At 36.4% G+C, this 144,179-nt stretch overlaps 3 long non-coding RNA genes across 4 annotated transcripts, besides 3 other annotated features; all 3 read left to right on the top strand.

Moving 5' to 3' along the window:
- Window positions 1–79,412: 79,412 nt before the first annotated feature.
- On the top strand, window positions 79,413–122,742 carry LOC105373523 (uncharacterized). 2 transcript variants are annotated; one of them, XR_923128.1, is made up of 7 exons: window positions 79,413–79,537; window positions 79,664–79,769; window positions 80,598–80,680; window positions 111,559–111,631; window positions 112,459–112,608; window positions 122,462–122,592; window positions 122,704–122,742. It is a non-coding gene; the product is annotated as an uncharacterized LOC105373523 (long non-coding RNA). The 2 variants fall into 2 exon arrangements; XR_923127.1 differs by having other exon boundaries at window positions 79,660–79,769.
- Window positions 89,431–93,631, top strand: LOC105373522 (uncharacterized). The gene is made up of 3 exons (XR_923126.1): window positions 89,431–89,512; window positions 91,798–91,944; window positions 93,438–93,631. It is a non-coding gene; the product is annotated as an uncharacterized LOC105373522 (long non-coding RNA).
- Window positions 109,822–110,358: an enhancer, noted in NCBI's record as "OCT4-NANOG hESC enhancer chr2:104743848-104744384 (GRCh37/hg19 assembly coordinates)". NCBI's record gives its function as "activates a minimal SCP1, AML or CMV promoter by ChIP-STARR-seq in primed H9 embryonic stem cells {active_cell/tissue: H9 hESC(primed)}" and the evidence as "EXISTENCE:reporter gene assay evidence [ECO:0000049][PMID:30033119]".
- Window positions 110,359–110,896: an enhancer, noted in NCBI's record as "OCT4-NANOG hESC enhancer chr2:104743310-104743847 (GRCh37/hg19 assembly coordinates)". NCBI's record gives its function as "activates a minimal SCP1, AML or CMV promoter by ChIP-STARR-seq in naive H9 embryonic stem cells {active_cell/tissue: H9 hESC(naive)}" and the evidence as "EXISTENCE:reporter gene assay evidence [ECO:0000049][PMID:30033119]".
- Window positions 116,841–117,688: an enhancer, noted in NCBI's record as "VISTA enhancer hs401". NCBI's record gives its function as "enhancer in: hindbrain (rhombencephalon)[4/7]" and the evidence as "EXISTENCE:transgenic organism evidence [ECO:0001131][PMID:17130149]".
- Window positions 122,743–125,781: 3,039 nt separating the features above from the next.
- LOC105373521 (uncharacterized) lies at window positions 125,782–143,958 on the top strand. Its single transcript, XR_923125.2, has 3 exons — window positions 125,782–125,870; window positions 143,715–143,782; window positions 143,908–143,958. It is a non-coding gene; the product is annotated as an uncharacterized LOC105373521 (long non-coding RNA).
- Window positions 143,959–144,179: the final 221 nt, after the last annotated feature.

Here is a 144,179-nt window from a genome sequence, read left to right as displayed (position 1 = left end):
CATTATCATCAATATCAAATAGCATTTCTCAAGTGCTACACATGCCTGGATCTCTTCTGGGAATCTTATCAAGCAAGGTCAGGGGAAATGACACCTTCCTTCAGGAGCACACAGAAGATGCTAATGATGTGGACAAATATCCAGAAATACAGTGTATAGTATCTTGCATTTAGTCAGTTTGCCTAAATATAGTGAAGTGAGCCTAGACAGGAATATATCAGGATTTAGCGCTAGACAGGGCAGTAAAATATTTGTTTAGAAACATAAGAAATTTTATATGACATTATATTGGCATACATTGATATAACATTATGGAAGACAATTTGGTACCATTTATTAAAATTAAAAATGTACAGACTTTTTGATTCAGTAATTTCACTTTTAGAAATTTTTATGCTATAGATATACCCACAGAGGCACAATTATTCAATGAAACACTGTTTGTAAAAACAGAAAAGTTCAGAAGAACTTACTGTTCATCACTAGGGTCCTGTTGAATAAGTTATGCTGTGTGTGTATAATAAAATATTATACAGCTTTTTAAAAAAATGAAAATATTATTTATATACAAATACATAGGGTTGTTCAAGTAAAAATAAGCAATATATGGGGTGATGTACAGAATATGCTACTCCCCCAAACCCCCAAAAGAATAAAAGAGAGTGTGTGTGCGCATATGTATTTTTAAAGTTTAAAATAATGATTTATAAAAACAATAAAAAGAGATTGTATATAGCTCAAACCATGGATCTCTTTTACTTAGTGTTTCTTTTGTTCGGTTTCAAAATATTTTAGTGTAAAATTTTCAAAATATCAATTACCAAATATTATTACAGTTTCATCATCTTTTCCTCATACCAATCCTGTGGAAACTTCTTATTTCTCCCACCCTTGAAAACTTTTTCCTGCAATAACTTATGTAGATTACGTCAGTACACGTCCTCCCCGACCTTTGGAGTCTATTTCTGTGGTCAGTCCATATAATCTTCATGATTAACAAGTTCCTTAAATTTACTCCTCGCTTGATGAAATAGCTTGCCCTTTGTTTGCTCTGTGGTACTTTTTCAATTAATAATCAACCAATAAATATGTATCAAACATCTGCTGTATATGTGTATACACAGCGCACACACACACACACACACACACAATAAACTTCAAAGGGAGCCTTTCAAGTCTATCTAGAGTTTCATGTAATAATCAGTGATGAATCACCCATATCCTTTAAGTGTGCATAACCTTTACTAACCCAGGTGGTGTGCTTTCCATTTCTGCACATAATAATACTGTTTTATTCACTCTGTTTTTATATGGTAGACCTCTATGCCTCTGCGTTCCATACTCAATGAATATTTTCTTGGCTATGAAGAGGCAAACACTTCTGTGTCACTGCAAGTATAAGAATTGTTTAATGTTTGATTCTGTTTTCTGTTTTCATTTCCAATAACTTTATTAATTATGTCCTAAATTTTAGAAGTAATTTTGGGGGATGAAGATGGGCTGGACTGGTGTACAGTTTGGATAAGAAACTAGAATCACTTCTGGATGATCAAAAGGAAAGATGCTAAGAGCTAATCACTGGAAGAAGGCCTTAGCTGATTCCCCTGCCACCACAGTTTTAACTTGTCCATCCTTGCTTATGCTGAAGTTCATTGGCCATTTTTCTACTCATTCGTGAGGTTTCACTGGTAACAGTTTGACATCTCACTACTTGGAGCAGCTTATTAGCCGCAGCAACTTGGAGATTTCACTATATACTCCTCATTTCAAATAGTTTCAAATTAAGTTTTTGGTCACAGAGCTCAATTTTCTATAGTGAAAAGAGCTTGTTCATTTCTATTTCTTGATTCTTTTTTCTGAGCTGGTTATTGGTCTATAACCAAGCATTGCTCTGATGCCAGACTACCTCCATTTTGAATGTTTATTTTGCACAGAATTTTTGCAAGACATTTGAAATCTAACTGCATTAGGGCCACCAGCTGTCCCTTGTTTAATTGCTTATTTATAAACACCTCCTGCCTTCATCAAAGAGCTCTGGTAAGATTAGAACATAAGATCCCCGAGGGAAAGAATTCATCTCCAGCATTTATTACAGGGCCTGGCAGCGAGCTCACATTCAATAAATATTTGTTGAATGGCTAAATATTTGTTGAATGAATTAGTCAGACATGATTCCTCTTTACAGAAAGCATCCTCCATATCACATTATAAATCACACTAGATTTTCTCTTATTTGGGGTGGAATTATTGAAGAAGGTTCATTTCCAAAAAGTATTTGAAAGAGTGGGCACATTAGAGTCCTAGGTTTGCCATAAAAATTATCATAAACCGGATGGCTTAAAACAGCAAAAATTCATTATTTCACAGTTCTGGAGGCCAAAAGTCCAACATCAAGATGTCAGCAGGGACATGCTTCCTCTGAAGGTTCTGGAAGAGAATCCTTCCTTGCCCCTTCCAGTTTCTGGTGGTTATCAGCAATCCTTGGCCTCTTGGCCTCCTTAGCTTGTGGCTTAATCACTCTAGTCTCTGCCTCTGTCTTTATAGCACCTTCTTCTTTGTGTGTCTTCATCTCTTCTGTTTCTTATAAGGACATATCATTGGATTTATGTCCCACCTGAGTCATCTATGATGATCTCATCTCAAGATCCTTAACTTAATCCAAAGACTCCTTTTTCCAAAAATGATGGTATTTATAGGTTCTAGGGATTTGGGCACAGATGTGCCACATTACACAGGGATTGTTCAGAAATAGCATTCACACTTAAATGAGATACAGTTAGAATATAGAAACTATCAATGAACCAGTTGGTTAGTTTTCTTTTCTTTTTTTTTCTTTTGAGACGGAGTCTCACTCTGTTGCCAGGCTGGACTGCAGTGGGGCGATGGCTCACTGCAACCTCCGCCTCCTGGGTTCAAGTGATTCTCCTGCCCCAGCCTCTCAAGCAGCTGGTACTACAGGTTCGTGCCACCACGCCCAGCTAGTTTTTATATTTTTAGTAGAAACGGAGTTTCGCCATGTTGGCCAGGATGGCCTCAATCTCTTGGCCTCATGATCTGCCGGTCTCAGCCTCCCAAAGTGCTGGGATTACAGGTATAAGCCACCATGCCCGGCCTGGTTAGTTTGCTAATAAAGTATGAGGGGGCCTCCTGCAATGTGCATATTTGGGAATTATTCCATGACTGGCAGAGGCATGGAAACCTCCTTAAAGAATTGGTTTACAGGGTGAATAAGAGTGCTCTTTCTAAGGGTTTTGATTGAAGAATAAATCACAGCATGCAGTTGACCTTCCGTTTCCCTTCCCCACCTCCACCTTAATGAAGATGGTAAGCATGTAATTTGATGAAGAATGTGGTCTGTACGTGGAGATCCTGGAAGCTCAGTGGGTTTTATTTATTGTAGCAAGACAAACAACAAGTAGCTTCAGTGGAAAAGGAAGGTCAGGGAGACAGAAGTGAGGCAGGAGGTGGAGAAATGGCGGGCACTGAATTTAATAGGCTAAGTAATTTTGAGTGATGAGGTAATCAAATCATAGGGAGGGTGGGATCCAATAAAATCACCTACACCTCTCATGCCCTCACCCACACATGTTGGAATAGCAGCTTCAGGCTCTAATGAGTGTCCAGGGTACATGTAATAGAGAATATTAGCTGCAAAACTTTAAGAAGAAGAGAGATGAGTATAGAGAAGATCATTACCTCCTTTGCCTGGTAAAATGGGGAGTGCCTTGGCTTAATTTTACATGCCTGGAGCCAGTCTTTTTTAATGCATTAATTTTTTAAAGAATGAAACCAAACATCAGATGAATGCTGGCTCTCTGCTGGGCATGGGCTACACTAAGTATCTAATTTCTGCAAAGGAGCTGGAATGGGGCATCCTGAGTTTCAATATCTGACTCATCGGTGATGCTGCTCAACTTCTTTTTTTTCATGAGATGTAATACATGGAGAATCTGATAGACTCTGATTAATCATACATGGTGTGCCTTGGCATGATATCACACATTGTGTTTTCCCACCAGGAGGCCAGAAGAGAAGTGTACTATGGAAAACATTTTTTGGAAGCTCCATTGATCCTGAACCACAAACAGAGCTCACACACACTCAGAAATACTACTGGTATCTCTGAGAATTGTCTGAAATGTCTTTAACTCTCCCATGGTCCATTTTGGTTAGCAGGTATTTCCAACTCCACAAGAGGTTTTATATGCTAGAGCAATGCATGAATCTTTGCCTATTTCCAACTCTTCACTGTCCGACTGAGGCTGTATCCATTCAGGCCCCAGGAAGCGCTTCTGTGGGAGGGTGTCTTTAATGATTATGGGCCCCAGCGCACCAATGGACCACAATCAACAGGTAGGCCCAGGTCCTTAGCTCTCAGATGACCATGCAGCCTTTCCTCTGCTAGTGTCCTCTGTGACTCCTGTTTAATAGTTTATCTGATTAACAGTTTTTCAACTGGTTAGTAGCTTCTGAACCACTTAACACTTAGGCAATTGTGAGAGGATGGTCTTTCAACTCTTCAGTGATTGACATGTGGCAATTTCTGACCACTGACCAATAGACTTGGCATTAATCCTATTTCTGGGCTCGGAGACCAAGAAAAAAAACATCCTAAGACCAGTGAATTCCCTTGTAGTGAGAAGCAGTCCTTTCTGCTCAGAGTTCAAACTCATTGGAGAGGCAAGCCTAGGGTAGAAGTTAGCAGTGCAATCTCCCAAACTCCATATGCAGTCAGGCAAATGGATAAAGAGTTTCAGTCTCAGGGGTTGTTAAATTTGACATTTTTCACAACTTCTAAATTTCCTAAAATAATAAACAAATATTTTTCAGCCTATTTATATTTTGCACCCAAACATGAAGCACATCGCTAGCAAAGAATGTGTAAATACTTTTGAAGACCCTCCTCTGCTGTAGCCCAGTAAATGGAAATCTTTGTACCTTGTTTGGGCTGATTTGATTCTCCAGGCTGCGGCAGGCCTTAATGTTTACCTTGGAAAAGCTTTCATGAGGTGGGCCCACCTGAGTGGCATCCAATGCCAGAGCCAAGATCTACCTTGATTTTGAGTTGAAAATTAAGTTGAATCATATGAAATTTTCCATATTTGAACATTTTGTACTTATAATAAAGTGAATTTCGTATGGTTCATCTATTACCTTTCAAAACAACGCTATCCTACTGTGTTTGTAGCTACATAAGGTGCTTGTCTAATTTGTATTCAATGTATACTATTTGCAAATGAATATAATTCTTTAATCATATTTTCTTAGTATAAAAACTGTGGATAATCAAAGAAGTTGAGAGCAACCGTGGTTAAGACTTTAGATTCTGGAGTTAGACAAACCTGGGTCTCAAATGAGCTGTTAGACCCTGGGTGATTCACTTAACTTACTCAGCCTCAGTTTTCGTATCTGTGAAGTGGTTTGGAAACAAGACTTGACTCTGTTGTGAGAAGTTAATGCAAGAGTGGCTAGAAAGCGTTCAGCAGAGGACCTGACTTAGAGGAAAAGCACACTAAATGCTTGCTTTTACTCCCAGTATTTTCTTCCTTCTCTTCATTTTTCCTCATCCTCTCCACCTTTTTCCTGTTACCAATGTAGCAGTATTAATAATAAACACAATGAACAAAAGGAAACATTACCAGACCAGATGCCTATGGGCATATTGATATTTTTATAACTGTAATCTTGGCATGTACAGTTACATGTTGTGCTTTCAAAATAATTTAATATTGCGATTCATATATTAGGTATATGTACCATGCTTCTGAATCAGGTGTCAGCAAATGATGGCCCATGGATCAAATAGAACCCCTTGCCTATTTTTGAAATTAAGGTTTTATTAGAACACAGCTATTATGTACAGAATTATGCCTCCTTAAAATTCGTGTGTGAACACCCTAACCCACAGTAAGACTGTATTTAGACACAGGGCCTTTAAAGAGATTATTCAAGCTGAATGAAGCCACAAGGATAGGACCTGATCCAATAGAATTGATGTCCTCATAAGAAGAGAGCGAGATGCCAGGAGTGTGCACACAGAGGGAGGGCATGTGAAGACATGGCAAGAAGGCAGCCGTCTGCAAGCCAAGAAGAGAGGCCTCAGAAGACACTAGATTGGTCAATACCTTGATGTTGGATTTCCAGCTTGTAGAATTGTGAGAAAATAAATTTCTGTTGTGTAAGCCACTCAGCTTATGTTATCTATTAAGTCAGCCCTACCAGGCTGATACAACAACCTTGCCCATTTGTTTATATATCATCTATGACTCCCTTATGGCCTTCAAAGCCTAAAATATTTTTTCTCTGGCCCTTTATAGAAAAGATCTGCTATCTACTGTCTTACATAGTCTTTGCAACTTATCATTTTAAAGGCAGCATAATATCTGTTGATGAACTTGTAGGTGTATCAAATTTCTGGTTTTGACAGACACTGCAACAATGTGTTTTAGAGCATGTAATTATTTTCTTTTGTTTAATTATTTTTTCATAGAATAAATTCCAAGTTATGGTATGACCTACATGAAAGATATGACTTTTATAACTTTATACATTACTATTTTTCCTTGTAAAAATACTGCCCTGGCCAGGGGCGGTGGCTCACGCCTGTAATCTCAGCACTTTGGGAGGCTGAGGTGGGTGGATCATGAGGTCAGGCGATCGAGACCATGCTGGCTAACACAGTGAAACCCCGTCTCTACTAAAAATACAAAAAATTAGCTGGGCATGGTGGCGGGCGCCTGTAGTCCCAGCTACTCGGGAGGCTGAGGCAGGATAATGGCGTGAACCGGGAGGCGGAGCTTGCAGTGAGCCGAGATTGCGCCACTGCACTCCAACTTGGGTGACAGAGCGAGACTCCGTCTCAAAAAAAAAAAAAAAAAAAAAATACTGCCCCTGTTGTTCCACCAGCAGTCTATGGATGTGAGTTTCACCAGTACCTCTTCCCCAACAATGGACATTGATTTTTGCTCTGATTTGCATATGAATATACTTATTGTCTGAACAAAGCAGCTGCCTAAAGCTCCTTATGCACTTGCAGGTGACACCACAGATGCCCTATAAATTGCTCCCATCATTTGCTATAACTATTGCTTCAAAGGATGACTTTTGAATTCACATTTTGTTCTTCCTGTGGATTCTCTCTTATTCTACCTTTCCTGACCCGGATTTGACAGTCTGTCCTGACTTACTGGGTGTGGCCTAGGAAACTGTATTTTTTCTATATATCCTGTTCTCCATGCCCCAACCTCACAGGCCGGGTCCATCTATGCTCACACCAAATCCATGCTCCTGGAATCCCATGCAAGGGTCTTCTCTCTTATTCTGGTAGGAAAGTTGAGTCAATTATGGAGTTAATGACTTTAAGGATACAGATCCTATTCTTAGATTGTACACGTACCACATACGATCATTATCTCCCACTCTGGCATTTTCATTGCTGACAGGCTCCATTAGCGATTTCAGTCCTTTCACTGAATTCTTTTTCTCTAGAAATGCTCTGATTTAGAGATAGGCTGTTCTTAATTTCTTTTTTAAGTTGGTCCTGACACCAGCTGGGGAAATTCATTCATTCACTTTTTCATTAAATATTTATGAAGTGCCTATCATGTCAGGCATACTTCTAGGCACTGGGGATTCACACTAACCAAAACAACATTTGGAAGAAAGAGATCATAACCAACATAAACCAATAAAATATGTGGGATATTTGAGAGTAATAGGACAAAGAGAAGAGTGAGGGAAGGAGATTGAGAGTGCTGAGGTGGAGGGTAGGTAGTGTCATTTGCAATATAACATAGATTGTCAAAGAAGCCCTCACTGAGAAGACCTCAGGAAGTGAAAGAATGAACCGTAAGGAAATTTTGGGATGATGATCTTAGGCCGAGGATACAAAAAGTGCTAAATGTTGAGGAGTTGTGGAGGGGGAGTGGCAGCCTTGAAATGTTTGAGGGAGTATTTGGAGGCCTGTATGGCTGAAGCAGAAGCACTAGTGGGGGAAGCAGAAGAAAGGGAGGCCAGAGAGGGAATAGGGGCCAGATGATGAAGGGGTTTAAGTGATGGGAAGGGCTTTGGTCTCACATCAGAGGAAGATGGGAAATAGAGGTGTTAAGTAAATGAGTGAAATATCTAACTTGAATTTTTAGGAGATCACTGTGGCCACTTGGAGGAAGGATGTGTACTGAAGAACAGCTGGGAGCTGCCACAGTCATCCTGGACAGAGGTGCTGATGGCTTAGATGAGTGGGGGTGGTCAGATTCCAGAAAGAGTCTAAAAGCAGAGCCTAAAGCATCCACCACCAAGATCGTCGTGGAGCTAAAAGCAAGAGGAATCAAGGGTTTTTGATTGTTTGTTTGTTTTCAATATATATGCGGGTAGAAAGATGGTCTTGCCACTGATGGAGGACAAGGAGTTTGGCACAGTAAATTAGAGCTCAGTTTAAGCATGTTAAGTTTAACAGGTCTATTAGTAACTCAGGTGGAAAAGCCGAGTAGCTGATTGGATATATGGATCTGGAGTTTCAGAGAGACATCTGAGCTAAATATATAATGTGGACACAAATGTAGGAAGAACAACAGTCCAACTTTTAGAGGTTGAATAAAGAATAAGGAACCAGCAAAGAAAATTGAGAAGCAGCAAACAGTGAGATAGGGGAAATAAAACAAGGAGAGAGTCATGTCCTGGAAGCCAAGTAAGGATAATATTCTCAGGCAGAGCCTGCTGGCAGGTCCAGTACAATGAGAACTGAAGAATAACTATCATGTTTTTGAAGGTGGAGGTCACTGATGACCTTGATGAGAACAGCTTTGTTGATATAGGCCAAACAGAGTTAAATTTAAGAGAAAATAAGAAGAGAAAGGCTAAAGATATCACTATAGAGGAGTCTTTGGAGAAACTTTGCTTCAAAGAGATAGCAGCTGATTAACAGAATAATCAAACAATGGTCAGCTATTAGCAATAACCAGGCAATATGTTGCAGACACAAAGCTATGTGTATGCCAAATTCTATGTCCTTTTTCTTCTTGGCACACAGCTAGGTCACCTTTTCAGCATCGCTATGACTAGATTCAGTGCATGGAGTGGACCTGGGCCATCACTGCCCAGCCTGAACTTCAAAAATACTTTCCACCCCACCCTCCAGCTCTCTGTCTGTCTTGACTTCTGACTGGTTGCAATGGGTCTGGTGCAGGACTCAGAGGCCCTGAAAATTGTGGGACCATTTGTTTGAAGGCACTTGACTTCATGAGTATCTGCATAGAGCAGAGCTCTGCTACCAACCCACTTTGAGCTTTATGACACTAATTATATGATATTGGGGGGTGGGGATGTTGTTTATAGCTATTAGCTTACCATGACTCACCAACTTTCAATTTAACCATCTCAGTGAAAGAATCCTATGAGAGTCTACCAAAGATTGAGATGTCTTTACTCTTTTCAGCATTTTGGTATGACTTCAATATTGAAGTGTAATGTCTAAAATTTACCTACTTTGACTAATGAGTTACAGCATGAGATGCAAAAATATATAAATGGATGGTTTTTGAGGAGTTCTTAGATTTTAAAAGCTCTTTGTCTGTGTGGTTGATTGGGTGAATTTCCTGATGGAAAACACCTGTTGGCTTCCTCATTGTCTACCGACTAGGTTTACACATTTTGGAATGAAATTCAAGGCTTTCTACAGTCTATGCACAGAAAATTAGTTGGATATTTTGTTTTAAAATGTGGTTGTCTTCTCCCACACTCAGTACCCCCAAAACACTATTAAAAATCCTTAGTAAAATCACAAAGTAATAAGCACCTATCTTCTCAAATCAAGGTATAAATTATGGATCCCGCAGTCAAAAGAAATAACTTTTATTCCTCTTATAACTCTCCATAAACCTTTGTTAAGATTTTCATTGATTTAAATTACTATAATAATCCAATACTTCAGGTAGTCTGGTTTTGAAAGGAAGCGTTTTACATAATACACATCAATTACTTGAAAAGACGTTTCTGTGTGCAGATCAGAGACAATCTATAACTTTCAAATGCAGATTTTATAATGTCCATCTCAACCCTGGAAAAGCAATGGTGTAGGATTTCAGCTGGAAGACCACATAATAATAGGTATCATTTTTTTTTTTGTGACTGTCTTTATATCATCTGGCATTGTGCTTGTCACTATAATTCTTTAATTTTAAGATGCTATGAATTGAAATATGTAACTTTTTTTTTCTGGGGGAGAAAAGAAACGTTATTACTTTACATGAAAACCTCAATTGCAGGAAACGTCCAGGCTTTAAAAGCCATTAGAAGTGGGAGGAAAAACTGTTTTTCAGACTTGAGGAAATAGACTACTGTCTCAAATCTACACACCATGGTGTGCAGAAGCACTGAGTTTCAGGCATAATCTGTCCAAGGTCACCACCTTGAGAGGGGCTTAGCTCAATTCGTAGACAGGATTGGTGGACACCTGAGATGGCCCTTTTCACATCACCATCTTGGCCTTTCTCCCCACCTTTACTCTTCAAATCTTAGACCATTACTGACTCATTTGAATTCAACAATACTCCCCAATATAGTTAAGTCTAGTGAGTGAATGTGCTTTAAAGAGTGGGAAAAAAAACACATTTTACTCCATTGATAATTTTCTAAATCTTCTTTACTCAATTCATGCATTTAGTGATTTTTAGCCAAGCATTTAAGGCTTAGTTGAATCTGAAGATAATGTTAACACTTTGTCAAGCATTTGAATTGCTTCCAGCATATTGTAGTATAATCCTCTGTCCACAAACATCCCTTCATTATTGCCTAATTACATGCAAATTTCATAAAATGAATGAGTTTTAAGGACTTGTCAATCTGTCATCCTAGGAACCACTGAAACATTTTGACTGCTAGATAAATAATCAGCAATAATCACACTATGCAAATTTGATATTTTCTGTACAATTATCTGAAACCATAAATAACTGGACACAAAGACATTTGGCATTCTCTCTGTGAGACTTGACCTACGGGGCTTTTTTCCTTTTTTCCTCTTCTAACAAATGTGCTAGTGGGAAATTTGCTGTTTTTTTTTTTTTTTTCTAATTCCAACTGTGCAAATGTACCCAGTGGAAAAATTATGAGTACAAAAATGCAAAGAGAATTTTGTTTATTTTTATCTGAAGTGTGTTTCCCTTTGGCAAACATTTTTTGTTTCCACTTTAATTTTTCCTTTCTGTAATTTTTACCTTCACTCTCTTGGAGTTTTTTTGTTTTTTTTTTTTTTCTTTTTCACTAGTGAAGAGAATATAGGTGGGAGTATTCAGTGTAAGATTATTTGTTTTGTTCAAATTTATTTTCTCTATATTCCGCATTTTATTATTTTTTTCCTATATAAGTCATATGAATGTCTAATACGCATCAGGCACGTGGGACCATCCACTATCCAAAGGCTAAATATCATTCTATAGCCAAGCTTGGAAACTATAAACAGCCTAGTTTAGTAAATTCACTAAACTTAGAACTAAAAATTGTTTTCCTTTTTGGTTGACGCCTGTGTCTCTGTAAGACTGTGAGGATCATGTCCTCTGTACTTTTTCATGAAAGTAGGCTGATGAGTCCTAAGGCATAACAACACAGCTCTTTATTAATGTTTTTATTATGGAAAACCCAGAAATCAAAACAGCATTGGAGCATTCCGGAGACATGTTTACCTTCGTTTTGTGAATATCTTCAACGACTATAGTTCGGACATTCCACGGTATTTTTTTTAGAGTTTAATGTCATGTTAAAGACATTATAATTATTTAATAAAAGCTCTGATTGACTGATTGATTGGCTGTAGAAAGAGACACTTGTTGATTATCATCTGGCAGTAAGTCACCAACAATGAGAAGAAATGAGAGGAGACCTTGCTTCTGTGGTTTGTTAATGGCTGGGCTCGTTAACAGAAGTAAATCCAGCACACCACTTTTTTTTTTTCTTTTAACTGCCGAAGAATCATCTGATATGAATGTAGGGTATTAACTTTTTTCTTAATTTTAAGATATATAGGCAAATAAGGTACTCTGGTTGATTTCATTTAGGAGGATAATGAAAGAGTGCCATTCAGAAACTCGGAGTTTAAAAATGATTAATAAAGTGCTTTGCACCACATCCACTCATTTTCTTCTGTAAGTAAGGCCATCAATCAACAGAAAGCCAGCCTGACTCATTGATACTACTATTATTTCTGAGCCTCTGTTAAACGTGAAAGCATATATTGTGTTTTGCTGCTCCTAAAACGCAGAAGGTTAACTAAGTTGTTTTTAATGCTAAAAGCAAACAACCAAGAAAGCCGAGGTAGCGGTCCTTTGGTATACCCCAAATCAAACACGCTCTGGCAATTTGGGCAGAAAACACAAAATTCTTTTGAAATGTAGCTGAAAATCTCAAAACTAACTCATGGAACCCCTCTTCCTTGAGGGTTCTTACTGGAAGTATTGTTTTTCATTCTATTCTTCAGTATTCCAATAGCAGCATCCAATGCAGGCATGTTGCAATGTGCATTTGCAAATTGCTTCAAGATCTGAAAAGGCAACATTCTTAGCTTATAAAGGAAGATGAAATATGTTTCATGAAAGCCATCTCTACAAAAAATAAATAAATAAAACTATCCATATGGGTAAGGTGGAGAAATGAATGTTCAGAGGTTACAGGCACTGATGTTATTTAATACTGATGTTATTTAATACTGATGCTATTTAATGATTAATAAATGGCACTGAGGACAGCTACAGATGCATCTATTTATTATATTGTATGTTGTTGGTGAAGTATAATTGCAGTTTGCACCTTGTAATGTCTTACCGTTTAGTTATATGTTTAAAAAAATTAAGACGTTAGTATAATAGTTTTATTGTTTCTTTACACAATGCATATTCTTTTTGCACAAACTACAGTGTCTATTCCATACATACAACCAAGTGATTATGCTAAATAGTATTAAAATGTTATGTTTTGGTTTAACACCGGATTTAGAACATGTACTATTTGAAGCCTATCTAAGCTATCCATAAAGAAGTACAAATTGTCCATAGATGTCTTATCACACAAACTCTTCCTGCAGGTTTGCTATTACTGAGGTTACTAGGGACTGATGATCTATAACTTGAATGTGAGGTTCTCTGGCTGAAGATATATAGTAATAATGTGGGTGTGTCTCGTGTGTGTGTTTGTGTGTGTGTAACTATCTTCTTGGATTCTAAATATGAATTAAAACCTAAAACATTTGGAATCGCACAATTTTAACTGCTAAATTATCTGTGCAAATTGGCACATACCTAGATGTTATATATATATAAAAATTCAGAGCCTTGCTTTGGTATTTTGGATCCACAGGCCAGGCTGTTGATGTGAAAGGCTATAATTGCAGGCAGAATTGAGAAAAGGTTGTGGGGATGCAGATAGAGTAGGAAACAGTCTGCAATTGACTTGAAAAAGTCAATTAAGAGAAACAGTCTGCAACTGACTTGGAAAAGTAATGGATTACTTTTGCTTATGCTTTTTAAAGCTAATAAAAATGCTATTTTTATTCCTTGAGAGATAATAGAATAGTATCCACATGATTTTTAAAATAAGGCCCTTCTATTTTATTTTTTCTGATCCTGTTCTTGAGTATATGTTACTGATTAACCAAAGTGACTACTGCCATTTTAGTCACTGCAAAATAACCATTTATTCAGAACATTCTCTCTGAATTTCTGAAGCTTTTGCTTAGTTTAATTGATAGCCTGATTTTAAAAGTAGCTTTAGGAAATGACAGCGGGCCTGAGTTTTCTCTTTGCTTTCTTCTTCAGGCCAGCGTTAGGACTTCATTAAGCTACTCCTTGAAAGAACTCTCTGTGAGCCAGGATGCTTGACTAAGAATCAAATGAGAATGTTGGCATATTGGTTTATATGTTTGGGAGCTGTCATTAGGACCATCATTACTATTGATGTGATTTTGAGTTAAAAAAATACCTTTTCATGGCATAAATAAAGTGAAAAAAGAGAAATCTTTTTCCTTTTGAGCATTTATATCACAGCATTATCTTGAGTATATTAGAGCTTTTTTTGATGAATTATATTTAACTTATTTGTGGTCAATTAAAAGTTATGAATATGAGCTAAAGAAAGAAAAAGAAAGGTACCATTTATTCCAAAATGTGCCAAAAAGCATAGTTCCTTTTTTTTACAAAGCATTAGAACAAGTTCTCTTTTCCTGAATAACTGAACATACAACCAGAAAAGTGCAAAATTGTGTAAGGGTGGTGGTAAAACAAACACCCATGTAAGCCACCACCACATTGAGTGTTTCCAGCCTCTCAGAAGCTCCCATCCTTCCCTTCCCGTTCTCCTTTCCAAAGGTATAAGATGTCCTTGATTTTATAATGATCTCCTTGTTTTTCTTAATAGTGTTGCGTTTCATTTACATATTGATGCATGAAATGATATGACTCAGTTTGCTGGAACATGATAAAAATATCAATCCATGGTCCACTTGGTTCCATGAAATCCAGTGGTTGTACCCGACCATCTCTTTCAGCATGCTGGACTTGAAGGCAGAAACCTGATACCTTCTACAGATGTTTTATGAGTATCAAATAGTACAATATTAGAAAGCACTTAGTAAACCACTAGTCCTGATAAGATATGTCCAGTACTCAGTGATAAAACTCAAGATGGGCATTGGTCACCGAGTATAAAACCAGAGACAAATGGCCAAGATGATTGACATCTGGAGTGAATAAAAATAAGTGAACATAGATGCTATTTTCTTTTTTTTTTTTTTTTTGAGACGGAGTCTCGCTCTGTCGCCCAGGCTGGAGTGCAGTGGCGGGATCTCGGCTCACTGCAAGCTCCACCTCCCGGGTTCACGCCATTCTCCTGCCTCAGCCTCCCAAGTAGCTGGGACTACAGGCGCCCGCCACTACGCCCGGCTAATTTTTTGTATTTTTAGTAGAGACGGGGTTTCACCGTTTTAGCTGGGATGGTCTCGATCTCCTGACCTCGTGATCCGCCCGCCTCGGCCTCCCAAAGTGCTGGGATTACAGGCGTGAGCCACCGCGCCCGGCCGCTATTTTCTAATATCTGAAAATTTCTCATGGTGGAGAATCCCATTGATGTTGCAGTAGTCCAAATATCCTACGCACTTGACAGAAGGTCAGAGTAAAATTTCAGAATTCTGAGCAATTACATTTATCCAAAAAAGAGAACGAGATGATAAAAGCATGGGTTTTTAAGTGAGGTGGCTCTAGATTAAGATCCTGTTTCTAGCTCTTTCTGGCTGCATAAATTTGGACAGATCCTGGAACATCTCTACACATGTGTACCTCATGTACTATAAGAGCAACCTCTGTATTGTTTGTGGATTAGATAGTATATGCAAATCACTTAGGACAGTGTCTGACATTTATATTACAATTGAATAAGCAAGTTCCCTAGGGGGCAAAGAACTCAAGATGAACTGAGATGACTGCTAGTTAAGGAAGCATCAAAGAGAAGAAGCCAAATTTGTCTTATTCTTTGTTTATCCCCAATCTTAGCACTTAGAAGTTTCACACAAGGTTTTCATAATACATGAATGATAGAAGGGATGTATGCATTGAGTTGAGCTTAAAATTTATCCTTATGTCTTTCTTCCTTTTTAAAAATTAATCTTTAATTCTCAGATCAGCTAGTCCTAATTGGGAAGCTGGAAAACAAATCCAAAAGACAGAACTTGGTCAACTAAATGCACCTTCCTTTGCTAAAATATAGTTGCAAATCTTCACCACTATTCATTTTCTGAATTTCAGATGTAGGAGCACTTGGTGCTCTTAGGTTGTGCTTCAGCAGAGCAGTTCTCAAAGTTCATGATACAATAGACGCATCAGATGTGCTATTAAGAATCCTTATGCCAGGCCACATCCTAGACTGATTAATCAGAATCTCTGAAGGGACCCTGGCATTCCTGTTTTTACAAACTTCCCAGGTGACTTCAATGTGCATCCAATGCTGCTAACCAGGACCTTAGCATTTACTGTATGTCAGGCCCTGTCCCAAGTGCTGGGCAAGAAGCCACCAGTGCTCTGCTTAAAGAGCTGACAATCCCTTCAAATAGTCCATGTGTAGAATGTATTGCAGGTGTTGTCCATTAATACCCACCATAGGTCAGCATTGCAGGCTTCCTTAGCCACCCCAGGAACTGGAAGATTTGAAGTGGATATTCATATAGCAGGAAGGCATTTGACACAAATACAAATTAGAACAAATCTTTTTCAATAAATACAGATTATTTCACTGCATTTTAACCCAAGATACCTACAAAGCATCTAATTGCTGAAAATCTAGCACCCATCGGTCATTTAAGCAGCCATGTGTGGAATTGAGGGGTCCTGGAAAAGTTCGTTTTATCCCAGCATCTTTCCTTGCAAAATTGTGTCATGTTTTAAAATTTCAACGTTGATCATTGTTTATCATTAGGCATTTATGATTGCATCAGCCATTTCTAATTAAATGACTTTCAATCCAAAAAATTATGTGACATTCCATTTGAAGGAACTCTCAAGTGAAACAAGATATGAGAGAAAACTTTATAAACAGTAAAGATTTTTGGAAGTGTAAGTCATTGTTGTTGCTATTCATTAGTTGGTCATATTCACTAAGGCAAGGATTGGACAATGGAATATCAATCAGGCAGACTTCAGGGAGCAATGGTAGCAAGTTTGAAGCCTGGGGCTCTGAAAAGCTGTGGAGAAAAACCCCAAGGAGGAGTTACCAGTACAGGAAGGAAGGTGAAGGAAATTCAGAGGCGACGGTGTGAGCATGCCATTATCTGAACGTTCATATCTTGATTTACACAGGCCTTGTGGATATCTCCGGATAAAAGGGAACTCCCTTTCATGTGATTGAGGACACGCTACTCTTCCTTGGATACATCACAGTTGCTAATTGCCTCTTAGCGCTTAGCCCTCCACTTTCAAATCGGGAAGGTACTCCATGGATTCAGCTGCCTGGGAATCCCTCTTGTCCATGAGTATGACTATGTCATGGGTTCTCAAGTTGGACTGAGAATCTTCTGTGGATTTTATAAGAAACGCAGATCCCTGGGCTTAATCCCAGGCCTACTGAATAAGTACTGCTTATGAATGGAGCCCGGTGATCTGCATTTTAACAAGCTCTCCAGCCATATCTGATGCATGGAAACGTCTGAGACCCATTGGCTTACGAGGCACGTTGCTTTCTAAAGAATAGGTTATTCTTTTTATTTGAAATAAGTGATAAACACATGTGATACTGAAATATTAAAATTGTTCCAAATGAAATGCAGAATCATTAATCATTGGTAATTTATCCCACTACTATCCCTTTCATAGGGACAGCCACTGTTACCAGTTTCTGGTAATGCTTTGCCCAGTTTTAAGATTACAATCACAACTTTCATTTTGTTTTACACTTGCCTGGCATTCTTTTTCTCATCTTTATAGTTTTGAGCATTCTATGTCATTTTTTTGGGTAGTGGGTGGTTTGGGAGCATCTTGTATATACATTATAATTGGGTTTTGCTTTGAAACCCAATGAGTCTTTCTACGTTTCACAGACTAACCCATTTTATCTTTATTTATATGGTAGGTATTTCTTAGTTTTATAAGCATATTTTATTCAATGTTTTCTGGTTTTTATTTTTAATAATTTTCTTTTTGTAGTCCATTTTGTTAGCATAGGGTTTCTTTTTGAGAAAATGAAAGTTTTGCATTTTAATGTTTTATAGCAGTGGTAAGGGGGTAAATGTTTAACAACCTGCTCTTCAGAAAAATGTATATAGCATTTGCCAATATCTCTTGTATAAATACTACCACAGCTGCTTTGTGGTTACGTTTAAATACATATATACGTTTGTATATATATTCATATTTTAACTTTATAATATATATTTTTTCTCTAGACAATATCTTATGAGTAATGGCAAAATTAATTTATTTCCACTTCATCACCCACTTAAAAATACCATCTGTTGATTTCTTATTGTATATAATATGTCACTATTAAAAATATCTATTTTGAGTAAAAGTAAAATAAACATGCTTTTTTTTTGAGACAGGGTCTTGTTCTATTGCCCAAGTTATAGTTCAGTGGCTCAATCATAGCTCACTGCAGCCTCGAACTCATGGGCTCAAGCTTTACTCCCATCTCAGCCTCCCAAAGTGCTGAGATTATAGGCATGAGCTGCCACACCCAGCCAAACATGCTCTTGTGTGAATAGGAGAGATGCTCCTAAGGGCTGCTGAGTGGAATGAGCTCACTGTGCAGCACACGTGCTTGATGAAGATATCACGGACTTTGGAGTCACGCAAACTTGGGTTTGGCCATTTGCAACCTGCCTTATTTTGGGAAAATTAAACCAGCTCTGTAAACCTGAGGTTCCTTATCCATAAAATGGGCATAAAACTAGCCACTCCACAAAGTATGAATGAGATCACGTGTAAAATACTCATCACAGGCCTGGCAAATAGTATGTACTACAAATATGGAGGTGTAGTGAACCGAAGAGGAAGAAGGAAGTCATGCAATGCATTTTCTTTTTCCTAGTTGTTGGGGACTGAATGTGGTCCCCCTCAGATTAATATGTTGAATTTCAACCCCCAGTATCTCAGAATGTGACTGTTTGGGAGACAGGGTCTTTAAAGAGGTAATTAAGGTCAAATGAAGACATTGGGGTGGACACTAACCTATATGACTGATGTCAGAAGGAGAGGAGATTAAGGCACAGTGAGATAGAAGGAAGACCATGTGAAGACACAGGGAGAAGATGGCCTTCTATAAGCCAAGGAGAGAGGCCTCAGAAGAAACCGGCCCTACTGGTACCTTGATTTCCAACTTATAGCCTCCAGGACTGTGACAAAATAAGTTTCTGTTGTTTAAATCACCTGGGTTGCAGTACTTTGTTACAGCAGTCCAAACAAATGAATACAACAATTTTGCCACTCCTGAACTTATGTTATTTTGTTCTGTTTACTAAATATATCTATTAAATGTATAACTAATTATGGTTTAATGTATATCTCATGTGGTTTCTCTCTCTATCAGACCATGTGTGCTCATTATTAGTTTAGAAACTGTGGCCACACATCTAATGTGAAGAGTACCGCATAATCAGGAATTCAGTAAGCATCCTGCTGAGGTGAGTGTAATGATCACAGGCCTCTCACACCTTTGTGAATATGTGTACCACATATCTACCAATTAAGGTAGCAGGTCAGAGGGTCATCCTTGTTCCTGAAGAAAGCCCATGACTGTACTAAAGGGAATAGACAATGGGAGAGAGGCAAACTCAATATATTGTTTCCATTGGGTTTTTATCATGTGAGGCCTACACAGGAATTAATTTTGCTCTTCCAGAATGGAAGGCCCCAGAGGCATCATTATTAATGGAAAGTATATTATTATAGTCAAGTAAGAGGTTATTCTTATGGACAAATATTTATTTTGTGTGTTAGGAATTAGTGCTACCGTCTGATCCCTTCATCTGTTTCTAAGTGTCAAGTCATCCTAACATTCAGTGGCTTAAAACAACACAAATATCAGTTATTCTATTTGACAAATGTAAAATCTGGGCTTGGCTGGTGGCAACAGCTTATCTCTGCTCCTGTTGGATTCAGCTAGGAAGCTCAAAGGCAGCTAGCTGGCACCACTGGAGGCTTGTTCACTCCTGTGGCTGGCAGTGGCTGCAGGCTGTGGCCACTGGGTCTCAGCTGGCCCCTTGGCTATGGATGTGGCTGGAAAAGCTACAAATGGCCTTCTCACGTGTCTGCTGGGCTTCTGCACAATATGGTGGCTGGTTTCCAGGGACACAGGTCCCAAGAGGGAGAGCTGGTAGAAGCCATGCTGCCTTTTCTAACCTAACCTCTGAAGTCATGCCATGTCACTTCTGCTGAGTTCCATTAATTAAAAATGAGTCACTGAGGGCCAGGCACAGTGGCTCATGCCTGTAATCTCAGTATTTTGGGAGGCCGAGGTGGGCAGATCACTTAAAGTCAGGAGTTCAAGACCAGCCTGGCCAACATGATGAAACCCCATCTCCACTAAAAATACAAAAAATTAGCTGGATGTAGTGGCACTCACCTGTAGTCCCAGATACTCAGGAGACTGAGGCATGAGAATCACTTGAACCCAGGAGGCGGAGATTGTAGTGAGCCAAGATGGTGGCCCTGCATTCCAGCCTGGTCGACAGAGGGAGACTCTGCCTCAAAAAAAAAAAAAAAAAAAAAAAAAAAAAAAGAGGCACTGAAGTTGGCCATAATCAAGAGGATGAGTATTGGACTCCATCTTTCAATGGGAGGAGTGTCAAAGAAGTTTTAAAAATGCTTTAAAACCACTGTATTGACCTGTTTTCAGTTGTCTATATGCTTTGAAGTATTTTTGTTGTAGTGCCTATAGGCTTGTGCATTCAGCAAACCTTCTTGATCTTACCGTAAGCAAATGACTCTTACCTATAAAAGGCAAGCCAGGAATTTAGACATATGTCCAGTTTGAGACCAGTAAGTGGGGTATCTGTTTTTCTTAGAGAAGCAACAGCCTTGTATGGACATTACATTTTTACTTTTGTGTCATTAGCTCCGCTTTCTAACCTTGTGGCCTCTGTGCTTCTGTGGCAAGCATTTTGCTTGTGTTCTCTAAGGACAACTGAATTTTTTCTTTTCTTGGGGATTTTGATAGGAAAGTGAATACCTTTAAGAAAGAAAATGATCATCTTGTTAACAGACTTATTTTCTCAGTAATTGTAACAGAAATATTATGATAATGACCTATGTTCTACCAAAGTTTCAAGGGCTATACAGATAATGGTTATACTTTCATTTTGTCTTATAATCTCAGAAGTTTAGATATGTTGTGTGTATTTTTTATGGAATCAATTATTTGACATTTACTGAATATTATAAGATTGTCAAAGGATGTATACATACGTATATAACATACATACTTACAAATATGCATATAAATACATGCATGAACATTACAATTGTGTCAAATTTCTTTGGAAATAAGGCAGTTAAGTTAAAAAGTAAGTGGTTAAAGAAATAAATAAGTAAATAAAGCAAAGCAATATGTTCAGGAGAAGGAAAAATACTTTTCACATATGGAGACTAATAGAGTCTAAGGGAAACAGCTATAGTCAAATTGATAGATTTAGAATGAACATGCGGCTGCTTGACTTTCCTCTAAGAATAATGGTGTTCATAACTTTTTATGCTTTCTGTCTGATTCACTGTACTTTGGAACCCTCTTTCATCTTGGGTGGAGATGAGTCAGTAAATTATAAGGAGAAATTGTGCTGCTTGGATATCAGACAGACCTAGCTTCAAATTCTGCTGTGACCACTTCACAGCTCCCTAACCTTTGGGTAAGTTCAGTTTCTCTCCAGTTTTCTACAGAGCAAGGATAACAAGACATGAATAAACTGTGAGGATCAAATGAAATAACATGTGTGGCATTGAGGCTGCAGGGAACACTCAGTGCATCACTGTCTCCTTTCCAGATTTCCAGCATCACTACCTCAAATAGAAGCATGTCCTTAAAAACTATCTGTAGAGTGAATGGCTGATTGAATAAATTGCATGCAAATTAAATCTTACTAGTTTTTTTTGGGGGGGTGGTTTAAGGAGTGGAGAGTTTAATAGGCAAGAAGGAGCAAGAAGGAAGGGAAAAGGAAGAAGCTCCCCTGTACAGAGACAGAGAGAGGGGGGCTCCAAAGCCGAGAGAAGAGACCCCATCTGCCACAGATACCAACTAGGTATACATACAAAGGTTGGAGGAAGCGGTGTCTAATTTGCATAGGGCTCAGAGGACTGGTTTGACTAGGCATGTCATTCACATCGCCCTTGAAAAAGCTGGTCCCCCCACCCTAGCCTTTTAATATACAAATGCAGGGCACCATGATGTTCTACACACGTGGGGATACATGGAGGCGGACACGTTGCCAGGAACATGTAGGGAAAGGGCAAGAAAATCTCCGGAATCGTCCTGTTTGGGTAGACCCAGTTTCTAATGGCAGGCATTTTGGCATTTGCATATCAAAGGTTGCTGGCCTGGCTCTAAGAGCCGGGTCTTTACAAGAAACTTTTCCGGAGATGCTTTACAAAACAAAAACTTCCCAAGGACCCCTTTTTCCTCTCTATCTACCTAAAATAATTTCTTAATAACTCCTACAACATTCCCCCTGTAGAGATGCCACGCTAACTGCTGTTAGGGGGTTTTAGTGACGACTCCTTCTGGCTACTTCCTGCTGAAAGGGGGCATCAAATGGGGAACAGCAGCTAAGACTCCTCCTAGGGTCGATCTAAGGGTCCTCAGAAGAATGGCGTTTCCATGTGTGGTTCAGCTGACAGCAGCATTTGGAGTTTGACTGCTTCTAGGTGAGAAGGAACAATTCAAGTTATAGTATTGTGTATACAGGGTCCAAATATCAATGAAAGACATATAAGCAAGAGAGGGCTTAATAAAGGGGTTAACCAATTCCATAAAGAAGACTGGAATTTATTAAAGAGGGATTGTGGCTACTCAGGGCTGAATCTGGCATTTTCCCTGAGCTTGTCAATAATTTTGATTTGATTTTTAAGTATCTGTAGATTTTCCTTTACTTTACTAGAGGTATTAATCCAAAAGCAGCGTGCTTCATTTAAAATTGCATCACTAAACCCAATAAAAAGTCCTAGCAGACGCAGTGATAGTAAAACTTTCATGCTTCCTTTTTGTTGTAACTATTAGCTCTGCTATAAGTATAAAAATTAAGCAAAATATGACAGCAATGGAAAGTCTCTGTTTAATATTTCAGTTAGAAGGTGCTACCTTGTACAACCCTATTGCAGATAATAGAGTGAGTATAGTAATTTCCATAAGCGTGGTGCAGTAGATAATTTCCATCTCAAATTTTACTTGTCAAGATATAGAATTCCCATTTGGGGGTCTATGAAGTTCCTTGGTTTTATTTTCCTAAACAAAGAAACCTCTGGGTTATGGGCACCCTACTCACTTTTATTACCTGGCAGAATTTGCAGGATAATTGCCAAGAACTAGTATATTGATCCAGATTTTTACATTACCCATGTCTTATTTTTTCTTCCACGCTGCAGGAGATCGCTACTTGATTCATAGGAATAAGCAGGGTTAGTCTAAAATGTAGGCGAAAAGCTTGAAAACAATAAGACTAGGACTTAATGACAAATGTATGATAAGCTTTGAAGCACAATTTTTCTCTCTAGTCCTCATTTTTGGTGAAAACAAATCTTACTCGTATTTATGGAAAGTGAATCTTCTCTATATTTTACCTGATTGGAAACAGATTTGCATTTCTTTTTCCTCTTATAGTTTTTCAACTTGAACTATGGTTCAGGTTTTCCTGATTATCATTGCTTATGTCCTATTCTAAAGGATAAAGACCTTTATCACCCAACACATGTAGCAGAGCAACTTCTGTTTTCACGTAATTCTTCTAAATTGGATTTATAATTTAATAAGACAATAAGGATCAATAAATCAATACATGTAAAATGGCTACAATCCCAGAACTCCTTTGGTCATTTCACCTTCCTTCAGAAAGAAATGCCTTCCTAGGTTATTAAAATAAATCGCACGTGTGTGTATGTGAGTGTGTGTGTGTATGGTGTGTGTGTGTTCCTATCTGTAGAAAAAGACACGAGGAGACATGACGGTAGTCAGTGTAAAGCATTTCCCTTTCTAAGAAGAAAACCTGCTCTCTGTGCACCATGCTGTGGGGGAATGCCATTCTCCCCACCCTGATTTCAGGCACTGCCTTTGTTGAAATTCAGTTACATTTGACTGTTTAGCGAAGAGGGTCTTGTGGCTGCCAGCAAGATCGGCAGCACTCTGTCCCACATCACCTCCCTGAATTCGTAGTTAAGTCATGTTTTTTTATCTTTCAAAAGGGTGTCACAAATTTCAGAAACTAATTAAAGTCCCTAAGTACATCTTTCAAAAGGGGCTTCGTCAAGAAGTGATTTCAGGGCTGTTTCCTGCAGTGGAACCTGAAAATTCTAGTGCTGGAACTCCAGAGACCCAAGTTACCAATCACAGAGGCACTCTTAATCTTATCGCAGCTGTGATGGCTATTGACATTACATGACACAAATTTGGTCAGTGTGATCTCCTTGGTAGAGCATCTTCACGTCAATTGTATTTTTGACCTTAAAAAAGAATCATCTCTCTTCTAACTTTCCTTTTCCTTCACTCTCACCCAGACTCATGTTAACCACCTCATTTCTTCTCCTCTGGCTCCCTCATTTTTGGCCTAAAGGCATTTACCCCAGGACATTAGGATGCCACTGTGTTTTTGCACGGGTTATTTGTGCATATACATTTCAGATCCACCTTTTCTGTTTGCAGAGACCATTCTGAATAAAGAGATATACAGAGTTGTGCTGACATTAGCTCTTGTGGAGATAAAGAAAACTGGCTGGATAATGATGAAGACCTTTCAAGGACATCCCTAGAATGCAATAGCTTTCTCTCTGGGTCAGTCAGTGGTTTAGATTGCTTAATTACTGCACATTCACACAAGTAGCAGCAAGGCACACATGAAAAGACATTGGGAGGTCTCTTCTATTGTTTAACTTCATAGCGAAAATGTTATACACTGCCGAGGGGTCCTACTCCAGCTTTCTTTAGAACCGCCCTCCATGTCCAGAATGATGAACATTTAAAATTCATTTTGAAACATTTAAAATGTGTTTGGTTGATAGTTAATGAGCTATTATTTTCTGTCAATCTGGCTGACTTTCCAAGATGGGATTTAGATTTCCATTGTAATTAACAGGGTTGAACATTTGGGTCCTTTGGAATATTTCTGTAGTGGTGGGCTTGATACAATTATCAGTCAACTCTGGATTATATACAGACAACATAAGGAGATATTTTATTGGTGAAGATCAAAATGAGAATTATACAATCTCATTTCTTAATTGAGAAGGAAAAAATGTAAAGACAATGGGGAATTGTGAAATGGGTGAAGTATAGGGAAAATAAGTTTTACAAACATTGGGACTATTTATCTTAAGAGGGGTAAGCTGTTTAGAAGCATATTATCAACGTTTGATTTTATTCCCAGAGGAATGAACCTAAGAAATTGCAGTATAGGAAATGTCCAGTTATCCAAAAGCACTGAGTTCTGAAAATGGAAAAGAAACAAATAAAGTCGGTTCAACATCTAGTTTAAATTTCTCTTCCTTAGCATTCTGGGAAGATTTATATAGAAACTTCCTGTTATAGACTCTCCTTTTCTTTGAGGACAGTTATTTAACCACCTCCCTCCCCCCAGCAGCCATCTGTTCTCCAGGACACATTGTCCCAACACATTTCATCTTTTATATTTTCCATATTTGTACTCACATTTTTTTTTCTTTCTTCATAGGCTTAAATAAATTATGTTTCCCTCCCCAATTCTACAGGTTTTCCATGAGAAAAAACTGCAGGTAGAGTAATAACTATAAACTATCAGAGCTTACCAAGAATTGTTATGAAATTTTCTACTGTCAAACTAAATGCAAAAGAAGCAACATATTTAATGAGAAAAGTCATTGTTGACCTTTCTGCCCTGGACTGGTCCTCTAATGTACTCTGTACATCTGCGATGGTAAACATATTCAGACATACCTCTGAAACACATTTACCTATAACATTTGAATACTGTGTAACAATGCTATTACTCACCAGGTCTACTTAATTTAGTTTATTTGGGTTTACATTGCACACGCGGCACCAGAAAGAGGAACAATCTAATTTGTGAGACTGCGGGTATGAAACTGTCATTCTCTGAGAGAGGACTGTGGAAGGTGAGCATGCTGGGGAATGGGAGGCGAAGAGGAGTTGAGCTTGGTGTAGAGAAGCAGTTGTGTTTGTGGGATATTCAGGTGGAACTATGGAGAATCCAGAGGAGAGGATTCTGAAACTCAGGGAGGTATCTGGGGCTGAGATTATGGATTTGGGAGTTATCAGCCTACCGACAGTGAGTAGAACTATGAAGATTGATGAGATCACTTAGGAAGAGAAAGAGGCATTGAGAAGGGTAGGAAAACAGAGTGAGGTGATATGGTTTGGATATTTGTCTACTCCAAATCTCATTTTGAAATTTGAACTCCAATGTTGGAGGTGGGGCCTCATGGAAGATGTTTAAGTTACAGAGAAGGATCTTTTGTGAATGGCTTTGCCGTAATGAGTTAGGCCTCGCTTGACTAGTTCACAAAAGAACAGATTGTTAAAAAGAGCCTAGCACCTCCCTCTCCTCTCTCTTCCTCCTTCTTCCACCATGTGACACACCTGCTCTCCCTTCACCTTCTGCCATAATTGGAATCTTCCTGAGTTTCCTACCAGATGCAGATGCTGGTGCCATGCTTCTTGTACAGCCTGCAGAACTGTGAGCCAAATAAGCCTCTTTTCCTTGATAAATTACCCAGCCTCAGGTATTCCTTTATAGCAATGCAAAACAGACTGAGACATTAGGTGTGACAGAAATCAAGATGGTGGAGAACTTTAAGCAAAGAAGGATTGACAGTGTAAAATGCAGAAGGAATGCTGCATAGGATTAGGGCTCGAATATTGGGCTTGGCAACTAGGAACTTCTTTGGGTCTCTAGTAATACTAGAGTGATAGGGCAAGAAGTTGGCCTATTAATTGAGTCTTATAAATGAGTAAAATTCAGGGAGTTTTCCTATTTTTTCTTTTAAAGCTGGCCTTTGTATTGTCCTTGGAATATCAAAGTTACAATCAAGATGATTATGTTAGTTTAAGGAGATTACTCAGGCCTCCATTCTAAATAGAGATTATATTTTTCAAACTCCTTTCTATGTTTAAACAACATGCAAATAGAGAATGGAAGCGCTACCGATGAAATAAATCGGTGGCTGTGAGAATACAAAAGGAACTTTATGTGGCCTTTTGTCATTCACACTTTAACTTTAGTGTCACCGCCTCAGAGAGGGCATTATTTACTTTCCAATTTAAGGTAGATTCTTAGACATCGCTATCATATTATTTCATTTAAATTTTCTGCATAGCAACTACCATTATCTGGTTTTTCAAAATCTATTCCTCCCTCCCCTTGATGTGAAACAGGTGCTAAGAGAAGAAGCTTGACTCTCTTGTTCCTTGCTGAATCTCCAATATTGAGTTTCTTCCTTGTGATATATGAGCATTGAAATAGGGATATCAATAAACATGCATTAAATAAATAAATGAATGGATAAAGGATCTCCAGTCTGAACTCTCTTAGAGTCTGACCTGAGATTTAAAAATATAATAAAGCAAATTGAGCAATTACCATGTGCCACAGTATTGTGTTAAATACATATCGAATTTCCACAATCAGAATCCATTGAGATAAGCAGGAATTTGATCTTCTTAATAGAAAAAGTATCTAAGCCTTAGAGTAAATATTTATCTTATAATAAAAAGCCATTAAATAGGAGATCTTGAATTTAGCCAGGTTATCTCAGTCCATGGAACATGACCACTATGCAACTGGCCACCCTTTCCATAGAACGTTGGCACCAGGATACTGTCATAGCTGCAGGTAAACTGGGCTGAGGACAGATGTATGAAGGCTCCCACACAAAGTATATCGATTGTTCCGTGTGCACTATAATGATGAATTAACTTATAATCTTTACTTAATATTTGTTTGAAATATGGTGTGATCAGGTAATTAGGCCTAGAAGCAGATCATCAAACTATTCAATACAAATAATAATGAATATACAATAATAGGATACTATATCCACTGCCCTAAACTTCTTTATACATATTAACCAATTAAACCCTCAAAACAACCCTAAGAGCTACATATATGTTTATTCCCATTTTACAACTAGGATAAAGAAATTAAATAATTATCCCGTTATACAAATAGGACGTGGTAAAGCCACAGTTGGAAACCCAGTAGGCAGTTGCCAGAGAGCTACAAAGAACTCAGGCTAACAGAAACAAATCTAAGTTGGAGAATTTGATCTTCTTCTGAAGTTGGTATAGACCAGGTCTTGTATAAAATGTCCTGCTAACTGAAAATATATACATATACTTAATTATTACTTCAGGCTAGATGAAGCATTTCTCATTTGAAAGATCTTATCTCATTTTATAAAAATGAAAAGGAAAAAAATAAAAACGGCTGCTTCTCTCAAAGTGTTATACTTCAAAGTCACCAGAGCGTTATGTAGGTAAGTGGGCTGAATCTCCTACTTTGGCAAGTTTTATGTCTTAGCAAGTTATTTGTGATTGAAGTAGCTGTCTTAGCAAGATGATGTAGGACTGTAACACATAAACCATGACTAAACTGTCCAAAAGAGCTTCCCGAAATGATGGGAATGTTCTGTAAAATGTACTTCCACTGAGCACTTGAAATGTGGCTTGTGCAACTGATGAACTAATTCTTAAATAAATTTAATTTTAACTAATTTAAGTCGCTACATGTGTGTAGAGGCTATTCACTATATCAAGCAGTGCAAACTTAGACTACTTTGGATCATATGAAGTTGTGAGAATTATCTTACACAATTATAAAATATAGAGATTTTAGGAAGATGGACACCAAAAATATTATTCCACAAAAGGATAGTGAAATAGGTAAGTTGGATAATCCTATAAGTAAGTGTTGAAGGGTTTAGTACATGGAATTGCAATAATCTTAAGTGAAACTGAGGCTTGTCAGTTCTATTGATCTGTTCATAGGGAAACAGAAGCTGTTCTGAATGCAATCAATAATCACTGAGAAAACTGGATCTAATCAACCAAATCTACAAATAAGTGACCAGTATGTGTAAGTAAACAGTAGTCATATATCATAAACATGATGACTAAAATCATTTATTCACAGTAGGAAAAAATTGTAGTATCAAGCACAGAGGAACCCCCCTTTTGGCTGAATATTAAGCAGAAGCTGATTTCTGGAGAACATCTGCTCTCCTCAGCAGTGCCTTTTGTGGAAGCAAGGTGAGGGATAAGGAAAAACAGAACATTAAAGAGATGGGTTAGGAATTGAAATCTACCCTTTCAAAGCCAAGGAAAGCACCTTGCTATTATCAGTTATGTTGTTGTCAATGATCAGTCCAGAAATGATGATTTTACTAATGGGGGTAGGAAGTGTCACATACAATTCTTGGGAACTGCTGCAGTCTACCAGGTACGTCTACAGTTTGATGTTACTTAAGGAAGCTTTTTGTGGTATAATGTATGGTAACACCCTTTTTGGAATGTAAATATTATTCTAGCACATTGCATTACACATGCACTATATCTAAGTTTAGTTTATAAAAAATTCATTCAAAAATATTACAAATTAAAAATATTTACTTTTTGTGCTAAAAGAAACACTTATCAAAGCCATTTATTTTAGTAGTCAATCATTCACTTTTCCATTTGTTTCTTTGAATTCAACAATATACCAGGAAGCAAGGAAGGTACTTAAAACTTCTAAATTGCTATTTTGATTATAATTATAAAACAGTTTTCTTTTGATTCTGAACCATGTTTTCTCTATAACATATAAAGATATATGATGAAAAAATGAATTTTCATTATTCAATTTTATTTTCTGCCTTCTTATAGAGGTAGAAATGAAAACAACGAACATATGTTGAACTTTGCAGTGTTACAGGATAAAGATATAAATAATATTTTTTATTCTTGAGTCATACCAGCCATCGAAAGTTTACACTAATTACTTGTAGTATTGTTAATGTTATAAGCTGCCCTTCATCTCTCCTATCCAGACACACCACTCAGTTTCCTCTGCATGCAGATATATTCAACAGCTTCTGTTCACACCTGACATCAATTTCCTTTGATGTTCACAGCCTAAATGAGAATGCTACAGCAAGCTGTATTTGTAAAGTATACAAGATGCCTTTAAAATGATGGCAGGTATTTCCCTCATTAAAGCAGCCATAACAGATAGTTAGATATGATGCTGTCCCTCACCTTCCTACTAATTAATGACTATGATTGCAACCCAAATAAGATCAGGCAATTAAGTGTGATAACATTTCAGAAGCAAAGAAAATATACAACAATCTTGGAATAGCTTCTTACCGATAAATAAAGTTGATCTTTGGAAAATTACCATATAAATGTACTATGCTATCAAAAAACTCACACAAACTAAGGAACATAATAATTTTGCTTTTAATTGAAACATGAGTATGTATCCCATTAAATTAAAATGTTATGAGTTGGCTTCTAGGAAGGTATTGTAAACAATCTCTGTCATATTCTGCAGCAAGATACAGTAGGTAGGCAGGGGCTCGTTTAAGCATGTCTTGAGAAACACTTTGGGGAATGTGTTATACTCATCTTAGCAAAGTATCTAAGTGATTTTTTTCAGTAACAGATTTGTGACCAGGCCTAGATAAAAATGAAAAGCTACCAAGGAGAAGCATGCAAGAGAAGTCACTGACCCCACCAAGGTTCACAAACATGCAAATACCACAGATACTTAAGAAAACCTTCCAGAAAAGCTAGCACTTTCAGAAAACAAAAGCGAACACATCCCTCGGTAACCAACCAACTGCTTTTTAAAATTTCATTAACCATAATGCAATTTAAATTTTAGATATATTTTTATTAAGATATGCAGAAGTTACATGCACCAGTTGATGACAACAGTCCTGTTAGACTGCAGGCTTCCTCTTCTGATCTTGAGAAGGGTTAATGGTGGCACAAATATTGAAAGTTCATTCTCCAGCTCATTACTGGAGCCATGGGAAGATGTCAAGGTGCAAGGAGATCTCTTTTCTCAATGGGTTTTCCTTATTTCTCACTTGAAGCCTGGATAGGGTAGACGCTAATCCTAGCATTGAACGAAAGGCTTTATTTATTGTTTGGTCTACCTGAGCTCCCACATAGATTTCTTAAAGGTTATAATGACCTGCACGTTATAATAGCAACAAGGAATATCAATCAAAATAATTTGCTTGTCTGAAGTGCTTGCTGTGAGAAGACCCTGAAAAAAAAAATCTCATAAAAGCACGCTCTTGTACCAACTCCTTCCAAGCGTATGTCTGTGACTTGAAGCATTTCTGCAATGCAACGAATCATGGTCATTATTGTGATTGGTGCTCTGGAGACGCCAGGTGCTACAGGGTGGGTAAAGCTGTTTCCCAGAACATGAGAAGAAAGAATTCTTCCAGGAATGACCTTACTTACCCAAACATAAATAATTAAATAGGTGTGAATATATATATTTATGCATATTTATGTACATGTACACATACATTATTATATATGTGAGCCTAATAGAGATGTGAATTATTTAAAGAAGAGGGCCTTACGCTAGTTGTATCCTCCTTCTACACAGCACAGAGCAGTGCTTGAAGATTAACAAAATGTACCCAACTCTTGTAGAAGGAGCACATACACACTCTTCTGCACGGGCACACACACCCTGGGTGTCAGTAGGGCCGTGTTCCCTAGGAACAGTATCTCCTTTGTGTGTGTATGTAAAGCTCTCAAACCTTGTGATGCCATTGACATCGCCTCTCCCTCTTCTTGTTTTATCCCAAGGCTGTATTCTCTGTACTTCCCTCTCGTCCTCTCTCCCCATGAGGCAACTTTGAGTATATTGCTCCCAAAGGTGTGCCAAGCTTGCATTTGAACTTGGCTTTATGTGAAAACAGAATATTCTTGTACTCCTTTGGATTTAAGACGTTAGGCAACCGAGGAGTATTCTCAAAGGAGGATAGAATGCCTATAAACAAAACTACAGGTGAGTTGCATGTTTTCAAATAAAGTAAATACTCATTTTTATTGTAAATTATTTTAATTTTGTTTAATGTTTAAATACCGATCAATAAACAATGGTAATTTAAATCAATAAGAAATTATTAATTTTACAGTTGATCTGGCAGACTCCAGAAGAACTGGTTTGCCATCCTTGTCAGCCCCTTACTTGCTGTGTTGCCTGACTAAGCTGAATTTCACCAAGGCCTGGTTTCTTCAATGAAAGATTAATATGTAACTCCATGGTTTTGTGCACCTCAAATGAGATAATAAACTACTAAGTGTATACATATCTCTAGGTTTCATTGTACAAAGAATAGCAAAAATGCTGGGCATGGTGGCTCATGCCTGTAATCCCAGCACTTTGGGAGGCCAAGGCAGGTGGATCACCTGAGGTCAGGAGTTTGAGACCAGCCTGGCCTACATGGAGAAACCTCGTCTCTACTAAAAATACAAAAATTAGCCAGGTGTGGTGGCACATGGCTGTAATCCCAGCTACTTGCTGAGACTGAGGCAGGAGAATCACTTGAACCTGGGAGTGGGAGGTTGCAGTGAGGTGAGATTGTACTATTGCACACCAGCTTGGGCATCAGAATGAGACTCTGTCTCAAGAAAAAAAAAAAAAAAGAATAGTAAAAAAAAAATGTAAATCCACAAAATAGAATTCTAAGAGATCTGTAACTACTGGTTTGTGTGGAAGTTAAGTTTTGAGGGAGAAAAATACAATGAACTTGATAACTGTCTTCAATGGTTTAAGACATTTCTATATGAAACAAAAAAATTTTTAAATTTCATATGATAGAGCCATAAGCTATAGATCAAATTTTCCAAGAATGCGATTGGAGATTAATGTAAGGTAGAATTCTAGCAATTTTTAGGATCCACAGGGAACAGATGACTGCAAGTAAGGGGTTTGGAATGAGATATACCTGAATTTCAGTTTTAGTTCATTCATTTGCTGACTGCATTACATTGGGCATGACCATTAGTCTTTCTAAATTTCAATTTCTTCATCCTTAAAAGGAGAGTGAGTACCTGTGTAGAAAATTAATAAATGATAAACTAGGTAATATAGGCAAATTACTTAACATAATGCCTGAGATAATTATCCCCATATACATTATATTTAACTATTCCCTAGGAGTGGGAGGATTCCAGCCCAGTGATATGGTCACTAGTCTAGAATGATTCCAAAGGTCACTGACCATGTCTGTTTTGTTCATGGTAATATTCCCAGTCCTAACAGAGATTTGGTTCTCATTTACTATTTCTTGAGTAAATGAATGAATAGAAGAGATGCCTCCATTGAGTTGAAGGTTAAAACAAAGACCTTTAGTCCTTTCCAAATTCAAGAACTTGGTTTGGATTTGATCATCCTTGTTGGGGAAGAGGAAAAGTAATCCTTAAGTTGAAACTAAATCAAGTAGATAACTTTCTACTTCTACCTTTGGCTAGAAGAAACTGTAAGCAAACAATTACCCTTGTTCCTGGAAAAGCTTACTTAGGAGTTCTTAATAGTCTCAGAATGAATTTGTGCTTTGAAAATCAGACAGGTGATTCCATTTGGTGGAAAATAATATAATGACATATAATTTTATTTAAAACATCTTTGAAGAATGAAGGTCAAGAGAACTTTTTTTTCAATTAAAATTGTTTCCATTGATTGGGAAATCATAGATAATAGGATGTTCAGATACAATATTTGGTGGAAAATACAACTGTCAATGAATTCTCCTATTTCCTCTAGTGGCAATTAATCAGTATCATTTCAGAAACACATATATGTTAACACTGCACAAAAAGGCAGTAAAAGGCTTCCAGACTTGATTTTGTTTCTATTGTATGTTTTTATTTTTAAGTGTCTGTGTTTTTTCATTGCTGAACCATCACACTTAACACGTTTGTATGCATACACAATACTAACAGCAAATCCCTACAAAGGCAAGGCTGGCAAAAAGTCGTAACTGTTAAAAAGTTCTTCTATAAAATGCCATGAGATTATTTAAGTTAGTAAAAAACTAGCAAGGATTGTTAAAAACTCCAGAAGGATCTAATCAAAGTGTGAGACTGTGCAACATAATGACAGATGGAATTTAATGTAGATAAGAAAAAGGTAATGCATTTGGGTAGAAATCATTTAAACTTTTCATATACATTGGTAAGATCTGAATTAGCTGAACTTCTCAGGGAAAAAATAAGGGGTAATTATGGATGGAGTATTCATTGAAGACATCTGCTCAGTCTTCAGAGCAGTTAAAGCTAATAGACTGATGGTTATATTAATAAGGCAAGGGAAAATAGTATGGAAAATATTATGACATTATGCTATATAAACCACTGATTTAATTTCACTTTGAATGCTGTGTTAGTTTTTGGATTCCTAGCGTTTTAAAAGATGCAATGTTTACAAAGTAAAAGTTAAAAAAAAAAAAAAAAGAAAGCAAAGAAATGAGAGCATAGCCAAGGGGAGCATTAGACTCAGAGCAGGTAAAGTGGAGCCCAGACTGTAAGAGGAGGTGTTTCCACCTCCACCCCACATAACTTTGTTGAATTCATAATTGCAGCTTCCATGAAATGTAGCTTTTCCCAGAAATCATTCCCAGACAATTATTTACCAGTGAGTTCTGAGCAAAGCATTTAATGCTTTTTAGCCCAAAAGAAGGATTTTATCCTCTGTTTGCTTGATATGTATAAAAATAGCTGCTATGCGTAAAAATATTTGTGGAAGTGAAAAAAAACTATCCTTCTATGAAAACACTTTTTTTCTTTGTGTAGGTGTCATTTAGATAACCCATAAAATGATGACTGTTTCTGTAGTATTCCCATTGGTTCTTTGTCATTGATGTTGTCTCTTCTGAACCTCTGGGAAGTCATTCAATGATGTCCCTTTGATGCAAAGGTCTTGGGGAAAGAAGTCTCTAAAGTTAGTAGTAAGATGCATGTAATAATTAAACATTTTCTATTTGTCCTACCTTCCTTGTTTATCTCATTTAAATGAACTATTTCTAAAGGTGCAACTTCTTTTGTTGAAAATACCTGACTCACAGGCCTTTCTACTATGGGTCCTAGCACAGTTAGAGGTAAGCGTTATGTTAGCCAGCCCAGGTCTTGTACTGGCTTTGCCACCATAAGACTTGTGATCTTAGGGAAGAACTTTTATTCCCTGGGTCTTAATTTCTTCTCTTTAAAATAGCAATGACACTATCTAGCACACAAGGTTATTGTAAGAATTAAATAGAATCATATATATGGAATTCTTTGTACATGATAAGTGCTCTGTGTTAGATAGCATTGTTATGTAGTACTAAATAAATGGTGGGTTTAAGATAAAAATAAAATAATCATGTTATCATTTGCTCTCAAAATAATTTTTGTTTGTCATGCGATCTAAGTTCTTCACATATTTATAATTTTGAGAGGCTGTCCTAAATTACATGGTTCTCCATGATCCAATCCCAGATTCCCATTATAAACTCTCTGCCACTAATCTCTGATGATCATTCCATTCCACAGCTACAAGGAGTACTAGTGCGTATTCCTCTATCAATGTTCTCCACACTTCTCCAACTCAGAGCCTAGCACAACTCTTCTATAATGCCCACCCTCCTCTACAAGGCCTGCTTCAGCCCAGCAAAGGAAGGCTCAGCCAACACTTCTTTCCTCCCGGAAATCTTTTCAACATCTCCAAGAGAGAATTAGTCAGTTTATCCTTGGAATTTCATAGCCATAAATCTGGACTTCTACTTGATCCAAACACCATGATGTCTTGTGTTATTTGTATTATTTATGTAATCATTCCCTGTATGATTGTAAGCTACTCACCCTTGTGTGTTCAACATTATCCAGCATAGGACAAAAGAACATACTGAATACATTAATAAATGTACACAGTTATAGATCCATCTCTTACAATGAACTCACAGACACAGCAAATTCAAGGGATAAGATGCAAACTTCAAAAAAAAAATGATAACCTTGCATAGTAAACATAAAAATAGAGCAAATATTCAGTTTTTCTGATCTTAGCTTTCCAGAGAGCGATTATTAAAGAAGCAAGAATTTACCACTTACTGAAAACAGAGAGTTCAGTTTCTAACAGAAGGACTACATTCCCTTCTCTGAGTTTGAACCTGAACATATTAAAGTATTTGAAGTTAATTCAGAAAAAAAGAGTACCAATCTGCAACATGTGCAAGATTCTATTTTTCTCTAAAATTTCACTGTGAAGAATAAACAGAAGGTTACTAACAGTTTATATCCTTACCTATTTTGTTTTGTGGGACAATGTATTTTTTTCAAATTTAAGAACTGTTTTACTTCATTTCCTATGCCTTATTTTATAACAACTGGCCATGGAATTTCAGTGTTTCATATGTGAAAGAAGGGAAATAAATAACATTTTAAAGGATTGTTTCTTTCATTGAATTTGCCTTTTCTTTGGTTAGCATGAATTACAAATTCTCATGGATGAGGACCATTATGTTAGTCTGTGGTGAGTGTTATATGAGATAAAAGAGAAGGGATGAGATCAGCTCCTATACAGCTGCTAGACATATCCTTTTTATTGAAAAACGTATTTAAAATGTCCCATCTTCAACGGAGGGGCAGTGATTTAAAAGACACAGCTGCTAGTTAAGTAACAGAAATGGCACCTGGGTTCCAACTGGGCTTAGGTGTGAGCAATCTTGAGAATAGGCTCAGAATAGAAAGCGATGAGATGGGGGTAGAAATTCTTTTACTGTTAAAGTCAATGTCATCATCAAAGTTAATAGAGATCACAATTTTCAAGGTATCACAATTGAAAATTCAAAGCAATTTTGGGAAAAGATACGCACTATTGTATTGAACTGTCTTTTGAGTTAAAAATATTTAGCTGAATTAATGTTAGATGATTGGGAGGGGTTTTTAAATCATGCAAATGAAAGACGTATTTTTCTCAGGGCAATGAAATTCACATACAGAGGAGCATTACTGATCATTAGCATGGGGAAGGCATACTTCTGCCTAATCAAATGTCCATTAATACCGAGAATGTCTGTCCTTTTCATTGATTGCAGTTTAAAAAGGAACACATGAAAAGGTGGTCACAGAAGATAGAGATGCCTTCATTAGTCAACATGAATGGCATACTCTTCTTTTTAATGTTCTTTCCTTCTCTTCTCTTTTTCCTCAGAGCTCTGTGAAAAGTGGTGTGTGTAAACTCTCTCTATAAAATGCAATTAGTAAGTTAGGGATACATCAATCACATTTTCTGTTAAAAAGTGCCTCTCCTGCTGCATCCTCTTTACAGTGTCTTAGATAATACCCTTGGCCATGGAGATAGATTAGACCTTACTCTTGTTTTTGTTTTTGAATTGGAGGTGGCCTGGAGGGCTGGATAGAATAAAATGTGAGGCCACTCTGAGGTCAAGGTTATTGATGGAAAACACTGTTGGAAATACAAGCAGTGACATGGCCACAGGGGAGGGAAATGCCCTTTACATAATGCAGAGCTTGGTCTAAGTCCTGCTTTTTCTTCTTATTAATTGTGTATTCTTGGGTAAGGTAAAGTATTTGATTTCATATTTTTTTATTACACAAATATTTTTGGGACCTCTACTGCATGGTAGGCACTGTTCTGTGGTTTGGCATTCCAATGATAAGCCAAACAGACAAAGCACTTACCCTCATGATACTTAAGTATTAGAGGGGACATTGACAGTAAATGCACATGTGTGGATATATTGCAGTGCCAAGCAGTAACAAGTGGAATGAAGAAAGATGATGGAGAAGAAATGGAGACAGTGACAGCAGATGCTATTAGAGATAGAGTAGACATGGAAGGCCATGCTGGGCATGCTTAGTTGATGAGACCCAACTGAATGAAATGAGGGTGCCTCATTTCATTTAAATTACTCTCTATAATGGCAATATTAGTAGCTACATTGACGAAGTCTAAAACAACATATGGAAAGCACAAGTGTGGCATAGCAGCTCAACAATCAGCTACAGCTCTCAGTGTTGTGACTGTGAAATGTGTGGTCACCTGTCATATGCGATACTCACTTCCAAGTTTGGGTTCACCTCCCAATTACTCTGATTTCATCCTTACACATTGTATACATGCGTCAGTATCCCCCAAATAGGTACAGATATGAGATATCTATCAATAAAAAATTTTAAGAAAGATTTGGGTTCAAATATGATTTCCATTTCTTCAGGTACACATTTGATACTACAGAAGTCAGTATTAGTTACATTTTTGAATTTCGGTTTGATTCTCATATTCACCATATAAAAGTTGCTCTACTTCTGCCTTTGTTTTAATACCACGTATTTTCCTCATCATTTAGCCTCGTGATTGCATATATGTTAGGCAGGATTTGAATAATTATGACAGCATTTGTGCTGCCTTCAGGTCTTAAATATTTTTCAAATATAAATTTCATAATTCACGGCATTTTTTCCAGATGTCTTTGGCAGCTTAAAGGACATGAAATCCTGATTGCTGGGTCTATAATTCAACAAAAGAAAATATAGGTAAATAAGGCAGGACAAACACGGTAAGATTTGGAAACTGAACTAGAATTTACTGTTGGCTTCAAGAAAATCTTGAAGGTCAAGAAAGAAAACTTAGGGTATGACAGGAGAAGGGAACAGAATTGTCTAGGACAGACAATGTGAAATCAAACTATTAAATGGATCAGAGACAGCAAAGGAGTCTGGGTTGTCAGGAGAAAGAGGACCACAACCAGGGAACCAGAAGACATTTTAATGTACAATAAACAAGATGTTGTAGAGGATAGCAATGAAGTACAAGAACATTTGGGTTTTCTTGATTCATATTCTATAATCCTTGAATGGGGGGGCAAAACTACCACCCATTTGACATTGATAAGTGAAATAAAGTAATGATTGAGCACTTAATGAACATAATTAACACTTACTGAAAGTAATCATGTGTTCTGAGTCTTTCAATTAATTATTAAGACTTTTAGTCCTTGGAAACGTTTTATCACATAAGTGTGATAATACCCGTTGTTGACAGAAACTCAGACTCAGAGAGGTTAAATAACTTTCCCAAGGTCACACAGGAATTTGATCTTCATGCAGGGAGTGTGGCTCCAGATGCTTTGTTGTTTGTAAACACTATAACACTCTCATGCTCATGAATTTAGCTATCCTTTTTAAAAATCTATTCATTGGTATTATTATCTTACTTTCACCATTTATGAAATGAGGTACAGAGAGATTAAGTAACTTTTTCACAATGAAACAGGTTGAAAATGGCATAGAAAAAAACAATTACATTCTCTAGGTTATGCATTTTACTATACCATGCTGGGAGAAGACTGGAAACCCAGAGTACCACCTCCTGCAGTTTGAGGGCAAAGCTGGTTCTCCTGACTCACTCCATCAGAATGATATTACCAAGACACATGCTCTTTTGAAAGGCAAAGCATTTGACCAAACAAGCTTATTTTCCCTATACTACTTCTCCTCCACTCCCCACTGGACAGATTACACAACATTAGAGGTGGAGTGAAGAGGTAATACTATCCATCCCCCTTATTTTATAAGAGGAGGAATTACTATTTAATGGAAATATTCACAATTTGTCCCAAGTCACCCAAGTTAAGGACTAGTCATATGTATCTTGCCATTATATCATATTCATTTTAATTCTTTGATTCATTTATTCATATGTCACATATTAGTGAAGCACTTACTATATTCAACCAGTCTCAACTGTCATCCTGTGGGATAAAAGAGTCGACAAGGCTGTTACCTTCAAGGACAGGAGCAGATATAAACCAAGCACATAAACAACACTGTAGTGGGGAAAGAAACATAGGACCTGCCATGCCGGAGAGTCCAAAACATACGCCAGGGATACAGATTCAGAAACAAGAGTTTGCTTGCAACTGATGAAATAAAGAAGCAAAGGTCTGTGTTAAAGTTAAATTTAGAGCTGAATTTGAAAAGATTATCAGACTCATGTAATCAGGAGAGACCTGATCACTCAATGTAACAGGTGAATTAAAGTCCAGAGACAGGGAAATGCTTCACTTTAATGGGCACCAGGAGTGGTCTCTCTTGGCAAGAGAACTAAGTGCAAGAAGGAAAGGTACCATCGCTGCAAGTTGGAGAGCCAGGTGGATGCCTGATACTGTTTTAGCGATGACCTCAAACGACAAAATACGAATCATTCAGAATTAAGAGATACAAAAGTCAAGATATATTTATTGGAAATAGAATGAAAAGAGTAGCTATACAAACTGAAATCAAAACCTGAGGTATTATAACTAAGGTACTGATTCAAAAGACTCATTGAGGCCATAGCCATAACCAACAATATGAATAATAACTGGCCGAATCAAAACCACTCACGCATTAAATTAGAACATTTGTATTACAGTGCTTGAAGCCAAATGAGCTTTTCTATGTTAGATATATGAAAGGCACCATTCATGATAGAGCCATTACCTGGACTAAGGGTGTACTTGGGCAGACAGAGTCAGTCCAGACAACGGAACAAGAACACACATTTTGATAGAATATAGTAATTTTCTTATTTACAATTGAAGGTTACAGGTGAGCCCTCAGCTTTCTCTGTTTCACTTTTGATGATCTAACAACGTGAAAATTGTTTCTATCTGCTATTTATTATGACTGATGATGTTTCATCTAGGTCAGCCCTTCTTGGCCTTTTCTGCAACTCCTGGAACCCTGCTCTCAAAAAATTCAAGCTGATAGCGGGGAACCAAAAGAGCAGCCAAAGACTCAGGATCCCCTGTGACCAGCAGCAGGCAAGCCACTGGAACACACCCCCAGGACACGCACACACGCACCTGAAGATGTTATCAGAGAAAATGAAACCCCACTTTGCTAATGGGAATGTGTACAGGTTGAAGAAGTCCTAGCCCCTGCAATAGGATAAATCTTCCTTTGAGCAGGAATTTTGTTAGCTGTTCCCTTACTCATTTGTAATATAATCTTAACGTGTGTATATATTTTTTAACAAGTTATCTTTTGTGTGTGTGTGTGTGTGTGTGTGTGTGTGTGTATGGTTGTTATAGATTTTCTTAAGAAGGGATCAATAGCCATGCAGGGATTCATAAGAACAGGAAAATGCCAACAAGACCCACTTGAGAAGGGTCTCCTTCTGAAAAAATAACTCTACCTGATGGAATATTAAGAAAATATACTGTTAAGTGGATGTGCCATACTAAGCAATATGCATATGTTATTCAGGAATTAAAACAGAAACGAATAAAGGCAGAATGAGAATGTCCATTCTAAGATTTCTAAAATATCTGGGGATTATGTTTCCTTATTTTCTCTCACAGCAATGAGACTTTACTTTGGGGAGGAAACAGAAGAATTTTATTTGGGGAAGGAATTTGGTAGGCATCCCAAACATGAATTTTTTGATTGATATATTTTGAGAGATGACTTGTAGTAGATAACAGTGGTAGAACTGGATAAGACTGTCTTGAAAAAAATTAATCATCTTATGCGTAATTTATACTGTGAACTATACAGAAGAGAATTTTGTATAAAAGTTTTAGATTTATTAGAGCATTCTTTGACAAACAGAAATTTAAAACATGAAATGAAGCTGTATGTCAGATACAAATTGTAAATCTCAAATTACTAAAGCACAGCATCAGATAGTTCCAGAGACAGAAAAAGTTTGGTCCTATTCTGGAGCCTTCAAAATTATCATCATAGCATATTGCCCAGCAAAATGAGTAGGTTATCTGTTTGTCTGTCTGTATATTAATGGTTTATCCAATAATTACATGTTGAGTGGTCATGATGGAGCAGTATTATTCCAGGTAATGATTCTACAGGAGTTAAAAAGTTAAAAAGACAATCTTTTGCCCTAATTCAGATTTATAATTTGAAAAGATGACATTTTTGTTTATGTATTGAGTAAATGTTTAGTTGTCTGTATCAATAAACCAAAAACTGGGCATTAACTGGGGATTCAACTAACCATGGGACGGAATTCACATCACTGGGCAATATACAGTGTTATGGATAAGATGCAAATTTAAAAACACAAATATAATACAAGCTTAGCAGCTTTTTAAAATTTTTAACAGCTTTATGGAGATCTAATTTACATACCATAAAATTTACCCACTTGAAATATGCAATCTAATGTTTTTGAGCGTATTCACAGTTGTGCACCCATCAACCACATTCCAATTTTAGAACATATTTATTACTCTAAGAAGAAATCTTGTATTCATTTAATTCCTTTCAATAATGTATTTTAGTTTTCAGTGTTCAAGTCATACTGTCCTTTATTGTTAGATTCCGTATGTATTTTACTATTTTGGATTGCACTGTAAATCAAATTGTCTTCTTTTAGATTCAGATTGTTTGTAATGAATGTCGATAAGTACAACTGATTTTTGTACATTGTTATTAAATCCTGCAAGATTTTGCATTCTACTTTTTTGTAAAAGTTTTCAAATGATTGATATTAACTATTCTTAAATGTTTGGTAGATTTTATCAGTGAAGGCATCTTGCCCTCAGGTTTTCTTTGTGGGAAATTTTAAGAGTCCTAATTTAATATCTTTACTTATTATATGTATCTTCAGATTTTCTATTTTTTGAATAATTTTCAGTTGTTTTTATGTTTATAGGAATTTATTCCTTTCATCGAAGAAGTATATATTATAATTCCTGATAGACTTTAAGATAAAGTCTATTGTTTCTCTGTCCTGTATTTATTTCTAATCTAATATTTATTATACTTGTTTTGAAATCTTTTTGTCTAATATTATAGACCCCAGCTCCCTTTAAGTTTCTGTATGCATGATGTATCTCTTGCCATCTTTTTACTTTCAATCTATTTGTATCTTTGGATCCAAAGTGTCTTACTTCTAGACAGCACATAGCCATGTCATACATTTATCCATTCTTCCAATTTTTATCTTTGATTGTAGGGTTTTATCCATTTATATTTAATGCAATTAGTGATAAAGTAGGATTTATCTCTGTCATTTTGGTACTATTTCTATATATGTCTCACCTTTGTTACTTTCTCTGTCACTGCTCTTTTATGCTAAATACATATATTCTAGTATATTATTTTAATTATATGTAAGTTATATATATAAATTCATTTATTTTGATAGTGGGTCTTGCTATGTTGCCTAGGCTGGATTCAAGCGGTACTCCTGACTCAGCTTCTTGAATAGCTGGGACTACATGCACATGCCACTGCACCTGGCTAGTGTACCATTTAAATTTCCCCATTGTTTATTTTGTATTTGTGTATATATATTTTTTGCATTGATGGTTGCCTTCAGGTTACATTTAGCATTCTAATTGAAAATAATCTAGCTTAGATTAATACTAATGTAATTTAGATAATATACAGAAGATTTGTTCTAACATTGCTGGATTTACCCTTTCTTTGCGCTATTATTGTTATGCTAATGAGAGCTTTAGACATTATATGCCCATCAACACATTTTTAAAATAATTGCTATGTAGTTGTCTTTCAAATTATATAAGAGGAGAAAATATTACCAAAATACATTTACACTATTTCTTATATTTACCAAATTAGTTACCTTTACTGGTGCTTTTTATTTCTTCCTGTGGTTGAATCTATTATCTAATTTCCTCTTATTTGAGCCTGAACAATGTCCTTAGTGTTTCTTTTGGAGTGGTATGCTAGCAAGGAATTCTGTTTTTAATTTGGAAAGTTAATTTGGTGGAATATAAGATTCATGATTAACATTTTTCTCTTTTAACACCCTGAATGTCTCATTTTATTACCTTCCAGACTGCATGATTTCTGATGAGAACTCAGCCATGACTCACATTGAGGAGCCTTTTTATGTGATAAGTCATTTTTTTTTCTCTTACCAGTTTCTCTCTTTACCTTTGACTACAAAGTGATTAGGTGTGTACTTCCTTGAGTTCATCCTACTTGAAGTCTGTAGAGGTTTTTAGATTTTTAGATTAATGTTTTTCATCAAATTTGGGAAGTTTTCCACAATTATTTCTTCTTTTTTTTCTTTCTGTTCCTCAGACAGAATATTCTCTATTATTTATTTTTGAGTTCACTGATTTTTTTCTTCTGCTACTATACTCTGCTACTATACCTCACTAGTGAATTTTCATTTATTACACTTTTTAACCCCAGGATTTATATTTAGTCCATTAGTATAATTTCCATCTCTTTATTGATATTTTTTAATATGGTAAGACTTCATTATCATACTGTCCATTCATTATCTACACGTTTTTCTTTAGTTCTTCCAATATGTTGATAACAGTTGATTTAAGCTCTTTTTTCAGTAGTCCCAACATCTGTCTCTCTTAAGAATTGTTACATCAACTGCTTATGTAGCAGATTTATGTTTTCCCCCTATATAGGGGCTTCACTTTCCTGTTAGTTTGTGTATCATATACATTGTGGTTGAAAATTGGACATTTAAAAAAAATCATGTACAAATTTTATAAAAGAGATTCCTGCCTGCCTACTCCCTTCTCTGGCATTTATTACTGTTGCTGTATTGTTTTTGCTATTTTTCAGTGAATTATCTTCCCCCTTTTTCCAATAAGTGTGTGCTGGGAAAGTGTTTACCATGTAGGCAGTTTACAACTGTGCCTTACCACTCACTTCCTGCATGTTCAGGGCCTCAACATGAACAAAATGAGAAACTGTAGCTCTCTCAGGTCTCTCCTGGGCATGCATACAAATGGTTCTGCAGATGTGTAGGGTTTTCTAAATCCATATCAACACTTTCAAAAGTCCCATTGACATCCCATGCCCCATATCGTAGTCTCTAACTTCTTATGTGTTTTTTTAAAGATTTTGTCCAGGTTCTTGTTTTCCTCACTGATATTGCAGCCTCATGGAGTTGTGATATTAAACAATTGTTGCTGATTGTTTATGATGAACACCTGGGAAACAGGGCTTTTCCCATGGAGTAAGCACGGACATTTGTCAAATAATGACATACTCTGCAAATAGGGCTTCTGATAGAGCTGGGAGATAGGTCAATAGTGATGATGCTTTGAGACTAGCACTGTTTGTGGAACTGTAAACCCAATCTTCCCTTTCCACAACAACAAGGCTGGTAGTTTTCACAACTATCATTGTTTTGAGGCTGCTCGTTCTCAGACTACTGTAAAACTGAAGAGAAGGGAATGGGAGTAGGTCAAGTTACAATACTGACGACTGTTGTTCTCATAAAGATTCAGCAGTTCTAATTTTTTTAAATAAATACTTATCCGATTGTTACAAGACTTTGGTCAATTTTGACTGCTATAAAAAAGTTGACCTTTACAATTTTTGCTAGTATTTTTGTTACTTTTTTGGATAGATTGATTTACACAGGTCCTCATTCTGTGAATCCGGAAGTCCCGACTCCATTTGTTTTAAATGCATGTATGTGATGTGCTGACATACAGATGAGGAAGGTACTAATACAGTCCTCAGTTTTTTAAAGTGCAAATCAGATAAACTATAGTAACAAAGGTATAATGAATCTGGAAAGGCATACCCCTCTACTTTACAGGTTTTACTATTTGATTTCTATATGGCTATGTTTGTTTTGAAATTTTAAATTTATAATATGAATCCTCCATTGTTAGTTACTTTGATTTAGTTAACACTTGATGTTTTTAAGTTATGGGATATATGTGATAATGGGAGTATTCCTAAACATACAGGCACTACATTTTATTATTAACTATTAATATGTAAGACTATCTCACATCTTCTTCATATAACAAAAAAAAGATGTCAACTTGTTAAAAATTGTTACAGTCCTTTTTTTTAATGATGGCTAAATACTTCTAGTTTTTCTCCTAACAGGAAAATTCACTTGCATTCAAAGTTTAATAGCAGTTATTATTAACAAACATGAGCCAGGGTTTTCTGCAATTATGTGGTATATAATAAATAAAACCGGGCAACGGTAAAGTACCCTATTTCTCTTCAAGAGAAGAGATAGAAAGTAAGGCATTAAACATTTATTGTTCTTTGCCTTTGTGCTTTTCTACTCTTCTTACGGGTCAAAAAATAATAATTACATAATGACTTCATAAATCTGTTTGACTTTATGCTACATGTTTTGGGCAACAAAAGAATATCTGAATAAAGATATGTGGTTTTAGGAGGGCAAACCTGACAGAATATTGTGTATGTGCTGATAAAGATAGAGCACCAGTGAAGGCATTGGGTGAAGCTTCCTATTCAAAAATGACTGTATCTTGTATGCTGTTCTAATCCCAAGGGAGAGAAATCTGCCCCAGAGAACAGTGCTCCCCCAACCCCCCAAAAAACCTCAAATTATGTGATTGAGGATCAGTAGTTCATTTTGTTTGTTAAAATAAATTAAAATTAAATTTTTTTTTCAAGAACGACTTAGTCAAATTTTATACTTAATACAATCTTTTCTTTTTTATACCACAAATTTGTTAAAGATAATTTTGCTCTGGTTTTACTCTATTTTTAAATTATTTATTTTTTACTGCTAACACTACCACTATTCACAAGAACACATTCATTGGCAGCCTGAGAAATGGCCAAGAACCACCATTGGAATTATTATTTTTTAATACATCGACTCCTCTAAATATCAGGGGTGGTGGTAGAAGTATGTATAAGAACTAAAGTTTATTTAGAAAATTAAAAAGTAGTATGTAACAGAGGCTGGGCAGAACCCGTTGGGAAATTCAGCTGCACATTTTTATGTCACAGTGGTTTCATAATCAGAGGTGGGTCTACCAGGTTAAAGAGCTATAAAAGAACAGGCACAAGTCCATTCAGTTTTATGTCTATTCATTTTCATTGAATTTAATAAATGTTTCAAGGAGCCCATAAAGGATTTTCATAGTATATCTCAATATGTTAATATCAAATTTCATTATAATTTACTTTTTGTCATAGAGAAGTCCATGCTTTAGTAAATTTAAGAAGTTAATACCTAGAGAAATAAAGTTCTTTCAAAATGTGATGTGGATCAATGTAACACAGACATAAAGTTGACTAAGTCTGTTTTCTACATAAGTGGTGTTTTCATTTTAATAGCCATTCATATTTCTAAAAGTTATTTTATGTGTAAATACATGCCATCTTCAAATGAAATTATGGTATTGTTGATTGAATGAGGGAAATGAGGCAAATACTCAAAGATGGTTGAACAGATGAAAGGTGAGAATGTTAGGTAAGACAGAGCAGCCCTCCCCTGCTAGTGTCCTCTTTGCTATTTCATTCTGCCCTAGTGACTTGTCCTCCCACCATCCAACAAACCTTTGTTGGGGAACTGCTTAGTATGACAAGCCTTTGACTGATGCTGCTGCATGGTTGGTACAGAGGTGAGAGACAGAGTCCTTGCTGCCTGGTTGCTAAAAGCCTAGTAGTCAGGAAACTAGCAAATAATCCTCTGTGATGAGTGCTAAGGTAGAGTTAAACAGAGTTCCCTAGAAGCAAGAGAAAGGCTTCCAAGAGAATGCCATCTCCAAGAAGCTTCATGAAAACATACAGGACTCAGTCACTGAAGTGAAAGAAACACAATGTTTGTGAGGAAAAAAATAAATCAGTTTGGTATGGTGGGAGCATAGGGGCTCAATATGTGTCAAAAAAGGAACCCAGAAAGAATGTGCCTAAGTATGCTATAAGGCAAGGGATTTGATGAAGAACCTCTGGAACATCCACAGGACAATGTCCAACTGGCATCTGTCTGTATAACTCTGAATAGGCAAGGTGTGTCTAGAGAGCCAGATGAACAATTTCCTAACATAAGAAATGATGGTAAAAACTGTGGCCCTTGATGAGTTCAGCTACAGTGAATATATTATAAGAAGAGGGTTGAAGGTCAAATTCTACAAAACTCCAGACTGAAGAAAGGAGGAGAAAGCGGTGGAAAGAAGCTTGGAGTGTGAGTTGCAAAGAGACAATATTAAATATACCAGAACATCCAATAATTTAGGGGTTGGAACAAATCCTTTGCACTTGGGAACAGAGGTTACCTTTGGCAGATTTATTTTGGCAAGGACCTTCGGCAGAGCTATTTTGGTGGAATGGTTGCAGTAGGAGTGGGCTCATGAAGGAAGAGACTCTGAGAAACGGAGAAAATACTGTAGTTTGCTGTTACATCTCTCCAAACTTTTTCCTTCTTTCCTTTCTCTCTTTCTTGGTTACTTGCTTCCTTCCTTCCATGCTTCACTCGTATCTTTCATTTTTTCCTATTGTTAGTGCAAAGAGAGAAAGAGATAGCTTAAGAGATAACTAATTGAATCTTTAGTACTTTGGAACCACATATTCCTTTGAAAATATTTTTAAAACTATTCATCTTCCACCAAGAAAAATGCACACATATATAACATTTTATAAACAATTCCAGGAAATACATAGTCCTTTTGAAATTTGCTCACTAAGTGTGAAGCTTTTAATGGGTGCCCAGTTAAAAATCTCTGCTAGCCAATCTTTGCAACCATGCAGTGTGGGTGTGGAGGTTGTTGGGTATGTAGTTATGTCGGGGTAGAGGAGTACAAGGATCTGAGTTTGGGTGTGTTTGAAACATAAAATTTATGTTCCTTATAATATAATTTTACATACTAATTTCCTATAAAGAAAATAAATTTTCTTTTATTTCTCTATTTTTGTAGGCAATGAAATATAAATGAGTTTTAGCTCAGTAGATTGGAAACATTCATTCATTTAATAAGCATTTATTGAACTTTTTTTAGAGCCAGGTATTAGCCTGAGAGACACTTGGAATACAGATAAGAATAAAATATAGCTATTGCCCACAAGCAGCTCACAGCTTTCTGGTCAGGATGCAAAGTAAACAAATAATGATGATGCTACTGTATGAGCTGTGCTGAGAGTGTGCTGTATCAGATATAGGGATGTGACACATTCTCACACAAATAAGGAGATGCCTCATTGGATCACAACATCGGTCCTTTGAATTATTTTTTGGTTACAATGCCAATTTTAATACTATAAATTTGATAGTAATAAAAGTGTTTAGGAGTCGAAAGTTGATACATCTCTACTGTCTCCACCAATCAGTTAACAAGAGAGAGTTAAACAGAAGGATGAGCTCTAGGTACAATTAGACCTGGGTGCCTGTTTGGGCAGTGGCATTGTCAGCTGCATGACTTTAAAATGGTATTTGATCTATGAAAGACTCAGGTCCTTGATACGTAAAGTTAGGTCATTAACAGAAATGTTGGTTTGCTATGCACATTCAATAAGCTAAACACGCTTAAAGCACCCAACTCAGGATCTGATCCAAAATTAGCAAAAAATAATTACTTAAGTAACTATTATTATTATTATCATCATGATAATTACTGCATATATAGCTGTGGTTGTTTTTAAACATGAAACATTTTATTTGATTGGAAACCACTGGAAATGTTGTTCAGATTCTTGCCTTGGTCAAGAAAATCAGACGGCAAAATGAAAATGAGACCTTATTGTTAAACTAGCTGGGAGATAATTCAGATTAAATATTTTTTGGTAAGAGACAATTATATGTTTAGATTACAGGTTAAATTCAGTAAATAGATACATATAACAAAAAAACTTAAAATCTATACAAAATAGGGTATTTTATTCTTTAAAAGTCCATTATTTGGGGCTTCTGCTTTCAACCAAGATGGAGTAACAGATTTAGCTGTCCCTTGAACCAACTGAAAAGCAGGACTAAATATATATAACGATACTTTTCAGAAATCAGATATCAGGCAACACAGGATGGTAGTTCCTGAGAGAAGTGACGGAGATGAGGTGAGCTGAGCTCTGTGATTGATGTAATTTCTGCCTACTGTCTGGAAAACTTTTTTCCAGGATGCAGTACAGAGAAAGAGTACCTCAGCAGAGCCTGGTAGACTATCGGAATTGATGAGACAGAGTGGAGTACAGGAAGGCTAAGACAGCTAGAGTTCACAGGACACCTTGTTATAAAGGAAAGAGCTTTCAAGGGTAGGGTGAGAGAGTGTGGAGACAGAGAGAAGGAGAGAGAGAGAGAAGATGATAGAAAGAAGAAGACACAGAGAGAGAAAGAAAGAATACAAGAGTGCTACGGAAATATTCAGAAAGTCTCTGCCAAGTTTTCAGCTGATTACTAGATAACACATGCATGTGAGGAAGTTATCTGAGTATTGGGAAAGTACCACCTGAAAGAAACAGAGGAAATGACCACAGAGCTTAGGTGGCTGGGAATGTTTGTAACACCATTCATAAGAACAGAAAATTTCATAATTCAAGGAATCTTGGTTAGAGTACTTAGAAGGACACTGCCTCAATAGTGGGGCATAGTTAGCCATAAATGAAAGGTTTCTCTATATCTGCCAATCAAAGCTTTAAAGCAAACCTCAAGATATCAAAGTATAATTAAATAATTTACTGCAACCCAGGACAAAGATCAAGCACTGCTACAGGTATACTAAAATTTCTAGCATCCAACAAGGTAATTTTCCCAATGTTGGGCATCTGATATAAAATTACCAAGATGCAAAGAATTGAAAGGGTTATGACTAAAATGACAAGTTAAAAAATCCATAGAAATAGACCTAGCAGGCCGGGCGCGGTGGCTCACGCCTGTAATCCCAGCACTTTGGGAGGCCGAGGCGGGTGGATCATGAGGTCAGGAGATCGAGACCATCCTGGCTAACAAGGTGAAACCCCGTCTCTGCTAAAAATACAAAAAAATTAGCCGGGCGCGGTGGCGGGCGCCTGTAGTCCCAGCTACTCGGGAGGCTGAGGCAGGAGAATGGCGTGAACCCGGGAAGCGGAGCTTGCAGTGAGCCGAGATTGCGCCACTGCAGTCCGCAGTCCGGCCTGGGCGACAGAGCGAGACTCCGTCTCAAAAAAAAAAAAAAAAAAAAAGACCTAGCAATAATACAGATGACATAATTAGTAGAAAAGTAGATTAAAACTTACTATAACTATTATTAGGTTCAATAATTTAGAGCAGAAATTGAACATCTTAAGTAGGGAAATGACAGAATTTTTAAAAGATTGATATCAAACTTTTAAAGATAAAAAATACTCTCTGAGATTAGAAATACATTAGTTGGAAGATTTATTTTATGAGTAAGATTTAGTAAGCACAATCCACCCTGTCTCACCTATTGAATACAGATAAAAACAGAGACAAAATATATGAAACAACTGTGTTAGAACTGTGGTAGATCCTACCATAGGACCTTTTGCCCCCTTTGACCTTCATGTGCTAGTGTTACACATATTAATATGTTACAGCTCAAGAATGACTCCAGGAGTGCATAAATAACTTCATGGAGTTGCTTTCCCAAACTCACCTCTGAATTGTATATACATGGATCGAATCCTAACCAGTACAACAAAGATTTGGAGAACTAACACTACGCCACCACCCAGGTCCCAGAATGGCCACTGGGTGGCAAGCACATGGACAGATTTATATAACACTGCCAAGTCTTCGAAAACTGAACTAATATTGGGACCACAGTCCAGAAAAGGTGAGTTAAAATGTAAAGCCTGAACTTTACCAGGTTGATTACTTGCTAAAACAGAAATGTCAATATTCACCAAAGGATTTAAACAAGACTCAGAATCTTGTAACATAATATCCAAGATGTCCAGATATAATCCAATATTACATGGCATATAAAAACCAAGAAAATGTCAATTCACATGAGAAAGGGCCAATGCTGAAATTAGATATGTTGAAATTACTTGGCAAAATGTTAAAACAGCTAATGTAAAAATGGTACAGCAATCAAGTCTGAGAATTCTTGAAACAAATGGAAAAATAGAAATCTTCAACATTAAAATAGAAAACATAAAAAAGGTAATGTTAGAAATAAATTTAATTTTTTAAACATTTAAGTTAAACATGTTTTAAATGCAAAATTAAAAAAAAAAAAAACTTACTGGATGGCCGAAATAGCACAATGAAAATTACAGAGGAATGAGTCAGTTTACATGAAAATCATCCAATCTGAGCAACTGAGAAAAAAAATTTAATAATTAAGCAGATCCCAGTAGTCTATGGAATAGTAATGAAAGGTCCAACATTTGTGTCATTAGAGTTTTCAGGGAAGAGGAAGCATGTGATACTGACAAATAATGAAGTGGCTTAAAAGTGCCCAAATTTGGTGAAGGACATAAACTTGCAAATTTAAGAATTTCGGAATCCCACAAAATAGACAGACTCAAAGAAGCCCATGCCTAGACACCTGTACATCACAATCACTGCTGAAATTTAAAGATAAAGAAAACTTGAAAGAAGTCAGAGAAAACTGCATTATCTATTAAATGACAGTGAATTTTGCACCAGAAACCATGGAAATTGTCAAGTGCTGAAAAAATGTCACTCTCAAGCAAAAATTCTATATTTAGTGAAAATATCCTTCAGAATGAAGGTAAAATAAAGATGTTCTCAGATGAAAGAAAATTCTGAGATGAAAGAGTTTATTGACATCAGAGCTGCTCTAAGACAATTGCTGAATGAAGTTCTTCAACAAGAAGAAAAAATTATACTAGAAGAAAATTTGGTATATCAGAAATGAAGGAAGAACAAGAAAAAATTTAAAAAGTAAATATACCAAGGTCATTTTCTCTTAGCTCTTTAAAATGTTTAATTATTGAAAAAAAATAATGATTCTTGATGAAAATTTTAGTGTAGTAGATATAATGTGAAAGAAAACTGTACCATAGAAAGTGAAGGGCAAATGAAACTATTTGAAGGACAGTGAGATGTCTACATTCAAAGTGTAGTGATAAAGTATTGAATCTAAGTGAATGCAAAATGGCTACGTATGCATAATACTTAGAGCAATCACTAAAAAAAGCTATACAAAAAGAAATAGTTTAAAATGATGTACATAAATTGAAAAAGAATGTTAAAATGGTTCACATAGTCCAAAAGAAGTCAGAAAAAGGAAACAGAAGAATAAAAATTAGAATAGGCAGAAAACAATTAAAAATCTTGGACATAAATCAAAACATAACAATAACCCATTAATTATAAATATATTAAACACTGAAAATAAAAGACAGAGACTGTTAAAATGAATGTGTTATTCAGGGTTCTCCATAAAAACAACCAATGGGAGATGTTATTTATGTACTTATATCTATAAGAACGGGCTTATGTGATTACGGAGGCTGACAAATTCTAGTATCTGTAGGCAGCAAAGTCAACAGCAAGAGAATCAGGAGATCCAATGGTATATTGTTCCAGTCTGAATTATGAAGGCCTGAGAACCAGGAAAGTTGATGATGTAGTTCCAATGGAAAAGTCAGTAGGCTTGAGACATAGCAAGAACCAATATTTCAGTTTGAATCCAGTGTTTCAGTTTGAGTCTAAAAGCAAGAAAAAAAACAATGTCCCAGCATGAAGGTAGTCAGGCAGCAGGAGTTTCCACTTTTTGTTCTATTTAGGCCTTTAACTGACAGTATGTGGCCCACCCACATTAGAGGGGTAATCTGCTTTACTCAGTTTACCAATTCATATTTTAATCTCATTCAGAAACGCCCTTAAAGACAGAATGATGTTTTACCAAATATGTGGGCACCCTGTGGTTCAGTCAAGTTGACACATAAATTTAATCACCAACATTCTACTTTTATTAACCAGACTCATATGCAGCTCCTTAAACCATCCTTAATATCCAAATGAAGGCAATAACAAGGTAATAATTCTGTCATAATACAACTGTCCTGTATACAACTAAGCATACACTAAACATTTCCCCAGAATAGGAACTGAGGTACTTCTCCTTGATATCCAATAACTTATATGCTATGGCATAAAATTAATAACATTCAGTACTATGTTATAAAGGCAATAAATCTCATGTCACATGAAAAGAGAATAGGACAGATAGGGAAAAACATTTTGTGTGTATTTGTGTGTTTAGAAAAACACACACAAACACATTCATGACAAAATAAAAAGAAAATACTCATGATGACAATTATAGTTCTTGCATCTGTAACTGGTCACATGGTTGTAGCTGGTATTATAATTATGTTCTTCCGCTACCCATTTTGTATTTCCTTTGCTTTCAGCAAACACCTCAGTTTGTTGTAGTTCTGTATCTCATGTTACAGGTACAGGTGCGTGATGGTTAATATTAAGTGTCAACTTGATTGGATTGAAGGAAGTGAAGTATTGTTTCTGGGTGTTTCTGTGTGTTGCCTGAAGAGATTAACATTTGAGTCAGTGGACTGGGATAGGAAGATCCACCCTCAGAAAGACCCACCCAGTGGGTGGGTACCATCCAATTGCCTCCCAGCATGGCTAGATAAAGGAGGCAGAAGAAGGTGGAAAGAGCTGACTTGCTGAATCTTCTGGCCTTCATCTTTTTCCTATGCTGGAATTTTCCTGCCCTCGAACGTTAGACCCCACATTCTTCAGTTTTTGGACTCTTGGACTTACACCAGTGGTTTGTTAGGGGCTCTCAGGGCCTTCAGTCATAGACTGATGTCTGCACTGTCAGCTTCTCTACTTTTGAGGCTTGGGGGACTCAGACTGAGCCACTACTGATTTTATTGCTTCTCAACATGCAGACAGCCTATTGTGAGACTTCACCTTGTGATTGTGAGTCAATTATAAACTCCCATGCATATATATATATATATATATATATATATATATATATATATATATATATCCTATTAGTTCTGTCCCTCAAGAGAACCATGACTAATACAAAGTGTTACTCAAATGTTAGGGCGACCCAAACATTCATTACTGAAGGTTTTTGGCAATTAGTAATTCTGCCTACATACGGTTGTTGTAGTTTCCCATTGACCTTAATCACAGGGCATGGTAATACTAAGAGATACCCCAGGAATCTCCTATATTCCAGACATGCTCTTCTTTACCTCCATTGTGGAGTAGCAGTTCAGTTCCCCTTGGTTGTTTAGATCAATCACCCAAGTCAACATCATAACTCCCTTCTTATCCAGTTGACTCAGAAGCAGAAGAATTGTCAGGTTGGCCAGGGGGCAGTCTTAACTTTCAGTTCCACTGACTTATTGTTGTGTCTTCTGGTGGAATCATTCCTCTTTCTAAAATTAAGATCTCTAGGCCAGCAGAGCATATAATGTCATGGGAATAGGAAGCAAAAGTTTTATTGGTGGGTCAATAGGTATAGTGGTGAGTGGTACCACCCCAAACTTCACCCCTTGATTCTTAGACCCATGAAATCTGGCTATGGGAAAAACAGTATCATATATTGAATGCTGATTCAGAACATACACAGCCTTCTGGAGAATATTTCCCTGGCCCTTTAAGATTTTTCTCCTAGCTGGCACTGAAAATTGTTCTCCAAAACCCATTCTAATATTCTATCAAGTGGGCTGCTTCAGGAAGGTGGGGAACATGGTAAGCCAGTGAATTCAATGAGCATGGGCCCATTGTTACACTTCTGTTCCTGTGAGGTGAGTTCCTTGATCAGAAGCAACACTGTGTGAAATAACATGAGTAAGACATTCTGCAAATCTATGGATGGTAGTTTTGGCAGAAGCATTACCTATAGGGAGGACAAATCTGTATCCAGAGTGTCTATTCCATTGAGAGCAAAGTGCTTCCTCTTTCATGATGGAAGTGGTCCAGTGCAGTGATGGAAGCTGTCAACAGGAAGCTGGTGAATCATTCAGGAGAATGGTGTCATATCTGGGATTCAGGGTTGGTTTCTGCTGGTAGCAGATTGGGCACTCAGCAGTTGCCATAGACATGTTGGCATTGGTTAATAAAACTTCATGTTGCTGAGCCTATGCATAACCTCCATCCCTGACATCATAGCCACTTTTTTTGTGAGCTCATTATGCAACGACAGGGATGGCTGAAAAAAGAGAATAACTAGTATCTAGAAAACAGGTCATCCTACCCACTTGACCATCCTTTGGTGAACATTCACATGGAACACAAAAATCTTAATGTTTTTTGTCCATTCAAAGAGGTCTATCCACGTAACTCTTCCCAAAATCTCCTTGTTACCAATTTTCCAATCATATTTCTTTCACGTTCCTAATTATCCAGCTAAACCATTGACCACAGCCCAAAAATTGGCATATAATTGCACATCTGACCATTTCTTTTTCCAAGCAAAGTTAATGACCAGGAGCACTGCTCAAAGGTCTGCCTACTTAGAGGATTTCCCTTCATCACTGTCCTTCAGGGATGTCCTCAAAAGGGGGAATAGTGTTGCAGCTGTCTCCTTTCTGGTGGAGTCTGCATATCATGCAGAACCATCTGTAAACTAGGCCTGAGTATTCTCTTTCACTCTCTGTTTATCTTAGGGAACTCCCTATGAGGCCATAGATACAGGCTGGGAGAGAGAAGATAGTTTAGAGGAGGTGAGAACAATAGACATTTAGGTCAATTCTTCAAGTAACTTGTGCTTTCCGGGTCTCTTTGGGCCCTGTGTTATATATACCACTTCCATTTGATAGTGAAGTGTTGGTGTTGCTGTACATGCCCAACTTAAGGCTTGGTGGACCATATAACGCATAGTTTATGATGGGCAGCTCAGGCCACATGGTACCTTGGTGGGGCATGGTTGACAGTTTAGTCTCTATTAAGGTACAGTAGCAGGCCAAAAGTTGTTCTTAAAATGAGGGTACTTATCTGTAGAGAATAGCAGAGTTTTGCTTCAAAAACTTCAGGATGTATGCCATGATTTACCTGTAGGCACATGCCAAAGACTACAAATAACATTCTTATCTGCCACAGCCACTGCAAGCACCATTGGCTCTGCTGCCTCCTTGGCCCAATTAAAAACCTTCAGCAATATGTGGGAGAGGAAAAGAAAAAGAAAAGACACACAGAAAAGATCACTGAGCAGAGCAGCATACCTGAAACATTTGGAGATGTCTAGGAACAAAGAAAGCGGGAACATCATTATCAGCCACGTGGGGAGTGCCACTGTGGTCTCCAGGGGCCTGCTCTGTAAAGGACAACAGCAATTTTTTTTTGCCACTCGGTAAGCAACAGCCATCCCAGACATGGATCCTTTGAGGAGGGAGATGTGTCTATGTCCCCTGTCCCCCTTCTCAAGAAGCAGCCAATCTTGTGCTAATTCAAAGCCAGAGCCACCCCTCCCAACCTGAATGCACACCGTTGACTCCAGAGCTGCAGCTGCTCCGCCTGTGTCCACACTCCAGGTCTCAGCTCTGCAGTTGCTCTGTGCTTGCCAGTGTTTCAGACCCCAGCTCTGTGGCTACACTGCATATGCTCACACATCAGTCTTGGAGACACTGCTCCTATGGGCTAGTCTGCACCCTGCACACACCAATGCAGCAGTTGGGGTGCCAGCACTCCAGGCACTGGTGCCACTACTGCCCTGGACCCCCAAATCATGATCCTTCCATGCATGCCTATCCTTCAGAACTCAGAGCCATGGCCACTCCACAGGTGTTGTGCATTAGACCCTGGTGCAAGCATGCTCTCAAGCCAGAACCAGTGCCAAGAGGGATTCCTTTGGCCACGACTTTCCTGTTGGAAGAAAAATAGATCAGCGGGACCCCAGAAGCCTTTGCCATCGAAAATTTCAACATCTTTCACCATCCTTTGCCATTGAAAATTCCAACATCCTTCACCACCAATGAGGATATCCACAGAGTTGCCTGTTAGGGCTCCCTGAAATATTTGCCAACATTGAATTTACCTGACAGGGCTGTACTGAGACTATGCTGCAGTGTCCTTACGGGAGCCAGAACAATCATAACCTTCTCAGCTTGTGTCTTTGCACCCACCTATAAGGGAAGGTCTTTCCCAACTGAAAAGAGTCTGTAAAGTCTAGAAAAGTAATTGCTTCAATAAATTAACAAACATAAACACAAGGCAACAAGGCATATGAAAAACTAAGGAAACATATCATTACCAAAGGAGTACAATAATTTCCCAGTAATTGACCCATCGAAAATGGAGATCTACAAATTGTCTGGCAAAGAATTTAAAATAATCATTTTAAGAAAGCTCAGTGAACTTCAAGAAAACAGAATGATACCATTTAACAAAATCAGAAAAGCAATAAGTGAAACAAAACAGCCTTTTTAATAGAGAAGTTGAAATTATATTAAAAAAACAAAGAAATCTGGAGCTGAAGAACACAATGAATGAAATAAAAAATGAAATAGAGAACAACAACATGAAAACTTATCAAGTAGACAAAATCTGAAAACAAAAAGACATGCTATCAATAGAGAAAAAAGAATAAACAGAATAAAAAGAGCATACATGCATTGTACGACAGCATCTAGACAGCTAACTTTCTCATTATAGGAGTCTAAGAAGGAGAAAAGAAAAAGGGACACAAGATTATTTAAATAAATATGCCAAATCTGAGGAAAGATATAAGTATCCTGGTACAGGAGGCTCTAAGAACTCCAGTGAAATGCAATCCAAAGTGAACTATGCCAAGAAATATTATAATCAAATTGTCAAAATTGAAAGACAAGGAGAGACTCATGAAAGCAGCAAGAGAAAAAAATTCTCACATACAAGTGATCACACATAAGGCTGGCAGCTGATTTCTCAGCAGAGACTTTGCAGGCCAGGAGAGACTGGGTTGATATACTCCAAGCGCAACAAGAAAAAAAATTGCTAACCAGTAATAGTTCACTGAGAAAAGAAAGATGTCCTTAAGGAACGAAAAATTGATAAAGACTTTCACAAACAAATGAAAGCTCAGGGAGTTCATATCACTAGACCTATCTTACCAGAAATACTGAAGAAAGTTCTTCAAGCTGAAACAGAAGGAATCTCATTAGTAATAAGAAAATTCACAATAATATAATAATCACTGGTAAAAGTAAGTATATTATCAAATGCAGAATAAGGTAAAACTTTGAGTGTCATGTAAATAACATATCTCTAATAGAAAGGTTAGAGAACAAAACTATTAATATAAGTGTATCTACAATAATTTTTAAGGGATACACAATACAAAATAATGTTAATTGTGACATCAAAAAGATAAAACGCAGGTAAAAGTAGTAACAGTATAGTTTTGTACGTGATTGAATTTATCAGCTTAAATAACCTGTCATAACTATAATAAGTTTTATGTAGACTTTAAGGTAAGCAGAAAGCAAAAATGTATAGGAGATCTAAAAAAAATACAAAGAGGAAGGAATCAAAGCATACAACTACAGAAAATCATCAAACCACAAAGAAAGACAGCAGGAGTGGAAGAAAGGCACAAAGGATCAGCAAAATAATGAGAAAATGAACAAAATGGCAATTGTAAGTACTTATCTATCAATAATTACCTTGAATATAAATGTACTAAATTATCCAATTAAAAGACATAGAATGGTTGAATACATTTAAAAAGAAAAAAAACAGGACCCAAGACCCAAATATAACAGACTGAAATAAGTGTGTTATAGGCAACATATATTTGGGTCCTGTTTACTGATATATATAGATTGAAATAGAAGATATAAATAAAGATATTCTATGTAAATGAAAACCAAAAGACAGCAGGAGTAGCTATACTTACATCAGATAAAATAGACTTTAATTCAAACCTATAAAAAGAGACAAAAAATGTTATTATATATTGGTAAAGGAATAACTTCATCAAGATGATATAACAATTATAAGTACACATGTACTATATACATCAGAGCACCTAAATATGTAAAGCAAATATTAATTGTTCTGAAGAGAGAGACTGTAATACAATAGTACAGAACTTCAATATTCTACTTTCAATAGTCAATATATCATCCAGTCAGAAAATCAATAAGGAAACACTAGATTTAAACTACACTTTAGATCAAATGGACTTAACAGACATATAAGAACATTTCATTCAACAGCAAAAGAGAATACTCATTTTTCTCCAGTGCAAAAAAACAAAAACAAAATTCTCTAGTATATAGCATATTTTAGGCAACAAAACAAAACTTAACAAATTTATGATTGAAATAATATAAAATGTCTTTTCTGACTACTCTTATATGAAACTAGAGATCAATAACAAAAGGAATTTTGGAAAATTCAGAAACACATGAAAATTAAACAACATACTCTTGACCAGCCAATGATTCCGGAAGAAATTAAAAAGTAAGTTTAAAAAATATATCTTGAGACAAATGAAAAGAGGCACACAACACACCAAAATGTATACGATGCAGCAAGAGCAGTTCTAAGAGAGGAGGTTATAGCAATAAATTCTTGCATCAAAAAAAGAAGAAATACATCAAGTAAATAACCTAACAGTACTTCTCAAGAAACTAGAAAAATAAAAGCAAATTAAGCTCAAAGTTAGCAGTAGGGAGAATATATGAAGTATCAGAGCAGCAATAAGCAAAACAGAGACTAGAAAAATTTAAAAGATGAAATAAACTGAGTTTATTTTTAATGGATAAACAAAATCAACAAACTTTTAGCTGGATTAAGAAAAAAAGAGAATTACTACATTAAATCAGAAAAGAAAGAGGAGGCCTTACAACTGATACCTGAAATATAAATCATATGAGACAGCTATAAACTATTTTACACCAATTAATTGTATGTATAACCTAGAAAAATGGATATATTTCTGGATGCATACAACCTACCAAGACTGAATTATGAAGAAACAGAAAATTTGAACAGAGCAATAAAGAGTAAGGACACTGAATCACTAAACAAACACCTCTCAACAAAGTAAATAAAGTTCAGGAATTACTGGCTTCGCTAGTGAATACTACCAAACATTTAAGGAAGAATTAATGCCAATCCTTTTCAAACTCTACTAAAATAATTGAAGAAGGACAATTTTCAAATTGATGAGATCCTTATCACCTTGCTATCAAAGCCAGACAAGGACACTGAAAGAAAAAATAAATTACAGGCCAATATTCCTCATGAACTGAAGTAGTTTCCCTCTATTCCTAACTTGAAATTTTACCATACTTGAGTGTTAAATTTTTCAAGTACTTTTGCTTAATAATTTTATTTAAAAATCAAATTGCTTTAGCTTGTTGATAGGGTAAATCACATTGCTAATGTTTGTTAATGTTGAAGAATTTATCTGTAATAAATTCCATGTGGTCATGATGTATACTCTTAAAACTACATTGCTGGAATTGATTTACTGATACTGTATTAAGGACTTTTGTGTCTAAATTCATGAGTTATATTTGCCCATAGTTTTGCTTATTTGGACTGTCTTTGTCTGGTTTTGAATCAAGGTAATATAATCCTCATAAAATGAGTTGGGAAATATTCACTCTTCTATTTTCTTAAAGATATTGTGTAAACTTTTTATTAATTATTATTTACTGTTTGAATTCTGCAGTAAATTATTCTGGACTTGAAGATTTCTTTTCCTGCGGTTTAAAAATTATATGTCCATGTTCATTTTCTTTAATGATTACAAGATGGTTCAGGTTGTCTATTCCATCTCAGTTGAGTTTTGGTAGTTTATGGGTTTTGAGAAATTGATACGTTTCTTTTAAGTTGTCAAACTTATGAGCATAAAATTATTCATATTTTTCTATTATCCTTTAAATGATTGCAGAAATATCCAATATTATATTCCTGATCATGTTTATTTTTGTCTTCTATTTTTTCCTTATATTGCAATAGGTTTATCAATTTTATTGATTTTTTAAGCATTAGCGTTTTATTCATTTATTTTCTCCATTGTCTTTCTGTTTTCAATGTCATTAATTTCTGTTATTTCCTTTCTTCTGTCTCCTTTGGTTTTATTTTGTTCTTTTTCTAGTTTCTTGAGGTGAGAACTTAGATTAGTGATTTGGAAACTTTGCCTCTTTCATAGTGGCAGCATTTAGTGCTGTTATTCTCCTTTCAACACAGCTTTGGGTGCATTCTGCATATTTTGATCTTTTGTATTTTCATTTTCATTTAATTCTATGTATTTTCTATTTATTGCTTCTGAGAATTTGTCTTTTATCAATGATGTATTTAGAAGTCTGTAATTTAATTTCCAAATGTTTGGAGATTTTTCATTTGTCTTTCTGTTATTGATTTCTAGCAGATCGCTTTATGATCAGAGAAAATATGCTGCATGATTTCAATTATTTTAAACTTGTTGGGGGTTGTTTTATAATCCAGGATTTGATTCATCTTGCTGAACATTCCAGTGTCACTGAAAAAAAAAAGATGTATCATCCTATTGCTTGATTCTGTTGTTTAGTTCTTCCATATTCCTGCTAATTTTTGTTTAGTATCTTTAATTGTTGAGAATTAGATGGTGAAGTCCTTAAACATGTTGGTGGATTTGTCTATTTGTCTATTTGTCCTTCCAACACTTAGTTTTTGTTTAGTGTATTTTGAGGCTTTGTTGTGTGTGTGTGTGTATGCACACATTTTTAATAATTTATTTCTATTTTTCCTTTTACTGTCATATTATCTTTTTTCTGTAGAGATATACGTTGTTTTGAGTTTACTTTATTCTGACATTAATATGTCACTTTTTCATTTTTAATTATTGTTTGTACAATCAATTCTTTTATTTTCAGTGTATATGTGCTGTTGTATCTAAAGTGAGCTTTCTGTAGGGACACTTGAATGTGTTTCAGTTTCTTTTATTCATTCTATCAATTTCTGCCATATGATAGGTATTGTATGTTAAAGCTAAATCAGTTTTATTAGCATTTACTTTTTATTTATTTCCTTTTTTTATTTTTTGTCTCTCTACCTACTTACCTACCTGTGGGTTGCATGGATATTTGTTATAATTGCATTTTAATTTGTAATGTTTTGATTCTTTATATAGTTTTCTTACTAATTGTAGGAGTCAGGGTTCTGCAGAGAAACAGCATGTGTGTGTGTGTGTGTGTGTGTCTGTGTGTGTATAAAAATGGTAGAAGCAAAAATTATAAAACCACATGAAATGGTACTATAGAAGAAATACTTAACATAAGTAGACTTTTTATAAGGAGAAGGTAAGCTAATACTTCTAAATTTCACTAAAAGTGGTAAAATGTAGATACCAGTAGACTATGATAAATTACATATGTACATTTTAATACCTACAGCAACGTACCAATACCTAACATTCTGCCTAATTTTATTAATATTTGTCAACATGGCTAGGCCACATTACTGAGATATTTGGTCAAAGTCTTCTGGATAATACTGAAAAGGTATGTTTTTCGATGAGGTTAATGTTTAAATCAACAAACTTTGAGTGAAACAGTTTCCCCCATCATGTGAGTGGGCCTCATTCATTTTGTTGAAGGCCATAAGAAAAAGACTGCTCCTCCCATAAAAATAGGGAATTCATCGAGCTGACTGCCTTTACACTCCAGCTGAAACATTAACTCTTTCCTGGGTCTCTAGACTGCTTCTAGACTACCCTGCAAGTTTTGGACCTGCCAGTCTCCACAATCAGGTGAGCCAATTCTTTAATATAATTTCATAACATAAATCTTAGTCTCTAGCAGTCTCTCTCCTCTCTCTCTCTCTCTAGCTATCTATATATTTATATATAGATATCTATATCTATATATTTATATATAGTTTTGGACCTGCCAGTCTCACAATCAGGTGAGCCAATTCTTTAACATAATTTCATAACATAAATCTTTGTCTCTAGCAGTCTCTCTCTCCTCTCTCTCTCTATTTATATATATCTATATTTATATATAGATAGAGAAATTGATATATATATTTGATACATATATTGAGAAATTGATATATATGTATATGTGTGTGTGTGTGTATATATATATATATATATATATATATATATATATATATATATATAGAAAGAGAGAGAGAGGAGAGAGATATGAGATGTTGAAGTCCTTAAACAGGTTGGTGGATTTGTCTATTTGTCTATTTGTCCTTTCAACTCTTAGTTTTTGTTTAGTGTATTTTGAGGCTCTGTTGTGTGCTTGTATGTATGCACACATTTTTAATAATTTATTTCTATTTTTTTACTGTTACATAATCTCTCTTTTTTTCTATAGGGATATTCTTTGTTTTGAATTTACTTTATTCTGACATTAATATGTCACTTTTTCATTTTTAATTATTGTTTATATAATCAGTTCTTTTATTTTCAGTGTGTATGTGCTGTTGTATCTATCTTTTGTTGTAATCCCACAGGTTCCTGAAGCCTTGCTCATTTATTTTTTTCATTTTATTTTCTCTCTGGTGTTCAGACTGGCTAATTTATATTGTTCTATGGTCTGGTTCACTGATTCTTTCCTCTCTCCTCTCTATTCTGCTCTTCAGCCCATCCAATGAGTTTTTTCTAAATTCATACATATATATGTGTATGAATATATGTATAAAATTTTTACATATATATAGAGAGAGAGAGTTGGTGCTTCAGCTGGAGTCTGAAGACAGTCTTCTTGATGGATTCGCTCTTTTTTGGGGGATATCAGTCTTTTTCTTAAGGTCTTCAACTTACTGAATGAGGCCCACTCACATTACAGAGGGAAATCTGTTTCACTCAAAGTTTGTTGATTTAAATGTTAACCTCATCTGAAAACACACTGTTTCAGTATTATCCAGAAGAGTTTGACCTAATATGTCAGTAGCATGGCCTAGTCAAGTTGACAAATAAAATTAGCCAGAAGACAAGTTGCTGTACGTATGAAAATGTACATATGTAATTACACAGTCTACCTGTATCAACGTTTTTTCACTTTGAGTAAAGTTTAGAAACATTACTTTACCTTCTCCATATAAAAAACATGATTGTATTAAGCATTTCTTCTGCATACATTGAATATAATTCAATGACAAATATCAGATGTTTTCATAATTTTTGCTTCTACTATTGAATATGATTTAAGTAACCTACAAGAAGAAAGATACTATATTTATACTCCTCTTTTTAAACATTTTAATGTAATTCTTTCCTTTCTGTAATTTTAAGACTTCTTTTGTTATCATGTTCTTTCTCTCTAAAGAGCTTAACTATTTTTTAAGAGCAAGTTTGTTAGCAATAAATTACCTTAGTTTTTCTTCATCTGACAATGTCTTTATTCATGTTTACCAGTTATAGAATTTGTGGTTTACAGGGTTTTTTTTCCAGCATTTAAAACAAACTAAGCCACTCTCTTCTTGCCTCCAATGATTCAGATGAGAAATCCACTGCCATTTGAATTAGTGTTTCCTTATAAAAAGTTATATGACATTTTCAGGAGTTTGAAACCAGCCTGACCAACATGGAGAAACCCTGTCTCCACTAAAAATACAAAATTAGCCTGGTGTGGTGGTGCATGCCTGTAATCCCAGCTACTCAGGAGGCTGAGGCAGGAGAATTGCTTGAACCCAGAAGGCGGAGGTTGCACTGAGCCGAGATCACGCCATTGTACCCCCCAAAAAAAAAGTTATCTGACATTTTTTCCTGTGGTTGTTTCAAGATTTTATTTTTGCCATTAGTTTTCAAAAGTTTAATTATTATGTGTCTTGGTGTGGATTTCCTTGGGCTTACCCTGCTTCATTTTTTTTTTTTTTTTTGGTAGTCTTGAATTCATAGGTTAACCTTTTTTTATTGTTGTTAAGTTTGGAAAAGCCATTATTTCTGTGAAATAAAACCATATTTCCTCTAATCTTTTTTAGTCCTACTCTGCTGCTCCTTTTCTGAAGTTCTGAGGATACAGACATTCTATCTTTTGTTGTAATCCCACAAGTTCCCGAAGCTCTGCTCATTTTTCTTTTTCATTTTATTTTCTCTCTGGTGTTCAGACTAGCTAATTTATATTGTTCTATGGTCTGGTTCACTGATTCTTTCCTCTCCCCTCTCTATTCTGCTCTTCAGCCCATCCAAGGAGTTTTTTTTTTTTTTTTTAAATTCTGTTATGGTATTTGAATTATAAAATTTCCATTTGCTTCTTCTTTGCATTTTCTATTTATTTGCTCAGACAGTCTATTTCTCACTTCTTTGAATTACGTATGTATTTTCTCTTTAAAGAATAGCAGGCCCTTGTTAACATTGTTTTGTTCAACATTATTTCATTATAACATTGATGAGTATATTAGTCAGGGTTCTCTAGAGGGACAGAACTAATAGGATAAATGTACATATGAAGGGGAGTTTATTAAGGAGTATTGACTCACATGATCACAAGGTGAAGTCCCACAATAGGCCATCTGCAAGCTGGGGAGTCAGGAAGTCAGTCTGAGTCCCCAACCTCAAAAGTAGGGAAGCTGGCAGTGCAGCCTTCAGTCTGTAGCTGAAGGCCCCAGACGCCCTGGTAAACCACCCGTTGAGTCTGATGTTCAAGGGCAGGAAGCACCCACCACTGGTGAAAGATGAAGGCTGGAAGACTCAGCAAGTCTGCTTCTCTCACCTTCTGCCTGCTTTATTCTGGCAGTTGATTAGGTGGTGCCCACCCACATTGAGGGTGGGTCTGCCTCTCCCAGTCCACTGACTCAAATGTTAATCTCCTTTGGCAACACTCTCACAGACACACCCAGGAACAGTACTTTGCATCCTTCAATCCAATCAAGTTGACACTCAATATTAACCATCACAATGAGAAAAAAAATTGATTCTAGGCCGGGACCACTGTCTATGCAGAGTCTACATGTTCTTCCCCTGTCGTTGTGTGTGTTCTCTGGGTATTCTGGGTTTTCTCACATCCCAAATAAGTGCAGGTTAGGTTCATTGGTGTGTCTCAGTGGCCCTTGTTGGAGCAAGTGTAGGTGTGTGTGAGTGAACCCTGAAATGGCATGGCGTCCTGTTCAGGGTTGGTTCCTGCACTGCACTCTGAGCTGCCTGGATGGGCTCTGGTCACCCGTGACCTTGAACTGAAATAATTGCATAAATAATGATCTTACTTTTTTTTATAAATCTCTCTTCAGTGTATGTATCACTCACATTTATTTCAGTGTTTAATATTTGGAGCCTTTGTTCTTTATTTAGAAGTTTGGTGATATTTTTGTGACCAGAAATATACAGTAGAAACAAGTCTCATTTATATCAATTAACTTATGGTAAAATTGGTTTGTTATAAGTTGTTTTGTTGTGTTAAAGTCAAAGTTTCCAAGAACCTGTTGACAATGTTTTGTGAAGACTTACTATATTTTTACAATGTGCTTAACATTTTTGTCAGAAAATTCTAACATCTGTGTCACCTCTTGTTGCTTTTTGTTGACTGTCTTTTGTCATTCTGATTGAGATATTACTGGTTCTTAGTATAATGAGTTATTTTCAATTGAGACCTGGACATTTTTGAGTTTTATAAGATTCTGCATCGTATATAAATCTTATTTCTTATCAGACCTTGTATGACATGCTCTGGTGGGTGAAGAGGTTTGGGGGAAAAGTGCCACCTTGTACTGACAGCTAGGGTGGAAGTTTAAGTTAATTATGGTCTCACAGGGATGAAGTCCCAGGTACCCACTTGGCCTCAGAGACAGGGCTGGAGGCCTTGTTATAGCCCTCTGAGAGTAGAAGTCTAGGGACTCCACTCAGCCTTTCCTGTCAGAGGTGGAGGGTGTAGTCACAGTGTTTATGTTGGTACTTGGCAGTAGTAGAGTGGCTATTGTTTGCAAATTTCCTGTGATGTAAAGCAAAGCTATCCTTTCCTTTGGCTAAAGAAAGGAAGATTTACTTGGGAATAATTTTCTTCTTTGACTGTTGGCATCTGTAGGTTGCCAGCTTCTCCAACACCTATTTTGGGATACATGAAGCAGAAAGAAAACCCAATAAACTCATAGTTATTTTCACTCCTTCGGTCTTAAGATTCAAGCTGTTTGTATTCTTCTATTTTTCAGAGTTAATCCTTTGCTTCTTTCAATTTAATGTCCAGAGTTTTTAGCTGTACTTAGAGTAATAGGAAACCTGTTTATTGCATCCTATCTTCCTCTTCCCATTTTGACAATGGTGCAAAACAATTCAATACAGAAGGATATTGTTTTCAATAAATGCCATTGGAACAACTGTAAATCCATATTTTAAAATGGAATGCTGTCCTAACCCTCACACATAAAGTAAAAATTTACATTTAAATTTAAAATATAGGACAATACAACTTCTAGAGGAAATACAGAAGAAAATCTCTGTAACCTGTCGTAAGGCAGAAAGTACTCACACATGATCCAAAATGCATAATCCAAAAAATATGAATTTGATAAACTGAACTCAACCAAATTTTACAAAATGCTTTGTTAAAGACACTGTTAAGAGACCAAAAAACTTAGCATCAGAACGTTAAAACTATTTGCAAATTACACATCCAACAAAGGACTTCTTGCTAGAATAAGTATTTGAAGACACAAAATGTAACAACAGAAAAACAGTTTAATAAACTAGACTCTTTACTAAAGAGCATATAAAGATGGCAAATAGCAACATGAAAAGATGCTCAATATCATTAATCACTAGGGAAATGCAAATTAAAGCCATGATGATGTACCACTGTTCATATACTGGAATAGCTAAAACTTAAAATATTGATTGTATTAAGTGTTGCCAAGAATATGGAGAAACCAAAACTCTCATACATTCCTGGTGGGAATGTAAAATTATATAACTACCTCACAAAATAGTCTGGCGATTTCTTGAAATGTTAGGTAGACATCTATTATATTAATATGATTCAGCTATTATTCCTAGCTAATTATTTCCAAGTAATTTTCCAAGATAAATAAAAGATATGTCTACACAGACTTGTACTTAAATGTTCGTAGCAATGGTATTTGTAATTGCCAAAAAATAGAAATGACCTGCATGTGTATCAATAGGTTAATGGCTTGATAAGTTGTAGTATCTCTATACAATGAAACACTAATTGGCAGAAAAAGAAATGAATTTTTTATGTACTTACCAATATGAATGAATCTCAAACTCATTATTTTGAATGAATGAACCCAGACAAAAGAGAGTACATATGCTGCCATCCCATTTGCATAAAATTTAGAAAATGTAAAATTATCTATATGACAGAAAATAGATAAGTGATTAACTGGAGATAGGGTGGGGAGGTTGAGGAGGGGGGGATTACAAAAGGGTGATTGATATGTTTGTCATTTTGAACGTGTTGGTAGTTTCATTGACATATGCATATGTCAAAACTTATCAAATCACACTACCTACATATATGAAATTTATATGTCAATTATGCCTGAAAAAGATGTTTAAAAGAGTCGCAAGACACCAACATATTTTAAATCAATGATATCTAAAATAAAGAATATCAACAAAAAGACTATTACTTAAAAAAATTTCTCAACGTATTTCACTTATTTTCCAAAAATGTAGTCATGAAAAATTATAAAATGATTCCATAAATAACAAATAAATATATTTTAAATTCAATAGAGAAAAGTAGCCTTTGCAACAAATATTTGGATTTCCATGCAAACAATAAAAAGAAACTCAATCTCTACTTCATGCTACGTATAAACATGAACTCAAATTTGTTCATAGATCTAAAAATATAAAACTTTAATTACTTTAGAAGACGAAGTAGGAGAAAGCCTTTGAGCTAGGCAAAGATTTCTCAGATATGACTCTGCTATGTTTTTAATGTATGCGTCCTTCCAAAATTCATATGTTGGAACCCAGTACCTATTGTGATAGTATTAAGAAGGAAGGCCTTTGAGGAAGTAATTAAGTCATGAACTCTGCATTCTCTTGAATGAGATTAGTGCTCGTGTAAAAGATGTTGAAGCTCCTAGCTCCTTTTGCTTTTACCGCATGAGGACTCAGCAAGTAGGACCTCATCAGCCACTGAATCTGTTCACACCTTAATCTTAGACTTCCCAGCTTCCAGAACTGTTCTTTCTAAATTACCCAGTCTAAGGTGTTTTGTTATAGTAGCAAAAATGGTCCAAGGCAGGCCGAGGCGGGCAGATCACGAGGTCAGGAGATCGAGACCATCCTGGCTAAAATGATGAAACCCCGTCTCTACTAAAAATACAAAAAATTAGCCGGGCATGGTGGCCTGTGCCTGTAGTCCCAGCTACTCTGGAGGCTGAGGCAGGAGAATGGCGTCAACCCGGGGCGCGGAGCTTGCAGTGAGCCGAGATCGCGCCACTGCACTCCAGCCTGGGCGACAGAGCGAGACTCCGTCTCGAAAAAAAAAAAAAAAAAAAAAAAAAAGGTCCAAGGCAGGCAGCAAAAGCAGAATTCATTAAAGAAAAAACAATGAATTGTGTTTTCTCAAAATTAAAATCTCCTAATCATTGAAAACGCTGTTAATAAAATTAAACTACAAGCCATACTGTATTGTATGGTATAACTTGCAGATATATACTCTCACCTGAACACACTCAAGATTTATTGTTTTATGTATCAAACAGGCACCTCATAATTTTAATTCATTTGGCAATTAGCGTTATTGTTTTCACATAATTTTGGCAATAATCAGTATTCCTCAGTGAGCGTTGGCTTTAAACAGTCTTGGACTCCTTATGCAAATCAACATACAGCTGGCTGTAAATACCTGCATGATCCCACTTTACAGACTGGTCCAAGAGATAAATGTGGAAGTTCCTTTCATGAATTTAAGAGTGAAGCCATTCACAAATTAATTCTGCAATTTCCCTCTGGTCTTGCTGCAAAATACAATAAAGACTCTACTAATATATTTCAGTTTTATTTTTAACCACTAGCTTGTATAAAATGACTGTTCTATCTTGTTTCACTCACACAAGTTGAGCTGCTTTTTCCTTACATTTCTCCTCTCCTGGCCAAAGATCTTGGCTCTCCTATTCTTAGAAAGCACACACGCGCAGACACTCACTGTCTTCAGGCCCCTCCTTTTTTGGTTCTTCTAATAATACCAAGTTTTCAGCATCTGCCTGTTCAAAACTCTATCTCAATGTTTATTTAGCGAACTTTAGCTCATCTCCTGGTTGCAATTGTGATGAGTTACGTTATGTATCTCAATTTAATTTCTCTATTGTATATTTATCATTAAAACTACCACAGTCTAACTCATGAATGTAAAATGTCATAGTTTATGACACATAACATGAAAGAAATTATTAATCTACAGTAAGCTGAGGAGCACTTTGTAATTTGAATATATAATGAGTTTAATAGAAGGTATTTCATTTTATGTATCATATGTATAAAAAATTGCTTAAATATACTTTGATGTATATACAGCCTAAACCAGTGTTTTCTAGGTTACTTATTACTATACTGCATATATTAAAATATATTTGTAAAGTACTTTGAATATAAACCCAAAGATGCATTCCTAAAATGTGGAGAATAATTATAGTGACAAGTCAATTATTTTGAGTTCATTGTTGAAATATTTGGATGAAACTTTTATCCATTTTTAAGGATTATATTGTATTGAATAGGTGAATTGGGTGCTAACTTTGACATTAAATAAAAGAGAAAAGATTGAAGTAAATTTAAAAAGGGGAAGTCTTCTTTTATACGCAAATATTATACTTATCCATGTTGCTCCTTTCTGGAATTTTCTAGGAATATTGTAACTGAAATAGTGTGATGTTTGATAAAGGATGTTCCTGTCATTTAGAACATCATCCTGTTCAGGTTCCAGCTCTGCAAATACTTCCTGTGCCTGGTGTATGTTTTCTCCTTCAAATCATGAATGTGGAATGATCTGCAACCACTCCCAGCAGCAGTGACTTCTGGGGCTGTCATAAAGTGTCAGCAAACAGGACGAATATTGGGATGCGTCAAGAACTAAATAAAGACCAGGGACTGAATAAAGCACCTGGACACAGAAAACTATACATCGTCTCCTTGGCTTCCTTTTTGAAAATTGGCGTATACAGTGTATTTTTAGCAGGGATGGGATGATTTTGCTTAATGCTCGACAGCTGCTCATTAGGCAGATCAGAAAGAGATAAGCAAGATGGCATATTGGTTAAAATTGCAGAGTAGGTGCCAGGAGTACTAGATTTCAAGTCTTGCTTGCTAACCTTGAATGACCTTGAGGACTTACTTTCCCCTTGCTGTTCCCAGCTTTTCTAGATTTAGAGTTGTGACAAGAACACTTTCCCAACATCTCAATGGTGCTACGGAGAATCTGTAAAGTTTTGAGATTCTTGAAGAGACAGATTCCCATTAAAATTACTGACCATGCAAGATGCCTCTGTGGCTATCTCATTTAGATAAGATCCTCAGGGAAGCATAAGGGCATGCAAGGGATATAAGCATAGGATTGTTGAGAAAATAAAATTTGATTTGCTAAAGTCTATCCTTGTACAGGCTGAAATTATTTTTAGGAAAACAAGCCTCACTGGTTACCTCGTCATTAAGAGATTCTATCTTACTTCAACCAAACATAAATGAATGAATATTGAATGAATCTAAACATGAGATGTACAATTAAGCACAAACGTGTATTTTGGCTAAATCAGGTAAAGGTAGCCAGTTGCAAAGTTCAGTAACTACAATTCAGTGCATTTTCATCTAGTCACTTGTTGCTAGTCAGAATGACAATCTCCTTTTAGGATGAGATTTCTGAATATAATGAGGCTTTAGCTTGATGATACATATTTCGCTTATTTAATAACTGAGGTTAGCAAAAAAATGAGTCAGTTTCAATGTCAGTATTTTAAATTATTTTTAGTCTTTAATCTTGGTGAGATTCTTTTTCAAGTCCTTGGATTGTAAGATGATATGAAATAATGGTATGAGAACTGCTTATTTCAAAGAAATTACTTCATGTTCCGGAAAGACAGGAGTTCATAAGAGTCTTGTATTTTTTTAACAGTGATTACTGCAGTAAATATTTCACTTTAGCCTAGGGTTTTTTTGTGTGTGTGTGTGTGCCTTGTTATACTGATAACATTGGTTTAAGTGTGGAAAAAAATGTGTAATTCGATTTTAGTTTATTAGCATATAATTTTAAAAATTGCTTTGGTCTCTTTCACATTTTAATGCTCTAATATTAATATAAATCAGTGATATTAATAAAATCCTAGAGTGAAAGCATCCTGCAGATATAGCCTTTGTGAAGTCCTTTGTGAAGGACTCTGTTAACATTGTCACCTAGCCCCGAGGAGGCTGAGGAGTCCACCATACTGACCGCACGGCCTGCGGAGACGAGGGGAGACAAACGCAGAGTTAGCATTAGCTATTTTCACAAATAAGTTGCCAATGGTCAGCATTTGTGATTCCAAAGAGCGCCTGCTGTGAATGTTTGAGATGCTATGGGTTTCTGCCAACACACAGAGTCTGCCTCCAAGTTCCTCAGTGGCTTTTGTGGCCCAGGTACATTTCTGTGGGAAGATAAGGCTCACTGTAGACATTTCCATTACAATGGGGATGACAGTAATGAATCCACTTCTCTCTAAAACAACTATTTTTATAAAGCCTCCTCAATAAAAACTTAGAGTGTAAAAATGCCCACACATAACCAGATGCCAACTCTCTAAATTCTTCTCAGGAATAAAAGTTCAATTTCCAATATTGTGTGAAGACAGAGGAAGAAAGGGAAAAAGAGGTATATGTGATAAGCAGTCAATACATAATCAACTAATGATAATGGTGCCTGAGTAGATTGTCATAGCCTGTGAAGAAGGCATAGGTCAAATTCATTTTTTCTTTAACATGAACTCAAGCTGGTGTCTAGTACTCAAGTCCAGTGAAAGGAAATGCTTTAAAATTCCTAGCCCGGGGCCAATGTGAGTAGTGGCATATAATGTCATTTACTAAGTACACTTGAGAAAAATAAAATCTGTATTTTTGGCAATAATTTTTTCACTGGCAGATAAAGTCAATAATCAGTTAATATTTTAGACAATGTTCAAGTTTGCACTAATGTGTTGAGCTTTATCAGATCTTGGTAAACTAATTGTTGCTGCAAAAGTCAGACATTAGTACTCTTTTTTTCCACAGAAAAAAAATCACATAGAATATAAGCCAACATCTTCATGAAATCTGGTTATAGCTAACTGCAGAGTGTAAAGGGCACATAGAACTGCAGAGGGTGAAGGGCAGCACATACGTTAAAGAAACTGACTCCTCTCTACCAGATCCAGCTGATTTTTTTCCTTTGACACACAACCACCACTCCCTAGGCCACACTTCTCCCTAAAAACTGCTTCCCTCAAAAGCAGAGCAAACTGCTTTTTTTCTGAGATAAGCACTGCAACATGTTTGGACTAAAAAACTTTGCTCATCAGAGCGGATGTGACTGGAGTTAACACCTTACCCAGGCTGAGTCAACTTATTGGTTGGCCAGATGTCTACTGTGTACTCTCAAGTAAGCATTCCATAGAAGAAACACAGAATCTCAGGGAGATGAGATTAATTCTGCTCCCTTCGGGTGTGGGCTGGATTTAGCAACTCTTTAACTAATGAATAGCAGCAATGATGGATGACATCAAGCAGTCATGCTTTAAGCAACCCATTTTGGGGCCCCTGTGGTGGGTACTGGAACCTCTGGTGAGGAGTGGAGGCCTGCCAATAATCACAGTAGTGAGGTGGGAGCAGATTTCCCATCCCTTGCTGAACTTTAAGAAGATTGTAGCATTAGTAGAGAACTCATCTGAAGCCTTGTAAAAGACTGTGAGCCACAGCAACCCACACAAGACTGTCTTAGATTCTTGACCTACAGAAATTGTGTGAGGCAATCCATGCTTATGGTTGCAAGATGCTAAGCTAAATTCTGGGGTAATTTGCTATACAGCAATAGATAAATAATGCAATTGATTTCAATAAAAATCGTAGCAGGATCACCATTTTTGCTGCCACATCTCCGGGTTTTTTTGTTTTTTGTTTTTTTTTTTGAGACAGAATCTGGCTCTATCACCCAGGCTGGAGCACAGTGGCACAATCTCGGCTCATTGCAGGCTCCACCTCCTGGGTTCACGCCATTCTCCTGCTTCAGCCTCCTGAGTAGCTGGGACTACAGGCGCCCGCCACCACACCCGGCTAATTTTGTTTTTGTATTTTTAGTAGAGATGGGGTTTCACCGTGTTAGCCAGGATGGTCTCGATCTCCTGACCTCATGATCCACCCGCCTGGGCCTCCCAAAGTGCTGGGATTACAGGAGTGAGCCACCGTGCAGGCCCGGGTTGTTTTTTTCTTCAATGTTTTGAAGATGTCCCCTCTTCTCAACTTTTAACAATTAGTTTCTTATGACTCTGTCCTTGGTCCTCTTCTCCTCTTACTCTGGTCTTCAGTGATCTTATTTTCCTATATAACCTCAAACACCAACTAAGGACTTACAGATTCACATCCAGGTTTCTCCATTTCATCACTATCAATATTCTGGGAGACATAATTATTTGTTGTGAGTAGCTATGATATGTCTCGTAAGGTATTTAGTAGTATCCCTGCTCTCTACATTCTAGATGCCAAAAACACCCTCCTCTCTCCCAGTTGTGAAAACCAAAAATGTCGCCAGACATTATCAAGTACTGCTGGGGAGAGGGGGCACTGCTCTCAGCTGAGAATAACTCTTCTAGACCTTCCCTCAGAGATTCAGATCCATAAATCCAGTCACCAATTTTAGATTTAATGAAGGTCACCTCTGACATAGTATAATGTTATAGGCATCTCAAAATCTACATGCCAAAATATGAATTCCTAACCTCTATCTCTTTTGCCCAACTCCTGCTGGAACAGTTACCTTGAGTGTCCTTCCTTAGACGTCTACACCATCTGCCAGTTGCTACAAGCCTAAAGCCAACATCTTCACCACTGCCAGCAAAGCCTTACATATTCCACCACTCACTGCCTTTCCAACTTCATCGCACACAACAACTCTGCCCTTTAGTCATGCCTTTGAATTATCTAGTTTTTTTTTTTAAGTTGTTATTTTCAGAGCATTTTTGTACCAGTCTCTTCTCCATGTCACTGGTTCTGCACGTGCCTGTGCTTCTGCCTGGAACATACTCCGCTTTCCTCTTTACCTTGCCAATTCTAAACCATCTCTCATGTCTCAGCTGAAATGAAATATCACCTCTTCAAGGAAGCCCTCTCTGATCACCCCAGACTAAGGTTAGTTCCCCAATTATAATCTCAAGCAGGACCTGCCTCTCCTTGTCAACAATTACAACTATTTTGTTTTGGTAACTCTAATTTTAGTATTCTTTCCATCACCAATAATTTTAGCTTCATTGATAAAGGTATCATGTCCACATTCCTTTGCTTCTAGGTAGCTTATACCTGGGTCAGTGCCTGTTAGACACTCAGAAAATATTTGTTAATTAAAAAAAAAATAGCTAAATGAATACACCAAGAGGTACAAGAATTTTGCTATCCACACTACTGAAGTCTGGAGGTGACCCTACAGGGATTTGTGAGATCCTAAGTATCTTTTTTAACAATTATTTTGTACAGACATCTTTCATTTTATAATCTGGGAAATGAATGCTAACTTTAGGTGTGAGTTTCACTATCCTTGTAAACGACAAAGAACATGATTAAACAATAAATCATAAAACTGTTATTGGAGTTAATGAACCAACTAGTAAAACTATATTTAACATGAATAGCAATATGTAAATGGAGTGAACTTTTTTCTGATAACTGTCAAAATACTTCAATTTTACAAGTGTAAATGGAAAGGCTTTTTTTCCCCCAATAATTATAATAAAAAGCCACAGATACATTTCAGTACATTAAAAAAATTATATGTGACTAAAAGTGACACCATAATTAAAATTTAAGAAAATTGACAGGTGTGTATGATAAAGTCTTATCATCATCATATTTTAAAACCCTTACAAATGAATCAGAAGAAGACAAATTATTTATTAGAAATAGGGACAAGGAAGAAGATTGTAAGTGAAAAACAGAGATCAACAATAAATTATTTTTGAATGAAAAAATACTAGAATACAATGTCAATAGCAAGACATTGAGGTAAACTTATAGATCAAATGATAGAGGAATGTTTAAATAACTGTATCTCTATAAAATAAGTTTTTATTTAGAAAATAAAGTTGAGAATATAAATTTATATTTGTTGCCATGGAGGCATGTGTATGTTTATAAACATAAGCCCCCACGTATAATATTTTTCACACAGTTAAATGTAAAAGAGGTTACAAAAAGTGAATGATACCATTTTCTTAAAATGTGTGTGTTGTATATATGTACATAGAAACAGGTTAGAAAAAACACGTTAGTGTGGTGATCATATTTGGGGGATGGAATTCTATTATTATTTAATTCTTATTGTTTAGGCTTAGTATTGGTCTAAATTGTTCACAGTGCATACCTATTTCTTTTATCATTGGAAAAAAGCCAGGTTTATTATGGAAAAATAAGCCCAAAATCAACTTTAATTATTTTAGACATATTTTTCAAGAAAACAAAATGCATTTTAAGAATTTTATCCTCAAGATTCTGTCTGCTGGAAATAAAATTTGAAAAATAATAAACCTTGCTACCATATACTTTCCTAAACCTTTCTTCCAAAAGCTCATAAAAACTCTGATACTAGCTTTTAATAATAAAAATTTGCATTCTTTCTGCAACTATCGATGTTGAATTTAGTACTTTAAACCTTCCTAAAACTCATCCATCACATTAGTAAGGAAAATTGGAATATGCCTTACTATCCCAAATGAAAATTAAAGCCATCTGCTAATTCCGTAACATACCTCACCTAAATGTTTTGCAAAATGTTGCTGTAACTTGAGTAAACACAAGAAAAGAAGCAAACACAACCTCAGACCTTCTTTAATCTTTGGCTGAGGACCATGTGGTGGGGACCATGCCATCAACAGAGGCACAGGCGGCTTCTTCAAAAAATAAATTGTCTTGTTTGTCCCTGAATTTCGCTTCAGTTTCGTAATGGTTAGCAAATGAGCTGGGCTGCTTCAGCGGGGCAGAAGACTGCTGAAGCACCGTTTTATCTTTCTTTTGCCACAAATTTTCTGCTGTGAACCCTAAGGGCCAAATTTAGAAATGTAGATAAACCAGATGTGTTCATAAAATTGAATGCATACCTGTGCTGCCTACCAAAACAAAAACAAAAACAAAAACTCCAAAGTTTCCCATTGCACAATATTCTGATTTCCTAGCGTTGCCTGCTGTAATGGTCCCGGCAGGCAAAGTTGCTTCCCCATCTTCTGAGCAGGCTGGCAGCATCAGCTTTGAGAATGTTAGTGATGAGGCCTTTGCAAATAAGCACAAGTCGCATTATGTCAACTTCAAATGAAATCATAACACAAAAAGAAAACATTCATACATTGATAGAAATTATAGAGCATCAAATGAGATACAAGAATTTTATCTCCTTATTTGTATATTCTTGTCTTCCTGTCTATAAACATATGTTTGCACATGCCGTGTATTGATAGATTAACATACAAAATTACAACATTGCATTTGCAACACTGTAGTTAAGGTTGTCTTCACATTTATATTTCTGAGGTTTTATATCTGAACCATAAACACTCTCTCTGGGCTGAAATTTGGCATATAGAGCAAAACTAGAAATGTGCTCATTTTTCTCCTGTACAAAAAGAAATTTCACAGAAATGCTTATATTTTTAAAATCATATTTTTAGTTGACAAAATAAAATATTATTTGTAAAGTTGACCTATAATAATTCAAAGCAGAAAAATGATCAGATAGTGTGTTTTATATCATTGCCTTCATATTTTACTACATTAGGAAAACTCAGTATGTGTTTTTTAATATTATGATAGTTTTAAAAATTCTTATGATCATTTGACAACAGAAAAGTCCTCTAATGACATTTCAAATTAAATATTTTTTAAAACATCTAGAAACAACAAAAGAAAGCCACTTAATTTAGGTAAAATAATTAAACATGGCATTTAACATAACTGACTCAAAGTTACTTTAAGAATTTTAATGATTTTAAGCAAATAAATGTGAACACTGCTAAAGGAAATATTCCCAATCAAAAATTTTAAAATATTGTTTTGGAGGAAATGGGTTAATCAGTTTTATCAAGGAGGTTGACACTATTTTGCAATAAAAAGGGTTCAACATTCTGCTTTGAAATGTATTTTTCAAAACATTTGCAATCTTGAAGCAAAATAAAGCTTCAAAACTCAAATGTATTTATTAGTTATATGATTTCCTGTACACTATTGAAGTTCTTAGTATTCTCTTAACGGTTCTGAACAATTATTACTTTAACCAGGTTGTTTGTTTGTTTGCCTAGACCCTACTTTCATTTGTTAGAAAAACATGTTTTGAAAATTGAATTTCCCTGTAAGAACAATGGGTAAAATACAAGGCATATGTTTTTCAAATCACATAGTTTGTTTAATACCTAAAAAAATCTTCCACTCATTTTTCAATACTTTCCAACCATTCTCAAAAGACCCTTTCTTTATTATTTTTTAAACGTTGGAAGTGAGAAAAATGTGTATTTTGTGGAATGTGGGAGGCATGTTTATTCACAATAAACTGTGAAGCATATGGAATAAATTTCTCTTATAATACTAAACTTCAAAAGTTCAGGTTAAGTAATGTATGGCTGAGATCCTTTGGAGGTTTGCACAGCAAATTGGAAAAATCAGTCATGATATTTAGTGATCCTAATATGTTCATTTTCAGTGATGTAAATATACATGCAGAATCTCAGAGCATGGAGGATAAAATAAACGATACATTTTCTGAAGTTGGAAACACTAACTTTTGACTTACTGCCTCAGCATTGCTAAGTTATGCGCTCATCCCCAAAAGTTCTGTTCTCTTTTTTCCCAGCTTGTGCGATTGCAAACTCCTGGGTATTATGAAGTCACATGGGCTGTACTGCCCTGGAGCCTACAGTGTATATGATGTAGTTGGCTCCACATCCTTCAGCCTTCACCATGCTAAACATTTGGACTTGCTTACACTTCACTGCCCAGGAGCAAATGCTTCATGTCATAATCCCCTGTGGACTGAATCCGAATGAGTTTCTCACCATTCAAGAGGAAAAGCCAGAGAGAACCAACAATAGTAACACAGGGTAGAAACTTGCTTTTATTCAAAATGACAGACCTAGACCTTATTTCCTGATCTATAAAATATGCATTTAACAATCCTACTGCTTTTCTTAGGACATAAACATTTTCTTTTTCTTGCCTCAAGGTAGCATTTTCAAGATGCAGATGACTCCAAAATTGGCACATTCGTATCCTGAAGTTACCTGCAGGAAAAGTAGATAGTTTCTGGAATGTTTATGCCTCTACTTATAGTGAGTAGGTATTTTGGGGAAGCAGGGATTTCTTTAACAAATGTAATAAGCTCTGAATTATAGAAAATGAATCTTATTCATTTTTTCTAACTGTCCTTCTATACCTTATACAATAAACAAATTTCTGAAAGCTAAAGGTTGGATCCATTTCTTAGGAAATAGTAATTTATGACAGATATCCTTTCATGGAGATAAGAGAAACAGTAATAAAGCCAGGCTAGTTGCGAACAGCACTTAGAACATGTACAGTGCTTAACATGGTCGTTAGTATAGGGACCCAGTGATGATAGCTAAATATATCAATGTAGAAATGAATAAATAAGTGCGCAATTAGGTGTTGTGTTTTTGGAGATAGGTGACCTCTTTACCTATTAATCTCCTGCAAATGTTTTTAAGGTACAATAATTCTGGGAGACTGGAAAATTCAACATGTGGATGTTATTCTGTTTACCTCACTGCTGGCTTTTGTGTGCATACTTGTCACGTTAGCTAGTTTAGCATGTTGGTTAATTTCATGTGTCAACTTGACTGCTTTAAGAGATGCTCCAATAGCTGGTAAAACATTGTTTCTGGGTGTGACTGTGAGGGTGTTTCCAGAGGAGATTAGCATTCAAATCAGTAGACTGACTAAAGAAGATCACCCTCATCCGTGTGGGTGGGCCTCATTCAATCTAGTTAGAGTCCGGTAGAATAAAAAAGTGGAAGAAGAGCGAATTTGCTCTTTCTTTTCTTAAGCTGAGATATGTGTCTCCTCCTGCCTTCAGACATCAGAGCTCCTGTTTTCAGGTCTTTGGACCCCAGAATTCACATCAGCATTCCCTCTGGTTCTCAGGCCTTTCAACTTAGACTGAATTACATCACCAGCTTCCCTGGTTCTCCTGCTTGCAGATGGCAGATTCTTGGCTTCATAATCCTGTGAGTCAATTCCTATAATAAATCTCCCCTTTCATATATATATTTTTATATATATTTCCTATTGGTTCTGCTGATTTCGAAAACCCTAACAGTTCCTGTATGGACTAACAGTATGGGGGAAACTGTATCCATGTAATTGTTTTGTATTAATCCTAGTGTTTTGTATCAAGCCTAGTGTTGGATACAGTTAGACCTTAAATCCGTTAGACCTATGGTGGTAAATACTTCATTCATTCGCAAAGATAATTGGAGAACTGCTGTGTGTGGAGATTTTATAGAATCACTACTGTGAAATAGTTGTGCTGTACTGGATGCATGTAATGTAACATTCTTTCTACCACGGAGGAAAATATTGGCAAATATTACATTATGTTTTGTAGTCTTCAGGCCATTATCCCCATCTTGTAGTTGGAGACACTTAGGTTAGATGCTGGGTGACACATGACACAACTGTTGGCTCATATCTTAATATGTCGGGAAATCTATCACCTGGCTTCTGTGTTATTTTTCATCAGTCCATTGTTGCATTTGAAATGACCTCCTCACTGTCCACTGTTCTTTCCTGCTCTCTCTAATTCCCAGTTATCTCACCTACTGACCACAGACCCAGATTCTCAATGTATTGCCTATATTTTATATATTAATATATTACATACATTTTGTCATGTTACATATTTATATATATCACACATATTTTATATGCATATACCACTTACTATATTATGCATAACACTTATTGTTCAGACTTCTGGTGTCACAACATAATCAGTGTTCTTCAATGACAAAGATACAACACACAGGGTTAGCCTGGATCTTAACAGGCAGCCACAATCTCCTATTCCAGTCTTATCCTCCATGAGTCTTCTATTGCAAGCAAGTGCAACAAGTGTAACATCTTGAATTGCCCATTGGAATTTTCTAGGATTAATGAAAGAGCCTATATGTTTTCCTAGCCCATCTGTACTCAACACCTAACAGTGGCTCACAGTGGCTACTAATAAGCGGCTCTTTATTTGCCCACTGGGGAGCATTGTCTTAATGACAATCTCCAGCAAAAGGAAAGAAAGGTAGGAGAGGCAAGGAAATGTAATATTGTGCATAATTCGTCCATAGTTGCTTGTCTTAATTGAATACCAACGAAACTCAATCTAGGGACTTTGAAAGGTTCCAGTTTACGTTCAACCCCTGATCAAGTTTACGATTCAAAGCAAACTCCAGTAGATACTAAGGAAGGGAAGCAAACCGTGCGAAATGCTCCAACAAGATCTTTTCTGAGGATTCTTCCTCTCGCAGATCTGGGAAACAGGAGCTCTACTGTAGATATACCCCAGAACCTAGTAGAGGAAAGAAGAATGTGCTTTTAAAGAAACTTTAGATGCCTTATAATAAATCTGGATGTGCTTAACAATCCCTGAGGAGTTTAAAAAAGTCTGGATGTGTTTTCTCAAATAACTATTTAAAGCATATTAGAGTTTTTAATTGCACTGGGGACTTTTCAAAGCATATCAGGACAAAACAGTAGAGTATAGGCCCCAATATGCTAATTAATAGATAGCTAGACCCCTGAAATAAACCTGCAACACTCCATTAATCAGGCAGTAATTGAATTGGCACAGTGCTTTTGTGCAAACTACATGATAATTGAAAACCCAAACCTGGCAGCAGTGAGGGTAAGGTTCTCCACCACAACATATAACAGGGCATCCGGTTTGCACTTGTCAGTGGGCAGTTGGCCCTACTGTCAGGAGGCTTTGAGTAGGGAGAAAGCCAGCTCCTGAGTCCAGTGTCACCTTGATCTCTTGCTGAGATGGTCTTTTAGGTGTGTGATATCCAGTGGCCACAAGCATAACCCCATGGAAATACAAGTAATGGCTGATATGCTTTTCTCTGTTACCTAAAGACATCTGCCAATTAATGTGATTATAAAATAATAGTGAGGAACAGATGTTTCATTTGCTAATTTTATATCTGACTGTTGGAAAGCTAAATACCTGGGGATTTAACTGGCAAATACTACTTTGCTCATGAAAAAAAGAAACAATGCGTGCATTTTTTCCCACACAGCTGATGTGGTATAATTCTGGATAGTGGTTGCCTATAGTAAGAGCTCAGTAAGAGGGAGATTGATTGCTTCTAAAAGAAGAGAAGAAAAGTAGCACTTTAAGCCTTTTCTTTTTTTCTTCTTTCTTTCTTTTTTTTTTGTTTTTTTGCTATAAACAAAACAGTAAGCATATTGCTATGCCAAAAAATGCTGTTGCAATAAAAGAGTTTTGCCTGTCATATTGTGAGGGTGGGGTGGGGAAATTGATGTGAATACACTGAGGATGGACATAAATTATCCACCTAGAACTTTTAAATAAACCATCTTGAAAACCTTGAAGACCTTTTCTGCATTTGCCAGCCCTTAACTGGAACAGACGAAGACCAGGAAATGTGGAATCACAATGAAAAAGTTAGCTGTCATGGCTGGGGGGATCTAGAGGGAAATATTTTAAGAAATTTAGAAATTTAGGAAAAAAACCCAAGAATTATTTTAACTAAATATTTTCGTTCTAAGTACTCTTTTTCTTCCTCAAGGAGGTTGATTATAGTGTCAAATATATCTAAGATAAGTGTTTGTTAGTCCAGGATCTTACTGGAATCAGACTCTTCTTAACATTGTGTGTACACTGTGGCACTTTGCTCTGTCTGTTGCAAGAGGTCAACTTTGGGTGGAAGTTTCTCTTTCTGCTGTTAAATATACAATTATATCTGACTTTTAAGAAAAAAACCTGTGATTTGGGTACTAGAAGTGCTACTCAATGTTTCTGTGATCTTAGGCAAGTCACTAACCTCACTTTGCCTTACTTAGCTTACCTGTCCATAGAGGAATTTGGATTCCAGTAGAGCTTCAGAAATTGTCAAAATTCATGCCCTTTATACAAAAGTAAAACCTTTGAATTCTCTTTAAAATTTTTTAAACTTACAAACTATATGTAGTGTGATATAAGAAAACTTATATAGTTTAAAATCCTATAGTCACATGATTTTATAATTAACTCATATATATGTAGTTAACTTATATAGTTAAAATTTATATAGTTATAAATCAAAGTTATATAGTTATAAATCAAAGTTATATAGTTAATGGCTTTATTTTCAAATTTCAACCACTCTTAAGCTTCAGAGAATTTGCAAGACTTACACAAGTGTCATGTAGGCAATGAATGTTCATGTGTGTGAATCTGAGCATGTGGGAGCCAGCATCAGGACTAGAGCCTTTGAAATAGGATTATCCCTCTGCCAGACTACCTGGTTGTCCTTACCAACCTTGAAAATTGGACTTTGTTATCGGTGAATGTATTTAAACTTTGTCTAACTTTCCATGTCACATGAATTGAACATAAGCCTGTGTCCATCAGCGGCTGTCAACGCAAAAGATGGTACCTATGCTGTCGATTGCGAGTCTCTCTCCTGTAAAACAAATGAACAAACAAACAATAAACCGCTAAAAAAATAAAACTAAAACTAAAAACCTGATTGCTTTTCTAATTTGGGGTTTCTTTAGACCTCAAAGTGTTTGGTGTTACTTTTTTTTAATCTCAAGATGTTGTTCCATTATGAATTGCCGCTATCCTGTGCTAGTGCCTTTGATTGTTTTGTTTTGTTTTTCACCTCTAGCTGCAGGATCTATTCCATGGCATCTACCCCAGGACCCTTTCCTTTCTCTTAGATGCTGAGGTTATTCCCAGTCTACCTACAGAAACTTCACTTTCATTCTCCAACCCTAGTGATTTCAGGCACTTCTAGGGCTGGATTCCTCCGAGCCTTAGCCTGACTTTTATCTCAATATATCCGAAATATACGGGCTTGGAATCATTTTCAAAACACTGCTTCTTTCTAACTTTACTCCTTTTATTTTACCTTACATGTCTACATTCAAGACTTCAGCTTTACCTCCAAAACATAGCTCATGTTTTCCCTCTTTTCACCATCTGTCTGGGCCCCACAGCTGCCATTTCTCACCCCCTTCTGCAGTAGCCCCAATAGTCTCTGCCTCCACTCTTGCAATCATGAAATCAAGGTCCAAACATAGCAACCAGATGGCTTTTTTGAAAATGTAATCATACGTCACACCTTCCACCCATTTAAAAGTCTACCAGTTGCTTCCTGTTGTATTTAGAATAAAATTCAAACTTCTGACTATGACCCAAAAGCCAATAACTTAAAAGTCTGTCCCTATTTATCAATCTTATTTCCCCTGCCCTGTTTTCCTTCATACCACCTTCTCCACTTCCTCACTAAATGAGTCTTGCATTTGCACTTCCTCAGAGACCACAAGTTGGTCTTGGCCTGCAGACCTTGTATTTACTACTTGCTTTGCCTGGCACACTCTTCCCTGGGTTTTGTGCATGGCTGATTCCTTCTCTCATTCAGGCTTCAGCTCAAGGATAATTTCCTTGGACAGCCCTTCCTTGTTTCCATAAGTCCCCCTATCCCCACCAAATCACTCTCCACCCCCATTCATTATATATATATATATGACTTACAATAATCTCAACTTATCTGGTTCATCTGTTTACTTTTTATTGCTGCCTCCCACTATAAGAACATATCCTCTGTGATGACAGAGACTTTGGCAGTCCTTTTCTCTGCCACACTTCCAATGTCTAGGACAATGCTCAATAAATACTTCTGAAATGGATTTAGAAAAATGTTTCCACTAAGAGCATATGCTTGCAGTCTGTGCAACTGCTGAGGAGATATCAGCCCAGTGGTAGACACAAACTAAGAACCTGGGACTTTTCCAAGTGTTTTCAGAAACAGAGAAATTAATAACCACTAAAAAATTCCATTTCTCTTCCTAAAAAAAAAAGAAAAAAAAAAAACCCAAACTTGAATTTTAACATAAGTTAATGTTAATCAAACTTTACTCCACGGGAACAGATACGAAGGGAAATACATGTATTTCAAAGCAAGAATAATAAAAAATAAAGGATCCTCTGGTTCAGAGGCTGCCAAATTTTTCCATGAAAAACCAGAAAGTAGCAAATATTTTAAGCTTTGCAACCTATATGATCTCTAATGTGACTACTCAGCTCTGCCGTTGTACCACTAAAACTATTTATTGACGTTGAAATGTGAATTTCATATAATTCTCACCTGGCATGAAATATTAATCTTGTCCTGTTATTTTTTTTTCGATCATTTAAAATTTAAAAACATTATTAACTATTGGGTTATATAAAAACTGGTATTGGGCCAGATTTGACCTGGGGCACATCATTTGCCAACCCCTGTTCTTGGCATATTTCACCATCCCTAGCTCCTTCTTTGACCACCTAGGAACTGAGAGTTGTTCTAACTTAAAGTTTCTAGGAAGTTCTTACTCAGTGCATAGAGTAGGAATTTTTTGAAGATGCATTTACATCTCTAGATTTCTTGCTAATATCCTCTTTGGGTGTCAAAGTTATAAAATCCTTTTAAAGGCTATAATGCTTTTATTTCTTTGCACCCCAGAAAATCTCACTTGTATAGCAATGGGGAAAAATGCACCTTTGTTTCCTGGCTTTCCCAATGGGTAGCATCTGTTTTCTTAAAATTATTTCCATAAATTATTGTCAACCTGCATACATCCAACATTATGCTACTCCATATTAGTCTATGCTGTTGTACTCCAAATATTCCAATGTTCTTACTCTCCCAGCTTGACAGCAAGGGTTAAAAGTTGAAGAGAAAGATAAATAAAATATAATATATGCCCCATGCCCTTATAATCTAAAAGAGAAGCTCTCTTTATAATTGCTTAAAGTTATTTAGAAAATTTTGACTGAAGGACTCTTGCAATAGTTGTTTTACTACTAGGGTTCTTGTTTAAAAATCTACAATTACTCTTACCTCTTTTGTTCTAGCAGGAAGTTTATCCCTAGTCCTTCTAAATGTCTATCCGTTCCTGAAGCTGAACACTAGCTCTAACTCTGGAACTACTTGTGTTCTAGATTCCATCCCATCCCTTTGCATTTCCTCCTCCCTTCAGTTGAACAACAGCAACTTTCTTCTGTATATTCAATCTTTACTCTCTTAGGTATCCTCTGCAATCTAGCTCGAGGCTTCTAAATCCTTAAAAACTTTCATGTCTATCCTGCCTTTCTTCAAACCCCTGTCCTAGTCAACTCCTCTTTATTACCAACCTAGTTGAAAACAAATCCCCATGTAACATTGTCATCAGCTCTTCTAGCTACTGTTGCTGCATAATAAACCTGCTTATGACCTATTGTCTTAAAACAATACCAATTATTTATTTTTATCATGAATTTGCCATTTGGGCAGGGCTCTACAGGAATGTCTCATTTCTCTTCAGTAGGGTGACTAGACTGTTAGCTGTTTGATCTTTTATGCAAGGGATTATACATGGCTGGGAGTTGGGGCTTGGCTTCCCATGGGCTTCTTGGGCTGGCTCAGAGCATGATGTCTGTGTGCCAAGAGCAAGCATTCAAGAGACAGGAAGTGGGAGCTGTCAGTTTCCTAGGCCAACAGAGCTTTCATGCTACCATACTTGATGGGGGGCTTGTCAAATAATTTTGGGGCAGTATTTCAAAACCTTTCCTTAAAATTCTTTTGGTACTAACATCATTAACCTCCAACATACCAGATTTGATGGCATCTTTTCAGTATTTCTCCTGTGTCACCTCTTCCCTTCTCTCATATTCTCAGACAACCTTTCATCTCCTTTGACACCCATGAAACTTATTTCTCTTTATGTGTTTAATCCTTGATTCATTTTACTTTTTACCAGTGTCGCTGTTTTTTTTTTCTTGTGCATGAATCTTAAATAAATATTGGGGTTCTTTGGATTTGATCTTCCATCTTCTTTTCTTTCTATGTGCTCTTTTTTATCTTACAGAAATAGAGTCTTTCTATATTGTCCATGTTAGTGTTGAACTCCTGGCCTCAAGTCATCCTCCTGCTTTGGCCTCTCAAAGTGCTGGGATCACAGGCATAAGCCACCGTGCTCGGCCTCTAGGTGTTCTCACTGAGTCTTGCGGTAACAATTAATATCTACACACTGATTACACCCAGTTTATGTTTTAAACTCCACCCGTGTTGCTGAGCTCAAGCACGCTTTTTCTATTTGTCCTGTGTGCCTCAAATAATCATATTAAATATGAAAATTCCACAGAGCTACACTCTGGCTGTATCAAACTATCAGCTTCTTGAACCTGCTGCATCCTTGAATGACTCTACATCTTTACACAGGCTGTTATCGACACTGGACTTGCCTCTTGCTCACTTGGATGAACTCCTACTTATTCATCAAAACACAGCTGAAATAGCTTGTATTCTGTGAAAACTCCCTGATTCCCAGTTAGAGTGAACTGCTCTGAGTGGTGTCCATAATGCTTTGTTCTTCAAACAAATAATCTTAATTGTAATTTTATTTTACTACAACCTTCAGCTCTATTCATAGGTGCTCAGCTCAAGTCAGTTATTACTTGTGCAGGATAACTAAAGAAGTAAAATATAGCTCTACCTTAAAAAATAGTGTATTAGTCGTTTGCAGAAAAGTCCATATATGAATTTAAGGCAATGAACTGGTTTGGTATTTTTTTACTTGTAATGTGAAACTAAAACTGAAATTGTGTTTTTTGTTTTATTTGGGTGGGGAGTAGGAATGAGTGAACCCTCAGGATAAAAGGCAAACTCTATTCTTTAGAGCGTCTTAATGTATCTTTGCATTTAGTAATTAAGATAACCAAAACAGCTCTATTGAAACAAACTGTTTTCCCATTTGATTGTAGCTGATTTTTGAGAAATTTGAAATATAGCAAGTCGTCACTTTGCCACTGCAGGCCATTTAAAATTTAAGTAAAACTGATACATATCCAGTGTCCTTTATCCTCTGCTCAAAGGTCTAACCTATCAGGTTGTCCTGTGGTCAATTCCTGTGCAGGAAACTTAACCAAACATATTGATGAATATTTGGAGAATTATCAACGTTCAGCTTAGCTCTTTTAAGACCACAACCTGAATAACATTAGGTCACAAAAAGGATACTAGCATAGAAAACAGCTATTATGGTCACATAAAGTATTAGAAGTCACAGTTCTTTGATTTGAAAGACAAAGAAACCTACCTAGTGCTTTTTCGGCAAACAGTTTAATCCTATTAGGCATTTCCAGGCTTGTACAAAGAAACTCTATACTTACTTAGAGTTGTCCTGTTTTAAAAAAAAATGTAGTAACACATTGGGGAATATTCTCTTGAGCTATCTTGTTTCTTCTAATCATTGTCCCCTCTTTACTGGAGAATTTCCTATTATTCAGCAACATATGGATGGAAGATTTCTTCAGTAATCATGTCTGAACAAAGCAATTATTCTGTCATTAACCAATTATTCTTCAGAGTCAAATGGAACAGACAGATTTGCTAAGACAATTTTACTTTAATAAACCCTATGGAATCAGACCTTACATAACTCATGTTCAAATGGTTTAATACAAAGATCACAGTGTAGGTAACAAAAATGGTTTCTTGGGTTTTTTTTGTCTTGTTTTAATGCATTGACAGCATGTGATCTCAGGAAACCCACTAGAGATGGAATGAGTGCTAGGTTTTTGGAAGGTGGGAAAGATGAAGGAATGAGGATGTCTGGTTCTGTGTAGGAATACTCAATCTATCCAGCTCCAAGGTGATTCTTTTTCTTTCTTTCTTTTATCATCAAAAGTCTGTGATTTATTACAGCTCTTCTACTTTCTAGAAGCTGCTGGATAAACAGCCTGACCAAAGAGGTGAGAGTGGGTGCTCTGCTCCAGAAATGCTTCCAAGAAGGATGCAACAGAGTGTTCAGGAAAGGTAAATTATCTCAGAATGTCAGTGACTTAGTTGGTTTGGACTGCTGTAACACAATCCTTATAAACAACTTAGACACAACAAAAACAAATCTTTCTCACTGTTCTAAAGGCTGGGAAGTCCAAGATCAAGGCACAATCCAATTAAGCATCAAGTGAGGGCCTACTTCCTGGTTCATAGATGCCCTCACATGGTGGAAGGGGCTGGGGAGCTTTCTGGAGCCGCTTTTCTAGAAACACTAATCCCATTCATGAAGGCTGTGGCCCCAGGACATAACTGCCTCCCAATGACCTCACCTTTTAGTACTATCTTCTTGGGGGTTAGGATTTCAACATGCACATTTTGGGGAGATACAAACATTCAGACCACTGCAGTCAATGACCTGTCAAGTTTGGAATGATCTTTCTAAGCACGGGGAATGTAAGAAAGCATTTTCAGGAGGGGATGGGAGTGAGAAAGTACAGTGCTGTTTTATTTAACTCCTTGGTATTCTGTATGATTTTTTTTTTAATTCCATGGCATTCTGATGTGGTTCACTTCAATAGAAGAGGCTTCCCCTAACTCCTGTTTGATTTGTCTTTGTGATTGATTTTATGGGAGTTGACTTGGAGATTCAGTTTTGCAGTTTCTGAACTTTTTGGCTTAAAAAATCAGAATGCATACCATCGGCATTCTGAGTTTTCTGTCATAATTCAAGGGGCACCAAATGTTTGCAGGCAAAGTCCTAATGTAGTAGAAATTACAACAGCAAAGGCTGAGAACAAAAATATTTTAGGCCTTGCTCCAGTTATCATAGTAATATTTGACTCATTACCAAACAAAACATTGAAAACTTAAGTACTAGTCTTTCTTCTGCAGCTAACTGAGTATAGAAATGTAAGCTTGAGATTTACTTCTTCTCTGACCTCAGTTTCCTTTCATATGAAACAGGTTCTTCTTCAAAATTCTATGATCCTTTGTGTTTGTCATAATGATACTTTGCACATTTTCTAAAATAGTAGTTAAGGACAGATTTGCCAACATCAAAAGCAACAGTAACAAAATGAGTCGTCTCTTTAATTTAAACTTCACCTACTCACAAGTAAGAAAGACACACAAAAACCACACAATAATATCAATATACAATACTTTGCATAATTACATAAATGATCTCATATCCTTAGGCTGTTTTTTCCATTATCAAAGGGGTGATGTTTTACTTCCAATAACTTTCTAAAAAAGTTTCTTGTCCACACCATTAAACACCGCAACCTAATCTCACATTTAAAGCATTAATGACTGTCACCACAGCTCTCTGCACTGGGTAGATTTGGGATGACAGCTGTCACTGCAGCAGGATACATTTTTTATAATAGTTTTATGATTCACCCTTTGAGATGAAGATTTGGACACCTGATACCAGCCTATGATTTTCTCCCTGTAATTTTCAGAATGGGTAAAACCAAATAACAGCCTCCCAGTCTCATAGGTCTTATGCCAAGTGTTTCAGAAATGACATCGGTGGGAATTGAAAACCATACTCATTTTTTTCATAGCATATGCTGAGCATTTTCATTTGCTAGTATTAGTTGATTGGTGGGGTGGGGTGGAGGCTGGCTTTCCATCAAAGTCATAGCAAAGCTATAGTTTTTCTCCCCATTTCACCTTCACATTATTATGGAGGTGTTTACCAATCTTGTGTCAGTTCAGTCTCAGCAATTTTCATGACAAATATATGGCCAAAAAGAAATCTGTTCATCAGTATCCTGAGGATGCTCCTTTAAAGACCAGAACATGCTAACAAAATTTGGCTTGTCCCTATGGACAAGTTAAATGCAAGTAAGAAGGGATATAAGTAAGGTGAATTTTTTTAAATTGGCTTAATATTGACAATTTATAAGCTGATTTCCTGGATTTAGAACAGCAAAGAGGAAGAGTTAGTTCCTCCCTTGACTTTTGGTATAGATGTAAACTTTGTTTTTGATCAAAGCTCATTAAATTTGGGTTCTGGAGCCTGGGCAACATGGCAAAACCCAGTTTCCCTACAAAAAACACACGCATACACACAGACACACACACACACACACACACAAATTAGTCAGGTGTGGTGGTGCCTGCCTGTAGTTCCAGCTACTGGGGGTGCTGAGGCGGGAGGATTGCTTGAGCCCATGAGTCGGAGGTTGTTTTGAGCTGAGATCGTGCCACTGTACTCCAACCTGGAGACAGAGTGAGACCCCGTCTCAAAAATAAATAAATAAATAAATAAAAATAAATTAGGGTTCTGAGAAATCTGTTTGTGCTCAATCCAGGTTCAAAGTTCCTTCGCTCTCCCAATGTGGCCCCTCATTCAAGACACAGGCTTCTCCTTCTCCTTTTAGACCAGTTCCCTGAAAACATCAGACTAATGACTAGTCCATCCTGGATGGTTGCATGAATGAGGAAATTTGCAAAAACAGGTACTATCATTCTTGCCCTGGCAGTAAAATCAAAAGGGGAATATTCAGTATTTTGCAGGGGGCTGAGATTCTGATCTTCATACAAACAGGGTAATACAAAAGAAAACAGGCTGCTGCTTTGTAAAGCAAGAGCTGTTTTATGTGAATGTTTAAAACCGCAGCCTGAATGATGTGTGTCAAGAAGTCGAGGGCAAAGAATGGATACAATGGTCAGTCACTACCAACATTTCCATAGCCTCACATGCAGTTAAATGAACTTCAGCTGGATGGAAGAGACACATTAACCTTCTCTGAGCAAAATAAAAATAAGAATGACACTATGCTCATGTGTACCTCAGGGGCTAACTCAGCCTCTCAAAGGCAAAATCCTCAGCCTCTTCCCACTCACGTGACATTCTGGGATTATATTTCCTGGCCACAAAGTAGAGTTTGAAATAATTCCAATGAAAGAAAGACATACGGGTGGGTGGGGTGGTGGTAGAAAATGTAGGCATGGGGGAGTCAGTGGCAGCCTGATTTCCTGGTATTTGGGAAGAGCGTGTGAGTATTTGTGAGATGCATTTTGAAAACTTAAGAATAAGTGGGAAATTAATGGTACAACATTGAGGAAGAATAGAAAGAGCAAAATTACTGATATTCAGTAGTAATAACAATAGATGTTACAATGTTCTGTGTGCAAGATCATGCAAATTAAAGGAAAGGGGATCTGAAATAGCAGGATCCTCCAAACTACCACTTTGTGGTTTAGTGTTCCTTAGTGAGAAAGATTAAGGAGCAGTAGCTAAAATGACCCCGAATTAGAATGGATCCTTAAAAAAAAATGTTAAAATATGGATTGTAATTGATAACATTATTTATACAAATACAATTAGAGATAGTGTAAAGTAATATTGATTTCTCCTTGAAAAAACCTAAGGGATTTGTGAAACTTAGAAATAATATAATTATCAATTTGTGATGTAAATTCATAAAGCATTGTAGCATTCTTTGTGTAGGGCTTCACACAAAGCATGCTAAATTTCAACTGGAATGTTACCAGTTTAGAAGGTTACCAAATTCTACTCTCTATGAAGGCAATGGAATATGGTAGAAGGAATAGGGGCTCTGAAACCGAAGTACCTGAGGTTCACATTCCATCTACTCTAGCTGTGGGACCTTGGGGATGTGATTTAAACTAACCTAAACTTCAGTCACATATTCTTCAAAAAGTAGAAATAAGAATGTAGGCATCACAAGGATGTTAGAAGGATTAAATTTCATAACATTTACAACTGGTGAATAGTCCCATCTGTGCTTGAAGAAGTATCAAGGTTAAGAGAGTTGACTTTTCTCCAATCAGTGTTTGTAACATTGCTCTTAGATCTCTGCTGTTAGTCTCTTAATGAAATTTCGGGTGGGTCTGTCAACTTTCAGATTACTTTGAGTCTCAAATCATTTTTGACTTAAAACATTAGTCTAAAAGGAAAGACTAAGTTCTCATTTCCCATTTGGAGTTCTGGCAGGATGTCTAGTGAGTTTGTGTGCCCCTATGCCTAATATGGAGAGGAGAGACGAGAACCGGAGAGCTGGGATGCTGGAATAGCCTGCACGCCACAGATCGACAAAGCAAGACATTTTCATGGACCCTACAGCTCACAGGGCTTAATTTTGTTTCTCAACCAAAATGCCAAGATCAAGCTGAGCTGAAATACTGACTGTTTGGAGAATGGTATGATCTCCCTCTGGAAGACCTCTCCTTCCCTATATTCCCTCTCCAAGGACAAGTTATTTCTATGTGTTGGGATGGGATGAAAAAAGAGAGAAAAGAACAAGTCTCTGTAATTAGTTGACTTTTTTTGGTGGTGGTCTCTGATTCCCACTGATAGACTATTGATGTCCTCTGTGCCAGACATTTAAGGAGGGTTCATGTGTAAGTTCTTCAGAGGAGCTATTGCACTTCAAGGTGCCTGACGTGGGAGATGAAACTCTGTTGGACATCTCCTATCCCTTCCCTCTTCCTACTACTGGCCCCATGTCCCAAAGCCTCTTAGGTGGGGTACTAAAATGATGGCTCATGCCTAGCATTTGGCAGAGGCACCTGACAGCAATAACTTAAGCATACCTTGAGAATGATCCTGTATGGCAGACACACCTGAATATGTGTTCAGAATTCCAAGCTAAAGAATATGGAAATGGCCAACTCAGAGATCCATTCCTTATCTATGAGGAACATCGAAACCTTCTGCCAGTCTTGTGGAACATGGGCCATACAGGGGATTGAGGTCCTTTGCTTCTGGTTAAATGAACGTTTTCAGTTGCGAGATTTAGGGAGAGGGTTCTAAGTGAAAATGCTATATAAACTGCATTCTTTTTGCAAGACTTTACAGTTCTCCTGTCCAGCCCGCTGTCACTGGACCATCCCTGTATGTAAGGTTCCTGCTTAAAAAATCCTTTGTCTCCTTTGCTGGCCCTGGGTCTCTTCTGCCTCTTGAACCTGGTGCCATTCCTACTGAAGTTAATAGGGGTCTGGCATGGCACCTATCTACCTTCAATGATGGGTCAACCCCAAGAGCTACAGTGTCCATAAAATAACTCCAAATGGGAAACAAGAAGTTAATCTCTTTTTCTTGCAGGTATTTCTTTTTGTAAAAATTTTCTTTTTTTTCTTTTCTTCTCCTTTTTTTTTTTTTTTTTTTTTTTTTTTTTTTTTTTTTTTTTTTTTTTTGGTGGATATGGGGCTCCTATGTTGCCCAGGCAAATCTTGAACTCCTGGCCTCAAGTGATCCACCTCAGCCTCCCAAAGTGTTAGGATTACAGGCGTGAGCCAGATATCTCAACTCTTTTCTTTTTTTTTTTTTTTTTGAGACGGAGTCTCGCTCTGTCGCCCAGGCTGGAGTGCAGTGGCGCGATCTCGGCTCACTGCAAGCTCCGCTTCCCGGGTTCACGCCATTCTCCTGCCTCAGCCTCCCGAGTAGCTGGGACTACAGGCGCCCGCCACCGCGCCCGGCTAATTTTTTGTATTTTTAGTAGAGACGGGGTTTCACCTTGTTAGCCAGGATGGTCTCGATCTCCTGACCTCATGATCCACCCGCCTCGGCCTCCCAAAGTGCTGGGATTACAGGCGTGAGTCACCGCGCCCGGCCGATATCTCAACTCTTGATAATAAAATATCTTGGAACATTCCCTCATGTGGCTGGAGCCGGGTGGGCGGGAGTTCACCTGCCATAAAGAAACGGCTCCCACAAGTCCATAACTCCACTGGGTCAGCAAAGGTCGCTGGTGGCTACCATGCTGGCAGCAAGAATGATTCTTTTACTTCCTAGTAAGTCTCAGAAAAGTGTTGTTATGTTGTAAATGACTTGCTTTCTTAGAGTGTCCATCTCTCTGCTTACAGTATCCATCTATTCTTTCATGTTTTCCACTTTTTCCATTTGAACCCATAGCAAATTAATCATTCAAAATTCCTGGTCTGATACTTCCAAAGATCTCTGCCATATCTCAGTCTGGTTCTTGTGCTTGTTTTGTCTCTTCAGACTGTGTTGTCTTCTTTTTACCACGACTTGTAATGTTTTTGTTAAAAGCCAACAGGACGTATTGGGTATAAGGAACTGGGGTTAAACAGGTCTTTAGTGTGAGGTTTCATGTTTGTCTGACTAGGATTTAGTCTCTGTTGGCTGTTTGCTGTTCCTGTAATGTCAGAGACTAAAATTTTTTCTAATGTCCTTATTTTGGTCTTTGGGTTTATTAGAGACTCCATCTGAAATAGACTCTGAGCTGGACAGTTCTTTTAATGAAACTCCTTGGCATTATACAGGAGCCTGTAGAAGGGTCAGAAGGTGGGAAGAGAGGGGAAGTGTTTTATAATCCTTTATTGGTTCTCAGTCTTTTACTTATTCTGAGTTGGATATGTCCCTTCCTCCATGTCGAAGGCTAGAAGGAGCTGGAGTTGGGCAGTTCCCTTCTTCAAATCATGGGTTAGAGTGGCCTAGAGTCAGGTATTTGGTATTGAGTACCAACATTGGGTAACTGCATGTTGGTTAAACTCTGGTGAAATAGATTTTCTTGAGGGAAGGCCTTTTTTAAGGAGAAGAGAACACTCTAGGTATATGTCAACTGGCTACCTTTCCCCTCTCCCTGTCAGTGGGGATCTTTTTCTATTCTTCACAGTAAAAACCTGGGTGGATTTCTTGAGGTGAAACTCATCCAGTTTTGGGGTCTTTGCTGAGCGTGTGACACCCCCCTCCACCCCCCAGCATTTTTATCTCTCAAGCTAGTCTGCACACCATTCCCAACAGTTAGTCAAATCTTCTGCAAGTGTTCCTACCAGTTTCTGGCCCTGGCATTGATTTCTCTGCCAGTAAGCTATGATCCACCTGTCTCTTCAACATTCAAGGTGGCAATTTGTCCTATGACTTCAGTTCGCCAGTGGATCTAAGGGGAGTCGCTTTTTATTTTGTTAGCCTTTTTGTCATACTGTAAGGATGGAAATAACATCCAAACTCTTTAATTATTGGTTCAGAAACCAAAAATCAAGTGCACGCTCCTAGCTCTGTAACCTAGTGCCAGCGTATCTTTATACATTCATATAAAATGTCTAGTATTTGGCATGGTGCACAATAAGAACATCATTGTGATAAAAGTTTGCTCCTTTTTATAAATCCTTTAATCCTGAAGTTGAAAATGTAGCAGGAATCATGGAAACAGTTTGAATGCAAAGAACAGTAAGAAATACAAATGTACCAGGAATCAAAACTGTGCTAAAAACAAAACAATACAACACAAAACAAAAACTACTTGTATAACCATTCTGAAAACATATGACTTCTGAGTTTTACTGAATAATAACTAAACATTTAGCTTCCTGGAACAAAAGTAAAGAGCTGACAGAAATGAACAAAAATACGCAGATATCACTGAGATGGTTGTATTTTATGGCAACCCTTTTGGATAACAGGACATATGCAGAGCCCTCGTCCATCACCATTGCTCCACGTATATGTAACATACTCAGGAGTCTGTCTAAGTCAAAGTGTAGCCTTAAGGAGAAGAAGTAGAGAGGCTCAAGTGTACCACCTATGTCTACTGTTAAAGAACAAAAGAGACCTCTCTCTCAGAGTTTGTGGCTGGAGGGTTAGAATTTCAAAAGAAATTCTAACTGTGATGTATCTAATCTGTGTCCTCCCTCATGAAAACCTTGATCCAACTGCTTGTGTTGTGAGAAGGAAGTTTATGTGAAATGTGATGTTGTTGGCCACCACTAAGGGTGACTCATTGTTTAACCTTCCAGGGAGTTTTGAAAAATGTGTCTTAGAATCAGCTTATGGCAGATGAGAGGTGAAGAATTTATCCATTGGCCCTTGTCTTCCGTCAGTCAAGGGTGGCCCCAGGAGCACCAACCTCCTGGCTCTCCCCAGCTCTGTGTTCTGCAAGCGTGAGCACTTCGTGGTCCCCCTTCCCTGAGGCATCAGGGAGGTAGGGCAGGGAACAGCGTGATTTGGGGATGAAGCTCCATCAAACCATACTTGTGTGAAGCTGGTCCTGGCAATGTGTGGGGGCTGAGATTTGACAGTGCAATACAAGATAATGTGACGCTTAATGGTAGTATGTAACTCCAGTTTGCAAGAATCAATTCCATTTCCTGGGGACCCAGCAATGTTTAGGAAATCTTGAAAATACAGTGGAGCTGGAAGCAGCTAGCTATCTTCCTTCTATTTTCTTGTGAACACAAAGTTGTTTGTTTCTAAATAATAATAAGACTATTTCATAATCATCTCAAACACCTGGATCAACTTTCCCTGATGCCATTTTACTGACTCCCTATGATGAAGCTGTGAAATTGTATTTGAACATGGAACAGACTGGAATAATGTTTTATTTTTTCCTTATTTCTTTTGATTTGTAAAACATTGCTCTTTTTCTATCATTCTGGATCATGCTTCATGGTATAATTATTGACCCTCTGGGTTTGTCTTCATTTATATAGCACCATGTATAAAAAGCCTTTCTCAATTCAAGAGAAATTGAGAAAGAAATTGTGTCCATAAATTCCCTTTGTAATTTTGTTTCATGATTTCCTTTAAATATTCAATCAAGCCATCAGATGTGTTAGACTAAATCTTGTACATGTGTGTGTCTCATGGTGACTCACTTGAATTAACTTGTAAGTTTGTAGATGTCTTGTCGTTTTGTTCCTGATTACTCGAATCCCTCTCCAACTCCAGAGGTTTGTGGTCTTTTGTTGCCATAGATAGAAATGGTGGGCTGCCAGCAGCTTCAGATCTTTCCTTGCATATGACTTTGTAAGAAGTTTTTTTCAAGGAATGAATTTTTCAAAGAACACAGTAGCATTTCATGACCTGAATTCTCTGCCATACACAGTAATAGAACTTGATATGAGTCTATTGAAAAGTTAGTTGCTCCTTTTCCCAACTAATTATATGAACTATTAGGTAAATATGAACTCCAAAGAAATCCCCAAATTTATAATATTCGTTGTTATAAGTAAACGTTTTCTTCCCTATAATCTTGCTATCATGAGCTAATGAATGTTTAACTTTTTAAAAATTTCAAGCTATTAGTCAAAATGTAAAAGTCTAACAATGTGTATTAAATACATGCTATGTGGGTGTGAAGAAATTCTAAGAAACTTTCCTGTAACTAAGTATTTTAGAATCTAAAGAAATGTTTTGGTTCTCAGAAAAAAACCTTTATGAAGCAACCCACCGAAGGCCTTAAGTTCCTCCAGGCAGGAGGCCACGCCACATCTCTCTTATTGTGACAGTAAAATGGGATTAAGGCAATCCAAAGAAGCTATGGCCTGCAGACTCAAGAGTCTAACATTTTTATCAGGTGCAGCAAAAGATGCATTTTCCAGTCAATAATCCAATAATGTCCTTGCCCTTGAGTCTTGACACACCCATCATCTTGGTATGAATATGGGGGCTGTAGATGGACAGAGGGGACTGAAGATTGCTTTCCATGAGCTTTCCTTAAGGACTAACATATGATGCTGAACAGAATAAAGACCTACAATTCAATTCTATTTACTTTGAAATCATGCCTATATATTGAAACGCTAATACTCTATCACACCTATATAACCATGCAGATAACAAGGGCTCTGTATGTTCACATTATAAATTCATCATATATTTGCAGACACTGTAACAGATGGCTTTTAGCTCCTGACTGAAGATAATACATAGCTGCCATGCATGTTCAGTGTATTAGACCATTCTTTTAAGAAAACTTGTGGGTACATAGTGCATATCTTCATGGCTTACATGAGATGCTTTGATACAGGCATGCAATGTGAAATATGTATTAGACCGTTCTTGCATTGCTATAAAGAAATACCTGAGAATGGGCAATTTATAAGAAAAGAGATTTAATGGCTCATAGTTCTGCAGGCTGTACAGGAAGCATGGCAACAGCATCTGCTTCTGTTGATAGAAACTTTAATAATGTCTTTTGTTATTTTCTCACTGAAATGCTTTAGATAGCTTATTTTGGGAACAAATTTTACCCAAAAAATAATTGCATCTACTTCTGGAGAGGCCTCAGGAAGCTTTTATTCATGGTGGAAGGTGAAGCAGGAGCAGGCATGTCACATGGTGAAAGCAGGAGCAAGTGAGAGAGAAAGAGAGAGTGGGGGTGAGGGGCACACATGTTTAAACCACCAGATCTCATATGAACTCAGAGCAAGAGCTCACTTATCACCAAGGGGATGGCCCAAGCCATTCATGAAGGATTTGCCCCTATGATCCAAACACCTCTCACCAGAACCCCCCTCCACCAATGGGGATTACCATTCAACATGAGATTTGGGAGGGGACAAATATCCAAACTATATCACTTAGGTTCTGCCTAGACAGGGCCATTCGTTTTTTCTGTAATTTGTTAAGCATAGTTTTTTAAAATGTTAAGCTGGGAACTATGGTGGGTGCAGAGATGACCTAGGCACACAGTCTGTCATCAATTAACTTCTAGTCTAATTGAATAATGCAAAAATATACTTAAATTTTAAGATACAAGTATGGGAGAAGGGGAATATGACTGATGGATGGAGAAGTCAGCCAATAGGCAGGCTTTCCTCCCAGAGAGAGTACAAAGGATGAACCACCAGGCTCCAGAGAAAATGAGAGGGGAAGGCACACGCAGGTGGTGGTAGTCAAGGGGTTGCATGGGGAGGAAGCCTTTCTGGTACAGTGGAGAGTGGGGGCATTTTGTCACTAGGGCATTGTTTCAGAAATGGGGTTTTCGTGGGGTCTGCCATTTAAAATTCACATTAAAGTATGTAAATGCTCAGTCAGGTACTGAGGCCGAAAACAAATCAGGCAAATAACTCTCTTGGAAGCCTCAGAGGATAATCTTTACAACCAATTATTTTTCGGATAAAATGTGTTCCCAAAATAAGCCATCCAGAGCATTTCAGTGAGAAAAGAACAAAAGACACTATTAAAGTTATTTAAACTGTTCAAATGTCACAATACGTTGTGGTCAAGAAGAGGAGCTTCTAGTCAGTTGAATTCATGTACGTTTTTATTTCCAAATAGAGATTTGATTTCTCTGCATATGTATGTAAGTATATAGATATAGATATAGGTGTATTGGTATATGTTTTATATGTATGTATATATAGAGAGAAATTAATATGTGTATGTATTTGCACATATACACACACACGTATGTGTGTATATATATAACCCATGTACAGAAGGATGCATATGTGTATTATATATATATGTGTTTTGAGAAAAAAATTCCCTCTCATGTACCATATATGTGTATAAATGTGTGTGTGCGTACCAAATTATCTATTACCAAATCCACCCAAAGCCTGCTGTCTTCTCTCTTTCCTGGCAGTGGTTTCCTGCTTATGATCAGCTATTACATTACTTGACCATCTTTCCTAAACTTACTTTGAGTCCCTGAACTTATGAAAATTTGGGGATATTAGTAATTTTCAAAGCCATTGACATGAGAATGTGATTGTAATATAAAATACTTGCATCCTATTTCCATAGATTTATCACTTTATTTAAATAAATAAGAATTTTTTTGTCATTTGGAAATGTTTCCTAGAAGGTCAGCTAAACACACACACACACACACACATTTATACACTTACATATAGGAGGGAATTTTTTTCTTAAAACAGGACACTTTCAACTCAAGCAGTTTAAACAGAATATAAACAAGATATACTGTAAATGTTAGGATATAGAGAATTTCGTTATCTTTTTAGGCTTAGATTTATTCTATGATGTTTTCTCTGATACCCAAGTTTAACATTTACTAATGTCTTTTGAGTAAAAGGAAAAAAGAATGAGAAACTTATTTACTGTCATATACCCTAATTCCTTGATCACTCATTTCAGCCACCACATCATTTCACCAAGCACTGGCTGAATCTGTCTCATGCCTCCACGCACTCACTCCCTTATTTTTTTTGTGAAAAATAAATGAAAGGATGCATTTAATTCTTTAGATTCCACTATTTGGTCAATAAATTACCTGTCTCTGTCTTTCAACATTTACTGTCTCTTATGCTGACCTCTTTACCCTTAGTGCTTTGAAAAATGTTCTGATATTTATCTAAACTTCCCTGCAATCTTCCTTTCATTTTTCATCTTTGCTTTTCTTATATATTTTTTACACTTGAATTCATTCTATAATCTCCTCTGTTACATCTGGATGTAGTGTTTTATATTCCACATATTTCTCTCTCATACCTTGATTGCTTTCTGCACCTCCTGATTTATCCACATTGACTTTTGTTCACTCCGGCTGTACTTATTGGTATGTGACATTCCTAACCCTTGGGCATACATTAATTTGTCATTAAATATTTTCCATTTCCCCTTGCTGGCCTTTGTAGAATTCCATTACTTTATCCCCCTGGATTGTTCCCACCTCTTATCACACTTTTGCAAAGAATGCACTCTCCCCAAATCTAGCATTTTTATTATTCAGTATTTGGATCCAAACCAGGATCATTTTTATGGTTGGAGTGACTATTTTGCAGTGAGCTGTCTCTGTGGAGGGCACTAAACTTGGCATGGAGTGCCCTTTTTTTTAGTGAATTCTCTTCAGACAGAAATTTAGATTATGCCATTTAAACAAATTTAGTTTCACCTGCCAATAGAGGAAATGTGTTGAGCAGATTCATCACCCTTATGTAATAGAACACGCTTTCAGTTTGACCTATGTGCATAAACAGCAGGCCTATTACCAAATCCACCCGAAGCCTGCTGCCTTCTCTCTTTCCTGGCAGTGGCTTCCTGCTCATCATCAGCTATTGCATTACTTGACCATCTTCCCTAAATTTACTTTGAGTCCCTGAACTTATGTACATTTGGGGACTATTAGTAATTTTCTTTATATATATATATATATATATATATATTTTTATTATACTTTAAGTTCCAGGGTACATGGGCACAACGTGCAGGTTTGTTACATATGCATACATGTGCCATGTTGGTGTGCTGCACCCATTAACTCTTCATTTAACATTAGGTATATCTCTTAATGCTATCCCTCCCCCCTCCCCCCACCCGACAGCAGGTCCCAGTGTGTGATGTTCCCCTTCCTGTGTCCAAGTGTACTCATTGTTCAACTCCCACCTATGAGTGAGAACATGCGGTGTTTGTTTTTATGTCCTTGCGATAGTTTGCTGAGAATGATGGTTTCTAGCTTCATCCATGTCCCTACAAAGGACATGAACTCATCATTTTTTATGTCTGCATAGTATTCCATGGTGTATATGTGCCACATTTTCTTAATCCAGTCTATCATTGTTGGACATTTGGGTTGGTTCCAAGTCTTTGCTATTGTGAATAGTGCCGCAATAAACAGATGTGTGCATGTGTCTTTATAGCAGCATGATTTATATTCCTTTGGGTATATACCCAGTAATGGGATGGCTGGGTCAAATGGTATTTCTAGTTCTAGTTCCCTGAGGAATCTCCACACTGTCTTCCACAAGGGTTGAACTAGTTTACAGTTCCACCAACGGTGTAAAAGTGTTCCTATTTCTCCACATCCTCTCCAGCACCTGTTGTTTCCTGACATTTTAATGATCGCCATTCTAACTGGTGTGAGATGATATCTCTTTGTGGTTTTGATTTGCATTTCTCTGATGGCCAGTGATGATGAGCATTTTTTCATGTGTCTTTTGGCTGCATAAATCTCTTCTTTTGAGAAATGTCTGTTCATATCCTTTGCCCACTTTTTGAAGGGGTTGTTTGTTTTTTTTCTTGTAAATTTGTTTGAGCTCTTTGTAGCGTATTAGCCCTTTGTCAGATGAGTAGATTAGTAATTTTCAAAGCCATGGACACAAGAATGTGATTATAATACAAAATACTTGCATCCTATTTCCATAGCTTTGTCACTTTATTTAAATAAATAAGAATTGGCTCATCATTTGGGAATGTTTCCTAGAAAGTCAGCTTAACTATTTACTGGCATATCTTCTTTCTTTCCCCTTACTCCTTTCCACTGTTCCTGTTACAATAAACTTCCTTTTATTCTTCACAAAGAAAACTCATAAAATTCGGTTTTTGTCAAGGAGTCTTCCACAAAAAGTGCTGTTAACTTTTTTTTCAGTTTTAACTCCAGATGCAAACCCACTTTCTAACATGAGATAGCTCTATAGTTATGTGTGTGCAATCACACACACAATCCTTTTTCTTTTTACTACGTTCATTGGCAATTGACAATGGTTATTCACAGTTGATAACTTGAATATGTTTTAGATCGAAAAGTAAGAAAATCAGCTGACTGCTTAATGTTGTTGTTTTTTTTTTCTTTTTGGTGTCTGGAAAGTGTCTTTGTGACTGAGAAGGCCAGAGATGTAGTGAGAAAGAACAGTGCCATATTTGGAATCTGCTAGTCTGCTTCAAATCTGAGTTTGACCAGCAATGATGAGTCCATGGGCATTTATCCCTCCTCTCAGAGTCATATGTAGTTACAATTATCTGTAATGAGCATCTCCTATGAAGGCTAGAGATTGCATATGCAAGCCACTGGCCATGTGAGAATTGGCTAAGAAGTGATAAGTGCATATTGAGAATATTGACAAAATATTTATTATTAAGTATTGAAATATATATTATAATTGATTGTGATAAAAACTATTTGTGTAGGCTGTGGAAGTATTTCACAAATCCTTCAAATAAATTATCTCATATGATTTAACAAAATTCCTGTGAAGTGAGCAGGCAAGTATTATAATTATGATTTTACATTATTGAAAGGCACCTGTGTCTAGATATGACCTTGGATTTAACATTTTAGAGTTTCAAATAAATCTGGGACTAGAGTGAATGAAGAGTATAATCATAACAGTGTAAAGTTGAGTTAATTGTAATGACTTTGAATATATTTACTTTGAAATGCTCAGTATTCACGTTTAATGATTTCGAGTGTATGATCGTATGGAGAAGTCTGTGGAGTACAACGTGCAGCACTTTGTTAATTTTCACATGATATGGAGAGAGCGTGGATATAGCCATGCCAGAGGGAATATGGCTTTTCTTCAGGCTATAGTCATGATCTTGCTCAAGACTAGGACTCCTTGCTCCTGGGCCAGTGGTTTTCAAACTTCAACATGCATCAGATTCACCAGGAGGCTTCTTAAAACACAAACTGCTAGGCCCACTCTGAGAGTTTCTGACTGAGTGGGTCTGAAGTCAGGCTGAGTATTTGCATTTTTTGTGAGTTCCCAGGTGGTGCTGATGTTGCTACTCATGCTGTTCCTAGGACCATCTTTATAATCACTGGACTAGAATGTTCCCATCATTTCTTTTCATCAATAAAAAGGCAATTCTGTTAGAAAGATACTGAAGGTTGAAGACTAGTTATTATTTCTTAAACATTTTATTTTAAAATAATTATGGATTCATGGGAAGTTGCAAAGATTGCACAGAGAGTTCCTGTGTCTTCTTCACCCAGTTTGCTGTCATGGTTAGAACTTAGATAATTATAGCACAACTATGAAAATCAAGAAGTTCACATTGCAGTAAAGCATGTGTTTGCTTCTATGTCATTTTAATCACATGTGTAGTCACCATCCTGATCAAGACAGATAAATATTCCTTCATCTCAAAGATCTTTCTCCTGTTCCCTTTTTATAGTTGCACTGACCCCTTTCCACCTCCTCCACCATTCCAAACCAAAGGCAAACACTAATCTGTTTTTCAACTTTGTAGTTTTGTCATCTGAAAATGTTACATCAATGGAATTATCAGCAAAAGGGAGTTCAACTATTTGTTGGGTGTATCAGTAATTCACTCCTTTTCATTATTGAGTGGTATTGCCTGGTGTGGGTGTCCCAGTTAATCATTGATCACCCATTTAGAGACATTTGGTTTTGCCCACTTTTCGGCTATTATGAACAAAGTTGTTATGAGCAATGATGTACAGGATTTTTGCGTAAATATATTTTCATTTCTCTGGGACAGATGCCCAAGGGTACAAAAACCAGATTGCATGGTAAACATATATTTACTTTTTAAAGCAAGTTCCAAACTAATTTCCCAAGGGGTCACTGGAAATTTCCATCAGTAGTGCTGGAGAGATTTAGTTTCTCAGCATCTTGTCTAGCATTTGGTGTTGTCACTACTTTTATGTTAGCTATTCTGAGAGATGTGTAGTGATATCTAATTGTGGTCTTAATTTGCCTATCTCTTATAGCTAGTGATTTACACATCTTTTCATGTGCATATTTGTCATTCATAGCTCCACTTTCATGAAACATTTCTTCATGTCTTTTGCCCATTTTCTTACTGGCTGTTTCTTAGCCACTGAGTTTTGAGAGTTCTTTATATATTTTAGATATGAGTTCTCTGTCAGAAATGTGGTTTGCAAATATTTTCTCCAAGATTGCAGCTCTTCTTCTATTTCTCTTAACAGGGTCTTCCAAAGAGCAAATGGTTTTAATTTTGATGAAGTTCTAATTTATCAATTGTTCTTTTGTGCTTTTGGTGGCATATCCAAGAACTCTTTACCAAAAATTAGAACCTGAACATTTTACCTATTGTTTTTTCCTAAACATTTTTTGCTTTTATTACTATTTTTAATTGGCATATACTAATTTTACATATTTGTGGGGCATGGTGTGATATTTTCATACATGTATACAATGTATAATGATCACATCAGAGTAATTAACATATCCATCACCTCACACATTTCTCATTTCTTTGTGCTGGGACATTCAAAATATTCTGTTTGAAAATATACAATAAATTATTGTTAATTATAGTCACCCTGTAGTACTATAGAACATTAGAGCTTACTCTTTCGATCTAGCTATACTTTTCCATCTATTAACCAACTTCACACTATCTCTTCCATCCCCTTATTTAGTTTCATGTTTTACATTTAAGTATATGATCCATATTGAGTTAGCTTTGGATAAAGTGTGAGTTTTAGATTTAAAATCTTGTTTCCTTTTTCTTTTTTGCTTATGTGTATCTAATTGCTCTAGCATTATTTGTTGATAAACTATTTTTTTGCATTGAATTGCTTTTGTATCTTAGACCAATACAATATGATAAATATGATTTATAATAGTACAATATTATTTTTTGACAATTTCTGGATTTTCTATTCTGTTACATAGATCTACCTGTAGATTGCCAATACAACACGATCTTGATGACTATAATTATATAGTAAGTCTTGACAACAAGTACAATAATGCCTTTATTTTATATTTATTATTTAAAGTTGCTTTAGCCATTCTAATTATTTTGTATTTCCATGAGAGTTTAGATCTTTTCTATATCTATAAAAATATCTTCCTGGGATTTTGATCAGAATTGCATAAGCCTGTGCATCAATTTGAGAAGAATTGACAACTTTACCATGCTGTCTTCCAATCCATGAACACATTAAGTTTTTCCATTTATTTACTTGTCTTTGATCCCTTTAATTAGTGTTTTTTCACTTTTTAACATTCACCTCCTATACATTAGATTTACACCTGCATATTTCAATTTTTTGGTTAATTGTAAATGGTATTGTAATTTTAATTTGTTTCCATGTTTTCACTGCTAGTATAAAAATGCGACTGATTCGGTGTCTTGATCTTTTATCCTGCAACTATGCTGAATTCAATTATTCATTCTAGGTTTTTTTTTACTTCTTTAGATTTTCTATGGAAACCTTCATGTCATCTGTAAATAGAAATAGTTTTCTTTCTTCTTTTCTCATCTATATGCCATTTTTTCTTTTGCCTTATCATGCCAGCTAAAATTTCTGGCACTATATTGAATAAGTTGGTAAGAAAGAACATCCTAACTTTGTTCCTGATATTAGAGAGAAAGTGTTTAATTTTTTACCATTAGGTATGTGGTTAGCGATAATATTTTGGTATATTTTTTCAATCAAGTTGAAAAAGTCCCCTTTAGTTCTAGTTTTCTGAGTTTTTTTTATCATGACCAGATATTGAATTTCATCAAACGTTTTCTTTTGCATCAAATATTATTATTTATCTTCTTTAGCTTGTTAATATGGATTAATTAACTTTTGACTGTTGTTCCAGCCTTGTATCTGTGGAAGAAATCTCTCTCAATCATATTGTATAATTATTTTTATATATTGCTGAGTTCTATATGCTAATATGTTGTTGAGAATTTCTGCCCCTATATTTATGAGGGTTTTGTAATTTTCTTTTGTGGTATTGTCTGTATGATTCTTATATAAGAGTATTACTGGCTTCACATAACGTATTAGAAAGTGTCTCTTCTTATTCCATTTACTGGAAGAGATTGTGTAGAATTGATGCTGATTCTTACTTAAATGTTTCACAGAATTCTCCAATGAAAACATTTTGATCTGAAGATTTTGCCAGGCGGGGGAAGGTGGGGAATTTAATTATGAATTAAAATTTCAAGCAGTTATAAAGCTATTAAAGTTGTATATTTTTTATTGGGTGAGTTTGCATCATTTTTGATTTTCAGGAAATTGATCAATTTCATCTAAGCTGTCAAATTTATGTTTGTAGAGTTATTTCTAATATTTTCATATTATCCTTTGGAAATCTGCAGTCTGTAATAATATCCAATGTTTCATTCCTAATATTAGTAATCTGTGGCTTCTCTCTTTTTTTTCTTTGTCAGGCTAGCTAAAGATTAGTCAGCTTTGTTGATTTTTGTTAAAATAAGACATTTTTTCATTGTCTTTTCTCTTTTTTTGTTTTCAATTTCATTTATTTCTATTGTTATATCTTTTCTTCTGCTAGGTTTATGTTTTTCTGTTCTATTTTCTTGAAGTGGGAGCTTAGATTACCGATATAAGACTTTTCCTCTTTTTTTTTTTTTTTTGGAGACAGTCTCGCTCTGTTGCCTAGGCTGGAGTGCAGTGGTGCCATATCAGTTCACCGTAAGCTCTTCCTCCTGGGTTCAAGCCATTCTCTTGCCTCATCCTCCCGAGTAGCTGGAACTGCAGGCATGTGCCACCATGCCTGGCTAAATTTTGCATTTTTAGTAGAGACAGGGTTTTGCCATGTTGGACAGGCTGGTCTTGAACTCCTGACCTCAGGTGATCCGCCTGCCTCTGACTCCCAAAATGCTGGGATTACAGGCTGAGCCACCATGCCCGGCTTTTCTTCTTTTCTAATATGAATGTTTAGTACTGTAAATTTCCTTTTTTAATACTGCTTGAGCTGTCATCTACAAATTTTAATATGTTGTATTTTCATTTTCTTGCATTCAATGTGCTTTTAGCTTTTCCTTTAAATTTTTTCTTCCACTCATGAATATTTAGCAGTGTGTTTTTTGAGTTCCAATTGCTTGGTACTTTTTCTTTTTTGTTTTTTTTTGTTATTGATTTCTAGTTTGATTCCATTATAGTCAAAAACCAAACTGTTTATGATTTCAATTTCTTTGAATTTGTTGAAGTTTGTTTTATGGCCCAGGATGTGGTCTTCATTGGGATGTATTCTGTGGGCACTGGATACAAGTATGATCCTGTTGATGGATCGTGATTTTGAGTACTATATTTTTGCTGATTATCTGGACAGTTGTCTTTTACTTGTTGTGAGAAGTTTGTTGAAATGCCCAAGTACAATTGTGGAAATGAGCTTCTTGTAGACAGTATATAATTGGGTTGTTTATTTAAATCCATGCTACCGATTTTTGTATTTTAATTGGTGCATTTAGATCATTTACATTTAATATAATTAGGGATTAGAGTGTAAACTGGTCATTATATATTTTTTGTTCTGTTTCTTCTCTGTTTTTGTTTTAATCCCCTAGCTTTCTTTTTTGTTTCTTCCTATAGGTTGAGCATTTTTGGAATTTCATTTTGATTTATATATAGTATAAATTTTAAAGTATATTTCTATATATCTCTTTTAGTGATTGCTATTAATATTATATTTTTATCCCAATCTACTAGTGTCAATTTTTTTATCACTTTAAGTGAAGTGTAAAAATCTTACCTCTTTTTATGTCCCTTTATTCTCCTCCCATTTAATTTTAAAAGTTTCAGTATGGTGTGTCTTGGACATGGAATTATTTGGGTTTAACTTCTTTGGGGTTTACTCTGCTTTTTGAATCTGTAAGCTTATTAATTTTGGCAAATTTTGGAAATTTTCAGTCATACTTCAAAAACCGTTTCAGCTCTACACTCTCTGCTCCTCATTTTTGGACTCCATTGACATTAATGTTAGAAGTTTTTTTATAGTCTCATAAGTCCCTGATTGCTCTCAATTCTCTTATTGAGCCTATCCATTGAGGATTTGTTGTTAATTATATTTTTCAGTTCTAACATTTTGATTCTTCTTTATATCTTTTATTTATTTGCTTAGACTTTCTGTTTCATTTCCGAGACTTTCTATTTTTATTTAAGTGTGTTTGTAATTACTCATTTCATTTTTGTAATGGCTTTTTAAAGCTCTTATCAGAACATTTTAACACCTGTGTCATCTTGATGTTGGCATCTGTCAATTTTCTTTTCTTATTGAAAGTTGGGATCTTCCTGGTCTTTGATATGAGGATTGTTTTTTGATGAAACCTATTCATGTTAGGTATTACATTGAGAGACTCTGAACCATATTTAAATCTCATGTTTCAGCAACTCTTTTGTTACACTGCTCAATGTCAGGGAATGAAGGGCCAGAGAAAAGCCACAGCCTCTTTACTGAAAGGTTGGGTTGGAAGTTCAGAGGAAGCCCAGGTTATGTAGTAACTCTTTGTTGATTTGTGGTGAGGGGCATCTCATTAGTGTTGATGGCAGTGGCCTCAACTAAAACAATGGCAGTGTGTTTCTAAGGGGTGTGGGGTGGCTCATTACCACTTTACTGCTTTAGACATCCTGACTCTTCACCAGGCCTCCTACCACATTTCAGTAGTATGTAGATAAAAGTCTAGACTGTCCATGTGGTTTCTATTGACATAGGGTGGTGTGTGAGGGGAGTGTTGGAAGATTTGTTACTACATTGGAAGAATGAAAGTCTCAGCTCCCTACTCAGCATTCTCAGATGCCACCCAAACAGTGTGATTGGGTCACCTTATTACAACCTCTCAAGGTAGAAGTTGAGATACTCCACCAGGCTTGCAGAGCAGTTATTGTCTAATAAAAGTTTTCTTTTGTCTTGCTAGGCTGCCCCTCTCTGTGTCCTTTTGTTAGAGTGATCAAGCTTTACTTGGTGCCCTTTTTGTCTGTATTCTTAGGCATTTCCTGGCTGCTGGTTTCTCTAATATGTATTTAGAGATATACAAAGCAAAATGAAAGCCCAAGTAACTCTCCACTTTGTCAATTCTTGGATAGCAGAGTCCCTAGCCATTCTTCCTTCCTCTCTCCACCTTTTGATACTCAAGGTTTATAGTCACACTTAGTGGGAGGAATAGTGAAAGCTACATGTACTCTAACTTTCTGCAAGAGTAATTATTTTTAAAGATTTCTGTTAGACTTAATTTACAGTTCCGCAGCAATTATGTATTTCTTACAATGTCAAGTATTTCATTGCTTTTTTATTTAATGGGACAATGGAGGTTGGCCAATATAACAATATATGACATTTTTGGAATTTCTCACCTTGGCTCCCTTGAAAATATTTGGATACAGGTATCACCTAAACATATCTTTATTTTCACTCATTTTGAATATTACAGTGCACAAATGCTTAATCTTATCATTGCTTTAGTTTCATTTTCTATGTCCTAGAAACACTCAGTTTTTAAATGCCAAATAGTACATATGTCCACATCCTTTTATATTTCTTTTATTTGCTTATATTCCTTAATGCTTTCCTTTATAACTTCTACCCTCTGGGTATATTTTCTCTTGTCAGATTTTATTTTTGATTTTAGTCCTTTGAGTTGTCTCAAAAGGTGGGAAAGATGTGATGTCTATTTCCCCAACTAATATTATTTCTTCCCTGACCACCCATCTGTTTATTTAGTAGAGGCTTTTGTATAGACTTGTGACATATGCCTTCTAAAGATGTGCATGAATAACAAGTACCAAATAGGAATAAAATGAGATGGAGACGATGGTCTTAGAGTTTAATAATAGTAATTAATCATTTTTTTCTGTCTGAGCCTTATCTCAACTAACAAGAGATGTGTAATCTCCTCCTCTTTCTCCAAATTCTCTTTTTCTTTTCTCCATTTTGCCAAGGTCTTTCTCCAGAATTCAGACAACTCTGAAAACCCAAGTCTGTTGCTAGAAGATATCTTACTCTAAGAACACAGTGAGTAGCTTTCACATAAACCACCCCGATGGTATTGCTTACATATTTTAACCCTTTAATTTTTAATTCTAAAAAAGGTTTTTCCCCCTGAATGAACTAATGGTTAAAAACTTTGATATCTGGCCATCTCTTCCTGGCACTTTTGCTCTCTCTCTCTCTCTCTCTCTCGCTCGCTTGCTCGCCTGTTTTCCTTGTAAGGCTGACCTTAACATAACTTTTTGTCTTCATCTCCTAGCTCATTACCCTACAAATTAGATCACTAGTAAATGCTCCTTAATGATGATATTTGTTTGTGCTTAGGGAGAGCACAAAATGAAACTCTGATACAGTTTGTGACAGGCATATAATAACTTACTTGAATTGTCTTTTGTTAATTTCATTAAAGTAGGGGATAAGGATAGCAACAGTGATATTTAGAATCAACTGGAAGGAAACTATGTGATTTGCCAGTGCTAACAGAATGATAAACTTATTTTAAAATTTTGGTATCTTTTCTCCTGATTTATGAAGTGTTCTAACATGGCATGGGATTGCCAGCAAAACTAACCTATTGCAAAAGGAAATAAAATAATCTTCAAACAAGAGGAAAAACGAGGAAAAATATCCCTCATGTTTTCATTTAATTTAGCAGTATTTACCATTGATTTACCAGATGACTTTCCTCCATGATCAATATAATTGGGAATTGAAAAGTTTTTCTTAGTTTCTGGATCAAAACGTATGGGGACAAATGAGAAATCAGGGCTTGTCACCCCTTCTGTTGAGAGCCATGTTGGTAGGTTTTTTCCAGCTGTAATTGTTGAAGCATTATGTATGTCTATTCTCAGCTTTATTTCAGACAGTGGGAGGTGAAAGACAGATGATGGATAGTAGACTGAGATGAAAAAAAAAAAAAAAACCCAGACTGGCAGAAAGAAGTTCCTCAGAAAAGAAAGAACAAGGAATATGGTTAATGTTTGGTGGCTGTTGCAACAGAGGTATGTATATTTGCTTAGAGTATGGCAAGGCGAATAGGCAGAGAATTTTGTGGGAATATCATTAAAATATCTGAGTAAAAATAGGATTAGTAGCAACAAATGTATGCTTATGAAGGGTAAATAGTGATTAGATAACTTTTGTTAGGGTTTTCAGTGTGCAGAAAACTGGTCACAATTCTCAACTCTTCATGAACTGAAACAAACAGTAAGACACCTACTCTGTAAAACTCCTCAGCCTGATACTCGTTTCATTCATTCAACAGTAATTTTGGTGCCCTAATTTTACATGAGGTGCTTAGTCAGCAGAACTACCCAGCACATATACCAGGTAAACAAAATTTCATCTCAAAGTAAAAAAGATGTTTTCCCTTATCTATCTCTTTGATGTGTTTCAGATTACATTATTAACCTTTGCATTTCAAAGAGACATTTGCAAAGTTTTTTTTTTTTTTTCGAGACGGAGTTTCGCTCTTGTTGCCCAGGCTGGAGTGCAATGGCAGAATCTCAGCTCACCACAACCTCCGCCTCCCAGGTTCAAGCCATTCTCCAGCCTCAGCCTCCCGAGTAGCTTGGATTACAGGCATGTGCCACCACACCTGGCTAATTTTTTTGTATTTTTAGTAGAGACGGGGTTTCTCCATTTTGGTCAGGCTGGTCTCGAACTCCCGACCTCAGTTGATCCGCCTGCCTCCTAAAGTGCTGGGATTACAGTTGTGAGCCACCGCGCCCAGTGACATTTGCAAGGTGTTCATTCGAAAGCATAAAGCTATTATTAAAATCTTCCAAGTTTTCCTGATTTTTGAATTATCACCTATGTTTGATCACATACTGTTTTAATGTTTGCTTCCAAACAGTTTTCTGCATCTCTGTATCACTGTGGAAACATTTGTTTTTCTTTTCCTCCCAGAAAAGATGACTTTTGATTGCACTAGATGTGTTATTTAGAAACTAGTCAAACGAAAGAACTGTTTAAGATTGAGAGCAGAGAGTGTGTCACATCAACTGTCATGTATGCACTCTGTCTATATCATGTTCAAAAGTAGGGAGAGTTGGGGGGGTGTTATTTGTTTATTAAGTATCTCATGTTACATACTTTCAAAGAAATTACCACTTATTCTTTTGTAAATAATGTTTTAAGAAACGTGTCATTTTAGTGTTTGTTCTCTAGAAATGATAAATAATTAAAAATAGACCTGGACCACCAGCTTGCCAGAGGTTTAATGAAGTTATGAAAACTTTGTTGACCAATATATCCTTTGGAAGATTGACTTAGACCACCATTGTCTAGTAAAACTCTCTGAGATTAGGAAAACTTTCTATATCTGCTCTGTCTGATGGTGTAACCCATAGCCACATATGGCTATCGAGTGCTTGAAATGTTTCTTTTATTACAGAAGTAACTAACATTTTAAGTTATTTGAGTTTGATAAATTTAAATATAAATATAAATAGACTCATGTGGTGAGAGATGACCATGTTGGGTGGACATATTTAGACAAATGCTGAGATTAAACGTATACTTCAGATTTTGTTAAAAATTTCATTCAGAGAACTATAGAAAACTGAGAAGAATAGTTAATGTTTTGCTAAAACCCCAAGCTGAGTGTCTGGCACACAGGTGTCATTCAGAGAGTGTTACATTTTTCCCTTTCCTTCTTCTTACGATGTTACAGTATCACAGTGCATATAGGTAATATATAGCAAATTAAAACATTAAACATTTAGGCCAGGTGAGGTGGCTTACGCTTGTAATCCTAGCACTTTGGGAGGCCGAGACGGGTTGCATGAGCTCAAGAGTTTGAGACCAGCCTGGGCAACATGGTGAAACCCCGTCTTTACAAAAAATACAGAAAAATTAGCTGGGCATGGTGGTGTGGGCCTGTGGTCCCAACTACTTGGAGGGCCGAGGCAAGAGGATCACTTGAACCTGGGAGGTCAAGGCTGCAGTGAGCCGAGATCCTGCCACTGCACTCCAGCCTGGGTGACAAAGTGAGACCTTGTCTCAAAAATAAATGAATAAATAAATAAATAAATAAATAAATAAAACATTTATATTTGTTACAGGTTTTTAGCATGATGAGAAAGTATGCAACAGGAAAAAATCTTGTGAGTCAGTTGAAATAGATTCTTTTTATAGTTCTATGCGTAACTAATACGGTATTAGAAAGTATTGCCTTCTTTCTTTTCTCTCCAATAGTGGAATGGGGATGTAACCACCTTTCTCCCATCTAATACTGTGATTTTACTAAGTTGAACCATATGACGTTGTAAATTTTATACCTTAAACGTGACAACTATGAACAGTTTCATTCAGTTCAACAGATTAATTAGGAAAAATAAATGGCACACTGAAGGAAAGGCAACGTGTATTTTAGAATGTAGTTATTTCCCAAATTGTTAAACACTTATTATTTTCAGAGAGTATATTTTTGGGTAAAATAAATAAAAATGGAAGTGTCTATATAAATATGTTTATCTGTGTGTGCATGTATATATGCATAACTTGCCTCCAGGCTGTAATGTAGAGGTTTAAGCTGCATACTCTCTAGGAGCATGACTTAAGAAAAAAGTTTAGTCTCTGTTTCTCTCAGTTCATATATGGCTTACATTTGCACATAGTTGGGTAAATTGAAATTAAAAATCTCCTTTTAATTGAGAAGAATTTCGGGTCCAGTTGATTTCATACCATATACCTAACCACCACGGCAGGTCTTGAAAGAACAGAGACGGACTCTTCAGTAGAGTAGGGTAATCAGAATGATGGCCTCTTACTTTGGAAGGTGTTCTCATGCTCTTAGAGAACCAGAAGCTCAAAACCGATAATGCTTGTTTACAGATGAAATAATTTATGCATGCAGAAGACACAGGGGAGATAGCATGGTATTTGGGCTACTGGTTTCAAGTAGTAATAGAAGAATAGATTGACAGAGAGAGGAGTCTTAAGATCTGTCCCAGCTCATCACTGCTTCCCTGTTCCCAGTCTTGGTGGGTGGAAAACCCAGGACATACCCACCCAGGGAGGGTCTCCTAAAAAAAAAGAAGTAACATAACCGACCTGAAGCCATTTGCCTGGGAAATGTCTTTGGGCTGCTGCTGAGAACCAGTGAGGGTATTGCAGAAGAGGAAGAAAATACTAATGAAACGGTGATGGTGCCCCAGGGTGTGTGGGGAGAAGGCAAAGCAGATTTGAAGCACTGTGGGGACTCCTCAGGCAGGCTGTCCCCATGAGCTGCTCCCCTACTCCCTGCACATATCTGCGGGCTAAAACCTGGGCTCAGCCTTCATGTGGCCAATGAAAATTGACATTTTCCATATCCCAAGGTTAGCCTAACAGTAATTAAAGCATCACATTGCACACAATTCTTTCCATTATAATTTAAGTGGATTTTATGCTATTTTAAAAACCATTCTAGTTCCCACTGTGAATAATGAATACAAATAAAGTTGAATGTCAGACCTGGAATACAAATCAAATAAGAAAACCTGTAAGTATCCCAAACATCTGCCCCCACAATCCCTAAGTCTCAGGTGCTTTGCTGCCAGCCCAACATTTCATAAATGGTTGCCCTGGTTTGCTTTTGATGTCAAGCTACCTCAACGGGCCACTTCTGTTCCATTAACAATGATAAGGCACCTCACACTCTGAGACATCCTTCCAGCTTCCACCGTCTTTCCAGAAATTCATTCATCTTTCTAAGCAGCTATATTAGACAGTGCCAAGAAGATTTCTAAAAAGGAGATAGACAGACACACCTACTCAGAAATCACAAGGTCTTTCAGATATGATAATTGGTTTTTTTTTTTTTTCCCATCACTGAAAGAATGGGGCTTTTGCTCAATTCATTTTCTACACTTTCAGTCAATGTGCTTAAAAATGTCCCTGCCTCTCTGGATCCCTAGGAGGGACAATTTTCAGCTATGCTCTCCTGCAATTGTGGATGTGATTTTGTTGTGTTCTGATTCTGAATAACACGACAGAAAGTTGACATCAGCATAGCTTGCTCCTCTCATTGTCGTTCCATGAAATAGGAAGAGAAACTGGAAACAGAGCTTTACACATGGTCTAGCTGGAAGGATAGTATAGAAAAGGTTGAAATCTTGTAACCCCATTTAAAAATGCATGAGAGGGGACAGATTTGGGTTTCTGCTGCCTGTTCACCATGGACACCCAAGAGGCAGAAACAGGGAAAGAAGCCTGTAGCCTTTCTGTGACTCATTGTAATGCAGAAAAGCCTGGTGACAGGGAGTTGTTTTTATTTTTATACTATTACTAGACTGAAAAGCATTAATATTGTCATACAGATGGTCACCTATGTTGGAAGCTTATGAAAGAACTCTAAATTGCGAAAAGATTATTCTAAATTCAGGAAAGCATCAACTCCCTAATGCTAAAGGTGGAGCCGTGCTGCTAAACATATTAGTATTTCTTAATTCAAACACCTGTTCTGCCCGTACGATACATAAAAAAGCTCTTATTTATTGCTTGCATCTCCATTTCAGATTTAATCTCACTATAAATTCATCTCATGTTAATTTATGTGCAAACAAAGACACACACATTTTAAATATCCGAAATGCTGGAAATAAACTTATTTTTAATTTTGTGCTTGTTTTCCATTTGTCAACCAGCAAATGAAAGGACTGAATAAATCATGCACTAATTGCCAGCGGTGCTAAATTTAGTGTGAGATCTGGAATCCTTTTGATCAAAACCGCTGAATATGAAATCATCCTCAGCTCTCTAGGCAACTTTATCCGCCTTTCTATTCTCCATCTGTCAGTCACCTGGGAATTTGTGAACTATTCCATATGTCAGGCTTGTCAATCACAATGGGATGTGGGAACTATCTGCCTACTGCATAGGAATTCTTGTTAAAAAATTAATCTGCATTTAACTAGTAGTTCTATATTTTGAATACCATATTGTTTGGTGTTTTGAATTTTTTTCTCTATGTAAGGTTAGTAGAAATAAACTTTATTTAAATAGTGTAGATTAAAAGTCTTCATTTAAATAACATTTACAAGCATGTAACTGTTACACATATATCTGTTATATATAGCCAGTAATATCGTGCATGCATATGCAACATTTTAAATAGAATCCCCTTATTATGGTAACACTGAATCTGACACAAACCTATCTTACCTACTGACACTCTAAATATATATGAAATAAAAGGTAATAAACGTGTGAACATCTCACCGTTTTGAGATTCGCAAACCTATCAAGTTATTTCTGAGAGAAAAATGATTCACCAAAGGTGCTTTAAGCTTAAATGCATGTAAAATATTCAAATATCTCATTTAAATAAATATGCAAATAAAATTGTATTCCTCACAACATCGTTGCCTTTCTATCATATTTTTATTCTAAACCAATTAGGAAAATTCAGAAATCGCATATAACATAGAATGTCTGAAATATCAACCTCATTGAATTTGAAATGTTTACATATTTCATATTTTAACTCCATTTACTTATGATAGAATTTGAGAAAACAAGCAGCAGAACTATTGAAATATTAGAAAAAGATCAAAACAACATACTGGAAACAAAGATAATAGTGCCAGAAATCCAAATTAGTATACAAATCTTACAGATCTGTGACCTTAGGCAAATTACTTAATTTTTTTGTACCTGAGGTCCCACGTCTGTGCTATGAGGACATAAATAGATACAAATCTAAAAGATTGTTGGAAAAATGAAATAATATATGTAAAGCCCTTAAGAAAATGCCTGGCAGATAGAAAATACTGAATAAATGTGATATACTGTATGTACTGTCAGGGTCAGTATTCATACTGTGAAGGTTAAAGGAGGGAATTGAATATAGGGAAATTGCTATAGAGATGCTGGAAGAGCTGAAAACATTGAGTCCATTTGCTACATTACAGCCACCTGGAAATCAATTATTTTCTCCCACATTCAATGCCCTTCAGAGTTCCCCATTTCTCTAAGGAAGGAAATCCTTAAAAGGGCCTACAAGACCCAGAGAGCAACAGCTCTCATTAATTATGCACACGCCTCCCTTAAAGTCTCTACCTTTTTCTTAGCCTCAGAAGCACCATGCTCCCTCCCACAGGGCCTGCACTCACACCGAGCCCTCTGTCTGGAGCCCTTTACCTCTGTCTCTTGACCCAAATATTCTTGAGTTCTCAACTCAATTATCACTTTCTGGGCTTCTTCCTTCCCAAGGGCCCTCAATGCTCCCATGCTTATACCCAGCACTGTATAATTAATCACTAAATGTTTAGGTTGCACATAAATCTGTCCTTCTGTCCTTTGATCACACACTTATTTGAGAGATTTTGATTAATCTTTGTCTGTCCCACTAGAGAGTAAATTTCATGAGGTCAAGGACTCAGTCAAATTGGCTTCTGAGTCCAATAATGACACGTAGTAGGTGGGCATTGTATTTTGACTGAATGAGTGGCCTGCCTTAATGAGTGAGTTATCAGAAGATGAATAGTAAAGAAATGAATACCTGTGCATTTAAGGGCAAATGTCCTAACTTAAATAACTAAGTGACTAAGCAATGCACTTAGTAATTTAATAGGAATAAAATGTGAAATACACATAATTGCTTTCACACAACTGTAGTAAACAGAATTATATCTGACTTGGAGTAAATATCCAGCACACTGTGGACCATGTCCTAAACTCCGCAGGTTGCATTAGCGTCATCTTTCATTATCTACCAGTCATTTTCTACATACATCTAAAGTTTTCTCCATTGTAATAAATCTCTGATTTCATGTGTGCCCTCCTAAAAAACTGTTAGTTCTCTGAGGAGGCGCATGGCCCGGGTCTTGATCTCCTTTTTTTCCTTAGAACCTAGCATAGAGCCTGATACATAGTAGCATGTCATTACATTTTGTTTAGTGAAGATATAGCTTGTGTTCAGAACAATATGCCTTTTCTTGGCTGCTTAGCTTAGATGCTTATAAACTGCTTTTGTTCCATTGATCCCCACGAGCCCCTTGGTTGTACTATCTTCCATTGTCACAGACTGTGCATTTTCCTGTCTATCCATCATGAGAATGCATTACACTAGCTAAAATAGGGACTAGAGAATACAATGTGGTCAATTTAAGGCAAATTCACCATTACTGTAGGAAAATAAATAAAAGAAGGAAGCAGCGAAAAAAAAGAAGAAACGAGGAGGAAGGAAAGGAAGAAGGAAGAGAGGAAATAACAAAAGGAATAAACAAACCCATATATTTTTCAGTAAAAATTCTTTATTCCTAAATACAATTTGAAATGCCTTGAAATATCACTTTCAAAAACAAAATTATTTCATCTAATGAAAAATAGCAACACCAGAGAACCAAAAATATTATCCAGAGGTATCTGAAGATAGCTTTTAAAAGTTTATGTTACACAACTCAGCAAATTTGCTTAGTTTTCTATTTATGCAAAAATAAAATAAGAAACAGGAAGAAAGTAACAAAGAGTAAATTGATGAAAAAGATAAATTTAAAAATTATTTTGGCTGTGTGTGTCTGTGTGTGTGTGTGCATTTCTGGGATATGGCTACTATTTTCTCTAACCATGAACACCGAATAGAAGTGATATAATAAAAAGTTACAAATATTAAACGTATGGTTTAATTAAGAATTTACAATTTTATGCTAGAAATACAAAAGCAATTCAAGTTACAGAAAGTTAAAAGATAAATCAACATTAATAGATACATAAACACTATTTGATAAATTTAATTTGCCTCCAAGTTGAATGTTCTTAACATGGTGAAAATAGAACTAAACATCCTGAATAAAATTGCGATTAAAAATTTGCATCAGAATCATATGTAAAGTGAAATTTTAAAATATTCTTCAAATAAAAAAGGTGAAAGACAAGGCATTATTGTCACTAGTGCTATTCAACATTGTAGTGAGTATCCTGGCCAAAGCAGTATGATAAGAGAAAAAGAAAAACTTTGATATGAAAATTAAAATAAAAAAGACACACTGTTATTATTTTGGACCATATGACAAACTACCTAGAAATCCTCAAAGGAACCACTAAAAACCTACTAGAATAAGAGATATCAGTGAAGAGTCCCAATAGAATTCAAAATTTAAAAGTCAATTTCTTAACTAAGTAGAAAATTTGGGTAGGAAGGATCTGAATAACTAGAGCAAAACAAGCTACAAAATACTTGTTAATAAACTTGATAAGAAATGCTCAAAGGAGGTATAATGAAATCCATGCATTACTTTGAAGGGCATCATTTAAATATATTAATTTGGAGACATGCTTCTTACAAAATAGAAAAATTGTAAAAATTTTGATTCTCCAGATATTCTATAAATATAGCCAATCCCAAATGGAAATTCTAACAGAAATATTTTAATGTAACGGAACAAATTCCAACTTTCATTTGGAAAAAAAAAAAACATGACAGTTGTTTTAAAAAAGAGGGAAAAATAAAAACTTTGGACATGTTCCAAAAGATTAAAAATATACTCTAAAGCTAGAGCAATTAAATGAATAAGATATTAGCACAAGAATAAATAGAAAGGTCAATAGAAATTGTTGATAGCACTAAAATTGATCGAATTATGACAAAGGGTCACTTAAATTAGTGGGGAAAGGAAGAACTGTAATAAATGTTGTTGGGAATATCAGCTATCTTTTGGATTAAAATAATTTAGACCAAGCCACATAAAATTAGTTTGTAAAAATGTAAAAAAGCATTAGAAAAACATTGATCTGCGAAATGGAGATCATTCTATACCTCAGGGTTTTAGGAGGGTTAAGTGGTTTGAGCCTTGTAGTGCCTCCAAAATATAGTAAGATTTCGCTATTTTTTTTTAATTTAAAAATTTTAACTTTTATTTTAGGCTCAGGGTACATTTGCAGATTTGTTATGTAGGTAAATTGCATGTTATGGGGTCTGGTATACAGATTATTTTGTCACTCAGGTAATAAGCATAGCACTCAATAGGTAGTTTTTTGATCCTCCCTCTTCTCCCTTCCTCCACACTCGAGTAGGTCCTGGTGTCTGTTGCTCTCTTCTTTGTGTTCATAAGTACTCAATGTTTAGCTCCCACTTGTGCATGAGAACATGTGATATTTGGTTTTCTGTTCCTGTTTTAGTTTGCTTAGGATAAGGGCCTCCAGCTCCATCCATGTTGCCACAATGGATAGAATCTCATTCTTTTTTTTATGGCTGAGTAGTATTCTATGGTGTATATGTGCCACATTTTCTTTATCCTGTCTACTGTTGATGGGCATTTAGGTTGATTCCATGTCTTTGCTATTGTAAATAGTGCTGCAATGAAAATACACATGCATGTGTCTTTATTGTAAAATGATTTATATTCTTTTCACTGCTTTTTGTTTTTTAATAGAATCTAGGTTTTGTGTCTTGCTTAAGAATACCTACTCTCATACTAACAGGAAAATTTTCTCTGATATGTTATCTTAACGTTTCCTCAACTTAGATAAGGATATTGAGATTTGGAGACACATAATCTGACTCTAGAGCTTTTTCCTTAGCCATTCATCTACACTACCTCCCTAGGTGGACCACATAAATAGCAAAGCAAAAACAACTTCCATATAGGAAATGATATAATAATCCAAGGTTATTGGATTGGGAATAAGCCCATAAATCTTGGAAACAGTATTGGAAACAGTACTTGCAAGGTATAAAAAGTTAAATAATAAAAACAATTATGACATGCATAGGGAAACTTCAAATCTAAAAGAAAAAATATTGAAAAATAGGCAAGAAATATAAGCATACAATTTAGAGAGTTAATATAAATACAATTTTAAGAGTGTTTGTAGCTAGGGGATACAAATTTAAATAATGATGAGATCCTGTGTTTTTTCACCCAACAGCTAACAAATTAGATTGATATTATCAAATACTGTTGGTCGTGTGAGACAATGGATACCTTCATATACACTTTTTGGGAATTTAACATGGTGAAGAGTTTTTAAAACTGCAAACAGATTCTACTAGCAAAACTGTAAGTGCAAGTATTCTTCCACTAACCAAAACTGAGTGAGTACCTATGTCAGATCAATAGCATATATATACATATGTAATAATACACAGCATTTATTTATTTTTGATACAGGGTCTCACTCTGTCACCCAGTCTGAAGTATATGATCGTGGCTCACTGCAACCTCCACCTCCTGGTCTCAAGAAATCCTCCTGCCTCAGCCTCCTGAGTAGCTGGAACTACAGGCGTGTGCCACCACACCTGGCTATTTTTCATATTTTCAGTACAGATGAGGTTTCACCATGTTGCCCAGGACAGTCTCAAACTCTTGAGCTAAAGCAATCCACCTGACTTGGCCTCCCGAAGTGCTGAGATTACAGGTGTGAGCCACCACTTCTAGCCCACAGTATTTATTTTTAATGCTTTCTTTCAAAAGGGAAAAAGTTGGAAATACACATACAATGATAAAAAATTATATATTACTCATGGTATATATACCAAAGCACAAAGTTTTCAAGGCACATGTGGAAATCAATGTACATTCAGCATGGTCTAGCCTGTGTCCGATTGGCTCTCAGTTTAAGAGGATAAAGAAATTGAGAGGAAATGTTTTAAGAACAAATGACAATATAATATTCCATATACATACAAAGTTTCAAGATACATCAAACAAAAACAATTCTAAAGTGAGAACAAGACAAATCAAATCCATAGTTATAGATGGAGATTTTAATACCCTCATAGTAATAAAGGTATATAATATTTATATGTTATTGCCAATCACTTAATTTAACCGTTAAGGAACAATATACCTAATATTGCACATGACACACTATATTCAAGTGTACTCGGATCCATTAAATCAGGGTAGATCATATGCTGGGCCATATAATGTGTACCAATAAATTCCAAGAACTGATATTATACACACATATTATCTGGCTACAATGTAATTAAAATATAAAGAAATAAAAAGATATCTGGAGAATGCTAAAATACTTAAAATTAAGCACTTCTAAATACCTCGTAAGAGAAAGAAATCAGAAGAGAAAATAGCAAATATTTTAACAGAGAAGCCACAAAAACATAATATATTAAAATTTGAGGGCTGCAGCTAAAGCAGTAATTGAAAGAAAATTTATGCTTATATTAAAAAATTAAGAATATCAGATTCCACTTTGAGAAGTTAGAAAAGGAAAAGAAAATTAAAACCAAAGTTAATAGAAAGAAAATAGTAAAGACATGAGCAGAAATCACTGAAGTAGAAAATTGACAAGCAGTAGAGAAAAACCACCAAAATACAAATTTGGTTTTTTGAAACAACTAATAAAATTGAAAGATTTCCAGTTAGACTAGATAGATTAATTAGAGAGAGAGTGCGTGCAAAATCACAATAAATATCATCAATTAACATTACTATAGACTCTACGGCCATAAAAACAGATAACGGAATGTTATAAACAAATACATTTGACAGTTTGAAGAAATTAACAAATTTTTAAAAATTTTTCGACTTTTAAGTTCAGGGGTACATGTGCGGGATGTGCAGGTTTGTTAGACAGGTAGACAGGTGCCATAGTGGTTGGCTGCACAGACCGTCTTATCACCCAGGTATGAAGCCCATCACACATTAGCTATTCTTCCTGATCCTCTCCCTTCTCCCACCCCCTGTCCTCCAACAGGCCCCAGAGAGTGTTGTTCCCCACCAGTGTTCATGTGTTTTCATCATTTAACTCCCACTTATAAGTGAGAACATGCGGTATTTGAATTTCTTGAAACATACAAATTTCCAAATCTGTCACAAGGAATAGGAAAAATTCCTAACACATCAGTCAATCTCAATCAGATATGTTAGCTTTCTCTGGGATCCACTGACAATGTCTAGAGGCCTTTTTGTGTCGCAACTCAGGGGGAAAGGGTGCTATTGGCATCTGGTGAGTAGAGGCCAAGGATGTTCCTAAACACCATTCAATCCTGTAATAAATAGGACAGCTCTACACAAAAAAGAATTATTCAGCCCCAAGCATCAATTGTACCAAGATGGAGAAACCTGTTAATACAACTTTTCTTGTTATATAATTCTAATTACTCATCAAAAACCTTTGACAAAGAATATTGCAGACACAGTTGGCCTCAATGTTGGAGTACATTGAATATTTGAGGAAAAATTAATACCAGTGTTACACAAACGTTAAAAAATAGTCAAGGAGAGAATACTCACAACTCATTTTATGAGGCAAAATTCCCAGATACTAAAGTCAGACATAGAAAATACAAGAAAAGAAAACTACAAACCAATATTCTTATGAATATTGATGTAAAAATCCTCAACAAAACATTAGTAAATAGAATTAAGAAACATTAAGAGAATTTCACACCATGATCAATTATCAAGGATATTTTGAGATATGAAAATCAATTGATGTAATACACCACATTAATAGAATAAAGAGGGAAAAACCTCACATGATTATCTCAAAGTAGAAAAAGCATCTGACAAAATTTAACATCCTTTTATCATAAAACATCCAACAAACCAGGGATAGAATAAAATTCTCCATCAGGATAAAGACCACATATGTAAGTCTCATGACCAGTATTATACTCCATAGTGACAAACTGAAAGTATTTCCACTAAGATTAAGACAAGACAAGAATCCCCACTTTAACACTTTTATTCGGCATAGTATTGAAAGATCTATTCAGAGAGATTAGGCAAAAAAAAAAAAAAAAGGCACCCAGATTGGAAAAGAAGTAAAATTATCTCTGTTCTCAGATGGTATGATCTTATATATAGAAAACCCTAAATATTACACACACACAGACACACACACGCACACACACACGTTGATGCTACTAAGTGAATTCAGCAGGATTAATTGCAGGAAGCAAAAAATCAACTCATAAAAGTTAGTTGCTTTTCTATGCACTAACAATGAACAACCTTAATAGAAAATTTAAAAATCTATTCAATTTACAATAGCATCAAAAATAATAATATGAAATAAATTTAATCAAGGAGGTAAATACTTGCACAATGGAAACTACAAAACATTGTTAATAGTTATTAAGAGAACATAAAGAAATGGAAAGTCACTCCATATTCATGGAGAGGAAGACAATATTTTTTGGTGACAGTGTTAATTGAAGAGATTTACAGATTCAATGCAATCTCTTTAAAAATCAAAATTCTGTTTTCTTTGGAAAGAGAGAAACCCATCCTAAATACAGATGAAAACTTTGGGGACTCCAAATAGCCAACACAGTCTTGAAAAGTAAAGAAGTTGGAGGATTCACAAGGTACCAATTTCAAAACTTATTATAAAGCTTCAGGAATCAATACTTTGTGATACTGGTACAAGGACAGACACACAGACCAATAGAATAGAATAGAATAGAATAGAATAGAATAGAGTAGAGTAGAGTAGAGTAGAGTAGAGTAGAGTAGAGTAGAGTAGAGTAGAATAGAATAGAATAGAATAGAATAGAATAGAATAGAATAGAATAGAATAGAATCAATCTTTACGTACAAATTCAATTGCTACTTGACGAGAGTGCCAAGACCATTCAATGAGGGAAAGGGCAGTCTCTTCAGCAGGTGGTGCTGGGAAAACTGGATAACTACATTCAAAAGAATGCAGTTGGACCTGTACCTTACATCATGTACAAAGATTAACTCACAATGGATCCAAAACCTAAACATAAAACTTAAAACTCAGCAACTTTTAGAAAGAAATATAGGAAAGAAACTATGACATTGAATCTGGCTATGATTTTTAGATATGACACCAAAAACATAGGCAAAAAAAAGATCAACAAGAGATCAAATAGATAAATTGGATTTAATTGAGTTTAAAATATTTGAGTATTCAAGGACATTGTCAAGTGAGTAAAAATACAACCCACAGAATGGGAGCAAATATTTGCTGATCATACATATGATAAGGGATTGATATCCAGAATATATAAAGAACTCTTAAAACTTGTCAGTAAGAGACAACTCAATTAAAGCATAGGCTTAAATTAGACTTATCTTCAAAGCCAAAGTACCTGGAATTTGCAAAATCATTGAGATAGAAAGTAATTGCATAGAGATTTACCAAGGGCGTGGAAGAGCCGTAAAGGGGAGTTATTTAATGGCTATAGAGTTTCTGTTTGAGATGATAAAAAAGTTCTGGAAATACTGGTGATGGTTGCCATGCATCATGAATGTATTTAGTGCCCCTGAACTGTACATCTCTATGGTTAAAATGGCACATTTTATATAATGTATGTTTTGCAACAATAAAAAAGTGAAAAAGAAATTAAATGCATTCCTAGAGAGACAAAAGTTGAGAAAATCTATTGCTAGCTAACCTGCTCTATATAAAATACTAAAGGAAGTTCTGGGGGCTTAAAGAAAATGATGTCAGACGTTAACTCAAACATACAAGAAATAAATAAATATGATCAGAAGTGGCAATATGTGGATGAATATAAAATTGCACATATGTGTGTGTGTGTATACAGGCACACCTGGGAGATATTGCAGGTTTAGTTCCAGACCACCAGAGCAAAGTAAACTTTTTTAGTTTTTCAGTTCATATAAAAGTTATGTTTGCACTAAACTATAGTCTACAAAGTGTGCAACAGTATTATGTCTTAAAAACAATGTGTATACCTTAATAATTAAAAATATTTTATTGCTAAAAACTGGTGCCACAGAGACACAAAGTGAATAGATGCTGTTGAAACAGGTGACGCTGATAGGCTTGCTGGATGCAGGGGTTGCCACAAATCTCCGGTATGTAAGAAATGTAATATCCGTGAGTTGCAATAAAGCCAGACATGATCAAACAAGGTATGTCTGTAGTTGTTTTGGGGAGCCACCAACTGTACCCACATATGACTAAGAAAATACATTTTAGAAATGGTTTAAAAAGTAATTTAAAATTGCGTTGAAATCTCTCTCTTAACACAAAACAAGGCAGTAAAAGATAAACAGAACAAAAAAGTCAATGAGACAAATAGAAAACAGCAAAAATATCCCAGAAGTAAATCCAATCATATCAATACTTAACATTAAATTTAAGTGAAATAAATGCTTTGATCAAAAGACAGACTTAAAACTGGACACAAACTGAAGTACATGCATACGCTATATACAAGACATACTTTAGTTTTAAAGAAATGTGACATTTTATAGGAAAACTTGCCTCAGAAAACCATGGATTCTGAGTTTATTTGCCGTAGTTTTTCTTTAGCTATGGATATCTTGCCATGGTTTTTCTCAGTATAAGATATTTTTGTACTAGCAAATGTAATTATTCCAACTGGCAATATCAGAGCAGTTCACTTGCCCTCTGCCCTCACTCCCTCACCCCTAGGAAAGTTCTTCAGTAAAAGGAATGAATAGATCAGAACCTAACTGCTTTAACTCCTTCCTCACTTCGTGAAAAGCTTTTCTTTGGTATACAGTTAAAAGTGTAACTGCTTGTAGAATGGTTAAATTTGAAATTATTATTATTTTCAATTATGTACTTTCTTAGTATTTTTTTTTTTTTTCTGAGACCAAAGCTGCGTCTACCCAGGCTAGAGTGTAGCTGAGACTACAGGTGCACACCACCACGCCTGGGTAATTTTTGTATTTTTTTTATAGAGACGGGGTTTCCCATGTTACCCAGGCTGGTCTTGAATTCGTGAGCTCAAGCAATTGGCCCACCTCGGCTCCCAAAGTCCTTAGATTACAGGCGAGAACCACCGTTCCTGGCCTCTTATTATTTTTAAACTTTGTTTATTGCCTCCTCTGTTTCAGAAATTTAATCTTTGCACCTTGTCTTCCATTTTGTCCATCTTCCTTTGAATGATCTTTATCTGTATTTTTTTTTCCTGCATGCTGCCTAGCTACTTGCATACAAATCGTTTCCATAATCTGATTTTATGATTTCTTAAATTGTTATTTACTACTTATAACAATAATTCAAATTATGCTACTAAGAAAGAAGGTTTTTTTTGTTTTTGTTGTAAAGTTGCCTCATGTGTCTTTTACAAAATTTTCTTTACAAATAGCAGAAGTCATTTTCATAAAACGTCAGGTGTTTTTTCAGAACGAGATTGACTTCCATGATATTTGTATTTGCTTCACCTCTTATTTAGTTTTTTCCATGCCTTTTAAATTGAACTATTGAGTAGTTTTAGATTCACTGAAAGGTGGCAAAAATAGTACAGAGAGTTCTCATATAACCCACACCAACTGTCCCCTATAATTAACATATTAGCATGGCACATTTTTCATAATTAATAAGCAAATATTGATATATTTTCCATTTAAGTTCATACTTTATTCAGATCTCTTTAGTTGTTTAAGTACTGTCATTTTTCTCTTCCAGGGTATCATGGGAATATCACACCACCTTCGGTTGTCACGTCTCCTTAGTTCATCTCCTTAGTTCATATCAACTGATATCAGTTTCTTAGACTTTTCTTGTTTTTGCACAATAGCTTATTTTATTAATTGTGGTAAAATATACATAATCTATAATTTACCATGTAAACATTTTCAGTGTACAATTTATTGAAATTAAGTATGTTCATGATGTGCACCCATCACAACTATTCATTTTTTTTTTATTATACTTTAAGTTCTAGGGTACATGTGCACAACGTGCAGGTTAGTTACATATGTATACATGTGTCATGTTGGTGTGCTGCACCCATTAATTCGTCATTTAACATTAGGTATATCTCCTGATGCTATCCCTCCCCACTCCCCCGACCCCACAACAGGCCCCGGTGTGTGATGTTCCCCTTCCTGTGTCCATGTGTTCTCATTGTTCAATTCCCACCTATGAGTGAGAACATGCGGTGTTTGGTTTTTTGTCCTTGCTATAGTTTGCTGAGAATGATGGTTTCCAGCTTCATCCATGTCCCTACAAAGGACATTAACTCATCATTTTTTATGGCTGCTTAGTATTGCATGGCATATATGTGCCACATTTTCTTAATCCAGTCTATCGTTGTTGGACATTTGGGTTGGTTCCAAGTCTTTGCTATTGTGAATAGTGTCGCAATAAACATACGTGTGCATGTGTCTTTATAGCAGCATGATTTATAATCCCTACACTGTTGGTGGGACTGTAAACTAGTTCAACCATTGTGGAAGTCAGTGTGGCGATTCCTCAGGGATCTAGAACTGGAAATACCATTTGACCCACTACTATTCATTTTTAGAACTTCTCCATCCTTCCAGACTGAAACTTTGTACCTATTGTAAACTAAAAATAAGTCCTGAGGCCCCACCAACTGAACAGACCCCAGCTTGCCCAAGGGGACCCCCAACATCCTTAAAACTGAGTTCCCAGCCACAGTGGGATGGGCGGTCAGATGCACCTCTTTATGGTTATGCCTAAACCATAGGCATAACCTCCTCCTTTTTTATGGTGTAGGCATAACCAGCCTTAGTGTTAAAATAGAGTTCATGAGACTGACTGAACAGACTCTTCCTGGCAATAAGACACTGAATTATAAACAGGACCTCAGGCCATGCCAGGCAAGGGTGAAGTCACAACTACACTTAAAAAATAAACTATGTCCCTAACTGCCACGAGGTTTTTCTTTATCTCTAGCACCTAAATAACTACTGTCCTTGAGAGAAGCAAGATTAAAACAATTACAACTCACCCAGTTCGCAGACATTTGACTAACTGACTCAGTTCACAGACATTTGATTAACTGACTCCCTTTTCCACCAGCCTTAACTACAGCTTTCATTGGATAAGCGACTGATTTCATCAACTTTCTCCTGGTAAAAGACCACTGACCATGGAGTGGTTCTGGGCTGGTTTACAGAGGCATTCACAGGCCTTTGTGTCCTGAAAGGACCTTTTGATGTAGAGAGCTTAACTGTAACACATCATATTTTAGGCCTCCACCCCAAAGTGAACATGCATGGTATGTTACACACGTTTGTTCAAAATGTGTGTCAGGACCCCCTTCATGAATATTCATAGCTTGCTCTCCCTGTAACCTATTGAATATATATGTTTAGCCACTGTGTCCAGCATAAAGCTCCTACCCCAAACTCTGCTCCTTCTAAGTGCCTGTCTCTGATCTTGGCTGGAAGCACATTTCTCAGCTTGTGGGGTGGCCACCTTGCCCCCTGTAACCCTTTACAAGAAATAAGTCTCCTCTCCTTTTCTAAAATTATAAATTCTGAGTTTTTAAAAGTTGACACTATTAAACACTAACTCCCCATTCCCACCTCCCCCCTAGGCCTTGATAACCATCATTTTACTGTTAGTATCTATGAATTTGTCTACTCATTCTAGATACCTCCATAAGTGTAAACCTACAATACTTGCTCTTCTAACCCAGCTTATTTGACTTAGCATAATGCTTTCAAGATTCATGTACTAGAATTTTCATTTTTTAAAAAGAATCAATAATATTTCATTATATGTATACACCACAGTTTGTTTATCCTTTTATTGACTGATGGACATTTGGATTGTTTTCACCTATGGCTGTTGTGAATAATGCTGCTATAAACATTGGTTTGCAAATATCTATTCAAGTCTTTGCTCAATTATTTTGGGTATGGACCTGGATTATATGGCTGTTCTATGTTTAACTTTTGATAAATTGCTCTACTGTCTTCCATAGTGTCTGAACTATTTTATATTCCTATCATCAATGCACAAGTTTACTGATTTATCCACATTTTGGCTAACATTTATTATTTTGTATTTTTTTTTTTGGATATGCCTATGGGTATAAAGTGGTCTCATTATGATATTAATTTGCATTTAATTAGCAATTCCTGATGTTGAATATCTTTTCATGTGCTTATTGTCCGTTTGTACATCTTTATTGGAGAAATGTCTATTTGAGTCTTTGACTATTTTTGAATTGGGTTATTTGTTCCATTGTTGTAGAGTTTTAGGAGTTCTTCATATATTCTGGATATTAATCCTTTATCAGTTATGTGACTTGCAAATATCTTCTCCCAATATATGGGTTGCTTTTTTATTCTCTTAATAGTTTCTTTTGATACACAAGTTTTTAATTTTCATTAAGTCCATTTTATCTATTTGATTTTTTGTTGCCTCTACTTTTGGTATCACATTCAAAAAATTACTGACAAATTTAATGTTTTTAATATTTTTATCTATGTTTCATTCTTAGAGTTCTATAGTTTTATCTATTTATTTATATTTATTTATTTTTTCAAGACAGAGTCTCACTCTGTCACCCAGGCTGGAGTGCAGTGGTGCAATCTCGGCTCACTGCAACCACTGCCTCCCAGGTTCAGGCGATTTTCGTGCCTCAGCCTCCCGAGTAGCTAGGATTACAGGTGTGCACCACCATGCCTGGCTAATTTTTGTATTTTTAGTAGAGACGGGGTTCCACCATGTTGGCCAGGCTGGTCTCGAGTAAGAATTCTATAGTTTTAGATCTTACATTTAGGTCTTTCATCTATTTTGAGTTAATTTTTGTACATGGTGCAAGGGAGGGGTACAACTTCATTTCTTTGCATGTGGCTATTCAGTTTCCAAACATTATTTGTTGAAGACTGTCCTTTCCCCTACTTAATACTCTTGGCATCCTTGTTGAAAATCTTTTGAGCATATATGTGAAGGTTTATTTCTAAGTTCTTTATTCTATACTATTGATCTATATATCTTCCCTTGTGGCAGCTACCACACTTTTTAAAAAATTACTCTACCTGCCCCCATCTATTTACTTTGTATTGTATACTTTGGGGAGTTTAGTGTTTTTATTTTTTTAAATAAAAATAAATAAGGTAGTGCATCAGAAGATAATCTATTTGAGATGCACATTTATGTATTTATCTATCTTTACCATTTTCACCATTTTTAAAATTGACACATAATAATTATAAATATTTATGGACTCCATAGTGATGTTTTGATGTATATCATGTATAGTGATCAAATTAGGGTAATTAACATTTGTTAAAGGACACAAATTTACAGCTTGATAGGAGGAATACATTCTAGTATTCTATAGCAGTGTAGAATGAATATAGTTGACGATAATAATATATTATATAGTTTAAAATAGGCTGAAGGAGGATATTGAATGTTCCCAACGCAAAGAAATGATGCACGTTTGAGGTATACATTTAATTGAAGAAAAAAAATATATATGTATATATTTTGTTTTTGTTTTTGTTTTTTTTTTGAGACGGAGTCTCGCTCTTTGGCCCAGGCTGGAGTGCAGTGGCTCGATCTCGGCTCACTGCAAGCTCCATCTCCCGGGTTCACGCCATTCTCTCGCCTCAGCCTCCCGAGTAGCTGGGACTACAGGCGCCCGCCACCGCGCCCAGCTAATTTTTTTGTATTTTTAGTAGAAACGGGGTTTCACCGTGTTAGCCAGGATGGTCTGGATCTCCTGACCTCGTGATCCACCCTCCTCGGCCTCCCAAAGTGCTGGGATTACAGGCGTGAGCCACCGCACCTGGCCGAAGAAAATAATTTTTAAATTCGCTGCCATGAGTCACGTATTCTGCCTGTGGTTTGTTCTACAATCAAGATAAAGTTAGGGCTGTAAGATAGCCAGGTTTGTCTCATATTTATGGCCAAAACACGTTTTTAATGTGATTCACACCTGTGGTAATTCTATCCCAAATAGTCTATTTCAGGATGGAGTTACCCAGGTGAAACCACCCTATCAACATCACATGACCGACCAAATCCTAATAATGTCAATGGATATGGAGCAGACCATTCTCCAGATCCGTCTATGACCAAGGTTCAGTTTTTGGTAAGTGAAAAATTTTAGATCTGCTCTTGGTCATGTATTGGAGCAAATCCCATTAGTGCAAAATACCCCATGATTTTAGGAACATGCTCAGTTGTTGCCATTAGTTTTGCATCCTGTCAGGGATTTTCACCTTCCCAGAAGCCTTCTTGTACAGTTAATAGGACATTGAAGGATGGAACTCTCAGAAACTTTTATTTTACTACCCTCCTAGTTGTCTTATCATGGGTTCTTATTGAAACCATAATTCATTACTATTCTGGAGTTCCATGTCATGGCAGTGGAGTCTACAATGCACACAAAAAAGTCACACAAATTTTTGTTTCCAGTCTCTTGTATTTTGTTATTTTAGTTGCAAATGGGAACATTTTGGGAAGAGACATCATTTAAAGACAACATACCTCTCTGGTATTCATTTGGTAATTATTAATTGATTGTAATATTATTTATTTATTATAAATTGACTATTATTGTCTAAAATTTATGGGGTATGAAAATACAATGTGGAGTAATTAAATCAAGCTAGTTACTGTATCTGTCACCTCAAATATTTAAAAATTTTCTAGCGAGGACATTTGAAATTACTTTTGAAATGCACAGTACTCTATTTTATTTATTTATTTATTTATTTATTTATTTATTTATTTATTTTTGAGGCAGAGTCTTGCTCTGTCACCCAGGCTGAAGTGCAGTGGTGCGATCTCGGCTCGCTGCAACCTCTGCCTCCCAGGTTCTAGCTATTCTCCTGCCTCAGCCTCCGGAATAGCTGTACAGGCGCATGCCACCACACCTGGCTAATTTTTGTATTTTTAGCAGAGAAGGGGTTTCACCATATTGGTCAGGCTGGTCTCGAAGTCCTGACCTCAGGTGATCCGCCTGCCTTGGCCTCCCAAACTGCTGGGATTATAGGCGTGAGCCACTGCGCCCAGCCTCTATTTTTAACTATATTCACCACATTATGCAGTGGAACTCAAAAAGGAGGAAAAGATATTCTTCCTGTCTAATTGGGATTCTGTACCTTGTGGCCAACATTTCCTCATTTTCCCTGCCCCTCAGCCTCTGTGACCGCCACTCCAAAGTCTGCTTCTATGAGTTCAATTATTTTAGATTCCATACGTAAGTGAGAACATATAGTATTTGTCTTACTGTACCTGACTTGTTTTACTTAGCATAATGTTCTCCAGTTCCATTCATGTTGTCCCAAATGACAAAATTGTCTTTTTTTTTTTTTAAGGCTGAATAGTATTTCATTTATCCATTCTTTATCCATTGATTGACTGACAGACATTTATGTTGATTCCATAATTTGGCTATTGTGAATAGTGCAGCAGTGAACATGGGAGTGCAGATATCTCTTTGTCAAACTGATTCAAAATCTTTTGGGCAAATACCCAGACGTGGGATTGCTGGATCATATGGTAATTCTATTTTTAGTTTTTTGTGGAACCTCCATATTACTTCCCATAATGATTGTGCTAATTTACATTTTCCACCAACAGTGTGCAAGTGTTCCTTTTTCTGCACAGCTTTGTCAACCATGTGTTATCATTCAGCTCTTCGATGAAACCATTAAGACAGGTGTGAGATGATATCTCTTTGTGGTTTTAATTTGCATTTTTTGAATGATTAGCCGTGTTGAACATTTTTCCATGCATCTGCTGGCCATTTGCATGTCTTTTTTTGATAACTATCTAGTCAGACTTCTTGCCCATTTTTTAATTTTTTGTTTTGTTTTGTTTTCTGCTATTGAGTTCTTGGAGCTCCTTATGTACTTTGGTTATAACTCTTTATCAGATATGCGTTTGCTAATATTTTCTCCCAACCCTTAGGTTGTTTTTGCAAACTGTTAATTGTTTTCTTTGATGTGCAGAAGCTTTCTAGTCTGATGTAATCTTGTTTGTCTGCTTTTGGACTTGCTGCCTGTGCTTTTGGAGTCAAATCCAAAAAAATCATTGCCCAGACCAATGTCATATAGTTTTTCCCCCTCTGTTTTCTTCTAGTAGTTTAAGAGTTTCTGATTTTATGTTTAAATCCTTAATCCATTTTGGGTAGTTTTTGTGTATAGTGTGAGAGGTAGGTCCAATTTTATTCTTCTGCATGTGGAAATGCAGTTTTCCCAACACCATTTATTGAAGAGACTGTATTTTTCCCATTGTGTATTCTTGGCAGCTTTATAGAAAATCATTTGTCTGTAGGTATGGGTTAATTTCTGGGTTTTCTATTCCATTGGTTTACATATCTTTTTTGCCAACACCATGCGTTTTAATTACTATAGCTTTGTAGTATAGCTTGTAATTAGATAATGTAATACCTCCAGCTATGTTCTTTAAGTAAGCCACTTTCAGAAGGCAGTTCACTATAATAAAAAGTAGGGTTAGTACCTCTTCTGTGTGATCATAACACTCAGTAAATAAATCAATGATTGCACTAGCCACATTGAAATGTAGGCCCTGAGTTTCTTGATAGCTTTATTTTGGTCTTACTCATATTTGTAAACTAACAGCACTTAATATGCAGCAGGTGAAAAATGAATGTACATTAAACTCACTATTGATCAAATACTAATTTAACTTTTTCTGTATAACATGTATGCAGACAGACAGACACTGAAAACAGAATAAGAAAAATACATGTATGTGTGTGTATATATATATGTGTATATATATGTGTATATATACATATATATGTGTGTATATACATATATACTCATGTGTATATATACACATGTGTATATATGTATGTGTATATATATACACACACACACACATACATGTATCTGTAGTTATTGAGCTTATATTTTAAATGGAATATATTTGTTTTAAAATAATCACCAAATAAGGAGTATATTGTAAGTTGTGCTGTAAAGAAAAAAGTACATGTTTTAAGTGTAGATGATAGAACCTTTATTTTGTCTCTATAAAGAATGAATAAATATGGTGAAACATTTGTAATGTAATTATAAAGATCTATATCAATAATTGGAAATACCTATTTAAAAAACAAAATATGAATAGGCCAAGATTAGTTCAATTGCCGAAAATGAGAATGCAGTAATTGACAAGGAAGGCTCATAAGTGCAATTAATTGGCAAAAGGTGTAAAATTAATGAAAGTCATTTAAGGAAGTTGGAAGACCTTCTTAAGGGTCCTTTTTTTCTAAATTGGTCACCCTCTGCACAGTGTGATTATCCCCGTTGTTCTTTGCTTGATTGGGCACAGACCTCAGAGCAGCCTGTGATGATGCACGCTCTCCTAGGATGTTCTCAATAATGAACACGCATTGATGTAGTGAGTTCTTGTAGTAGCTTTGCTTTTCCTGGCAGAAAGAAATGTGCTTCATTAGAGTAAGTGCAGATTTTTCTCCAAACACTATAAATGGCCCTACAGACCTTCTTCTCAGATAGATTGTGATCAGCTCTGAGGCCTTTTTCATCTTTTCATCTCTGCCTCTCTAGTATCTATCAAGTACTCAATACTAATTGGTAATCAGCAAATAGTAGTAGAATAAATGAACATTTATATTCCTAAAATTTGTTAAATAAATAAATTGATATATTAACTATAGAATGTTTTTAGTTAATAGTTTGTATTTAAATTTATGTTTATTTTTGACATTGCCACATATAACTACATAGCAAGTAATTATAGAATATCCGTTTGTATGCAAAAGTTTATGGGTGAAAGCATAAATATGCCTGTAATATGTGCAAACATTTTTACCATATGTGTATACACATATGAACACACACATACAAACATGTATGGTGCCATTTTAATATAAGGAACCACTGCCACAAGGCACATGGCATTTCAGTACACATATAGAAGATGTATAATCTCTTGCTGATAAATACTTAGGCCAATAATTTCCTGGAAACCTCATGTACAGGTTTTTGAAGACTCTTGAAATTCGCTGGGTTTCCCCTGCCAAAATTATGATAAATTGTCAGGGTGGAAAGTTTACACACTTAAAATGATTAATTTAATTTAAGCTTCTTGTCCTCTTGTGGACAACTAATTATACAAATAACAATATTGTTTTCAGATTTTTTCTGAGGTCATTATAAATAAATTTAAAAATATATATATTTCTGATGTCATTATAAATACATTTTAAAAATATATTTATATTTGTAGTTGATATATTTATATTAACTGTTTTTTGTATTATGAAAATCCAAATGTGTATCCCTAAGATATATATAACATTTCCAATATACATGCACATGTAACATTCACACACACACACACACACACACACACACACACGAGCACTATAAAAACCCAAATATCCTTTTATTTTGTCATACCCATCTCCTGGTAATTCTGAGCTGCTGCTAGAAACCCGTGCCACTTTATTAATTGTGTCCTAGTATTGATGGCATGGAAAAAATACACTGAGAAAAAATACTAACTTCCCTCATTGCTACAGTATTTTTACCCTTCTTTCTACATATTCTGTATCTTTTTTTCCTATTTTCACAACTTCTATTTTCAAATCCTAAGACTCATTTTTATAAATTAAAATGTACAAAATGTGAAGATGATAATGAGATTTCATGGCAAAACTAAGTAAACACTGCAACATTTTTATACAAATGAATATTTATCCACATACAGGATATAGCCTATGATTATTTATTTTGAAAACAATATGTTTTCTAAAAATTCAAACAGATTTCAGTATTTGTTTATACATATGTTTTAAGTTATAGCTAAGAGGACAGTTTACAAGAGTGATTTCATATAAGATCCTCTGCAACTTAATATTGTAGCAAAATCATAACTTCGGTGAAATTTATTAGAAGGTGAAATTGCATTAAGATTTTTAATGGAACTGGTGCCAGGTTCCATGTCCCCCTATCGATAGTTTCATCCAATATACAATAGCCATGAAAACACAATGCTTTATGTTAATGAAACTTTGTCACCATCAAAAGTTATTTATCAGTGTCTGATAGTGTTAGGTGATACATATGTACTGATACAGGGAAACTTATGTTAAGATTCCGGTCCTCCAAGGCAGTGACATTAAATATTAGCAGGTAGAAAATTTTGCCTCAGATGCTGCCATTTAGTGATAATGCTCATTTTACTTCAGTTCTTGTTTTGTGGATAATTTACACTCCACATGAGGTTAAGACCTAATCCATTTGCTTGTTATCCTGTATTTTTAGTTATCCTTGTTAGGCCAATATTCTGCACAATATCTGGAAAGTCTTTGGAATCCCAGGCACTTAATTATGTAAGATGAGTTTACATTATTAACATAGAAGGGCTATAGAAACAAATGAAGCTCTTTCAGTGAATAGAAAGAAGAAAATAAAAATTGATCTTTAAAGAGAATATTGAAGCTTATTATTTTCCTCCTCTGCTCCCTCCTTTGACATTTTAAGTTGCCTATTTGGGGATCTTTCTCTCATTACTAAATATCTTCAGAGAGCAACCCTGCTCTGCAGCTTCAGAATACAACAGGAAGAAAAGAGAACACCGAAATAGATCCCACAGTGGAGGACAATAAAACTTTATTATGTTCTCACAAAATTCCCCCCTCCCTTTTCTTTCAACTCAAAGGTATAGAGTTAAAGATCACGTAAATTTTATAGACCCCCGAAATCCCTTTTTTAACACATCTAAGTTTCTGAAAGGTTAAGTACTTCCTAGTTGAGCAGTTTCTGAATGAGTTCCTGCATATAAACACAGACACATTTCTTTTGTGTATATCAAAATACATGTCTGGACGGACATTTTCTGTCCACCATTGTAACCATGCCTTACTTGTAAAGATGTAGGTGCAAAGGAATTTGGGCGCTATTTTAAAAGGCAGCCACCTAAGCCAATTTCAGCAGCAAATTAACATTTAGGGACAATAAGAAACCTATGAATGTTGCAAAAGGAGAAAAGAATAGCACTACAGGGATAGGATGAAGCATATAAAAAGTTACCTTACTCTAGAAATGAAACCTTTAATTATGATGCCTGTGAGAAGAGTGACCTGAATGAAATGGAACGTAGTTGAATGAGCCGTGGAAGGTTGAGAATTTGAGTCCCCTTTGTAGATGGCAATAGAAATAAATTCAGCCTTCCCGTCTCCTGTCTCTATCATCCTAAATATGAGGCTCTGTTTCTATATTAGCCTTTCAAAGATACTTTGATCTGCACTTTCCACTCAACCTTGTTTGCAGTTGAGTTTTGTTAAGTTGTGCTTAGTTATCAATAATCAATCATAAAAGGATATTGGGAAACCCACTAAGGGGAAAAGTTCCACAGCAACCTGTTTCTTGTAGGCTGAAAAGATTGCTAAGCAGATTCTTTCCTTACTTATTCACTAGTTTTGTTTTTTTTTTTTTTGTATTTTTTTGTTTTTTTTGAAACGGAGCATCATTCTGTTGCCCAGGCTGGAGTGCAGTGGTGTGATCTTGGCTCATTGCAACCGCCACCTCCTGGGTTCAAGAGATTCTCCTGCCTCAGCCTCCCAAGTAGCTGGGATTACAGGCATGTGCCACCACACCTGGCTAATTTTTGTATTTTTTGTAGAGACAGGGTTTCACCATGTTGGCCCAGCTGGTCTCAAACTTCTGACCTCAGGTGATCCACCCACCTCGGCCTCCCAAAGTGCTGGGATTACAGGCGTGAGCCACCTTGCCTGGCCAGCAAACTAGTTTTGACAGCATACTATATGTCAGCCATACTCTAGGCTCTGGAGGTATGAATACTGAATAAAACCACAGAGTCCCTTCTCATGAAACTTTCATTCCATGGGTGAGAGATAGCCATGAAGCAAACAGGCAAGTATGCACTAAATTCCCTCCATTCAAAAATCCATAATTGTTCACGCTTTAATCTTTGACATTGAGGTTCATCTTACAATTGAGCTCATCTTATATTCACTTTTGGCTAGGTGGCATTTGTGGTATGTAAACTTAATTATAATTCTTCATATTTTAGATATTTGAGTCATATGAGTTATGTCCATTGTACCACACATGTTGAGTTTATTTGCCATGTAAAAGTATTTTCTAAGAGACCACATTATGACATGACATCAATGCCAAAATTTTTATGCAGAAATGCACAGATATAAACCAGCAGGACATAAATTTAATATTTGTTAGACGAATATTCATTATTGGAAGAATACCTGATTTCTATACTTTCCTGCAGAGCAATAAGCTTTAACATGCTATGGCTGAGAAAACAAAAGTGCCTATATATAAATAAAGCTGTTGACTTATTTTCCAACTGAGATGTATGCAAAAGGCACTGAACTAATACAGACCAAGCAATTCATCAGAAGGCAGTGCCAAGACCATAATATGAGGCAAGGCGGAAGTCAAGGTGCGATTCAGCCAATTTTAAATGCAAATAGTTTATTACTTACATCAATGCCTAATGGGGGCCAGCTCCCTGCAGTCCTTGTCCTAGGTAGCAAAAATGATATCAAAACCAAAGATGCTAGGACACAATCCAGCGTGACTTATGGGACATGCTGAGGCTCAGGAACACAGTCTAGACCTTAGCTGAACAGTTGTAAGGTCTGAAGCTGTCCCTTTACGGGGAGGAGCAGAAACCTGAGAGGCAATGAGAAACTGACTTATGATGCCTCCCAAGGTAGACAGGGAGACCAATGCAAGTAGCTTTTTGGCAGGGGTGGGAGGGTGGAGGGAGAAAGGGTCTCATTCTGTAGCTCAGGCTGGGATGCAGGGGCACGACCAAGGCTCACTACAGCCTCAACCCTCTGAACTCAGGTGATCCTACCACCTCAGCTTCCTGAGTAGCTGGGACCACAAATGCTTACCAAGACACCCAGCTAATTTTTGTATTTTTGTAGAGATGAGGTTTGGCCATGTTATCCAGGCTGATGTCAAACTCCTGGGCTCAAGCGATCCATTCACCTTGGCTTCCCAAAGTGCCAGGATTACAGGTGGGAGCCACCATGACCTGCCACGAGAAGCTTTTGAGGCAGCTCATTACAAGCCCCCCATCCTCTCTTCTTGCAGAGATCATAAGGTGTTCCTAAGTAGATCTGTGCAAGATCACCATGGCACCATAGCAGAACAGTTTCCCTACAAGCAGCAAATGTGGCTATACCCCTTGGAGGAGAAAAAGTTCTTCAGAGTAATAAGAGGCTGGTGTGACAGATTTATGTATTTGACTTTAGTCAAATCAAAAAAGCATCCATCAAAACTTGTACAATATTCAGGAGCAGAGAAGAAAATGCAAAAGTCATTACTAGAGCATTATTTTTTAGAAAAAACACCAAATTATTAATAGCTCTTGAATGTACAAAATATGATATTGTGTAGAAAATCAGGGATATAGACAATTTACTCTTTCTTAATGTGAACAAGTTTTAGGAATAACTCAACCTTTTTTGTTTGTCCTTTTCATTTTTTTATAAGCATAAGGGTGACAGGTGATAGAAATCCATGTTTAAGTATGTCTAAAAGAGCTCTCTTAGTATGATTAAAATAAAAATTCAAATCAAATAAAGTATTGTTTCACAGTTTAATTAGCAGTATATTGTTGGGAATAGGCCTCCAAAATCTGGCCATAAACTGGCCCCAAAACTGACCATAAACAAAATCTCTGCAGCACTGTGACATGTTTTTGATGGCCATGACGCCCACGTTGGAAGCTTGTGGGTTTACCGGAATGAGGGCAAGGAACACCTGGCCCACCCAGGGCGGGAAACTGCTAAAGGCGTTCTTAAACCACAAACAATAGCATGAGTGATCTGTGTCTTAAGGACATGCTCCTGCTGCAGATAACTAGCCCAACCCATCCCTTTATTTCAGCCCATCCCTTTGTTTCCCATAAGGAATACTTTTAGTTAATCTATAATCTATAGAAACAGTGCTTATCACTGGCTTGCTGTCAATAAATATGTGGGTAAATCTCTGTTTGAGGCTCTCGGCTCTCAAGGCTTTGAAACCCCTGATTTCCCACTCCACACCTCTATATTTCTGTGTGTGTGTCTTTAATTCCTCTAGCGCCACTGAGTTAGGGTCTCCCCAACCAAGCTGGTCTTGGCAGTATATTTTCTTTCTTAGTGATACATAAAATAACCATGTATCTTACAATCATTGCAACTTATATTTAATTAAATAGTTTATGTAAGGGGGTGATAAACGCTATGGAGAAAAATGAAGTGTGGTAAGATGGAGAGAGAAGTAAGGAAGCAGAGACTATCTCCTAAAAGACATCAGAGGAGCCCTCTATGATGAAATGATATTTGAACAGAGACTGTAGGAAGTAAAATTGGAAGCCATGTGGATATCTGGGAGAAAAAGATTCTAGCCACAGGTTAAAATACTTACAAAGATCTTGAGACCAGAACTGGCTTGGTGCACCTGAGGAAGAGCAAGGAGGCCTGAGTGGCTCCAGGATTGTGAATAACAAGAGGAGTGCTGTTAGGTGCCGGAGTCAGAGAATCAGCAAGGCGGGAGGTTGTACAGGGTCTTCAGTGCCATGGTTAGTACTCCAGCTCTTTCTTTAAGGGAGAGAGGAAGCCACTGGAGAATTATGAGGATAAGCATGACATGCTCTGACTCATGCCTCAAAGGCATCATTCTGGCCACTATTTTGAAAATAGTAATAAAGAACAAGTAGAAAGTGGGGAGATCTTTTAGTAGGTTTGAGCTTTGGTAGTGATGAAGATGAACAGAAGCATATACTGAACATATTTAAAAACTAGAGCCAACAACATTTGCAGATGGATTGGATGTGGGATATGTAAGAGAAAGAATTAATAAATGACGCTCAATTCTATGACCAGAGCCACAGGAAAGATGAAATTGCCACCTGCTGAGGTAAGATGGACTATGGGGGAAAGATGAGAAAGCAGGAGTTGGAAGTTCAATTTTAAATGTGCTATGTTATAGGCTGGGCACTTGGCTTGCGCCTATAATCCCAGCACTTTGGGAGGCGGAGGCAGGTGGATCACTTGAGGCCAAGAGTTCAAGACTAGCCTGTCCAACATAGCAAAACCCCATCTCTACTAAAAATACAAAAATTAGCCAGGCGCAGCACATGCCTGTAATCCCAGCTACCCAGAGGCTGATGCACGAGAATCACTTGAACTCGGGAGGCAGAGATTGCAGTGAACCGAGATTGTGCCACTGCATTCCAGCCTGGACAATAGAGCGAGACTTGGTCTCAGAAAAATAAAAATATAAATAAATAAATAAATAAATAAATAAATAAATAAATAAATAAATGTGTTACACTATAAACATCTTTGATTGTCTATCCAGGCGGCAATGGCAAATTGAAAACTGGATGTAAATGTTTGGTGGTCAAGTAACATATATGAGTAAGATATTAATTTGGAAGTTATGAGCATATAGGCTTCTTCAGGAATGTCTCCTATATTTCCTTCTAGTTTAAATTCTGGTGAAATCTACACCCATGTCCAAATACAGAGAAGAAGAGGGCCCTTATGCCTCTCAGGTAAGTGCCGACAGATCCCGATGGTTGAAGAACCAGGCTTTCTGAGGGAGAGGCTGTTCTTTGGACCTTTTTCCCTTCTTTCCCTGCCTCCGAGGTTGCCAACTCTGTGACGGTTCATCCTGCAGGGACTGGCTGTCATCTAGCCACTTGAGTTTACACGCACACCAAGTTCGTTTTCTAATGGGGAATCACACTGTAATTATAATTTTGAAAAACGTGAAAAATAATCAACCTGTCTTCAGTCCATTGACCACTTGAAAGGAACCACTGAAAGAAGCTCTTCGTCAATGTTTGAAGAAGCAGTACCAAATAACAGCCATCAGTACTACCAGCACTGAATGGTCTACAGAAATAAAATATGATACTCATTGAACCTTAGGTTTCTCAGGAAATAACA

The sequence above is a fragment of the Homo sapiens genome, chromosome 2 (assembly GCF_000001405.40).
Source record: "Homo sapiens chromosome 2, GRCh38.p14 Primary Assembly".
Lineage (NCBI taxonomy): Eukaryota > Metazoa > Chordata > Mammalia > Primates > Hominidae > Homo > Homo sapiens.
This window is presented reverse-complemented; position numbering and strand designations above follow the sequence as displayed.